A 121,896-nucleotide genomic window follows, 5' to 3' on the forward strand; every position below is an offset into this window, starting at 1 on the left:
CAAGGAAATTAATAGAAGCCAACCTACCAACCCAAATCTTGTTGCCTGATCATAATATATATCGTACTTCTTCTAGTTAAGTTGTTTTCATTAGACATGGATGTATTAACCTCACAAGCAACCTAATCATCCAACTCACAGGAACAGCATGCATTCTCCCGTTCGCTCCCTGAGCCCGCGGATATCCAGACACCGATATCCATCTCACCCGGCCACGGCCTCCTAAAGAGTCCAGAGAGACATCCAGCCAGAGTGGAAACAGTGCACCTGTGTTCCGCGTTTCACCAACACGAGCGCAGCAGGAATCACCACGTCACACGTACCCATTTGCATGGCTCCAAAAGAGAATCGCATCACACGTGTCATGCTCTGCTTGGAGTTTACTGGATTCCTTATTCACTGGTGCAGCTCGTGATGCGATCGCGAGCGGAACGGCATCGGCTGTCGTGGATGGGGCCCGCTCTTCGGCGGGCGTTGTCCTGGATATCGCTATCCGTAATAGCCTTATCCTCGACCCCGGCAACGTGCGACCGGGCATCCGCTCCTCTCGCTGTCCTCGTCACCCTCCCCGTGAGTACCGGAGCTCGGGAACCTTATCACCTGGATTAATTGGAGAGCTGATGATGAGTTGAAACTTGGAAGGTAAAATTTTCTTTGGAAAGAAAGGATAATGCAATGCTTGAGGGGTTTCTAGGATGGCTCCATTTCTTGTCCAGCATTAGCATGACAATGTAAGGGTACGTTAAAAGGTAGTCATATGGCATTACATTAATGGTGTTGTCCTTCCCAACTGTAAAAGAAAAATTTCATTTCATTTGAAATATCTGAGAGGCATTTCATTTGACTTTCCTTTTGCTCCTCTTCTCACTTCAACCTTGATGCTTCAGCGATACCATGGGGATAACATTGTTGGGAAGCCAAAAGCAGAGAAAAAAAAAAGAATTTTTGATTGTGATCTGCCAACGCTTGAAAGAAGTGTCGGTAATTTGGCTACCGCGCTAAAATTTGCCGACATTTTTTACTAGCGCCAGTATATTACGATGCTTCAAAGCGTCGAAAGTGGAGAAAAGGGCTTTTCCGACGCTCTTTGGTAAGCGTCGTCGGAAACCAATAATTAGACAACGTATATAAGCGTCGGGGATGATTTACTGACGCTTTTTGGCTCCGCCTCCATCTCTCCGCCCGTCTCCTTCTCTTCCTCACCCTCTTTGCCGGCCTCTTTCTCCTTGGCCGAGCTTCCTCCTCCGTTTCCTCCTCTCCACTATCTATAGCCACCGCCAATCTGCGGTGTTCTTCGAAGCTTCAGTCGACCGCCCTCCTCCGTTGCATATCTCAGCCGATCTATCTCCACGTTGGTAATTTTCTATTTCTAAAATAAACCTTTTTTGAGTTTTTGCTTAATGCCCTAATATTTTATTTTCCTAAAATTAATGAAATATCGTAGGAAAATTGACTTTGAAGATAGCCTTTGCATGAAATTATTTCTATTATTTATTTTTATTTTCATACTTTTCCAAAACTAATAAATTTTTACAGTCAAAAGCTTCAAGAATTTTATAAATAGTTTAAAAACAACAAGAATTTTATTATACATGTCTTAGTCTAATTCATTTTTCTCCTTAAATTTTTTTAATAAAAAATAGAAAATAAAAATAATACCAAAAAGGAGTGGTGCTGGTTCCTTTAGAGCAGCTGTATTTTGTGCTGCGAGGTTTGTCCCTCGTTTATCCACTTGACACACGCCCGCCTACAGGGCTCTCCTCCAAAGCCATCTTGTTTCCATGGCGTTAGGCGTTTTAAGTGCGTTTCCTAAGTCAAAATGAATGAAGATATCATATAAGGTGATCATGCCTGGAAGAAATAAATTAAAAGAAATAAAAGAGCTTGTGCTTGGATTGCTCACGAACCAACTACTTCATAATATTTACTTGATTTTAACTTTCTAACTTAATTAACATGATATTGCTATTTCTTTTCCTTCTTTTTTTTTTTAAGAAAACCTCTCTCTCACACACATACAAATGCATGCACGCACACAAGCGGAGGAATTTTCAAGTCGGATGGGTTATACTTTGACCCTAATCAAAAAATGATTGGGCCCACCTTCATTTGTTGTTTAAAGAGAATATCAGGAGTAAGCTGTAGTGGATTAACGAACGCCACGAAACATAGCTTGAAAAATTCTTTTGTCATGAAACCATACTAGTAATCCTGATGTAATCCAAAAATTGAATGAGGACTGCATGTGTAAGTGATGGGCTTCCACAAAATAGCATTTTCTTCAGATGTGTTTTTCCTTTTTTACTTTTTATAGTATATAATTTTGTTAATTAAGCAATAATTTTTTAATGAAGACACGATGTTCTATCCTGTAACTTGTCATTGCATATTGTAGTTTGTTGACTGAGGTACCATATCAAGCAATCAACGTATATGTTAGGTTTTCTTTTCCATAAGAATAGGAGATTCTTCGTGGTGTGGTAGAATGTTACAACTTATGAGGTAGAATTTATTAAGTTTGGAAATGAATGCATAGGATTTTATGTTTACGAAAGTATGTCGATTTCTTTCTTTTTTCTTTTTTTCTCCATATTGGGGTGGGGTATACGGGTCATGTAGGGTTAGGGTTTTATTTCTCAGTCTTGTGTTAATTATCTAGTAATCTAACTGATGATCTTAGATACTGAATATTAAACTAGACAAATAAAAGCACTAAATGCACGCTTATATGGCTGCATCGTTGATGATTGATATATCTATTTTCATTTAGATTGTGACTTGTATTTGGCTAAGGCCCAACAAAAAATGTAGGCTGTTGCACAAGTCAAACTTGGCCCAGTATTGATCCAGCCCAACTAATGATTTTGGGTCTGAAGCCGGTTAATAAGGTCTGGTTATCTAGTTACATGTGTAATCCTAGAATAAGTAATGCCTATTCTGCTGGAGTTTGCATATCCACTCCTCCTATCCTTCAATAAATACATAAAAAGAAATCATACAGAGATGAAAGAGATGAGGCAGAGCTATCAGACAGAGATACGATCTTTGAGGGCTTAACTTGATCAAATTGCATCTTTGTTGTCTAGATTTGTCCCTCTTTAGGTAAATAACTATATCTATTTGAATATTTTATATAATTATCATATATTTTTGTATGAGCTTAATGGTTTATAATACTTTGTGATCTTCGTATTCTTAGCTTTTAAAATTTTTATCTTTTTTTTAGGTTTTTGATACTTTCGGTAGTTGTAGATATGAGAATGATGCTGCCATCGACCCTTGATAGACCTTAGACTGTTATTTTAGGAGTTTTATATGTATATTTTTTATATTTTTCAAAACATATTGAGTTGTAAATTGACTTTCAATTATGTTTGACAATATAAATATTTGCTATTTTTATATATATTACATGTGTTATTATATGACTTCTATTATGCATGTGTTTGGTGTATATATTTGTATACATAGGTTTAAATTTTTTAAAATATATATTTTTGTAAAGTAATTTACACTTATGGCGCTTTAAAGCTTCGTTAAAACACACATTACTTAACGATGCAAATAAGCGTCGCTAATATAAGATGCTTTAGCGCTGACGCTATTTATAAGCATCTATAAGCGTCGTTATAACTCATGACGTGAATCAAAAATACCGTAAAATTATTTTTCTATAGTAGTATTGTCGACGCTTTTGTGATCCGCCGAAAGTATCGGAAATCTAACTTGCGATGCTTTTGCATCGGTAAATTTATAAAAAGCATCAACAATTCCAGATATTTTTGTAGTGGATGTACCATACTGGGCATATGACATCTAGTACACGTATTAGATACATAACTTCATCTCTCTCTCTCTCTCTCTCTTTCTATGTGTACACGCACAATAACTCCAAATCTTTCATTGGACCTATCATGACTTTTCTAGCACCTATCATAATTATAGGAAAGAAAATGGAGAAGAGTCTATTTGTTGCCTTACCATGACTTTTTGATGAGCTAATGAGCAACTATAGATGGATAATAACCATCACTATAATTAATTCATTGGCATGATAGAGTTTACCAACATTTCTTTTCCACAGGTCAGGAGATTGGCACCGCCAGGAAATGGACCCCAGGTGGCTCGAGAAAGATCATGGAATATATGGAGAAGTCGGCACCAAATGCCAAAGAACGAAGACTTGGCATCCAAGGGACTTGGAAATGGCTCCCATGCATTTAAGTCGGGTGGTGGAGAGTAGTCTCCTTCCTATTGCCACTTGCAGCGAACCAACCTTTAACGCGCGGCTCACGCTGAGGAAATGAAAGAAGACTTTTAGAAGCTCAGCCGCCCCTTGGGACCGCGCTAACATGGTTGACCAAAGAGGCCAAAAAAAAAAAGAGTTTTCTATTCCTTGCAATGATGTGATCCATTCAAGAGAAAAAATTAGTACTTATGCGGTATGCAATAGTATATAACCTTGCAAGCAGTCAATCATTATTATTTTTTTTAAAGTAAAAATGACAAATCATATAACTTACTGAGTACATCCTGCAAAGTCAAAAGAAAGTAAAGAGTACAGTGACGGCGGAAGCTCTACGAAAGGCGTCCATAAAAACTCCCCAGAATATCGTGCAACATAGGAGGCGATCCAGTTTGCAGCTCTGCTCCCCTTCCGATAAACATATGCTACCCGGAGATCACCCATCTCCAAAGCCAACCTGCGTGTCTCGCGAATGAGCGGATGACCATCTCCATACCTGTCCGCACCTTGGATCTACTCGATCACCATAGTAGAATCCCCCTCAATGTACACCCGCTCAGTGCCAAACGCCCGCCTCGCATATGAAGATAAATGTAGGATGAACCGGGTTCATAGAAGCATGCATTGAGATAAGTGTTTGATGAATGGAGTTTATAGAAACATACATTAAGACAAGTGCTTGGTGGATAAGTGACCACACCAACATGGTTGACCAAAGAGGCCAAACAAAAAAAAAAGAGTTTTCTATTCCTTGCCATAGTGTGATCCATCCGAGAGAAAAAATTATTACCTATGCGGCATGCACCAGTACAACCTTCAATCACAACTGTTCATTTTTATAAACATACATCAAGATAAATACATGATGAACGGGGTTCATAGAAGCATGCATCGAGATAAGTGTTTGGTGGATGGAGTTCATAGAAATATACATTGAGACAAGTGCTTGGTGGATGGGGTTCATGGGAACGAACGACCATGTTTGGTGTACATACAGAGTAGGCAATAATTGTTTTTGAGGAAAACTTTATTTTGGCTCTTTGGACCATGGAAGGTCATGTTGGCGCTTGGCATGGGCCAAAACCATAAGGCTATGTTACAAAAAAGTATGAATAAATAAATGAATAAATAAATGGTGATGGAAGCGCAAACGAAAACTACAAGCATGGAGGTCAGCTACCATCACCAGCTCGCGGCCACCTCTACCCAAGCATACCGCATGGGGTCAGCTCGCCAATAATTCCATGACAATGAAATCAAGCTAGGTTATTTAATATATAGTTTACTCTTTTTTGTTGCTTATATGGTGGGTGGTAAAATATGCCACATCTTGTTTAATAATACTAAAAGGAGGAGGAAGATTCATTCATAAATCTTTGTGGAAATTTATGACATAAATTTTACGAAAAAAAATTATAAAAATAGCTAGAAGGAGAAAGTCAACTGCATGTATGTTTTTTTTTTAAGAAAAATAGTGACAAAGGCACCAACATCTTGCTAATTTCTAATATAGGACTATTGTTTCTCCTGAAATTATGTAAATTAATTTATTTGATTAACTTGCTTATGAAATAAATGAAGGGGCGGACAAAAAAAATATCAGCTAAGTGGTGAAATTCTACCAAAATTTGAACCTGAAAGCTGGGATCAGCGTACAACTTTTACCACACGCATCACGCAAGGCCTAAGGAACCATGCATGGAAATCCCACATTAAATGAAAAAAAAAAACTTTCTAATTTTGATATATTTGGTTTTAGTTGTTCATGCGCTAAATTAAAACAATGAATACATTTAGTCTAGGTCTAAAAATTTATAACTAATATGTCCGTGCCCAACTTCTTGTTGCTTGTGAATAATGAAGTTACCAAAAACCTTGCTATTGGCTTGGAAGCTAGTTCTACTTGGCAGCTACTTCTAAATTAAGTCATCCACACTAGATGTGTGACATACCAAATCATACCCACTCTTTGAAATCATGAAGTGGACCTTGATCTAGTGTAGTGCGGCTTGTTGATCATTTTTTTTTCTTCATGTCCTTCCTTAGAGATGCCAAATTACATTTCTTATCATCCAAGCAAGCTCTTATCTACCAAGAATCTCCTTTCCTAAAGTTTGAATCCTTCAAAGTTTGTGCTCTAGAAAATTCCTAGACCCTAGATGCATGGAGGATTGTGATGATTTGTGGGTCTTGAACTTAAGGTTGTCCGATGAACCGGTTGAGATTGAGTGAAGAATATAACAGTATAACTTGAGGATCTAGCTATCACCCTTCAACCAATTAAAAATTATCAATTTCAATTCTTTTAAATTGGATTTAGAGAATTTATTACCTTGCATGCAGATAAAGAAACATGTGGATATCTTTTATATATATAAAAAAACAAATAAAATGAGCTAAAAATTAGGTTATTGTTTCAAAAAAAAACAGATTATAACCGATAAAATGGATAAATTAAACCAAACAAGTATGAGTATATTCCACTTATAAACTATCCTCTTTCACTGGCATGGAGTTTAGGCTTGTAGCCCACCTCTTCCAACCTTCCATCTCATTTACCTCAAGTGCCAACTATGTGAGCTCACTGAGCTGTTGGCCTGCCCTTGGGGAAAGATTCTTACATACAATCTCTTCTTGGTCACATCTCTCACAGAATTAATGTGATTGGCCATCCTCTTCACACCAACCCCACAACTGACATAAAACCAACCAACTTAACTAATCTGCTGATAGATTAGATTTGGTATTTTCTTACCAAGTCTTAACCACTTTATAATGAGAGCATGGTCATGAGTAGAACCCAAGGAATCCCTATTCCAATGGTGAGGCAGGCCTCACTGCCAATGAGACATTGTAATTAAACATGGTGGTGGATTAGATATTTTGATTAGATAAATGTATAATAGGAAAATTAAATTACTTTTGTAAACCATGGTTTTGCACATAGCTCAATAATATCAATTGACACCTAGTAGTTAGTTGTGCTTCATTAATTATTAGGCTCCTTAAGTGCTTGAGAGGGCCTCACTAAAAATAAAGGCAGGCTAAAGAGGCTCAACTAAGAGTGTCAATGCATAGCTGTTTAATCTGTTTAATTTATTTCAACTCATTATAGATCTATCGTGTATCCGACCGAATCCAATTGCCATGTCTAAGATCAACTTTGTATGGATGTTGGATTTAGTTTTGAAAACTGTATGTGCTGAATTTTTCAAATGGTTTGGTTCTAGATGAAAACGATAGGTCAACGGAAGAGACTTATCTTTTGGTAACTGTGACTGCAAGTGCAAGTAGCTTATGCGAAAGATTTGCAGGTAGACTTTTCACTTTGAATTATTAAAAAAACCTTGCATTGCTAAGTAATCGATTTGTAGTTATTTAAATTATTCCGGGATAATTAAGCAATGCCTTCAACATTTGTTTGTAGAACTGCTGAACTACATTAATTCATGGAGTATTTTTTTTTTTTATCATCAGTCATTGGACGTAGAAGCTTTCCTTGCTACTGTTGTCACTTGATGCTTATTTTTGTATTAATTACACAAGCGTTCACCACAAGCTGTTGGAGAAGACAAAGTTGCTATCATCTACAAAGTAAAAATAATGTCAAGGACATGATTTCTTCTACGCTATATCTCTGGGTTTCTTTAACAAATCCCAATTCTAATATCAAAATCTTCAAAAAATATCTGGCTCGTAACTTATCCCCTTCAAGGTCATGTAGAAAGTCGTCTCCTAACTCTTCAAGATGATCAATCTTCATATTATGTTAAAGACTCATCCTGGTTGGGTTTTGTCTTAGGGTTTAACTATACCGAGGTAAGTGCATGGGATGATTTGCACATTAAGCAAATAGGTAAAGAAGTAGGATAATATACCTTATACTTACATCTATTAGTTTTTCTATAGGATTAGAGAAATTTATATTGATTGCACCAGTGTTTCAGTAAAAGATTGGGATGAGTATTTTATTAAAAGTTGATATGTATAAAGTTTTCATTATTTTTATGAGTTGATCGGTTGAGCTTCCACCCCTCTCCTCAACAAACAACAATGAAAAGAAAGAAAGAGACAACTTCGAGAGCAAATAGCGATGGTGCAAAAAAGTAGGTTAGACCTCCAATCACACTTGAACCCAACTTGATGCAAGTAGATCTACTCTACCAAATTCCATAATTTACTCATCTTTTTTGTTTAGCAAGACACGGGAATGAGAATGATAACTAAATAATTAACCACGTAAACTCGTAGTCACCGTTCGAAAGATCCCTCGCTAGTAATACAATTCAAAAAGACTCATATCGAAACACATTCGAAGTCACTCGAACTTCAATTCAGTTTCTATTTTCGAGTAGGGGATGATGAAATTAAAATTCTCGTACATTTGAAAGTCTCTTGTTAGGTGGAAGAAAAGGTTTAGACCCCTCCATACATTGAGTCCAACAATATAAATCCCAATTTCATCTGAAATCTTAGGCTAGAAATAATTAGAGCAACCTGGCCACCAAATGTGTCTCATGCTTCAGATTTGATAGCCATTTATGGCATGCAAAGTATTTTTGTAAGTAACCCTAATCAAATCTAGTGACAGCTGGTGCATTTTCAACTGTGTCATACTTGCCATGGCATTTTGTCTCCTCTTGCAGATTAGAAGCAAGGTAGAAAGCTCCATGAGGAAGCTCCAAAACGCACAGTTGAGACTTGAGATCACAGTTGCTTCCCTTCCACGTAACGTGGATGTTGTTACATCAAGACACCAACAAGAATCCAAGATCCCCTTATACTTCCCATATAACCCCTTACCTCTTCTAGATAAACCTAAACCTAAAAGGATTAAGTCACACAAGCCCAAAATTTCAACACAATGATATCACCATTCACCAAATAATAATTATGAACCTGCCATTATTTATCACTGTAATTTTTCACTCAGCACAGAGGTGCTATTTTTTAAAGAAAAATCATGTTGATTATGTCAATAGCAAAATTATCAAATTGGTACCTTGATAATAAAATAAATGTCGAATTACTTATTTTTTGTATTTTCATTACCTACCTCTATTTTACTATATAATGTCAAGTCCTCTACTTGGTTGTTGGGAGACGTATTCAACTGTTCATATTTCTCAATCCAATATTTTTCCATTCTAGGTCCTAAATGTATTTCTCAACCTAGATTGATTAAATTGCATGTATATTAACTAAGAGCAATTTTTTATTAATTATGAGGTAGAAGTTTCTAATTCTTGCTCTAGCATTTATTATTTAAAAAATTAAAATTATATGTTCATTGCATGCGATGAATATATGTGTATATAAACAAAAGTACTATTTGGGCATCGACATAGCATAAAAAACAAAATATATATTTTTTGAGCACTGGATGCATAAATTAGATATATTGTCTTTAAATTATATGGAGTTAAGAAATCATGTTATTTAGAAATTCTAGCTATACATAGCTTATGTATTTAATGATTAAAAATGAACCATCTAAATAATATGAGGAATATATATTTTTTGAGCACAAGATGCATAAATTAGAGATCTCTAAATTAAAAATTTTTTTCTAATAATAAGTAGTTTAGAGATGGATCCAATGGCTTGGAGCATTAAGATCATGTCTAAGGCTGTCTCTTTCTTTAATTTCGGTTGCTATTATTGGAGTCCACGCGTAATACAACCGTGGACTTCAAAAACCGCTCCAACCGGAGGTAGACCTAGAAGGTAAGGCACGTCTTAAATACCGCGAAGACCAGTTGAGGACATTCTCGTAATTAAAGAAAAATTCAAGGGCCATTACACTGCCCGAGCACTACGTTCCGTTGCCCGAGCCAACCCAAAACCCCTAACCCTAGTTAACTAACCCAGGCCCCAACGGTCAGTCTAGTTACCCTAATCTTACACGACCCCTCCTGCCACTCGCCCCCACCTTGCCCTTATTTACACCCTTGCCCTCCCTTCTCCGAGTGAAAATCCCCTATAAATACCACGCCGGAGGCGAGCTAGGTTTTGCAAAATTAGCATCCCAACACCCCCCCCACATTTCTACTCTCACTCTCTCTCCTCTCCCAATTCCCTTTTTTAGGGGAAAAAAAATTAAATTTCTCTCTCTCTCTACGAGAGTCCAATGGCGACCTCTTCAAGAAGATCGAGTGGAGGCTGTGGAGCGGTCCTCCCCATCTCGAGCGCCTTCCAGCGGTCGATCTCGCCGTCGGGGCGCTTCACCTCCTCCGGCGCCGGCGCCGGCGCCGGCGCCGGCGCATACTCCTCCGCCTTCGCCTCCTCCTCCTCCAGCTTCTCCTCCCGCTCCTCCACCTTCTTCCACCACCACCGCCCCTCCTCCCCCACCCGCGTCAACCTCGTCGGCGCCTCCCCGGCTCCCGTCCCCTCCGTCCGCTTCTCCCTCGACCAGCACCGCCCCACCTCCCCCGGCCGCTCCCTCGCCGTCGCAGACCACCACCTCTCCCCGCGCCCCATCTCCAGCCCCGCTCCCCAGCGTCGGACGTGCATGTGCTCCCCCACCAACCACCCGGGCTCCTTCCGGTGCAGCCTCCACAAGGGCATCCAGCTCCACCCCTCCCACCAGAACCACGCCGCCTTCTCGCCGTCGAACCGGCTCAACGCGCGGCGGTCGGCGATGACCAACTCGCTGGTCCGGATCGGGACCGTGGAGGGGGAGTGGGTCAAGCGGGCCCTCACCGCTCTCATCCGCCCCTCCTCTCACCAGCAGCGGCGACGGGCGGCGTTCCACCCGCGGCAGAGCCGCCTCTCCGTCATGTCCAAGGCCGATGATCTATGATCTAATCCCCCTCTTAGATCCGGCTTTCAAAGAAGGTTTGTTAATTGGAAAAAAGAAAAAAAAAGAATCTTATTTAATAATATTCTCCTCCTCTCTCGATCTCGGCTTCGCCGGCGGCATCGGATTCCGATCGGAAGTTTCCAGATCTCGGGAAACTCGTTCAGAGGGATTTTCTTTTAATTTTTTCATTTTTTCTTCTTCTTTTGTATAAAGAGGATGGAGACAGATGTGTATATAGATTTTTTGACAGACGTTGTTGGCTATTGAAGGAGTATTTCTCTGAGACATGACACCCATCAGAACTGATCTGGATTGAAACAATTAACTCTAAAACAACTAATTAATTGTATTAATTTGAACTAAGCTTATGGTATTAATTTCGGAATCAATGGTGAGTGATGTGTTATTATTCGTCGTCCTTTGCAGCTGCAAGAACACGTTCTCCCCGTTCCGTTGTAATTTTCCGTCGCCGTGTGGGGTGCGGTCACCGCCGTTGGGATGGACTCCGTCGTCCTAGTGGTCCGTATGGTACGTTTGATTTTTATTTTTATTTATTTATTTATTTAATGATTTGGTTGATTTGATTTAAATTTATTTGGTAATTGTTTGTTTGGTAACAGGAATTGTTGGGAGGAGTCGCCGGCCTCGGGGTGACCGGAGCTTTGCTTGGAAGGCAAGAGATGGAGAGCCGGTCAGATAAGACTTTTTCTAAGACCAGACACGTTTAACTGGCCATAAAAATATTAAATTAAAAATTATAGTATTTAATTATTTAAATAATTATGACGAGCTACGGAGAAGAAGAAATTTCAAAGAAGTATATTCTGGAGAACATAATAAGGCCGGGCCCACGATGATGGATGGGCTGGGCTCCAGCTTGACCATAACGCGGACAGCTGTACACCGTCCACCCCGGCCGAAACAGTTTTTACTGAAACATTAGAAAAGTTGGAATCCAACACCAACTAATTAATTAAAGTGATATAATGAAAAATTAGAATGCCCACCAATTAATTGAACTGATATAAAATAAATACTCCAAAAACCTATATATCCTACATTAGATGTATTACAATGAAGTATTGAGCTTAATCAAAAGTTAATAAATTTTTTTCATCAGTCTATTAAGCTATGTGATTAAAAAAAAAAAATTGAAGGATGGATGGGGAACCATTCGGAACGAGATGAATCTGATTATAATTTTTTTGAAAAAAAAAAATTATGGAAGGAATTTAGGAATATTATTAATGGATGAAATTCTTTAAGAGAAAATTTAGGAATTAAGGAAAAGGGAAAGTTACATCAAGACGGATAAGATAACAAAAAATTAAAGGAGTGAATGCGAACGCGTTGGAATATTTTGGGCACCTGGTGGCTGTTGGTGGGACGTCCACGTCACGTGTCACGTCCCGTGCATCAAAAAAGATTCGAAAGATTCGAGCATAATTGAAAGCCAAGAGGAGTGGAGGAAGTGGTTTGATGCCCTTGGAGATTGGCCATCCTTAGCACCCTGACATTTTTCGATCATCCGAGCCCGGAAGGCAGCGAAGGGTCAAGCGGTCTAGACCTTGACCCGAGCTTGACTTCTCTGGTCTTGACCAAACACGGCAATCTGTATTGCCTCGCTTTATTGGATTCGGCGGTAAATGAGAATTCTGGATCTGGGTTTCACTTCCCGCCTCCCCTCCCTTCCGGAGTCAAACCTTCTCTTGGACTTCCTCTATTTTCGAGTCTCGATCCTTTTCTGACCAAGTCTAAAAAAGTTAAATCATCATTAATAGGACTTGAGGAATCCACTCTTTGCAGTTCGTTATTCTGATAGGTGTTTTTTTTTTTTTTTGATAGGTTGCAAAAAAAATCCGGCAATTCCTAAATTGTCTTATCTTTTTTTATTTTATTTTTTGAGAAATATGGTGACAAAATCACCATGAATTCATTGAGAACTTGAAATGATGCACAAGAGCATGAGATTCGTCGTAGAAGATAAGAAAACAGAGGGAGGTGATGGCCGGGAAAGGGGAGGAGGGAGGGTTGGACATACGACACACTGATTATTCACGCCAACAAAAGTTTGAATAATAATATTTAAAAAGTAGAGGGAGTGGTTAGTTGGAGGTCATGTATCTATCAAATTGAACCTAATTTATTTATTAAATCAAAATTTAATATTTTAATTAAACATGTTATTTAATTGTACAAAAAAAAAAAAATCTAATCTCAGCATATAACCAGTTTAATAAATAAGCCGAATCAAGTTAAATAAGTAAAATAGATTAAAAAAGTCTTAAATGAATTAGATCATGACCCATCATAACTATTAAATAGGTCGAAATGGATTATATAAGTCAAGATTTTAAATTTGAATTCAACATCTTAATAAATGCGTTAGGTCAGGTCTACCTGTTTATAAACCAGATTCATTTATAATTTGAAATCACTTAAAATTGACCGATTGGGGGTTCGGGCGGTTCATAAATTACTATTTCTATTTTCTAAATCTAGTCTTTAGTTGTAGGGTAGAGTGAATTCCAAGATAAGTAGGATAAAGTGAAATCTTATTTTTTTCTTTTTGGATAAACTATTTATCATGATTATAATGCACCGCATCAGGGCCGACATGACAATTTTAATAGAGTGGATAAATATAAATTGTATTTCTCTTTATGATTACATTTTTTTTTTCAAACACGTGGGATTTATGAGTAGGCTGGTACAACTAACAAAATTATAGAATAATATGCTAGGATAGATTAATATTCATAAATATTCAGAAGTAGTTTTGGAGTGAGCTAGGTACTAAAAAGTATAAAAATTCTTTTTTTCGATTGTTTTGGAACCTTTCCTTTCAAATGGAAAAAGAAAACATCCGCAAATTAGAAAGGCCACCACTCTTGCCTCTTTCGTCTTGCACAGTAATTTTAACACTAGAAAAGTACCCATGCAGACAAGATATTTTTCTCTAGATGTTAAGGGAGGGATGTCTTGCTTGCCTAACTTGTAAGACTAATACTGAATAAGGTTCTCAACAAATTTATCTACCAAAACATAGTATTCATAGAATTAGTGAAACCTTGAAATCATTGGCATCCTCGTCCCACACCATTAATTTAAATGTTGTGGGGCCAAGGGCCGAGTTGGATATATGTTCTCTACCCATAATTTTCCCCACATTAAGAAAACCGGTATCTATCCAATGCGATGGCATGGGCCACCAAGTGCTCGAGCCTTTCACTTTGTTATAATTGCAAATTATTATACGAGCAGCAAGACACCTGTGAAGTAAAAGAAAGCTTTTTAATAGTGTTTGCTAGGAGAGAGACATGAACACATCCCACTTAAGACACCATACTGCACAAGTGGGCGATGGAAGGCCTGCAAAGCTTACCACTTAGGCCCTGTTTGGGGGAGCTGTTGACAGTAGAGCTGTTAGAAGTAGAGCTGTTGGAAGTAGAGCTGTCTGAAGTAGAGCTGTTATAAAATACTGTTTACTGTTTAGTAACTACATTCGTAAAGTGCTGTGGTACTTTGTTTTGTGTTTGGTAAACAAACTGAGAAAGTACTTTTGTATGACAAAATTATCATAAAGGACATTGCATAGTATTATACAACAGAACATAATAAAACATAACATAAATTAATACATAAATATACGATATAGTATAATATTATTGTAATATAAAATAATATTATGTTGATATAGCATAATAGTAATATAATTATTGGAGTAAATTAATATTTGGTAATATAACATAATATTAAATTATTTAACATAACATATTAATGTATTATGATATAATGTAATATATATTATATTTATAGTATAATACAATAATAAAAGTATAAAATATTATACTTATTAGTATAAATTAATTTCTCATAATATAACATAATATTAAATTATTTAAAATAACATATTAATGTATTATAATGTAATGTAATATATTACAATATTTATAGTATAATACAATAATAAAGGTATAAAATATTATAATTATTATTATAAATTAATTTTTCATAATATAACATAATATTAAATTATTTAAAATAACATATTAATGTATTATAATGTAATGTAATATAATATAATATTTATAGTATAATACAATAATAAAGATATAAAATATTATAATTATTAGTATAAATTAATTTTCCATAATATAACATAATATTAAATTATTTAACATAACATATTAATGTATTATGATATAATATAATATGATATTATATTTATAGTATAATAAAAAATAAAGGTATAAAATATTATAATTATTAGTATAAATTAATTTTTCATGATATAACATAATATTAAATTATTTAACATAACATATTAATATATTATGATATAATATAATATGATATTATATTTATAGTATAACACAAAAATAAAGGTATAAAATATTATAATTATTAGTATAAAATAATTTTCTATAATTTTTCATAAAATAATTTTCCGCGGTCCAGGGGATCTTCTTCGTGGTCCATGCTCGAGGTGGACCTTAGCGTGGGCCGCGAGGTTGATGATAAAAAAAAAAAACAATAGATTGATTTTGGAAGGTATGGAAAAGGATTAAAATTTTTTTCTTCTAAAATGTGGTTCAAGAGATACATACAAAAATTGAAAAGAAAAATATCTTTTCTTATGGAAGGGAGTCTGACGGCTAGGGTTCTTGGCTCCAGCAGATTTTTAGGTTTATAAAGGGACAAACTATGTAATTATGTTATTTTAATATGGGCATTTTTGTCAAAAATACAGCTTTCCGAAAAAGCTGAAACAGCTTCCTCCCAAAAGCTCCAAATTGGAGCTTCCTTCCAAAAGCTGTTTTCAGCTTCCCGCAAAAGCTGAAACAGCTTTTTGAAAAATTTACCAAACACAGTTTTTCATCTAAAAGTACTTTTGGAGGGCCAGAAAGTGCTTTCTGGCCCTCCAAAAGCTCCCCCAAACAGGGCCTTAGCCCATTTTGCCAGTTGTTTCATACCTGTTGAAGGCTTTTGTCACAAGTTGTTCCTTTTTTTTTTTTTACACAGCTGGATTTTGAAAGCACTCCGTACGGAAAAAGAACTAGTCACTTATTTGGCTAGCAGGAGGTCTACAACTGAAGATCTTGCAATTTTCATGATATATATTTCTATTTAATTAGACATAATCCATGAAAGGTTCAATGCCTATTGTAAAGTTTTATAAGTCGGCATCAAATGGACCCCATGGAGCAGCAACTAAGTGTCACAACCCAGAATTTCGCCCAAAAAAGCTAGTTGAAAAATATTATTTAGGTTATTTGGCTCTACATAAGTACCTAAGATATATCCAATATATAGTTGATATGAGACTAAACATACACTCATACAGATCCTCACATGCTCCTCCTATTTAAGCTCCGAAATTTTTGTCGCACTATAGTCTAAATCCATTCAAACCTAATCGCAAGCATCACAATTGATCTATAGTCAGTCCTAGTAGACTTATGCTGCAGCATCTCCTAGTCCACATAGGGCATCGGCCGGGTCCGCTTTGATACTATTCGTCACAATTCAGACCTCATCCAAAAAAGTCTGGTCGAAAGATATTATTTGAGTTTCTTGATCCTATACAAGTATCCAAAATCTATCTAGTGCATAATCGATTTGAAACCAAATACACGCTCGCATAGGTTCTTATACTAAGCACCAAATCAAATATCAGACTTTCCCCACAACCTGGCCGGGCATCAATTTTCAGCTAGCATCTTCCTTTTGAGCAACACATTAGTCTTCAATGTACCATACAAGTCTAATTCATGTATCTATCGTGCGTAAAACACATTAATTGAATTTGCTAACGGCCACATGGGCGGCTATGATTATTTAATAAAAATTGTGATCGAAAGAGTTTTAATTTTGTAGTCCCCATGAGAGAGTCTTCTACTAGATATTTTGGGCGTATTTAATACGGTAAGTTAGCTAATATCACCTGCAAAACATCTTGGTCAGGGTCAGGCTGCTGCTTTCATGTAGCAAATTTTCCCAAGAGAGGGCCCACGACAGATATGGTTAGTGGAGAAGACACCAGCAGCAGAAGGGATGTCCCAGTTCTCCCTGAGATTAGGATGAGTTATGCATTCAGACTTGTTGATCCAAGAGCTTTGGGCTTGAACTGTGTCAATTAGATAAAAAAGTTTCATATATGATTCCACTCACAAGCACAAATTAACCATCACTAACCCACTAATCAGTAATCCCTGCACCAAAAAATACCGAGTATTACATTCTTCAACCTTGGATGCAATGTTGTGTCCAATTTGGTGATAGCTGGAATCAGGTAACAGTTGCAAACAGTCAACAGTGGGGGCAGACCTCAAAGCTCAAAATTCATGGGCATTCACCCAACATTATGAAATGAGAGTAGTTGACCCATGTTTTTGTTGCTGCCGTGCTCTATGGATCTGCAAGACAAATAGTCAAGGGTCAGAGAGTTTGCTGAATTAGCTTCGGCCAGGCCTTCCGATGCCTAAGTCAGCAAGAAATTTTTCAATGCAAAGTAAAAAAGAAAAATATATATAATATCGATATCGAGAGTATTCTTCTTCTTTTTCTCTCTTCTCTTTTTTCGGATTGTTGTTGGTTCTTCTCTGATACCTACCTGACAACCTCTCTCTTACCCTGGAATACTACAATGGTGAAATGCAGACGCTAAAGTTCCCCTCTTAAAAATGTTGACAAATATGAAACTTAGAAAACATCCACTGCTTTTCCTCCATGTGCTGCTAAGATTTTAAACATTTTGGACTGGAATCATTTGTCGCTCCAGGAAGGCTCTGAAGAGATCTCAGAATCACCAAATTAAACTTCATGAGCTCACCCACTCCAAAAAATAAAAATAAAAATAGTAATCCTCATTCTACCACTATAATGTCATGGAGATAAGTTTTCTTCCCAAATGCAGAGGATGATGCCAATTCATACAAATTAGCTGCCCAGAATACTTGACACAGCACACTCACATCAACAAGGGGAGCCGGAGGAATTGTATTCATGAAGTATTTCGGTTGCATAACCAACATACTGCTCACTGAAACTAGCACCTTATCCCGTCTGATATTTGCTTATTCTTTCCTACGGTCAACTACTAGAATTAAACTACCATCACTAATCGAAGATCACATGGGTATTTTGTAAGCTAGTTCTCACTTATTTCAATCATCAAAACCAAGGACCGGAGAAGTTTGTCCTTATAATGATCACTAAAGGTAGCAAACTACGTAAGCTATCAAGCTAGCTCAAGTAGAAGAACATAGAATATGATATGCCGTCTCGGTACCAAACCCCATACCAGTGCTACCCTGTTGATGTGTCGGTACATTCAATACGGAGGCCAGTTTAGCATACCGAATATCGGTATGCCCTCCGTACGGTATACTGGTTCCATATCGGTACGTGCAGTATGTCCAGTACCTTCTAGTTTGATACGGTACGGTATGGTATAATACATAAAACTATATCAAAAAACTAAGCAAATATTACATCAATCATCTGCTATCCGCATCATCACAACTCATAAGTGCAGGATGAGGAATCTACTCCTTACCATAAGATCAACATGATCCTATGGTGCCTTCTCTTTCTACTAGTTGACACCTCTCTCATCAGCACTTAAACGTTGGAAAGGCTGTGAGTAGATAGATATAAAGAAATTAAGCCGGCGGGCCTGCAGTCATCGAGAGAACGAAAGAAGGAGAGAATTTTCAGCTCTGATTAGGTTGGGTGTAATTTCATAAGATCCGAGCTTCTGAACTCAGACCTAATTCAGAATTAGCAGATCGTTTATGACGGATAAATTTGGGCCAGGCCTGGAATAAGGCCCCAAAATTCAAAGCATGGACCAGTTAAAGGCCGCCCATTTTCATTCCCAATTCCCATCCAGGGACGAGGATAAAATGGATAGGATAGGATTGGATATGAACCATGAGGCCCCAAAATACTTTTAACTCGTAACCAAACACCCTGTTGAAAATAAGAAGCTATGATGGCCCTCGCCTCTCCCACCACATCCAATTATCCTCTCCTCCCTGCTCTGAGGAACAATCCATCCTCCAACACCCATCCATTCCTCTCTTTCAGACCCATAAACTCTCCTCCCAGCCCAAACTTTCGAGCAAGAGGCGATGTCTCGCCCTCAGTTTCCTTCAATCCTTCGGGCAATTTTGATCTCTCTCTCACTGGAGATGATGGTGAGAACTCTTTCTGCTGCTCCTGTTGCTCTCCACCGATATCATTTCTATCTATGTTCTTTTATCATGATCAAAAGTTATATCACAGTACTGTTTTATCGTATTTACTATCCATGGCTGCAGCCTGGTATTTAAATTTAGAGAAAGATATTAGCCTTTTATTTTTTTCCCCACTCTGTCGCTGCATCAGTGCTAGATATATTTGGTGTTGATGTATTACACTGCTTGAAATATTAAAAAGTCGATCAACAGAGTAGTTGATGATTTCTCACACATGCAAATGCATGTTGGACGTTTAAGTTCTTTTTCACTGAAACAAAAGGGATAGAAATCAAGCTCTGATAAGTTTAACCATCAAGTTCCACAGCTCCAACTGGTTTCTGTACTGACTTCTTGAAGCTCCAACTATTAGAGCACCAAACTTCTTCTTTTAGATACTTGTGAGGGGTGCTTTGTTAGATTTTCTTCCTTTTTCTTGCTACTGGTTGGAGTTTTTTATTTGGTCTGCGAGTCCGAAGCAATTTAGTATGAAAGTATTCTATATTTTTGCGAACACATTATTCCTCATCTATGTTAGAATTTGGCTGTTCTTTAAACTTTGCATACTAATTATGATAAAAGTCCCTTGCCATTGCCACTGAACGTTCATATATAGCCTGTAGTACAAACTCATTGAGCAAGTGGTTGAATCTTTGTGTTGATAGATGCCCCACAGGTTGCACCTCCACCGCCCCCAACCGAAGGGCGCTTCGAAATCGTCATCGATAATGATGTTATAAGGCGTCTTGATCTATCGCCGGTTCGAGCACTAGCTGGAAATAACTTTCACACAACAGGTGAGCAACATTTGTGGAGTACTAAGATACAAATGCAAAGATTTCTTAAGCTCTTGCCATGTCTGCAGGTGATTCTCCACCAGAAGCAAGAAAGCTTTTGGACCACACTGTTGGCTTTACCATCAATTATGAAAGAGAAGATCCTTATGACACCCGAGAACTATCAGAAATCCCTGATATAAGGCTCTGGTTTGTGAGACTGGATGCTTCTTATCCATGGTTCCCTGTGGTGCTGGACTGGAGAGCTGGAGAACTTGCAAGATATGCAGCAATGCTGGTTCCTCATCAGGTAATGACACTGCTTTGTGTGGAGAAATGACATGGGAGAGCTATGTTTCCTATAACACCAAAAATGATCTTGGCTCGACAAATAATGTTCTTGCTTGTGCATGGCATTCAATATCTTCCTCCTTGTTTTGGATATGCAACTAAATACGCTCCTTTTGGATCGAAATATGTTGCAGATAAGTACGAGACTTGGCATTGTGTTCAATCCTGAAGCCCTAGAATTATTTGTAATGAAAAAAGCTTTTATTGTGTACTCCTGGTTGAAGCAGCAAAATATTCCAAAGCCTAAGTTGAAGACATGCGACATGGCCAGAATGCTTGGATTTGGTTTAGGAGACCAATTATTCGACTTGATCGACCGGCATCCCCTCCGTCTGTCTTAAATTTGGTAATCTTGCAATTCTGAAATGTGGAATGTTATGTGAAACTACTGGAGTTCTGCATGAACAATCTTCATTCTTGTTGAGTACATCCCTGACTGAAGATTGGATTTCAATTCAAGTCCAAATGAATCAGCAAGAAGTAATTGAGGACAGGGAAGACTAGAAGAATACATTATTCACTACCTTCTTCAGAGTGAGATGGTCCAAAGGTGACTTGAGTTACACTTCATTCAATAAATACCTGATCATGTGTATGTCATGCACACCAGGAGTAGATATGTTATTTCTCAGAATTCTTGTGATAACAAGGGTGGTACTGTAAAGTATGTAATGATCAAGTTTGTCTTGCAACAAAGTAGTTTACTGATGCCTGCCTTTGTTAGTTTCTTTTTAATTGTGCCAATCATACACAATAACATATTGTTATAAACAGAGCTGCAGAACTCAATATTGGAATTTCACAGAGTCACAAGTTTTGTCAAATATAACATTCTGCTGAATTCTTCTATTTTCTTCCTTCTTTGTCCGTCTATAAGAAAAGCTCAAGTTATTTTCTAAACAAAAAGGGACATGACTAAATTTTATTTACCACTAACCATTATTTGACTTGCCTTTAGCCAGGAGAGCAGTTTGCCAAGTGGAGACGAAAATGAATAAGATTCTAACCTCTTAATAAATACAGAGTGCATGACATACTTTACCTTAATAATCACTGACAAGAATTGGAGTATAGCTTGATAATAGGCCTACATGAGTTGGAAACAAGTCCACAGAAGCTCTTTTTTTCTGGTACAAATCTATAATATGATGAGAGCTAGATAAGGTCGAAGGGAGTTTATGTTGTGGATGATTTATTATTATTATTATTATTATTATAAAAGAGTTTAGGGATGCGATCCAGCAAATTTTATTAAGAGAGCGGAATTTATAAGGCATACAAAATTTGCATAAATGAGTTAGTGGGGAAAGGATTGTGGGGCATCATTGGTTGGATGATTTATTAAATAAAATTGTATATAATATACATAAATAAAACCAAATGGACACGAGTTCAAGTGAGCTGAGCTTAATTATAGCTTGGCTTCTTTACTGCTTGAGTGAGCCGAACTCGAGCTAAATTTTGAGATGAACTTTAGTTAGCACGAAAATAGCTTGCTTAATTTGGCTTCCCCCTACAAAATTAGTGGAGGGGCTGAACCTTGATATACAATATTAATCTCTTTCTCGGTATGCTCAATTCCAAGAAAATTCATGAAAAAAAAAATTAAAAAACATATTTTTCCATGAAAAGAGAATAGTTTCCCAAATTTTTTTTCCAAATTTATTATTTTTTAACAAAAGAAATAAAAAGTTGGATTTTCTAAGAAAAATATTTTTCCCGTCAACTTTCTGTCAAACCAAAAGTATCCTAACAGGTTAGACTTCTTTAAGTCTAGTTGGTTGGCAAGTAAAACTGTTCTTATATATTTTGTTCATGCTAAAATTCTGGGTTCTACTCTCTACTCTCTACTATCAAGTCTCAAGCTTGGATAGATACGGCAGAGTTTTGATATTAATATACAATTGTTTCAAACTCTTAATGAAATTTTTGCTAGCTATTGGTCCGTAAACAGTTGCAATACCTTCTGGTGTATCAATATTCCTGTTGATTGTGATTAAGAAAAGCGCTGCTTGATTAAATTTCAGGATATAAAGGTTGGACTGTCAGAATTTTGTCCAACAAAAAGCAGTCCACACCCTCCAGGTTATAGCAAGAATTAGATGCCTTAACAGCTGATTGGACCAAGGGAGCATCAAACAAGAGGATTAAAGGCATCAAACATATGTCGAATGCTTTCGGAATCGACGTAGCTCCCCCTTTTGTACCTTACTTCTATGTTCCCTGGTTATTGCCAAAAAGCTCATCACTTGTGCTCTCTTAGATTTTCTCAGAGAAGATGGAGAGTCAAAGGCTCTCTAATGGAGTAGAGTCTAGGAAAAGATATATAAACCTTCTATCACTAAGGAGTTTGGGGAAGAAAAGTGTGGAGGGATCCCTGAAGAGCTTTAGCAACTGTATGCTTAAACCCTGAAGCATTACTAGTCGTCATAATTCCCTGCCTGCAGAAGAAACATTCCAACACTGTGAAATGTCCTGGTTCATGTACTGCATGCATCAGTCTACATACATGGGTCTACCACTGTAATTAACATGCACCCTATAATGGCAGCATTCAGTGAATCATATATCCTCATCAGTGCAACCATCGACATACAGATAGGAACCCCCAGGAGACCACCCAACCATCAGCAATCAAAGAGGAGAACATGGCAGCCCCATGCCTGCTACCATTCACCTCCCTCCTCCAAGCTATGATATCCCATCATAAACGCCCACACGCATGAGACAAAACACATCTCTTTCCTTGCCTCTCGCACCATCTAGCATTTAAACAGAGGTGGCAATCGAGTCAGGTCGGACCCAGGCCAAAAATCTATCAACCTAAGCTTGATCTATTTATTAAACAGAGCAAAAATTCAGACATGGGCCCGACAATTTTATTAAACAGGTAATCCGAACCGGCCATTGGATTGAATCGAGTTAAATGGATGAAATGGTAAGAAATATTGTAGGCTGGTCCTACTCTAAATACAAAGGCGATTTGAGTGTTCAATCTTGAAGTAGGTAATATATGAGTTGATAGTATTATGGTAGTATCTGCAAAAATGGGGCTCAATAATTTTATTAAACAGGTAACCGGAACCAGCCACTGGATTGAATCAAGAGTTCAACTGGGTCCTACTCAAAATGCGAAGGTGATCGAGTGCTCAATTATGAAGTAGGTAATATATGAGTTGATAGCATTAAAGTAGTATCTACAAAAATGGGGCCCTGCCCAAGAAAAGTGCAGCATTTCCGGTAACGCTGTCCAGCCTCTAGTGTTATTCCCTCGTTCCAAGCTGTTTGTTTTATTTTGTGGCTTTTAGCATCTCAGTTGTGGATTGGAGGCTCTCTCTTTGCAGGAGAATAATCCATTCCTGCTATCTCTAGAATGTCGGGGTCGCTCCGCGAGACTGCAGGCGGCTCCACATGGACGTGCTCTCCAGTACTCCCACCGAAGTCTTCCTTGGAATTATGATGGCTTTGTGCGGCGTCAAACACAGTCTCCTTGCTCCTCTCATTCTGCGGATGACCATGAAATCATGAGGAGGAAACAGTGTTTGTGTCTACTGATACAAGCCTACTGTTAGTTGCTAGCTGAAACACCAACCTTTAGTGCGACCATTCTCTTTTTCATGAGTTTTCTACTCCTCCCTGCATCAATAGAGATAATGGAACAACTTCAGGAGATAAAACCTAATAGGTGTTATCTCAAACTCCTCAACTGTGGAGATATATTACAAAGATTGTGATTCTAGGGTATATGTTAAGATAGATAGAGAGAGAGAGAGAGAGGAGACGAGTTTGTTGATGTAATATAAGCTTGTGTAATAAAATGTACTAAATTTCATCACAAAATTGGTTGGTCTCATCCATGTGGAGAGGGTCAGTTTTCCTCAAAGCCACTTCTGTGTGGAGTTGGATAAGCTACAAACCTTGAAACACAAAACAAAAAAGAGAAGAACACCATGAGGGCATGAAAGATTTCAATGGTGCTTAGGCTTGTGACTCCTAGGCCCAAGGTAATCTTCACGAAACCCTGGTAGCTTGTGGTGGACTTCTCTGACTTCTTTAATAGATCTTTCCATCATGATACCTGAGGAACGACCATTAATTCCAGAAGGTGCCACTCCAACTTTATTCACTCCTCCCATGGAACTCCTCTTCTCCTGGCATCAAAAGCATGCAAACATATTAGCGTCGCACTAAAAGAAATGGGACTCCTGCTAAAACAGCAGATGGTGTAGCCACCAGCAACTCACATGGATATTATTGTGGAATGCAGCCAAGGACTCTTCATCCAATCTGATCCCTAAAGAAGAGAATAAAATTAAGGAAAACCAAATGGTCAGCTGCACTGCTTCATGTGCGAGCAAAGAGGGCCTTTTAGTTGAAACTTTAAGGCTTTTGGGGTGACCTTGAGTTGTGGTGGCTAGGAGCAGCAGCAGCAAAAGAGAAACCACTGGCATGGCAAGCTTCATTTGCTCCAAAGTGGACTAAAAGGAGATGGGGAAAGACAGTACAGGAGAAAAGCTACTTGTATGTTGTTTCCTGAAGGCAGAAACAGGAGGTAGGCCTTCTCTTTTTCTTATTAGAAATAGTTGAGATGGTAGAGGATGAGTGGCTAAACCTTCCGACTCCCCTGATATATATATATATATATATATATGTGTGTGTGTGTGTGTGTGTGCGCCATTGGTCCTTACACCATGGCCCATTCCAGAGATAAACGTGCCAAAGTCCAAAAAAGCCGAGATGTTTCTGAACACATTAAAAAAATATGAATGATAATTTATGGTTTTGTATGTTATTGTATGGTAACTGGCACTCTTAAAATTGGGAACTTGTTAAAGTTAACTGCTTCTTATTTCCAATTTGCTGTCACTAGTTAGACCAAAAAGTTTGTTGCAACTTACAAGAATGTTACACTAATTTCTCTATTGGATCCTCCATGAATTAAATTAATTTGTATGGGTGCACAAAACTTGTTTCTTAAATGCAAAATATCATACTAGAGCTTCTAGCCAACTGGAAAAATCTGCTTAGTTAACTTAGTGTCCCATGCATAAATGAGAATTGTATGTTTCCTTTCTCTAGCAGTAGAATGATGGGTCAGATTATACTAATCTTTCTTCAAATAATTACTACTAGAAATTCCTAATAACTATCTGAATGTTCTCCTTGTGCCAAAACTGTGTTAGACTTTGTGCTGACATTTTTACTTCTGGTTGGTGTATGGCATCAAACATAAGAAAAATAACATTGTGTGCGACATCGTACCGGGCAATTAAGGATAAGGCAGATAAACAAGAGATCAAACACCCACATTAAAATCTCCATTGTGCAATTGAAAGAGTTTTCTTGCGTGCTTGCTTTAACTTGACCTCTTAGGCCAAGCCAAATTTATTTTATTCCTCTTAGAAAAAGACTGCTCAATTATAAGGTTAGAGAGGACTGTACATGCTCCCATGTCCATCCTCATGTGGAGCCAACATCTCCTGAGACTATGTCCAAATATTGAAGCCTTGACACCATTCTTTTTCTAAATTGTTTTTCTTGTTACTGTGTTAGGTTACAAGCTGCCCCCCACATGGATTTCATTTGTTCCTTCAGAGCTTCCACAGCTCGGAATACAAGTCTTTCTTTGTCATTTTCCTGAAACTTAATTCCATTTTTCCTTTGTTAATTAGCATATGCTTGTAATTTTTTGGGCCTCCATTCATCTGCGTTAATTCTAGAACCACATTTTTGATGACTTGTCATATATATCATTATCTATGGAAAAGATTGAGTCGTAACGCTCGAACCATCTGCTTTAGACTTCGTACCAACAAATTGATGAAGATATGGTGACACCATTAATCTAACATATCATTCTTTCGATCATCAAATCAGACAACCATGAAGAAAGCTCGGAGAAAGCATATGTGCTGTTCCACAAGATGGTCATCCTTTAACCAGCTTAGCCCTGGGCTTGATTGCTATCTAAAGAGATGATCATTGTTGTAGTGGCAATTATAAATTGTTACAATAAAAATAAAGATAGTTGAAGCAAAATAATATTGTCATTTGTGAAGTATGCATTTCTTTTGAACTCGGATGGGAGTAAGCTTGATCAAAATCAGATGAAAGTGGAATTGGAACCTAGGCCTTGCACCCTTTTATTAATAAAAATATTAATTTTTCAGATAGAATGAAGGGTTTAATTTAAAATATTATTATTAATTTAAATGAACAATGATAATTTTATAAATAGCTGTTATTTTTGATATACATGTAGTAGCTATTGCAAGTTGAAGAATTTTGGTTTTCCAGAAAAACCTACCTCACTAAAAAATGCTATAAAAAATATTGTAAATTGGAAAAAAAGAAAAAATAGTGCGCAACATTTTTGGAAAATGTTGGCTTCAAATGTCGAATTTACTGCATTTTTATGGAGAATTAATGCACATATCTTATCTGCCAAATGTAGGGAAACTCAAGCAGTTTTTGGATATCTTAAATTCCATTCTCTCTCTTTTTTCAACTGCTTTAGAATTGAAGAGAGAATCTTCTTTCTAATTCACATTTTTATGATTTTTTTTTTTTTTGGTTGATGTTTTTTGATCCATGTAGTTAGATGTTTTTTTTTTATCTCTTCTAGTTTGAAGCTGGACTTTTTGTTTCTTCCCCTTTCTCCAAATTTTATTTAAAAAACATGGTTGGGGAAGAAAAAAAATCCCTTCTTTGGGGGATTTTTTTTGGCAGCAGCTTGTTGCCGCCGGGACACGTGGGCGTCCACATGAGGGTGGCGACGCTGGGGACGGCGCCACGTGGTCACCGAGCGTGTCACGCGGCGTGTCTGCGCTTTGGTTGGCAGCGAGACATGGCGGTGGCGACCCTGCCGGGTTCCGAAACCTCCTGTGCCCAAAAGGACAGCTCCTCCCCCCTACGGCTCCAACTATTAAATTAATTACTAAAACCTCTTATCTTTCTACAGCTGAGGGTAAACGGGATGGTTCTAGCACCAGCTTTAATTTTAAACTTAAAAGCACAAGATTCATACTCGAAGCAAGCACCAGGAGTGACTCTTTCCGCCTGGGTCACTTCAGTTCGTTTCTTTTGACTCTCTTTCTTCGCAATCAGCAAGCACCCGGGGTGAATCTTTCCACTTTCCATGGTGCTTCCCTATCGTCTTTGTAACTACTGTTTGCTTTAATAATATTTGTAACGAAGAAGTGTCTTACTTCATTTACATTTCAAAAAAAAACGATTCATGCTCGATGAATATTATGTTGATGCTATTTGCCCGTTGAAAGATGGAAATGTAAACTAGTAACTAAGTAATTATATTCTCGCAGAAGTTAAGCATTTGTATTACTTTTCTCCTTGCGGTACTATGAGCATATGTAGAAACATATCAGTTGTTTGCCAGATATATTTTGGATACTTATACAAGACTAAGAAACTCAAATAATACCTTCTAACTAGCCATTTTGGGTAACATCTTGAGTTGCGACAAATAGTATCATAGTGCACCTGGCCCATGACCTATATGAACTAAGGGATACTGTAGCATAAGTATATTTGAGCTGATCGTGATGTTTGTGATTGGATTTGAATGGATTTAGATGTTTAGCTTGACGAGGACGTCAGAGTTTAAATAGAGAAGTATGTGAGGATCCATGCTGACGTATGTTTGGTTCCACATCAGTTATTCATTAGATAAATTCTGGATACTTATACATAACCAATGAACTCAAATAATATTTTCTTTATAGCTTTTTTCAGTAGGGTCCTAAGCTGTGACAAGTATACTTCAAAAGAGGTTATGACTCTCGGATTTGATTTTGGAGGTGATGGAGTACTTTTTATTTGCCTAATCATGAATTTTGATTATATTTCCTTTATATTAGTGCCAAAATATTTTAAATATTTTTTGTTAATTTGATTTTTTTTATTGGCTAGGAAGGCTATTAAGGAGATTATTCAGAGCATTAGTGGGCTCTTTATTCACCAAATCATCCGGCTAATGACAAAAATGACTCCAAGCTTAGAACAATGGGCAATGGTCAGTGGCCTTAGCCCATACATGGTTGTGAACCTGCGCCCTAGAAATCAAGACCAAGTCTCCCTCCCCTCCACAAGTAACACCAAACGAGATGACACTTTTTATCACGACGATGCTCCCTAGTTTAATGATCCGTACAAGCTTTCAAGGTGATAAGACTTGCTCAAGAAATTTGTCTGTACAATCTAGCCGACATGTGATGCTTTTGAAGATTTAAAAATGGATTTTGGCTTGTGACCGTTGCCTCTTCTTCTCCATCCTCTTAGTCAAAGAACTACTTTTAAGATCCTCCACTCCCACAATGCTTAACCGAGTTCCAAAGAGCTCAGGCTCCAATACCCAGTTCCCAATGATTTGAGTTCCTAATTTTGGGTATAGTTCACATAAGACCAAGATTTTGTGTGGCTTTCTTACTGGAGTTCATAAGATAGTCATTTTCAAGAGGAGTGCGATGGCTGTACGGATGCCACAACACAGTAATTGGTGGTTTTCTTAGTCCCATGTTGCATGCTAATGCATGAGTGTGTTTGCTTTGGACTTCGGTTTGGTTTCCATTGTGAGTTGCAGGCTTTCCAAGCCTATATATAGCTGCTGAAAGCTTAGGACGCGACCTCTGGAGGAGATGCTTGTGCCCATTGTCTCTTTTTGAACACCCTGAATCTCGAAAGAAAATTACAGTCCATCATGAAATCCGAACTAGGATCTCATAAGTGGATAGATTAGCTAGGTGCCTTACTCAAAAAAGTTTATTTTGTTACTAGCCCTACAAATAAGTTAATGAGTCAGAAGACCTATTCTTTGATAGCTTGTTCATAATCCAAGAATCTACTTACCATGGGCCCCCCAAATCTAGCCAGCTTGTTCATAATGAGGACTAGGGGAGCTATTTAGGATGACCATGTCCTATTCACCCCGGCCCAAAATCTACGTAGCAATGCTCAACTTTGCTATACTTGCAAAGCATATTGGATTTGGGTCATAGTAAACCTCTAAATCGAGATACTTATTTAAGCATTGGGGCTAATTGATGTTCATGCGTGTTGGTTTTTTTTGGAGCCCATGATGGGCTAGTTCGACCAGGTTCACCTAATATTCAAATGTAAGAGGGAATAATTCGGAGAAGGTAAGAAACCAGCAGGTAGTTTCTTCTTCTCTCTCTCCCTCTTATGTTTGAGTTTTTTCTCAACTCAATTCGCGTCCAAAATCTCTCCAGCAATTTTAAGTATTTTCAAAGAGAGAAACATCAAGTATTTTTCATCTTATTCTTACACCAAAAACACTTGCACTGTAGATTTTTTTGTACTTTCCATTGCGATTGCACGCTCGATCTAGAGTATGTTCTAGAAGTAGAAAAATACGTGGTTCAACTCAGGGCCGGTCTAATTCTTAGACGATTGAGGCGGTCGCCTAAGGCCCCGATCCAAAGAAGACCTACCGCAGAAAAGGCCTCAAAGACAAAATAGAAGGAAAAAAAAGACCTCTCTTAGTGAATTCGCCTTAGGCCGGTCCAATGCAGAAAAGACCTCAAAGACAAAAGAAAAAGAAAAAATGCCCTTCTTAGTGAGTTCGCCTTAGGCTTCCAAATGCATTGAGCCACTCCTGGTTCAACTCCTCGCATCATAAGAGTTCCATTTTTTTTTTCCCATTATCAATGCGGGATATCTAATCCACTTCTCTAGCTTAATATGTGAAACCTCTTTGACAAATGCAACATGTCAATAGCCCATAATCCATGGTCCTTGCCATGCACGCAACCAACAAAAAAACCTTGGCTTTGCAGGTGATAAGCTCATGGTGCTCATTACTCCCAATCCTTGGTCCTTCTCATGGGCCAATGATCGCCTCGTAAGGCTCTGCGTCGAGTTCGGCGAGTGTTGCGACGAATTTGACGGCTTGATGAGTGTGGAGGTGTCATGGCCATGCGATTCTTCGTATGGCAAGGGGAGGGATTTTCTCTCCAGTTGAGACTCGCTTTGCTCTTATATTTGTTCGTTTCTGGTATTATTGGTACTGGTCCTGGTAGTGTAATGTTTCAAATGAAGGTACCAGCAGACCATTTCATTTATTAGGTGGATGTGGATTGCTTCCTTCCTTCTACAATGAGTCAACGAGCATTTATTTGGTTTATGCTAATTCCTTGGTTTTTCTAGCTATCTTACTTATGTACATGGAAGATTGTTAATCTCAAAAAAAAAAAAAAAAAAAGAGGAAAGGTCCACGTATAAATGTGTCTTGGTGTATTCTATAGGCCAAAAATGACTCCTTAAAATGGTTTTATAATCGCTTACAAGGGTGTTGTCGCTTTCTTTGTCTCCATTGCTTGTCCTACTTGTATTAGAAATCTATTCCTAATTTATATTTATCTCTTGTTTCAATCTAGTTAGAATAGCTTGTCTTTTAGTGCTAGTCCACTTTGCTAGGTTGAGCCTTGGGTTTAATATATTGTATTTATTTTTTAGTTGGAGTGAGATAAAAATATTTTTATTTTGTACGGAAAAAGAGTGGGAGATGTTCTCTTTAGTGAGGTGTTAGAGAGCCTTCTTGTGTGGCTCAATTTTTTTAATAAAATATTTTTTTTCTCTTTTCTAAATATTTCTTCCAGTATCTTTTTTTTGTTATTTTTTTCTTTGGTATTTATTCTAGATCTTGAACCGGGGCCAATGTATTTTAGGTAACGTGTCATTTTGCATGGTATCAGAGCTATAGGTTTTAAGATTGGTAGTTCATATGCATGTCATTCTATATGATATCAGAGCTATAGGTTTTCATGAGATTGGTGGCTTATATATTTTTAGTTCCACATGGTATTAAAGCAAGATTAAAGAGTAATTGAGTGGTTTGCAGCTTCGATCAGATTTATTTGGAGCGTAATTTTTAGAGCGATAATTTGATTGTGATGGTTTCTGTGTTCGAAACTCAACGTGGTTGAAGTGATTCTAGTAATTCGCTGTACAATGATGCAAGCATATGGACTCTTGTTTTGGTGATTCAAGAGGTGAATCATTATGACTGATGCTATTACCTTCTATCTCAATGGGTTCAACATGCTTGACCTCACCAATATAAATATGGTTGTTTTTGTTACATTGCTTTTTTTTGTGAGTTGAACAACACTTGTTATCCAATTTAGAAAAGTATTATCAACTCTTGTTTGATAGGGTTTATGGAATATTTTGGATGAGTCAACAACGATGCCAAGAAATGCTCTCAATAATGTGGTTGCGAGAAAGTGGAATTTAAAATCTCAGAAGGTAATGTGAATTATTTAAGTTTCAGTTAATAGAAAAAAAAATCTAAATATTCAGAATGTAAAGGAGCTAAAGAAAGTATGGGATATTCTCACAATCATCCACTTAAGTTCTAGCAAGGTAAGACATCATAAACGAAAATTACCTGAAGAGTGCATTGACTCCAAGTTTTCATGAAAATCTGGAAGAAGAACAAAATTAGTTTAAAAATGAAAACTTAAAGCAGGGGAGTCTGATCAGTTAGATACTAGAGCAAGTTTGGAAGACTCAGAGCATAGCAAAATTGATCAGCTCAAAAATCAACCAAGTCCAAAAGAAAATTTGAAGTAGAAAGGGCTTGATCAAATGGATGTTCTATCAAGTTCAGAAAAGATCATGTTTGAAGGACCAGTTGATTATGAAATTACTCAAAAAAAGTCAAAAGATACTATAGTTGATCCGATCATAGAAATTCATATTAAGAGTTAAATTATGCAGAAAAGTCTTGTGCTAAAGCTATCCAATATGTGGAAGTTTCATTTAGAGATTTAGTCAGATGAAAAATTAACTAATTTTGAAGTAGCTTCAGAGCAATCAATAAGAAGATATATATATGGTATGTATGATTCTTGTTGTGCCTTAGTGTTTAACAAAGTTTTTGGTACATGAGTTAATTTTGAAGCTACTCCAAAGTTCAAGCTATTAAAATACTCAATGCAAGAGGATTTGATTTCATGTATGTTCGGAAGAAGACAAATATATGTAGATATATGGAGCAACACAAGTGGGGGCATGTAAGTATAGTCAAAATTTTGTTATTGATTTTACTTATTTGTAAGTAATGGCCAATGCTCACCGTTATTGTAGCTGGCAACTTGATATTTCTTGGCACAAGCTAAACATTCGATGGAATCTTAGCATAATTACTATAGAGTCAATACTGAGGGAAAGTGTCGGACGGCATCGTCGATTTTGATACATACTTTGAAGAAGACGAGTTCGTGAAGGAATTATTGTTTGAGCCAACAAAAAAATTCTACTATTCAATTATTGGATTAATAAGTTGTTATATATTGCTGTTACTGTGGCACAAATGGAAATAGCTATTGTGGTGTTTCATGATATTAACAAGTTTAGCGTTGCCGGCATAGACTTCGCAATGAGGGAGAGAGTTGGAAGTCCATTGCTGGTCCTACTTGTACTAAAATTATATTCCTAGTTTATCTTTATTTTTTATTTCAATCTAGTTGGAATAGTTTGTCTTTCAGTGGTGGTTCATTTTGTTAGATTGGGTCTTAAGTTTAATATATTTAAGTTATTTTTTAATTAGAGTTAGATAGCGATGTTTTTGTCTTGAGTGGGAAAAGAGGGGGGAGAAAATGAGAGGTGCCATGTTTAGTAAGACATGTGTAGCTTAATTTTTTTAATAAAATATTTTTTTCTATCTTCTATTTTTTTTCGTCGAGCTTTTTTTTTCTTCTATTTTTTTTGGTATTTGTTCTGAATCTTGGACCAGTACAGATCTATTTCGGGCATATCTGATTGTACAGACACTTCACTATAAAATGTCAGTCGAGTTGAGAATTGGCACTGGTTCAGAATTCATTATACCCAAACAACCTGCACAGATTTACAGTATGTCGGTTTTACACAATTTAGTTCATAGATATGTATGCAAGAAATCCACCAGGCTGAGAAACATATCTGCTAGGCCTCATGAACCATGTCCACATGTAACTTAGATTCCAAAGATCCATCGTTAATCTAATAATCATTAAAACGAAAAATAAAGGCCATTGTCTTTCCAAATCAGCCTCTGCCTGAATTTTTTCCGATGTTTGCTGCAGTGGCGCCCATTACTAGCCAAGTGGTTCTCCATTGATTTCCTTGATCAAAACCATGGCCATTATTAACCAATATAAAAATTTCTCTCAAGGGTTCATTTGAAAACATCACTATTGAGAAATGATTATGTTATATTTTAGATTCATACCTCTGTATATTAACATGCAAAATTATTAATTAGTAAATGTAAAAAATATAAGCCATAAAAAGATCAAAAAAAATTACATGCTCAACCTTATACCCAAAAAAAAAACAAAATAGTGGTTAAATAAACACCACTATTAGTGCTATCCAGAGCCGGCTCGAGCCTTAGGCGACTGAGGCGGTCGCCTAAGGCCCCCGGCTCGAAGAAGGCCCCGCTACGTCGTTGCCCAGTGCTCATCTCACCACTGCACCGCAGTTTTCACATCCGTAGGCAGTAGGCGGCGACGATGAGGCCTGGCTACGCCTTTGCGGTGCCTTCTGCCCTTTCCGACACGCTACAGGTTACGGCCTACAGGCTACAGGTGAGGGAGATGGTTACGACAACTGACAACTTGGCTACAGGTGAGGGAGATGGTCAGTGACAAGCAACGGTCAATGGACAAGTCTTCCCCCCTTCTATCCCCCTTCTCGGCCACTGCCAGGGCTTTTTTTTTTTGCCGAACCCTTCTCGGCTTCTTCTCGAGTTCCCTCCCCCCAGTCCCCACTCCCCAAACTGGCAAACCCCTTTCGGAGTTCGGCCCTTCCCTTCTCGGCTCGAAGGCTAACGGCTTCTCAGCCTTCTCTTCGAGTCCGAGACTCCAACTTCCTTCTCGACTTCTCATCCCAAGCGGCGGCGACGGGCGATCGAATCTACCATTCCACCCTTCGATCCTTCGCCTTCGGACTTTGAAGAGAAGCCGATTGATTAATAGATCAAGTCCTCCTCTCCTCGACTCCTCTGCTCTAATCCTTCTGGCTTCTGAATCTGAAGTTCCGGTTCTAAACCTTGACGGCGGCCACCTCCCGGCTCCCGCCTCCCGCCTCCCGGTCGATCGGACCACAGCCACAGGAGACAGCTGGTAAGCCCTAAGGCCCGCCCCCTTCTCCTTCTGGTTTTGGACCAGAGGCCTTCTTCGGTTCTTCCCCAGTTGGGCCAATTCCCTCAAAGCCCTAAGGCCCTGGCCCTCCACTTCTTCTGAATTTTTGACTTGTGATTGGCCTTTATCCCTAGATTAATTTGTCATCTCTGGTTTGGAGTGATAGTTGGGAACAGTCTGTTGGAGATGAGTCATGGACCTTATGGTTTGGTCTCACGTTGGGTCTAGTTGGAATGCTTAATTCTTATGTCTTTGTGCATATTAGTCTACCCGCAACTAAATTTATGAATTTCCAGTCAGTAAATGTCATCTATAGTATGGTACCTGAATTATTGGCTATATTTGGTGCAAATGTCACCTATGATAGCTTAATCTTTTAGTTGGTTTTCTTTATGAAATTCTCTTTCTTGATGAGCTTAATCTTAAGTACAAAAGTTTGATTAATAATTTTGTATCTAAAAAAAGCTAGACGGATTATTTTTAAATAAATTTTTAAAGTATTTTATACTTATTAAAAATTTATTATTATTATTATTATTATTATTATTATTATTATTATTATTTAAAAGGCCTCTCTAAGTGAATTCGCCTAAGGCCCCCAAATGCATTGGGCCGCCCTGGTGCTATCCCCATATATACATATATATATATATATATATATATATATATATATATATATATATATATATAATATAATAACCAGATTACCATCGCATTTGCCTATGATAACCATGTTCTTTCTAGGTGCTTTCATCTCTTTGGGAGAATTGAGAAATATCAAGCATCTTTGTTCTATTTTGACTAATTTCTTCTTCCTCCACATTCTTGGAGAAGCTAATCATGCAACGCTAAAACATTGCAAGCTTGGAGCAATCTGAAAGGATTGGTTTGAAGACTCTCCTCCTATATTATTTTATTGTATCGGGGTAAAATACCAGGCTAATTTTAGCGTCACCAATTTGATTGCCAGGGTGATCTCTGTGGTAACATCATATTAAAACAGTTAAACTGGGCCCTCATAAATTGCTAGCCCAAGCTTGGCCTATATCCAAATTGGGCTAGCTCTTCCTCTCTCCAAGCTTGCATAGACAAACTGGCTGAGGTGGCCCAGTCCAATGTGCTATTCCTAAATGAAGCTAGGATGGGGAATTTCGATTTCTCTCATGTTAAAGCCCACTTTCACAAAGAAAAGGGCAAAAAACACTCTTTCGAGATTTGGTGGTGACTATTCTTGCCAATGTAATAAATCTCAATGTATCACCCATTTGAAGGATAATATTTTGGAGTTAAGTAGTTTAAACTATTAATTATATAACTCAATATTAAGTCTTATAAGGAAGGAGCATCATGTTTGCTATTGAATCTAATATATAAAGGGGGAGAGAGATATCTCATAGGATTAGTATGCTCATATTTTAACTTTGAATTCTTGTCTTTAAGATTAAATTTAAATACATCAAACAAAATCAAATCAAAGATTATAAGTTAAACAAAACACAACATATCCAAAATTCTTAAATGATGGTTCTACATATCGCCACCAACACCAAGGAGAATTTTACTTGTTGTACAATGTAATTCTTATAGATGAAAGATGTATACTTAAGATCTTTAGCTTGCAAGTTAGGCAGAAGGGTCGAGTTCAATTTTTATTGGAGTTAGCTATTGAAAGATAGGATGGGTACAGGATAGAAAAATAAAAATTAGCATTTCTAATTTTAAAAAAATCCGAAATTTTCATCTCTATTAAAATCTCAATTTGCATTAGTATCAAGCACTCCTAATACAATAATATGAAAATCTTAGTTCTATTATCTTGACCAATAGAAATTGATAAAATATGAGATATCAATCGAGATATTTCTACCATTTTTATTTTTAAAAATAGGCTATTTAATTAATAAACCTTGAAATGAATATTTAAGTATAGTTAATGATTTTGGAATTACTATATTACTTATGATATGCACCATTCAAGATTATAATATAGTGAGAGCGACACGGATTACTAGTAACGAGTAGTTATTTTATTGCCAAAAAAATGGAGAATCAATTTTTCAATGAGAAAAAGAACTATTTTTTTTATGATACTTAATTAAGATTAAGTATTATTAATCTGGATCGTTAGAAAAATCAGAACACGGTTGATCCTGCAATAATCAATTTGAGATTTGTGCAAATGGATGAATGAGTTTATAGTGCTTCGAGACATCTGCAGGGTGTAATCCAATGGTTCATGTCGGTGAAAGAAGATGAATTAATATTATTATTATTATTTGGGGTAAAGTTTACAAACAACTAGAACAACCCCTTTGGCCAAAACCAAATCCGGAAACCGGTCGGACCCATTTGTCCAAAATTCAAAGACCCGAACAACGCTTATTGGTCCCATCCATCAAGACGATCACAAGGGTGGTTCTATATACACCCCCCCCTATTGCTCAGGACACCCCCAAAAATTAAAAAAAAATTAAATACTCTCTACACCCCCCCATTTGCTAAGGACACCCCTAAAAAATTAAAAATTCCTAAATTACCCCCACCCTCCCCACCCCCTCACCTAAATTGCTCTCTACACCCCCCAAACCCCCCCCACCCCGCTCTTCCCCTCCAAAACACCTCGCCAACGCCCAAAACCCCCCTGTTCCCCCTTCTCCCTCTCGTCGCCGGCATTCTCCCGATCTCCGACCACCTCGCCGGCTTCTCCCGGAACCACCTCGCCGGCTTCTCCCGAAATTTTTTTTTTTTCACGGTTCGTGCTCCGTTCGGCACTGGATCGCCGAACAAAAGGCTTCTGTTCGGCTGAACAGTGCCAGACAGAAGCCTTCTGTTCGGCACTGTGCAGCCGAACAGATCTGTTCGGTTGAGGGTGGCCGAACAGAAGCCTTTTGTTCGGCGATCCAGTGCCGAACGGAGCACGAACCGTGAAAAAAAAAAATTTCGAAACAAGGTGGAACACGTACCTTTGCGGCCGATTCTTCGTCCCAAATCACTAGTTGCTTGTCCATGCTTCGAATGGGGCTTAAATCTCCTTCAAAGATCGCCTAAACGATGTAAATGGATCGAGGGGTTTAAGGGGGGTTTGAGGGGTGTTTTTTTTTTTCTTTTCAAAACAAAACGGAGGAGGAGGAAGGGGGGTGTATGAGAAAATTTCAAGGGCAATATGGTAATTACACTAAAGGTTAGTTTGGGTATTTTTTTTTTGGTTTTTGGGGGGTGTCCTTAGCAATAGGGGGGGTGTATATAGAACCACCCCGATCACAATTGCAGGGATCGCAGATAAGGGTGTTTTCGTCATCGTAGCCAAGAACAGGGATTGAGACGTAATATTCCCTTTCTTTCCTCCGTATAAATAAGTTCTAGGGTTTTAGCGGGCTGCCGCCGCCTCTCTTCCGCTACAGCCACCGCCGCTGCTCGCGTCTCCTTCCCGCGCTCGAAGGCCCTCCTTCGCCTGATTCAATCATGGCCGAGCAGGTCAGATCTAATCGCTGCTATCTCCCTTATTTCGCGAGTTTTCCGCCGCTTCTTTTCCCTTATTTTTCGAGGTTTTCTTTTAGAAATTTGCGATTGCTTCTCTTTTCTTTCGAGTCTTGTGTTTATTTTAATACATTATCATTAGAAAGAGAAAAGACGAAGGGTTCCAATCTCCATCCTGGAATTTGAGAGTACCGTAGATAGATCTAGAGGTTTTGGATTCCATTAGTCAGATTTTAGGCATTTAAGTGAGTTCCAAGCTCGCATTAAATCATACTTTGAGTTTTATTTTTGTTCATTTCTAATTCATACAAAAATCATGTTTTCTCTGAGCTTTGAATTGATCACTGTCCATTAGGTCATTTGCGTGTTATTGTAAATTTTTGTCAGTTGGAATCACGTGATAATGTCATTTTGCATATTTTTGAGTTATTTATAACGATTTTCTGACCTTGTTTATATAACAATATTAAGAATCATCGATCAAAGATCCTTTTTTTACGTTTCGCAAGAAATTCCTGAATTTAAATTCTTTTCTGTTTTAAATAAGCATGTTGGCTGATAATTGAAGAGTTGGAGTCGTTGACTTGATTGAATGTAGCACCTTGCTTTTTCTTTATTTTTCTAAATGATGGCAACTCAGGTTTTTCTGTGCTTCAGTTCTTTATCCCCCCCCCCCCCCAGATTTGCTGAACTGCACTTTATTAAGTGAAGTGATGAATGAAACGGTCCTTTTGTAGTTTATTTTTTCCTGCTCAAGTCAGAGTAGTGAATCTGCTCGGAATCATTATTTGCAGTTCTGACTTTTTCTTCTTTCTGTTGCTTTAATCGTTTTTTTCATGCAGACCGAGAGGGCATTTCTGAAGCAACCGAAGGTGTTTCTCTGGTAAGAAAATTGATTTTATAGAATTGCTGATTCTTCGTTCATAGTTGCGTACATGTTAATATGATGACTGCTGTGAATGTTCCAGCTCAAAGAAGGCTGGGAAGGGAAAGAGGCCTGGTAAGGGTGGGAACAGATTTTGGAAGAGCATTGGGCTTGGATTCAAGACTCCCAGAGAAGCCATTGAAGGTCTGATCTCTGACAATTCGTTCTCTTATTGTGCTTAGATCTAATATTTGAAGAACAATTTTATGTTGCTTCGATGGGTGTGTCCTGGCTGTGCTTTGGGGTCTGTTTGGTTAAATATTTCAAGTGATTACCTAGAATTTTGAGAGTTATGGTTTTTGTGCTTTTGTTTTAATCTGTGTGGTTTCTCTACTATTATCTGGCTATGTGATTGGAAAGTCGCAAGCCCCACCTGGTAAATAACTACATATGATGGGGGTCAATTTCATTTGAACATGTAAAATTCAGTTTGATGAATAGCTGCAATCAAGGGAGAGAAAGGGCATTTACTCCCCTATATAGGAAGCAGGGGGTTATTAGGTTTATATGTGTAGTCACGGTAGTTCTCAGGCCTTCTGAATAGTCAATGATATTGGAAACTAAAAAAAAATAATCTCGGGCACATTGAAAATGGTGGATCCTGTTTATGTTAGTGCAAAGTGTTGAGGCTTGGTGCAAAATTCTGTTCTTGTTCTGAGGGATCCTCTAGTGGAAGTGTTGGGACATCAACTGTCAACTATTTCAAGTGCTAGATAAGGTTGTTTCAAAATATTTAAGCACGTGTAATCAAGTGTCACATTGTTTTCCTTTCTTGTGATGTGATAAAATGTGCTTTTGATATAAAGTACCATTTTAAATTTGATATATTGATACATATGAAAGACATGCTTTACTAATTGTTTATATTGTAAGAAAATGTGACGGTTTCATTTCTTAGGTAATCTACCAACTTTGATACTTGGAGCTGTTTCAAATATTTTGGTAACACTATTCTAGTCCATCATATCTTTAGTCTAGCTCTTGACATATTTTTTTTTGGTGTACAGCTCTTGACATATTTGTGAACCACAGAAATGGAAGGATATTGTGGTGATTTTGTTTTGTATTATGGAGGAGGTGAGCGTATGCAAGGACCATGTGGCTTTGAATGAAAGGGTGTAAGAGATAGATGATCTTTATCTCTTATTGGTGGTTATTATCGTGCTATTATATGAATGATGAGATGAATGGTTGATTAGGGGGCACACAAGCCAATCTAGTTTGAGCTCCATTTGGCTTGCTTGTTCTAGAATGCAGCCAAGTACCCTTTTTGTACATGGGGCTAACTTATTTAGCTAGTTGTTTTTGCTTATAGCAAAAATTCCTTGGGCTTGCATGCCATCCGTTAACTGCAATGGAAGTGAGTTGTAGGTGCAAGGAAGCGAGCTGCTCTTAAAAAAAAATATAATAGGAAGTGATTAGGGAGCGGGTGTCAGTTCAAGTTTCCTCGGAGAATCTGAAGCGGGTGCAGCAACTTAGGTAGAATGTTCCTTTTACTAGGATGCTACCTACTACACTAGCTAGTTATGACTTTCTATGCCTTGTTGCTTATCATGACCAGTCGGGTCACTTTTCCTTAGGTTCTTGACATGTGTTACTAAAAAACAGATCCTAACTGTCTAATGCATTCAACAACTTGCAATCTCAAACTTCAAAAATACATGCATGTATATGTATATTCTCTTTTTATTCATATTACCGGCATCAACTTTCACCACTTACCTTAATTTGGAGGAATTGGTCCATGCATCTATCAGTAGTGTTAGGGGATTTAATCAGAAACTTGAGCATTCTACAAAATCAACAATTTAGAAGGTTTGGATCACAAAATTTAGCACATAATGCCTTGATCTAGGCCTTTCAAGTTCTAACCTCAATCTGAGCAGATTATCTCAGGTTTCTTTTTCTTTTTTTACACCTGAATCAACGACCTGGTTGCAACCATGATGTTGGTCTTGACTTTAGGCAACCCAACCTAATTATGACCCAACCAAACAAAATCATATATATATATATATATATTCTATATCATATGTTAGATAATATTGTTACATATTCTGTATTCCAGTATTGTAACATATACTAGTGTAAACATATGTTTTAGGTCCATTTTTATATCTTAATCAACATAATGGGGTTCAAAAGAGCTGGGAGGAGAGGCCTGTCACTCTCCAAAATCCTATTTTTTTTCCCATTCCTTCCCTTGATCCTTCCCTCTGCATCTGATCCTTCATCCTGCAACTGGAACTGTCAGCCACCAGCTTGATAAGTCCATTCGCTCTTGCCACGTCTCTCTCACTGAGAGGAATGAAGTTGGTGCATAATCTGAGTTCTTCTTGATGGGGCATTGTTATTGGAAACTTTTGATAGACTGCATCAACGCTACTAGCTGTATCCTCCACACCTTCCCCTTGGGGTTGCATATCATCTTGTCAATTTGGTTCGTAAACTCTTTCCATCAATATTGTTATCTGGGCAGATGAGGAATCTCATATTTTTAATGGGTAATTTGCGTCTGAAGCATCTTAGTGATGTTACCTATTATCAGTTTATCACCTTGGAGATCTGATGCCCCTTCACAATTTTTATCTCTTTTCTATTTGTTTTTTATTTTTTTTCCTGATAACTGGGTGTTTTCTCTTTTTCTTTCTTTATCTTGCTTTTTGATGTTTCTTATGTGATAGTTCTATTTTTTTTATAATTTACACATTTTTACTGATTCTGCAAATGGTGAAGATAAGTGAGATGATGGTTAATTTGTTTCCCTATTGGTTTGACGGCCAAAATGATGGCTGTTGTTGTATTAGCTCTATCTGATCACTCTTCCGTTCTCTAATCCATCAAGCCTTTTGTTTTTTATTTATAAATGTATGTTTTAATTGAAAAAATATAATTGTATCCTTTATCTTTTTATTATTGTGTTACACATGTAATTGGTGTCTGGATTTGGATATTTTATTATTATTCCTCCACACCTCTGAACTCATCCCCGGTCACCAACAATTCCCTTCCATCCTCAGTACCCTCCAACGCAGGCCCCTAACCATTAATTGGGTTGTGTCGGGTGGGTTGTGTACCCAAAGTTCAGTATTCCTTCACCCCTCTGAACTCATCCCCAGTCACCAACAATGCCCTTCCATCCTCAGTACCCTCCAATGCAGGCCCCTAACCGTTAATTGGGTTGAGTCGGGTGGGTTGCGTACCCAAAGCTCAGCTAGGTTTGGTTCAGGATTTGTTTCTTTTTTGCACCAATCCATAAGTTTGATTGGGTATTTAAATTGTTAAATTTTGGTTGATCTGACTTGTTATACTACAGGCCTAACATGATCTCTTGTGCTGATCCTGTATGAATAGAATATAACATTTGTCTTGATTAAGAATTAATTTAGGTATGAATATTCTGTCAATTCTTGCAACTACTTGGTCAATAGATTTTTGGTTCATATACTAAACTTTTTAATGTTAGATGTACTGTCTTCTAGCAGCAAGAAAATTGAATTTCTAGTATAGTTTCTAGTTTCTTTTTTCAATAATAATGGGCGATCTTGCATGGTGTTGAACTCATTAGCCATTGCAGCATTATCCATGCTTAAAAATTTGTCCTTTTGATAATTCTTTTTCCTTCATAATGACCTTTTTAGTAAATCCTTTCATGCAATGTATTCTTGGGGCTCCATTTTAGACCCTCTGTGAACCCACATTAATCTGTTCACTGTTGAGCATGCTTATGATGAACTCAAATCTTTGTTGCATATTTACTTAGCAGTATCATCTATGCTATAATGTAGAACAAGGGAAGATAAATTTTGTGGGCTTCTACTTGAAAATATGTTGAAGATCTTGTTTTACATTTTGATATGCATTAATCTGTTCACTGTTGAGCATGCTTATGATGAACTCAAATCTTTGTCACATATTTACTTTGCAGTATCATCTATGCTATAATGTAGAACAAGGGAAGATAAATTTTGTGGGCTTCTACTTGAAAATATGTTGAAGATCTTGTTTTATATTTTGATATGCATTAATGTATTGTATTGGGTGGGCTTTCTCTAATTGTTTTCATCTCTGTCAAACAGCTAAGTATGTTTTCCAATTTTTCTGATTTTCTTGTGTCTCTTTTACAAAAGAAACCCTATACATTGATTTGTGGCAGTTGTGAGTCTTCCATGGAGGCATCCCATTGCTAGCTTTAACATGATGTTGAATTTTTAATACAAAGTGTCTTTTGCCTAAAGAAAAATTTAACATGAAATACTTTGTCCTTACTATTTTGATTTGCTTGCAGGAACCTATATTGACAAGAAATGTCCATTCACCGGTAATGTTTCAATTAGGGGTCGCATTTTGGCGGGCACATGCCACAGTGCCAAGATGAACAGAACCATAATTGTGCGCCGAAACTACCTTCACTATGTGAAGAAATATCAAAGGCAAGTGAAAGAACATCCTGTTTTCTTGATTCTTTGATAGATTGGAAATCAACTAGTTTTCCTTGTTTCCAGGTATGAGAAGAGGCACTCAAATATAGCAGCGCATGCATCACCCTGTTTCCGTGTGAAGGAAGGGGACCATGTAATCATCGGGCAGTGCAGGTAAGCTTCTCATAATTGTAGACATAATGGGGATGATGTTATGTTGTGGGCATGCCAGATATGCCATCAGCTCATATGGACGATGCAGGTGGCAGATCTAGCACCCTCTGAAACTTTCATTCCTGCTCTCCTTAAGAGAGCATTGCTGTGTCACATAAGCCAGTTATTTCATCTCTGTATATTCTAGCGTAGTGGCATATAAAACAGCCTATTTCATTTCCCTCAATTATGCTAGACTCTGGTTTATCATAATATGGCAACCAAGGTTGGAAGATTGTTGTAGACATAGTCGCACCGAATTATTATCAACTTTGTGCGCAAAATTCATTTAATTGTAATGTTTGATATTCTATCTGCCCAGGCCATTGGCAAAGACTGTGAGGTTCAATGTGTTGAAAGTCATTCCAGCTGGCTTAAAAAGTGGCGGCGGCAAGAAGGCTTTTGCTGCAATCTGAAGTGGTCTTTAAGGTTCAGAGAGTATTGAGATGTGTCCGGTTAGAACTTTTTATTGAGAGATTGATGTTAGAGCAGAAATGTTAGGCTTTTAAATTTCATTTTGGGTACTTGCGTTCACCGAAATATTCATGTAAGGTTTTGATTGGATCATTGAAGTTTGAAAGGATTGAACTTATTGCATTCAGAATTTTGAACCCCTATTTGGAAGGCCTTATGAGTTATGATGCGCAAATTTGGAATCTGAACTCTCTTATATGGCGTCCCATAAGTTACTGCAAAATGGCTCAAGTGCTACGCCATATTTGATGCCATCAATGTTGAAATTCTGATTAGCTTCACTCCATGTAAACGTTCTGAAAGGATTAGCTGGGAAAATCAGAATGGGGACAATTATGTTTTAACTTATGGTTTCCCATGTATCGCCCCAATCATGAATATTTTTATCTGGGAAATCAGAAGAAAACTGTGCAAACCTTATTCATGATTTTTCATGCATCCCCTCATTCATGAATATTTCTTTCAGGGCATGTGACATTTCTTCCAATGGTTGGTGGAATATTTGGGCTCTGGCTCAAGAATGGACAGTTGTTGCATTGTTGCAGCCTCCTTGCGGCAACCTTCAAGGTAGCAGCAGCTTCCATTGCTGTCAATTTGGTGCAGGGTATCAATCCACCTGCCAATGCAGTATATTATTAATATTCTCAACCTTCTGATGTTACCAGATCAAGGAGGAAAATTTTTTTATTGGAAATCTGAACCCTTAGCAACAAGTGCTTCACAAACATTAAACCTTGAGTTGTTTTTTAAAAAAAAATAAATTGCATTGATAAAAAAGACATCAAAATTTCTAAGGTTCTACAAGCTTCCATTGCCAAAGAAAGGGGAAATTATGTAACATTGTAATTGTAACTTCAAAGATATGCAACATCACAAATATCATAAAAGTCTAGTTGTTCTAGGTACCTCTTTACAAAGATTTATTTATAACATGAATACCTAATTTTCTCAAACCCATAATACATCAATTATTAATTCACATCAGTCTAAACTTGTCTCGAATCTGAATAATAAAAAGAAAAAAAAATACCAGCAAAATGCATTTTTTGTTGAATCAATGATCAGTAGTATTTTAGTTTATACACATAAACTACATGATGCAATTCTCAGCATCAGTACTATTTTATTTGCATACACATCCATACCTAAACATCACAATAACAAGCTCAAAGAGCCCTGGATGCACCATCACTCCAGCCTTATCAGCTCCAGCTAATAATTTACAAACAACTCAAAATGGATACTTTAAGAACTGGGTTTTTCAACAACTCATTCCATCAATGACAATACAACACCTTGAATTTCTGCTAGGACACCTCTATAATAGAATTAGACGATAAAAATATATGGACAAAGCATATAGCAAGAGTGTACAAAGGCAAAGCCTGCCTTTGTTTAAGCTTCTAGAGAGCGCCTAAGGCTATGAAATCCCTCGGCTGATATGCCCCTCGGCACTCTAGTCCTGTGTACCCCCATCCGAGCAGGGGGGTCTGAGTGGAAGCATACCATAACTGCTGTCAGATTGTCTGTAGCTCCTCGCCTTATTGCCTCCTCAACCAATTCCTTGCAACACAATTTCGTATCATTGTGTTCTTGGAGCCTCCTCCGAGCAAAATCTACAGCATTTTGGTTCGAGAAGACATCCCATATACCATCACTGCCTATTATCAGGAACTCATCATCTTTTGTTAAAGTAATCATCCTAAGCTCTGGTTCAGCACTCAAGGGTCCACCTCGCTCGCCAATACCTTTCATGCCCTCCAGATGCCAATCACCAAGAGCTCGGGTCACAGCAAGCTGACCATTCAAGTATCCATCATCGATGTAGCCACCAAGGGATTCGACGCGTTTTCTTTCCTTGATACAACAGGGCCTGTGATCCTTGGACATTTCTACTGCCATCCCAAGTCGGGAAAGCACAGCTCGGCAGTCTCCAGCATTAGCAACTAATAGAGATCTGTCGTTTCCATCATTAATAATCAACGTCATGAACTCAAGAATAGGAAATCAAGGTGGAATTAAAAATGACAAATTCAAATAAGAAAAAAAATGAAACAAAAGATGAAAGAACCTTGATGCTAGAATATGCTATTTTGTAAGAAAGAAGAGGGAGAAGTAATAATGCTGCAGGTTAAAAGTTTGATGACTACTTAGGAATGATTAGCCGAAAATGAAATATACTAAATCATTGAATGTACTCTAGAGAATAAAAAGATCTTCATTGGTCCATAATCCCTCATAAAATAGTATTTACATCTTACAGATATTTTTGCAAAGGTGGCTGCAAGAATATGTTAGAATTATAATTTAAAAATAGAAGTCACTGACACATATATACGATTTATAACATTTTCTCTATTTTCTAGTCAATGAACACTGAAGAAAACAAAGGGTTTTAAGTTTCAATGGATGGATAAACCGACCTTCCAATTATCATTGCAGTAAGTGCTGTTGTCCCAGATGACAGTGCAGACTGAACAGCACAAATCTTTGCAAACTGAGTATCAGTTTGCATAAACGATCTCGTGACTACCTTTTCAAGTTCAAGAGGGAATTCAGCATCTTCCACAATGACCCTAGGTAAACTGTCACAGAAAAAATGTGCAGCACCTTTCCCTCCATGTCCATCAAATACCTGAACTCAGATATGCGAATAAAGTTATTTAAGGCAGTAAAGTACATGCATCAAGACAATGGAAATACAGTGGAACAATGTCAGAGAAGATTGAATAATGCACATAGAATATCATGCTGTTCTCAAACTCAAGCAATAATCTGAGCTTTGTTGCTATATAACAATGAAAAAAAGCTAACAACAGCTCAAATGTAATAACTAGGAAGGAAACCATAGCTATGTGGTCCACAAATTTGTTAAACTATTGTCAATGAATTAATGACACAGGGCTATCATATCACAGGTCTTGGTCATCCAAAAATCACATAGATAAAACTATGGTGGAGGCATTTACTGTTGTGGTTTTCTAAAATAGTTAGGTCTGTAGAAAAAGGCTGTCTATATTAGTTCGCAGAGGTACTTTTGACCCTGGAAAGTAGGAAAATTAATGACAATGAAGCTAAAGGCATAAATAAATTTTTAACAGGATATCTGTTAGCACGGAATGAATAAAATAAAGAGAGAGTGTTTCAATCATCCTTAGGTGGTTCATGCATTGAAAAAGGGGTTGTTATAGATGTCCTCATGTCCATATTAGGAGCAGAAAGTAAGGAGATGAGAGCCAATGATGCCCAAGAATAAGGAAATGAAATTGCCAAGGAAAAAATTAAACAGTTTTCACAAAATAAGCTACTAAAGTTATTTGCAACTAGAAATTTGTACAACATAGCTAGGTAGAATCAATTGGAATATTGTATTGGAAAGGTTGCTAAAATAATATTGGAAATGCTTTAGGATAATGAGGAACTTAAAAGAATAATTTATGAAGGGGATTTCATGGAGTACCAAACATCCTTTAAAAATTGTATATTATTTATTTATTTTTTTCTAGTTATGAATTCCAAGCACAATAGTCATCATATGAACACTTTCAAAAACAAATACCAAAGGAATGCTCTAGTTAAGCCCACCCTTTAGGCAGGCAGCATGGTTAATCCCTAGAATCAGTAATTGAATACAACTGTGTAAGTTTAGACTTTAGACAGTTAAATACTCCTTAGACTATTGGTTTGCAGATGTAACAATCCAGAAATGTGTGCATATCCTAATGTTTTTCTTAGAATAAACCATGTTGTCCTACAGATTGGAAACATCATTTGGTTTTAAGTTTTACTTTTACTCATGAAATCACAAATAAAGAAAAAACAATGGAATTTTTTGGGCAATATTGAAGAATTAATTTCATTAAAGTCCTTTTATTTCAAATAACATCTGCAATCATAAAAAAGTTTTAGTTGATTATGGTTACATTAACTGAAGAACCACAACAATACCCAGCCAGATCATACTCAAAATGGAGAAAATATGTTACACTCAAACATGATCAAAGGGTAGAATACTAGAATCACATGTTTTTCGAGCATCTCAAGTATTTATTATGGAGATATAACATGACTTACAAGTAGGCATATAGAATGTGAGGAAAAAATGACCAATTGGGACTTACTCCATAAAAAGAAACCGTCTCCTGATCCAGTGAATGATAACCATACTTCTTAGCCAAGTCAGAGATGCACACATGGGTATCTTCCATATACTCCCGACTGCCAATATCAGACCAGTCCCCTGATCGAGTAACTGGGACAAAATCTATTAATGGGTTTTGCTTGCTGTCTATGGCCACTGTATTCTCACATATTCTTTCCATCTGCAAAAATATCATGAAAAAACTAAAGTAGAAAGGAAAAAGTGTAGGGGGGAATGCCTGTATGAAATCTTCTTAGTTTGATCTGGAAATCTAAGAATATGCCACCAAAGTTACTGCGGAATATATATACCATTAACTAGATAAGCAAGTTTTGCCCAGTATGAGCTGACAAAAAATTCAGCTTGGGCTCACAGGCCAACAATGTTGCTTCGAAACCACCTATACTCAAATGAACCTGGGCCGAGCCTCCTATGTGTTTGATTGCATATATGTACACATATCATTAGATAATACAAATATACAAGTCTATTCTAAACATGTAATGTTTCAATTTAAATGCATAAAATCATCTTTTGTAACAACTTTATCTTCTAGTTTCATTCTTTCGAAAACACTGTGCCACAGGCAGTGCTGTGCCTCACGTGGATTTTGGGCTTCAGTTAGTGAAATGTCCAAATTTCAGAAGCATAATGCTAGACAACCTTGAATAGGGAAACTCAGCTTGACGAATCTTTCACGTTCTGAACAAAAAGTTGGGTCCAATGATTTTATACTACAATCATTATTCTCAAGGTGTTCCCCATAAATCAAGCCAGAATCGATCAATTTAAGTTTACTGGCTAAGCCATCAGTAATGTTACTACATAATCAACTTTCTGCAAACTTTAGTCAAGAATTACTCATGCTGCCTGGCATCTCTAGGGCAAATTCTATTTTTATTAAGCTCTCATTGTGACTTCTATAATATGTGGAAAATCCTTTGTAACATACAAATAACAAATATAGGAAAACTGGAGTACAGCTTTAAGGCATATATAACGAGAAGCAAAGGCAGGGAGATGAATCAATTGATATAGATTATAATGGTTACATGTATAAATTATATGCATGTTCAAGGATGCTTAGATATACAAGAAAGAAAAATTAAAGTATAAAATCTCCTTTTTTTTATTTTATTGAAATTTCAGTTTACAGAATAAATCTTAAATTAAGACTGAACTAAAGGATGATAAACTATATGCATGTTCAAGGATGCCTAGATATACAACAAAGAAAAACTAGAGTTAAAAACCTAATCATGAAACCAGCAAAGATGCAAGGTTGAAGCAACTGGGCTAGAGCTGATAATTAAGGAATTGGGCCTAAGTTATCCCCAAATTCCAAATTTACTTGAGAAGCAAAAGCTCCTATAAATACTTCATGGACATGGATGAGAGATCTAAAGGCCAAAGACAACAAGGACTTGTACTAATGCTGCACTGTCATAAATTTTTTAAAGAATTGCAGGATAGGGTGCAACATATGAATTACTGCATCTTGCTTAGTTTGAACCAAATTATAGTTAAATGATGGGCACAACCTATACTGTAGCCAGCCCCTAAGGTGCATTAAAGGCCTCCTACTGGAAGTAATAGAACATGGATTTGCCTATTTAGGAGAAAGAGTTCCCAAGTCAAACTGACCAACTATGTTTTCGATGCAGTAGATGAAAGTATGGAGGTTAAACATTTCACTATAACTGCAACGAAAGGATTGGAAAATGGAAACTTTTATCAGATAAGGCTGGAAGTGGGCCGGGTCGGGCCATGCCCCTACCCAAACTCGGCCCAATTTTTTTTTAGGCTTCGGGCCAGGCTTAGGCCCAAAATTTTTTGCATAATCCAAGCCCGTGCCTGACCCGAGCCCGAGCCCAAGCCCAAGCCCGGTTTGAACCCAATTGAAGTTTAATGTTTCATAATATTGCTTTACAAGTGAATGAGCTAGTTAAAAATTAGGCTCTCTCCTATAACACAAGTAAATGATATATGATACAATATTTTCAGTGAAAGCCATTTTAATTTATCCTTTACTTCCTCATTATTCTCTCTAAAAAACAACATACAAAAATAAATTGATTCGAGCCTGAATTTGAGCTCTATTTTGGACCTTGTTCGGGCACGAGCCCAGGCCAGGCCAATAGCATACCCAAGTCCAGCCCGAAAAATAAATGGGCTCTACATTTATTAATTATGCCGGGACATGAATGGAATTTAGATTCTCTAGTTATGGTACTTGCTTGGGACCTAGATCTGGACCCAATCCAAACCAATGGGCATCAGGTCAGGTGTGGGTCTTGATATGCCCGGACTCAACTCATAGACTTGTTGGGTCTCATGAATCTCTCCTACTCTCATCCACCTGCTTCTTGGATGTAAAGGTCTGGGTAAAATCTCGACCTGAAAACCCAACAGGTACTAATATGGGTTGAAAGGTACCCACACCTCACTTGACCCAACAACATCCCTGAGACTGATATGACATGAGTGCCAGAGTATGCTATGAGTAGTATAAAAAGGGTGCGCTCAAATAAGTAAACCTATAAATGTAGCTATTCTAGACATCGCTTGCCAATCATATAAAAAGAAGGATACCTCTACTGAGGAATAAAAGGATGCTTTAGCATATCTGTCAACAGAAGTAATTTTTAAGATAGTTTTAAGTATTTTTTTTTATTCATAGAAGATCACTCACCAAGGTATGGATCTCTTCAGGAAAACGTAGTCATGTCGTAGTTCCAAGAAATGTTCAGCAGAATGGAGTAGCCAGGAGAATTAACAAGACCAACTTTTGAGGAAAGCAGCTTTCAAAGATTTTCAAGTGAAACAAACAGACCCTTGGAAAAACATTAGTGGAACATATGTTCCTATCGACACATTAATCCAACTCTTTCCCCAACATTTAAACTTCATAATAGTTCTGCACATCATTTAGTACCAGTACATAGAAACCATAAGAACTCTTATGTTGGAAAGCGTATACATGCACACAAAAAGCATATGGCTCCTTAAACTAGGTAGGGTTCAAATCTGTGGTTTGTTTCATAGCCACAATGACAATTTTACTTCTATACATGTTTGTAAGAGGAAGATAGGATAATTACCCATAGGCAGACCATTAAAACATGATTGAACTTTCTTATAAGCAGAACATTGTAACATATATTTGAACAAAACTTGACATGCACATCAATTAATCAACAACCAAAGTGCCTGAATTAAGGTAAAATTCAAACACTTCGTATAGGTAATAATCATATATTTCTGACTATATTTCACAAAACCAATAATCATTATCAAATCTCCAAAGATGCAATGATTAAATTTTGTTGGCTCCTTATCAACAAAACATCACCATAGCCACATGATTAATAGAATACTGAAAAAAAGAAAGGTAGTGTCAGCTGATAATAAAATCTCTTATACTACTTATTACGAACTAACTAAATCAAGGTTTTACATATCGGACTGTACAATTCCAGAATGAGCATACCATACCAAACAAGTATGGGACTAACATAGTACACAGGTGTAATACGATACCATACTGGGACATGGTGTAGGTGTTATTCCAACTTTGCACCTTCACCTGTGTTAGTACAGGGGCGTACCATGCTATAGTGTATTAGTAAAGTACTAGAATGGAACCTAGTACCAAGACATAAAACCTTAAGTTAAATCAAACCAAATCCCATACTTAAGTACCATTAGAGAAATAGGCATATAAAATCCAACATGAATATCATCAAGAATCCTTAGATTAGAACAAAACTTTTTCCATAACTAGCCTTGACTTACAAAGTACTTATCCCTTTTATGTATAATTTAATGAATTGATGATGAGTTCTTCATCTTTATATTTCTTTTTTTTAAAATAAAATACTGTTTGCTCGTAAATGAACAAATTTTCGCTCAAATTGATAAAGCAACCATAAGTGGAAGATATGAAAATAAACAAAATTAGGCACTAAACTGAGTTAATTGCAACAACAATTCTAGAATTGCAATTAATCAAAAGATACCGATACAATAACAAAGCCAAAAGAAAACCCAAAGATAAGAAATTTCTATAAAAATTCCAAATATTATACTCCCCAGAATCTAATTAAAAAAAAAAACAACAACCATTAGTCAAAAATAGAAAAATAAGAAGGTTATATCTTACATGAGACATAGTAAGATTAGGACTTTTCTCATTCTGGGTCTTGTAAAGGCTCAAAGAGTCCATCTTGTTGTCAACCTCCTCCGAATTCTCCATGGACATGGCTATTTCTCAGGGAATCTCTCAGGGAATCTTGATCATTCAAGAACTATACCAAGAACGCCAAACCAAAGAATCTCTGGATATCTCTTGATGTAGGAAATGGGAGGGGGAGAGAGTTGAGATTTTTCCAGGTGTTGGTGGGATTAATACTAGAGAGGAAAGTAGAGAAGAAAAGAGAATCGAGAACTTTCCGAGTGTTGTTGGGATCGATACTAGAAAGAGAGATGTTTTGTTTTTAAATGAAAAAGTAACACTACACGCATGAGAGGCTTTGCCACATGTTCTAAGACTAAGATCTAAGCTGCGGTCACCCATATGTGAGCATAGGGTATCCTTAACCCAAGTTACCATCTAAGTAAGAGGTGTTCTGTTTTTTGTCCTTGGGAATATTTTGAATAACACTAAAGCTTGCTCGTAGTAGAAGATGGGTGCAATGGCCTTATTTGCTAAGTATAAAAGATAAACAATTTTGAGACCAAATGTCATCAAACTGAAGGAAAAATTGGATACCTGAGTTTTTTTCCAAGTCTTGACTAGTGTGGACCATTTAAATTAGTGAACCACTTAAACTTATCATCTTTCATGGCTTTTTAAAGAATTTTAGCCAATTAATGCTATCTTAGAGATACTTATAACAACTAAGATCATTGACAGGTAATTCTGTTGTCATTTGCCAATTTAGGCCTTATATAAGTATTATAGGAAACAATAAGCAATTGTAATGGAAAAAAAATATTGCACATATGATCTATAACAAAGTTTCTATAACAGCATGCCATTAGAAAAATATAATCTAGAGGCAACATAGATGATAAAAAATAGGACTTGCATAAAACTTCTAATGTAGATAATCCATACCTTAATCTGTCATAACTAAATGTCATCCTAATGCATAATTCTAACAATTAGAATTAATTGAAATACCGAAACAAAAAAGTTGAAACGATGCCGAATGACATACTTGACTAACCATATCCTTGCTTCTTTGGCCTCATCATGAAGTCTTACCATCCTAAGTAACTAATATAGTAGGGGGCAACTCATCTCTTGGGTCAAACGACCAAGATCTTAAAGGGATAGGAGCAAGCTACGCCATCTCGGTATCGGGCCCCATACTAGTGCCATTTTGTTACTGTGTTGGTACACTCAGTACGAGAATAGATTCCATGTATATGCCCCAAGTACCATGTACTAGTTCGGTACTGTTATAGTATGGTATGCCCCATATTGTCTGGCTCGGTACGGTATCGTGTACCTTGGGTAAGAGCAAGGAAAGGTTACTTGGTATGACGCTTATCTCCAAGATTTTAGAATGCCATTATTAACATCACTAGGTACCCAATGGTTGATAGATTTCCACGACCAATAAACAGCCACATGTTTACCATCTCTATTTCTATTCACATGAGGTAGCTCTTTTCTTATTACCTACATCCTTAATCAAGTCACAGGCAGCTAAATTCCCCGCTACTAGGTTCCAAAAGGCCAGGGTAGTTTGCATAACAATGCTCCACCAACTAACATCAAATAAATGCGTCTAATTTTCACTACAATCACAAGCAACATAAGCAGGGACCAATCTAGACATGAAGGAGAAAAGAAAGCCAATTTTGTGTACCACACCCAGCATAATATTTACAATTACAGTCCAAGGATAAGGATATGAGCCTCAGCATCAATGAATTTTCCTCAGCCTCCCTATGTAGATCCTCCTTTCTTTTTAAGCAACCGATGCATGACACATTTATTATAATAAAACAAGGAAGCAATCAGTGCCATCCATCAGATAATATTAATTGGAATTTTAATCCCATTGGAGTGGGACGTAGAATCCCATGTCTTCTATTGTTTTTGTGTCTATGAGCTTTCTCAACATGTTTATCTATCTTCCTATATGTATCACCTGACCTTTGCCTCTTTCATACCCAAAGATGCTTGCTTCACATGCATCACACATGCCCAATGTTAGTCACAGAAAATAATGTTACTTAACCATCCAGTTAGGCTTAAACCTTTACTGGTGCTATACTCTAGATAACTACTCATGTATAAAAACAGGGTGTAGTCAAGAAAATATAACTTGTAAGCTTAGCTTTTATAGACATCATTTGCAATAGCAAATATAAGATGCCTCAATTCACAGGAATAAGAGGATACTTTACCATCTATCAGAACAACTGATTTCTAAGATATTTTAAGTATATCTTTATAATTCATAGAAGATTAGTCAAAAACCATACGGGCTTCTTCAAGAAAACAAAGCATGTCACAGTAATGTTTAATATGACAAGCCTTCAGGGAAACCAGCTTTCAAGGCTTTTTCAAGTGAAAAAAAACAGCCCCATGGAAAAAAAATATTTGCAGTGGAATATATGCTTCTAGCAGCACATTAATTTAGGTCTTTCTCTGACAACTTCAAACTTAAAACCTTTGCACATACTTCATTGTTGGGAAACAGAACATAGAAGAACTCTAATGTTGAAAAAGCCGATACTTCTAGACAGCGCAAAACACGTGCAGCTTGAATTTGTGGTTTGTTTACTCGCCATGATGGCAATTACATTTCTCTACATACTTTTGAGACTCAGGCCATCAAGAAATAATTGAACTTTCTTATAAAGAGTATTGAAACATATATTTGGACAAAACTTACATGCACTTAAATTGATGAACAATTGGAGGGCCTAATTAAGAGAAAAATTCACATACTTTGCACAAATAATAGAGTCACATATACTTCTCACTATATTTGGCAAACAATGAACGTCATCAAATCTCAGATATAGACAACAATTTGATTTTTCGCACTTCCTTTTCAACAACCAAGCACCACAGCAACAGTAATAAATGGAGTACCAAACAAAAAAAGGTTGTGAAACTACGATCATAAAATATTTCCTTTGATATTGATAATAAACTGGTTAGAACAACACTAAATCCCGGACTTAAGTACCATTGGAGAAATAGCCATTTGAAACCCAATATCAAAACTATCAAACTCTCCCCTCATAATTTTTTTTCCAGAATTGAGCTTGATTTTACCGAATGCTCATCCCTTTGTTGTACAGGTTAACAAATCACTGATGGATTCTCAACCTTTTTTATTTGAAAAAGAGTTACATAGTGCCCATTAATGAACTAACTTTTGCTCATGTACAAGAGAAAAGCAATCACAAGAGGAAAAACCAAAAGAAACAAAACTATACTCCAAACAGAATATATTCCCTCGATTCTGAAACCGCAATTAATCCGCAGAAACCACTCATATCAATACAAGAACAAAGCCGAAAGAAAACTCGAAAGAAGAGGAGTTTCTGTCAGAACAAACAAATACTTTACTACCCAGAATCTAAAAAATCAAACAAGAAACAGCACACAGCTGAAAACATTAAAAAGAAAAAGGCATTTAGAGAAAAAATACAAGAAGAAGGTCCAATCTTACATGAGACTTGGCAAGATCAGAACTTTTCTCATTCGGGGTCTTGCAAAGGCCAAAAGTTTCCATTTTTTCCCCACCCTCGTCTAAATTCTCCACGCACATGGCTAGATATCAAGGAGCCTCAGTGATCCAAGAAAGCCGAACAACAGAAGAAAGAGAACACGGGACGAAGAAGAAGAAAGATAAGGGGAGGAAAGGGGATAGAAGATTCGGAGAATATCTTTGGAAATATCTTGATGTGGGGAATGACAGGAAATGAGAGGAATAGGATTAGATTACGAGCAAGCTAGTAGGAGAGGATTTTTTAAAGTGGATAGAGAGCAAAGAAGACGAGAGGAGAAGAAAACAGCGAGCCAAGAATTTTGTCAAAGCGCGTTGGTGAGATTTATACCGGAGAGAGATTCGTTTTCCCTTTTTTGAATAGAAAAAAAAATGGTAAGGGGCTTGGTCACTGATCAAATTCATGGACTTTAATTCCAAATTCTTTTAATTCTAGAGATATCATTAAACTGTCCTAGAGCATTTCTAGATATTTCTAATACTTTATAAATTTCTTGTATCTAGAATATTCTAAGTGTTGGATATATCATATTTATACAAAGGCACAATTTTTATCAATTTAGTCTCAGTCTCGATCTATACAAAGGAGAGGGATCTTTATTTGCAATAAATTTTTTATGACTATCTAATCTTCTCACTTGTAGAAAAAATACGTTTTTTTTACTTTTTGCCTATTCTCTTTTCCAACTCTTTTTTTTTAAGCAGAAATTTTTGCGTAAGCGAGAAATATTTACTTGACCCACACAAAGATGGTTTAGGCACCGTTCAACACCAAACAAGACAAAATTCATAAATTTATGTTAGCATAATACCTTTAACCAAAATCGCTACCTAAATAGAGAGATTTTTTTTAAAAAAAATTAACAATATTTGTTAATTATATATGCATATATATATATATATATATATATATATATATATATATATATATATGATTAAAATTTTGAGACCAAATATCTTTAATTGAAGGCAATGGATTAGATCTATCGAAGTCTGACTAGCATAGATTATTTAGATCGGCAAACTAATTAAACTTTGCCATCTTTTATGGCTTTAATAAGAACTTTAGCCATTTAATTCTAGCTTAGCAATAATTATAACTATAACAAAGACAATTGATTGGTTTTTTTTTTTTTTTTTTTCGCTTCAATTCCTTCAGAGATTAATAAGATACCGCATGAAGATTTTATTGAAGATTATTTGCATAGAATTTTTGTCTTCTTTTATTTTTATTTTTAAAGAAATAATTCTTTACTATCAAAAACTTTGAGATTGTACTAACAATATCAGCAAACAAAAAGATTTCATCAGAAGATTTTACAATCAATATGAAAAAACAAAAAGATTTCATCATACATAATGTCCACTCTAGTTCATTTTTCTTTTTGTACTTTTGAAAACAAAAACAGTACCACATAAGTGAAAGAATAGTACATTGTGTGTATGATTTATAATAAACTTTCCATCCAGAACCTTAACTAGGTATAATATTACAAAAATTAATGATAATTTGAATATTGATATTTGAAAAATAAAAAATAATGCCATGTTAAGAAGCAAATTTATTTCAAACTAGTAACACCTCTCCGTTTAACAATCAAAGGAATGTTTAAAAAAAAAAAAGAAGGAAACATACTAAACTAATAAGATCCTCCTAATTCTATTCCATCAAACCTTGGTAACCTCATCTCTTGGACCAACAGACAAAGGTCCTGCAAAGGCTCACTGGGCGTGGCAGTGATCTCCCATCATGTATTAAAATCATTGGGTGCTGCAACGTTTGATAGATTTCCACAAGCAATACACAACCACACGTAAGTAACCATCTTTATTTCTTTTCACATAAAGTAGTTCCTTTCTTATTACTTTACATCCTTAATTGAGTCACTGAGGTCCAAGCTCCCCAGTCACTGCCTTTCAAAAATAACGGAAGGCCAAAGTAATCTGCATCACAATGCTCCACCAACTAACATCAGCCAAAGGCGTCTCATCTTACTACAACCAAAAACAAAATAGACAGTGACCAATCTAGACTGCTAAGGGATAATACCAAGCTAGTTTTATGTGCTATATTGAAATAATCTTTACAATCATAAGCAAGTCTTTCTTGTCAGTGAACCTTACTCCTTTGAGTCTTTTTGTTCGAGCTTCTCCATCTATCCTCTTTTATTTCTTTTTCAAGTCATTTATGCTCGAGCCATTTAATTATTATAATAAATAGAATAAGCAATCCTTGCAATCCATCAGATAATATTACATTGCCCTTCTAATATTCCCTACTTGAGCAGGATGCTCATAAGAATGAAGAATCCCATTCCCACTATTATCGATGAATCGGCATGTTCATCCATCTTCCTATGTCTTATCTGACCTTAGGCTATGCTGTCATGGCCAATGATGTTTCCTCTCGAATATTAATATTTCTTAACCATCCAATTATGCTTTAAAATCTGCTAGCTTAACGGAGTAAATCTATATTGATGTATTAAAATATATACAGCCTCAGGAACAGTTGATGCTGCAGTGTTCCTATGAACACTCTATAAGGCGGTCGCTTAATAATGAGTCAAGTGGCACACAGTTGGTGGATGGCAGAGAAAGCACGCCAACTTCTTCTAGGGTGGACCCAAAGATTACAAAGGTTGTGATGGTAATGGGAGGAAAGGAGTCGTGAGAGAATAGAATGGAACATATGCTTCAGTGCTTTCTCCAATGATTCAGGTTCTGATGCCAGCAGGCAATACTTTAAATCTGCAATTGGAGGAGAGTGTATTGCCAATGGAGTTCCTGCATATTATTTGTCTTCATTTATAGCTTTTTCAGATTAGATAACTCCTCGTGATGACCTGAAGATAAGTTAGATGTCGGCCATGAGGTATCTGATGGTGCTGCGAGCATTAGTGAAAGTTTTTCTTTTTCCTTTTTCTTTCCTCTTCCGGGGCCGAGAGACTGCATGCACCAATTGAAGTCCACGTATAGTTCATGTTTAGTAAGCTGGGCATTAACTTCTTGCAGAGTTGAAGAGAAATTTTGACAGTTTAATTCTTGTTCATCTAAATTCCAATAATTTCCTTTTTATTTTTGATAAATACAGTTTATTCTTCTTTTACATCGAAATTGTGAGAGAGAGAGAGAGAGAGAGAGAGAGACTTGTGTGAAAAACTATAAAGACTTCATTTTATTAGACTACAACCCAGGGTAATAGCATTCGCAATAAAACTAGACCATATCATTCTTCTTTTATTCACCATGAGGAAACACATTCTTCACATCCATCTGATAAAAAGGCCACCAACAAGCAGTAGCAACAGCAATCATGACACCGGTTGAAGTCATTTATACCACAGGAGTAAAGATCTCATCATATCCGATATTAGATTGCTGAATAAATCCCCGAGCAATGAGTCGAGCTTTGTAATGCTCAATGGAACCATATGAGTGTTACAAAATCAGCACTTTGATTTGCTTAACCTGGGGAGAGTAGCCAAGACTTTTGCCCAAGTGAGGTAAGACTAGATGGCAGAAGGGCATGAGCTACCAATAAAACTGATGGAAGATTTCATTGTCTAGAACTCCTTCAAGACCACATCTAGTAGTTTCATATTGCTCAAGACCAACATAGGCCTCAAGCATACTTTGTAGCCACTTGTGCAAGAGGCCTATGGATTGTAACTTGCAAGCTCTAGGGATAACTCATCCATTAAAAAATAATTAAAGAGCAAGTTGTTTAGTTGGACTATCACAAAAAAAAATGGATTAAATTAGGCTTACTAAAGTAGCACAAAAACTCAAACAAACAAGAGTTAAGCGGCGGCGATGTGTGACTTCCCTATATACTACTCTCTCAGTGCTAGTCCCTCCCATATCATATACTGATTGCAATTTAAAAAAAAAAAAAAAAGAGAAAGGAGTTACAGGTCATTAGTGTAACATCTTTCTATAAGATTCGCTGTGATGTTGCTCCTTAATTTTATATCCAAAAAATGAGTACACTAAGTAGATGAACCTATGATGGTAGGAGGCATGTCACATTCCACTTAAAGCATGCTGTATGGCCACTAGTGCTGGAATTCTTCAGGCCCTGCTAATGCCAAGGCTCATTGGGTCAAGGGTTTGAAGTCTTTGTGGGGGACTCGGAGGGGTACGTTTCTCCTTCTCCATGTCTCCATCCAAATGAAGTTTCAACTCTAGAAGATAATAAATGGTCGTCACCTTTGTCCGAACTGGGCAGGAGAGAGGGAGAGCATCTTGCATACAAAACCTAGAGAGAGTTGTCTCCGGGTCCCATGCCTCCAACTTCCAAATATTGTCGTCCCTCAGCCCTAAGAAGAAGGTACATCTCATTTGGTCATGCATGAGATGATTTCATGAGGTAGGCTGGTCTCACAAAGTGATGTATGTGCATGACATGGCCAACAATATAAAAGAAAAATATTCTGCATCCATCCAAAAAGTAGCCTTGTCTCGAGCTCCACCAGGTCAAGCCAGTGCATGCAGAAGAGCTCCCACAAGCTCCAAGCAGCCCATGGACTGGGGCGTTTTGCACTACTAGAACCATATCACCGCTTGGGCATCTTGGAACAATTTGGCTACAGAAGAAAATTTTGGAATCTGACAAAAAGTTCAAAGATTTACCAAAAATTTGAGCATTCAAATTACTATGAATTTTTTTAGAAAACAATATAACGTATGAAGTGCTCATATATTTATACACATGATTTCATATAGGTCTGTACCATATATACTAGGCATGCTATACCACACCGATATCAATCATACTATAGAGGTCTACTCAATATTGATACATCGAACCAACCTTCATATTTGGCATATAGATACTATACTGTATTAAGATGGAACTAGTACGAGATCCGAGATTGTGAATCTTGTTTATATGCATGAAACTCTCTCAACAACTTATTTAGACATATGAAACAATAACTATTTTTAGCCGCTTATGGCATCACGAGTTTGTTATTTTTAAAAATGTCTTGGAATTAGTCAAGAATATTTCGTGAATTCATGAAAAGACCTTTTATACAATTTTTTCTATAGTGTTAGATGTTTTTTTTTTGTTAATTAGAACAAGTGGATATGGTTTGGAAATTTTTGTTGCTAATTTAATCACTCTATGATGTCGCTAAGCATGACTTCCACCATCTATTCGCCTATCGTGCCCTATCACCATAGTGGGAGCATGGTTCAATGGTTCTCTTGAATCATCAACCGACCACTTTTATTTTCACATGACGATCATCAGACATGCGGTGATCCATCCAAGAGTCATTTCCTTGAGCACAACGTCATTTGCAAGCATCTGGTATATCACTTTAAGGTGACAGATGAAAAATCAGGGTCCTTATAGAAATGTTCATGCATGCTATGAAAAAATTGTGTTCTCTGATCTAGCATCGATCGATTGTCTCATATTGAAAGAAGTTAGACTACAAATTAACAAACTATTTAGAACTGTCCTATTTATTATTTGTCCAATTAGCCAAGCTCAAAGCTAACCGTAATGCTTAGTAATTATAAGCTGCACCTAAACAGCCCCGATCAAAAAATAGCTTGTTAAAGTGGGTCAAGAACCAAGAATAAGCAGATCTGTTTAAGCTAAGCTCCAGATCGAGCTCAAGCACTGACTGGTTTGTTGCAATATAGAAGTTCAAATTTCTTGAGCAAACAATCTCAAAATTTAAATTAGATTTAGAAGATATATTATGCAAGTGTATGAAGAAAAATACTGTCCATGGAGTAATTAGTGAGAACACGATTTCAAACCACTTAACAGATGATGATAACAATGTAGTCAAATTGACTAATTAATGGCCATTTGGTACTGCTTTCATCTTTTATTTTTGTTTACAAAAATCTAAGAAGAAAAATGAACTAGACCGAAAACCATCTATGATGAGACCATTTTACTTTTTGAAATTGTTTGTCAAATCTTTAGAAGGAAAACTTATTGCTTTCGAAAAAGAGCGAAAATAAAATCAAGGAATAGAAGAAGTACTATGCAAATGCAATCTTCATAATTGATCACGATGTGGTATTTAACTAATTTGTAGAGAAACAAAAACAGTAAACAGGCTCTAAGTATACAAGAAAGACCCGGATCACCTAATGAAATGATCAGAGAGAACCCCAAAGTCATGATGCAGAAGAAAGCAAGAGGATGCCTCCTATCACTAAGTGGATGAAATTCATCAGGATATTACCATCCCTGTTGGGTCCTTTATATTAGTGTTTGTCCAGGAAATAATTAAATTTAAGGTCAGGGTTAATAGGGAAAAAAGATTTCCTATTGCATCTTATCTAAATCAGACTTCATAGAGAAAGGAAACAGAGATCACTGAGCTTTCTGAAAGCAAATTATTTTGGTGCAATATTAACAACCTGGATTCATTCTTAGACATTACACATGCTTTTGTCAATTTCTGTTGCAAGTTAAATCCAAAAGCTGCCATCAATCCAGTAGAATTGAGTCCAGATGGTAAAATGCTAGACTGAGTTAATGCCAAATCGAATAAAACTTTTTAAGACCCCCCAAAACATTTTGTTTCTTAATTCCCATACAAGTAGATACACAAGTATTTACTTGATACATGTAGCATGAAAGGCGGTTTTACTCAAATTGAACCTACAATAAATATCACCAAAAGGCAGAACATCAACTCATTCATCACATCGAGCCAGGTAAATTTAGAAATTTGCAGTTATAGGGGGTAAGTGTAAAGGCACATGAAAGAAATGAAAAACTGAAGACAGCTTTATAAACATAATCATAAGTACAACAACTGAGAGTCTTGCAACTAACAAGATGATGCACTAATCTTTGTAACTATTTTGATTTTACAAAGATGATGCTCCAATATTTGAAAATGAAACAAAAAATTTCCAGGAATCATATTAGGTATCTAACCATAGTCTTGCAACTCCAATCTTCTCCAGCCAAAAGATCCTCTAATTTAAGCAAGAAATAAGCCACCTACTTGAGAATTTACAAAGAAAGATCGTATTTGGAAGGTTTACACATTAAAACTCATTTTTAACATGGTAACCTGATACAGCATCTGACAACCAAAATATTTACCTTCAACATGAACTGGGGATTTCTTCTTTTTTTTTTTTCCTCCTTCCAGCTTTGACATTGTTGGTTCAAGTAATGTAAATGCAAAATGATATTTGTAACATGATCCATATGAATGTTAACTGAGTTCCACTGCAGAATTATGAATAGATAGCCTGTCATCGACAGGCCTGGTGTAAGCAGCAGCAGCTCTTCCCCACTACAAAGCCAATTATTGAAACAGCAAAACTTTATACAAGACTTGAGTGCAGAAATTACTAATAAATGATAATCCCAACTTTCAAGTGCAGCGGAAGTCCTTAAATTGATGAGTACATGCCAAGCTGACAATCACAAATGGAGCAAATATTGATGATAATATGTCAACAAAATGTCCATTGGGAAAAGTATATAAACATGATATGTAAGGAACCCATGGTCATATATGCACAAATGTTTCAACTGAACTAAATATAAACCTCCATCCTGATTGCTGTTACGGTCCGAGCAACTGTGCAAGACTAAGTGGCCGGAAATGCTAATCAGATGATTGCTCACATTGTTGAACATGCAGTCCAAACATTCTAATGTGAGACCGGAGTTGAATGGTCCGGTGATCTGATATGCAAGCACACCCATGAAAGAAATGCCAGGTAGCATAATCATCAGTCCCTCAAATACAATGCTGCATTCAACTCCAATAACACCAATAAGAGTCAAGGATACCCCACAGGAATGCGCCAAACTTTGTAATTATTTTGATTTTACAAAGCTGATGTTACATTATTTGAAAATAAAGCAAGAACCGGGAAAAAAATTCAGGAATGGTATTAGGTATCTAAACACAGTCTTGCAACTCAACTCTTCTCCAGCCAAAAGATCGCCAAATTTAAGCAAGAAATAAGCCACCTAGCTGAGAATTTACAAAGACAGATTGTATGTGGAAGCTGTACGCATTAAAACTCATTTTTAACATGGTAACCTGATACTGAATCTGACAAACAAAACATTTACCTTCAACATGAACTGAGGGGTTTTTTTTTTTTTGGCTTGACAGTGTGGGTTGGGAGCTTCTAATTTAACTGTTCAAGTAACGTAAATGGAAGATGATATTTATAATATGAATAGATAGCCTGAACAGATAACATATGAATGTTTGCTGAGTTCCCCTGCAGAATTATGAATAGGTAGCCTGTAACCAGAGGCCATCAACAGGCCTGGTGTAAGCAGCAGCTCTTCCCTGCTACAAAGCTAACTATGAAATAGCAAAACTTTATACAAGAGCTAAGTGCCGAAATTACTGATAAGCGATAATCCCAATTTTCAAGTGCAACAGAAGTCCTTAAATTGATGAGTGAGTACATGTCAAGATGCAACCAGAAATGGAACAAATATTTGATGATAATATGTCAACAAAATGTCTGTTGAAAAAAGAATATCAACTAGAGATGTAAGGAACCCATGGTCATTAATGCAGAGATGTTTCAACCAAACTAAATATGTACCTCCATCCTGCATCCTCTCTAGAAATGCTGTTAGGGTCTGACCAACCAAGCAAGACTAAATGGCCTTAAATGCGATTGAAATGATTGCCCACATCATTGAACATGCAGACCAAACATCCTGAAATGAGATTGGAGTTGAATGGTCCTACAATCCGATATGCCAGCATACCCATGAAGGAAATGCTAGGTAGCATAATCATCAGTTCCTCAAACCCAATGCTGCATTCAGCTCCAATAACATGACTCTATGTTAGAAAATGTATCTTGGAACATAAAAATTAACCAGCTATACTTCATATATGTTACATACAATGAATAAAAATTAACAAGACGAGGGAAAAAAAGTGCATACCAATACATCAATATATCTGTATTCACGGTACCAAATCTGTTTGTTGTCCTAATCTATCTTCCTTGGCTCATCTTTCTAGTAAACTCATCTTTTGCAATATGATCAAAAACAAAATTGCTAAAGAAGTTGAAAAAATTAGCATCAAGAAAACACTGTTCCATCCCCTAGTTGAAATATACCCTGTAAGCAAAGGTCCCAGAGCTGCTCCAACAGAACCTGTACCATCAATAATGGCTGTCACAGTAGCCAATGCTCATGCATTCCCCTTAACCATGTCCTGAGTACCCAGATCAGCTGCAACAGCTGTGGTAATACGTGAATATGGGCCATTCACAAAATACCCAGAAAGAAACATCAACCCAATGTTGAGGTGCATCGATATGCTTCCATATAGTCGATAAACAATAAGTGATGGGGGATTGAGAACAGAAGGAATAGAACCGAAGTCACAGCACGAGCACCAAGCCTGTCTGAAATGAATCCTGCTGAAATGCCACCAAATACCCCTCCAATGTCAAATATTGTTGAAAGGATTCCCGCAGTTTTGTGCGACAAGTGCTTGCCAGAAACAGTTACAACAACAACAAACAGTTCAATGTACATAATCATTATAATATTCTAAAATAATTTCTATCATGATATTAGGAGCCATGCTAAAGTAATATATTTGTTCTATGTAAGCAGTTTCAAAATCATCAAAGCATAAGACCTGATGAGATTCCAGTACACTTGGGTATGGTGAATACATACAGACAATATATGTGAATGGACAGAAGCAGTAGAGATCAAAGTCGAGAATCCTTTCATTCAAAAGTTTTAAAGTAGCCAAACCAATTGTAATAGCATTTGATGAAAGATTGTGATCGAATTGGCAAACCTTCTCCATTTGGAGGAAGGGTGCAACTATTGAGCGATAACCTAATTTGCAGCAATAATATTGATATGGTATATGATGACCTCAGCATCAATCGAGCCACCAACTGCATCAGTCGACCGGGCTGCTGATCTTGACATTGGCCAAGTTGCCGACCTGTGCAGCCAGTAGCAGCGAGCCATGTGTCTCCAATTCAAAATACATTAGAGAAAATTAATGCCTGTTGAAGGCACCGCCATTTATGAGGCACATTGCAGGGCAGTTACAGCTTATCCTGCATGATTGAGCGGTTACCGCACGATTCGTGCGATTGAGATTCGTGATGTGCACAACATGCGAACTGTTGTCGAACAATTAAGGCCCACTTCCACCTTACTTGATAATGGGCATTAACCCTCGCTCCATATAAATAGTGTCCAAAGGACCTCAAGATATGCTTGACTAAGCTCTCTCCCATTCTGCAACTCTATTGAACCTTCACTGTTTCCCCCAAAATTTCTGCTAGACTTAATCATTGGAGGATCTCCTGCCAGACAAACTCCAACAAGCAGACTTTCTTTTTTATTTTCAGGTTGGATTGCTAGAGTCAGCCTCTCTGTCCGAGCTCAACCACCGCAATCGTTCTCCAGTTCATCTCTTCAACTCGAAGCACGTCCGATCTCACCAACTCGGTGCTCGTTTGATCTTACCGCCTTCAACTTGGATTTGGTGGCAATAAATATAAAGTTAAGGTAAAGCATAGGTAATAAGTGTATTTTGTTTCCAGCATAAAAAGAAAAAAATTTATTATATATATGTATGTATGTACATATAATTGATCCAGAAAGGGCTAATGACGTTGCCGATTTGCATTGACTCAAATGTATTTTAGACATGATTGGTATTGGTAAAAGATGATCTTGTTTTAACTTAGGGTATGTTTGGTTGCATGAAAAGTACCTGGAAAGCTTATGTTTCTTTGAAAATTTTGTTTTTCATTTGTTTGTTTCGGCAGAAAATTGACAAATTTGGAATGTTTATATCTAGATTTCTGCATGACTTTTCCTCTTCCATGATATATTCACTTTCTTTTCCCTTTTCCATGGACTTCCTTACAACCAAACACCCCATTAGGTTTTACTGATCAGAAACCCTATTTTCCTTATTGTTAAGAGTAAAATGTCTAGTATTTTGCGAGACTTCACTCCTCCAGTCATCTTTAGGAATTCCTTATTGCCATCTCAGGTGCATCCATCCAGAAAGAAAGCATGCCTCCCTCATGGGATTAGTCTATTTACTTGGCAACAAAGATTTTCACATAAAGGGAAACAGGTAAGAGTCAACTATGGTCTAAACCATAACTATTAAGCATCATGAACGATGCAGTTAATTGCTTGAACAGCTCATATTAATATCAAAAAAAAAGAACAGAAAGAGACAGAATTTTGACATACCAGTGTGTCGAATGTAAAATGGCAACCAATAGAGGAAAGTATATGCCACAAGCTTGGAGAAAAAAAGGCAGAACGCATAGGGCGCTACGCTGGGCAGCCTCCATGCCTCCAAGAAACCAATCGCTGCCTTCGAGTCCAAATCAGCTGCTTTCAAGTCCAGATCAGATTTTCTCCCTGATCCAAGAAGACCAACCTCTTCCCCATTTGCCCCGTCGGCACCCGCCTCCAATCCATTGCCAGCATCATTCATCTCAATCTGCATGGCTGGAGATTCGAAACCCAGATCTTTCGGATTCACAACCAAGAATGCAAGAACAAATGCCCCGACAATGATGTTAGAATCCCCGGCAGCACAAACGACCACCCCCACCCGAACTCAAGGACCGAGGAAGCCACCACGGAGCCGAGGATGTTCCCCACCGAGGTGTGGGAGTTCCAAGCCCCCATGATAAGCCCCCGCTTCGACTTCCCAAACCAGTTCCCGACCACGGCAACGACGCAGGGCCACCCGATCGACTGGAAGAGCCCGCTGACGATCTGGACGGCGAGGAAGAAGCCGAGGCGGTGGACGCCCCACCAGTAGCCGACCCCGAAGGCGGCGGTGGAGATGCCGCTGCCGAGCATGCCGAAGGCGAGGAAGCGGCGGAGGTCGATCCGGTCGCCGACATGGCCGGCGAGGTACATGCCCGCGGAGTAGGAGGCGAGGAAGGCCAGATCGAGCTCGCCCAGGCGGTGGGGGCCGCGCGGGCCGTCAAAGGGCGGCCAGCCGGCATCGGCGGAAGCGGCAGAAGGAGGCGTTGGAGGCGGCCACCTCGGGGCCGAGGACGGATTTTACGATGGAGGGGGGCTTGCGGGAGGCGTGGAAGGCAGCGTAGGCTGAGAAGGTGAGGAGGAGGACGGAGATCTGGTGGTAAGAAAAGGCTCCGCCGCCGCGGTGGCGGCGGGCCTATCGTTAGCGTTTCCATCGGAGAAACCCTGTATCCTGCGGTGGCTTTCCTTCGGGCATGGAGGGAAGGAAGAAGAGGAAGGAATCAACTGATTGGTTAATTTAATCGACCCATGGAATCAAATCGTGGATCCGAAGCAACGGTCATTTTTGGGTTCGGTAGTAGCGGGATAGCATGTCTCGCCCCCAAACTGTTATTAACCGTTACCAATGAAATAACGGTTACCAGTTGCCGGTTTGGTTCGGCTTTTCCCGAAACGAATAGAAAATCCAAGGACTGATTTAATAATGCGCCATCCGAAGGAATTGAGTAAAGATTCAAAGGACTGATTTAAGCTTTTCTTTCACTTATTTCCTCTTACCAACAAATAATTTTTTATTAATAAAGTCATATTATGACCGTATCCAAAATATATGCATATAAAATAGGTTTCATAAATTATCCAACCATATTTTTTAAATTTCATATATAGCACATAACATAATTTAAAATAAAAAAAAATTTGATTACTTAATTCTCAAGAAAGCATGCAGAACAGATTGTGTTGGAGATTTTTTTTCCTTATTTCAAAAAAAAAATGGTACGTGGCTGATCATCCGAAAAAAACCACACTATGCATCATGCAATGATTTGCAAATCTTATAGCGGACTTGGGCATGTGAGAGTAATAAAAAAGCAGAAATAGATACAGCAAAAGAACCAAGGAAGTTTAATAGAAAAAGGTAAACCATCATATTTATTCACCAACTTATCATAGTACGTACATGCATCTCTAGAAACCATAGTGCCACACCATTTTTAGTTAATAAATTTATTATTAGGTATACAACACTACACATCCACTTCATCGACGGTGGGGTGGACCCTGTGGTGCAGATGGACTGCCGGGCGGAGGTGCATGGGGAGCAGGACGCCCCCCAAGTTCAGAAGAGGGAGGAGGAGGAGGAGCTTGTGGACCTACTGGCCCTCCATGAGGACCCCGAGGACCATGTGGCTCATGGCCTTGTGGCTTGTGAGGCGGGGGAGGTTGCATCTTCTAACTTCTTCCTCTTATCCTCTTGTCTTGGCAGAGAGAAGCTTGGAGTATAAATAGACAGCATAAGAGAATGTTAGAGTTGACTGAGCTTGCGAGTTTGTTTCATATCCGTCGGTCGCACCTACAATTCTTGGGTTCTAGTTTTGTGTTCGCATGTAGAGATTGGTGTCTCCTAATCATGGCTCTATATTTCCGTTTTCCTCATAATAATTTGAGTAAGCTATAATTTTTTCCCTGAGGACATGACATGGACATATGGCATTTGACTAGTGCAATGCTAAGGTACAGTTTTTTCTTCTTCTCTCGACTATTCTTGCAATCCAATATATCAACATAATAAATTATAATAAATATGAAACTTCAAGAGCCAATTTCTTAGTATATACTAAGCAATGATGATGATTGAGCAAGAGCTGCTATCATTAATATTGGCATTCATATAGCAAGCAGATAACTCTAAAAAAACTATCTTCATGGAGAAACTCTTATCATTAATATCAATATTACAAATATTGGCTTGTATGATGCAGGATGTCATTTTTTTTTTAACTATTTTGAAATGTATTATAACAATAAAAGAATAAAACACTTTAATAGCTAAATTTTTGTTGCACGTTAACTGATGAATTTGATAATAACATAGTAGAAATTTTCATCATTAATGCCTCTATCTAAACGAAGAACTGCACAAAAATTTCTATGCAAAAATGTTATATCATTAATACCGGCATCACTAATACCAATCCATATGCTACAAAGGATATATTTTTTACTAACAATTTTTAGAATATAATATAATAATTTAAATATTATAATATGATTTGGGAGAATATTGGTTAGTCCAACCTCGAGTTGATCCGATCTCTTTAACCTCGGTCTTAACCGAGGTAAGTAAATCCAATATGGACCGATGTTTCATTCTGGTCGGTTCGGCATAAGAATAATACCAAAGATCATTGCATGAATGACAATAATGGCATTGGCGAACATTGCGTTGACGCACAATCGACATAGTTATCGCTAAATATTAATTATGGCGAGCCGTTACTATGCGACTAATGCACGATCATCGTTATCATGCAGTTGTAGCATTGCCCAATAAACTAAGTTATGGACACTAATTTTATCCTATATAGGATCCTCAAGTGAGTAATCTACTATTCCTCTACTCATTCTCTTTCTTCCACTGTTGCTCTAAATCTCTAACTTAAGCATCAGATGGGTGCCTCGCGAAACTTTCCAACAAGTGAACTTCTTTGCAGGTTGATCCCGCCTTTCCGTCTTACTTTCAACCAACCTCAACGTACTTCGGTTTTCACTGACTGCAGCACAATGCAGGTCGAGTCCGACCTAAATCCAGAATCTAGCAGCAATGTATTAAAATAAAAATTTTGATACTTACTGTATATTAAGTAATGACATCATTAGTACTGTGAGTCTAAATGTCGTTTAGAGATGTCTGTACGAGAGTAGACCCAAACTTCTCAATGAGTCGGATCGCTACAGTTTTTTAAGCGGAGAAGCACGCGAACCGAGACACTAATATCAGATGGAAAGACGAAACAGGACACGAATTTCTTCAAATCTACCAAAATGACCTTGCAGTAAATACGCACCTCCGATATCCCTTATAAATTAATAAGATCTAAAACTTGCTTCCCGACAAAAAATATCTTACGACATGGAATGGTGTCTCCGTTCCAACCTTGTCTTCTTATCTGAAAGTTATCTTTCCATGTAGAAGATTCAGGATATTTGTTCATAGATTCACATCTGAAATCCTTGTGGGAGTGATTTGAAAAATCTCATCTGGATATTTACGCCCCCCCCCCCCCCCAAAAAAAAAAAAAAAAAAAAATCGCATCTGGACATGGATTATTTGTTAGGAAGTGAGGATTTGTGAGATGAAAAGAGGGATTTGATTAGTTGATGCCATCTGGTGCTTCTCAGATACTCAAAGGTGATGCCTTTGGTTTTGTTTCATTTCATGTTTTTTTCTTCTTTTAGGGGTTGTTATCATACTATTCTTCTTGTTTTTTTTTCATATAAATCTAAGCTTTTTTGCCATCTATAGAGATTGAATTAGAGGATATATGTCTGAAATTTGGGATTTTTTTTTTTGTCAAAATTTGCTGGCTATGTATGAATTCTTATGAGATAAGGCAAAGAATAATTGTGCTGCTCTTTTTGCGGCTGAGTTTTTTTTTTTTTTTCACTTTTTGTTTTGCTTGGGCTGCCAAATAATCAGTGCTCTTTTCAGGATTTTCTAACTTTTATGTTCTTCTCATAATTTTCGAAGTGATGAGAATAGATCCAATAATTGGAGAAAGAAAATACCCATTTACATATATTTTTTTGTTGATATATGTCGAAATTTTGATACACCCTCATTTAAATCATTGGTTGGTAGCAGATTAGAAGGAAGCAGCTTATTCTGCTGGTAAAATCTAGCAGGATACCTGGAATCAAGTCCCACCTTTATTGGGTTAGGAAGGGAAGGGGATGGGGGGGAGGAGGAGGGGAGGTTTATGGGGCCCCTGATTCTACAAAAAGTTGACAAAAGGAACTGGAATGAAGAGCCATGTTGTTGTAAAAATTCATGCCTTTCTTGTATTCACAAATTCTACTATTAAAAATCTTTGAGGGCAAATTCCCTAGATTCATTAAACAGTAAATACAACCATCATTGGCTTTGAATCCTCTCCCCCCAAATGATATTTATGATTATTTTTAGCACCCTTCTAGTGGCATCAGTTGATACACCTATAAGTTGAGTAATGCTATTGGGCACTACTTGGATTGGCAAAAGTCGAATCAATATGCATCATACCGTCTCCATATCAGCACAGATAACTGACAGAGTAAGTGAGCAGTGCCTTATAGTATTTCTCTCTTAAATCTTTGACTTAATAAAGATTGGAATAGGATACGATATTCTTGTCAAGTTTATCTCTTTCTTTACCTCACTTCATTTTTTTGTTTTTGATGAAAAAGTTGAGGTAATTTATTCGCCATATAGCTGAAAGGGTAAATTTATGGATTCAAAAGATGGCATAACCATAACTAGCCTTTGGTTCCCTGTGAAGGATTAGCAGGACACCAAGTTAACAATCCATCATAATCTGTAAAAAAGTTGATTGGGATATCATATTTAGCTTATTTTTTAGCACCACTTTCTTATACTGTTTGCATTAATTATAGGTGCTAAGAGTGCACAATTGGTTTCTTGATGGAGGATCTTCCTGAAGTACTAGTTTTCGATATTCTCAAGAGAATAAGTAACTCTGCTGACAGAAATTCTGTATCTCTTGTGTGCAAACGCCTTTATGCAATCGAGGGAGAACAGAGAGATTTCTTAAGAGTTGGATGTGGATTACATCCAGCTACAGAAGCATTAACTTCTCTGTGCATCCGCTTCCCAAACTTAAAGAAAGTAGAGATAGTCTACTCTGGTTGGATGTCCAACTTGGGAAAGCAATTAGACAATCAAGGCCTTCTTGTGCTCTCATCCCACTGCCCTTGTCTTGCAGAGCTAACCATGAGTTTCTGTTCATTCATCAATGATACTGGCCTTGGTTATTTAGCTTCTTGCGGAAAGCTTAGATCTCTTAAGCTAAATTTTGCACCGGCGATAAGTTCTAATGGGATTCTCTCACTTGTTGTTGGTTGCAAGAATCTTTCCACCCTCCATCTCATTCGCTGCATGAGAGTTAGCAGTGTCGAGTGGCTAGAATACCTTGGTAAAGTTGGAACCCTAGAGGACCTCTCTATCAAGAATTGCAGGGCCATTGGTGAGGATGATCTCATAAAGCTAGGTCCTGGACTGAGGAAACTCAAGCGGTTGGAATTTGAGGTGGACGCATATTATAGGTACCCAAAGGCTTATGATCACTTTGTGGGGGATAGATGGAAAAGGCATCAGATCTGCTGTGAGGAGATGAAGGAGATTAGCTTGATAAATTGTATTATGACTCCGAGCAGAGGGCTTTCATGCTTGTTAGGAAAATGCCAGGCATTGGAGAAGCTCCTCCTGGACATGTGCATTGGGCTAAAGGACAGCGATATGATTGCATTATCTCAGCAGTCCAGCAACCTCAGAAGCATCTCGTTACGCCTCCCTTCACAGTTTTTGGCACCTGTCTTAGTGAACACTCCATTACGGTTGACTAATGAGAGTCTGAAGGCATTAGCTCGTGGCTGCCCCATGCTCGAAGTGGTTGAATTATCCTTCTCTGATGTAGAATTCCCATCATTCTCTTGCTTCAGTCAGGATGGTATTCTAGTGTTGATTCAAAGTTGTCCAATTCGTGTTTTGACGCTTAATAGCACTTGCTTCTTTAACAACAGTGGGATGGAAGCCCTTTGTTCTGCGCAGTTTTTGCAGACACTAGAGCTTGTGAAATGCCAGGAAGTCAGTGATGAGGGTATTCTGCTTGTCATACACTTCCCTTGCTTGACTAATCTTAAGCTCCGCAGATGTTTAGGAGTGACAGACAATGGATTAAAGCCACTTGTGGGTTCGCAGAAATTGGAGTCTCTGACAGTTGAAGACTGCACTCTGATTTCTGAAGAAGGTGTTCAAGGGGCTGCAAGGTCCGTTTCGTACCGGCAAGATTTATCATGGTTGTATTGAATTCTTGGTTCATGCCTGTTTTGTAGGTCTATAGCTAACGGCAGGCTTCTTGAAGATGTGGATGCTTCAGAGATGGAGGCCTTCCATCCATTTAAGCATGCATTCATGTGTTGTGATTCTATCATAATAGCTTTATTTCCTGGTTGAAGGTGTTCTTTTAGGTTACAAGATCTAAGAAAAAATATTTTCTTCTAAGTTCAGAGGATTCCTGCATCAAAGAGACCAGCCAGCTCATCATGACGATAAAAGGACTCGATGTGTTTCCATCAGCTCTTGTATGAAAAACAATGTCCTAGGAAGCAATTTGTGTAGGGTTTACACCCATATTCAATGAGTTTGAACTTTGAATGGAACATTTGCTTCTCTTGAACCTGAATTCAGCTTACACTAATAAGAAGCAAAAAAAAATTATGCATAACTGGGTCTTTGCTATCTGTATACGCTTATATGCTTCATCCCTTTATTTATTAAGCTTTTATTTTACATGGAGCATCAACATTTTAAACTATCAAATGCAGATAAAAGGGACAATGTAGAATGTGAATTTCTTCTCAATGTCTTTTAAATTGAATGACTAATGTTGAGCAAATCTATATTATGTAGAATTATGAAATGAATACATACAATTAACTTTTATTTCATGACAATAATGACTAACCAATTGGTAAATTGCATGTCGTTATCCATAAAGTAAAATCGTCTTTCGGAGTCCATGCATTCATGAGGACAATATTTTGGTCTAAAATTCTTTCCTTTTTCCCTCTAAAAAGGTCTTTCTCCCTTTGAAAGCTAAAACCAAACATGCTTATTTTGATGCACAGGTTTTCTATTACTGCAGTTGGATCGTAGCTGATGTTTTCTTTGGAACTGTTGGTCATGCAGGCTTTATTTTCAATTATCAAAATTCAGTCATAATTAATTGTGAATATCACTATCAGCTGACAGTTTTTCCAGGCATAATCTTTATCTTGCCAGTCAGCACATAATCTAACTTGATTTTAGCCATCGTGAAGCTTTATCCACTGCACATACTAAGTTCTTGATTTCTTATATAACAAAAGAAAAATGTCATCCCTCTTTGTAACACTAAAAGTTACTAAATACTAGTTTTATGTTCCAGGGGAGGTACCCTCATTACTCTTGTAAGATCATACTACCAATAAGCTTCCAACGACTCTTTACTGGATTTCCTATTGCCTATATCCTGACATTATGAAATTTATTGGAAGTGTCAGAGGCAAACCCGTCGCTTATCATTTTGATAACCACTGCAATATCTATTATAATTGTTCTTATTTTTCTTTTTTAAGGCAATTGAGTGGGCGACCTTGATAAGATTTAGACGCATGAATTCCTACAAAAAAAGAGGTGCCATCTGCTTGAGGTAAGCCCTTGGCTGGTACCTACCCTCAACAAGTTGTCCAGGAAAATTTTTGCTCCACCTATATTCTGCTAATAACTCGCCTTAATGGTGAAAAAGAGATAGACAAATCGTAATTCAATCAAGAAGAAGGAAGAAATTTCTTCAACCCACTTAATTTGAATATTCTTAAAAAAAAATTAGAATAAAATGATGAAAGTAGGGTCTAGGTTCCTTTACTTTTCTTAATTAATTATAAAACTGAGTTAAGTAGTCTCTATTTATATTAGTGAGATTTACTTTTGCACAATTTATGTTTAATTCCTCTTCTAGTTAAAACAACACTCCCGAAATAAATATAACTAGTGAAAACATCATGAAAAAACTAAAATTCCAAGGAGATAGATCTCAATTTTTATATCAATTTTGTCTTTAGCAATTTCATCTAATTCTTTTCGAATTGAAAAATATATCAGGTCATTCTTAGAAAAAAATATTTTTATCGACCTTTTTCAAGATCTAAATAATGGAATTTGTTCTCGATCGCTCGGTATGCCACACCCTAATAAGAGGGCACCATGCTATAGAGTCTCCAAAACTTTGACGTGTGTTTTGCTTCCTGTTATAGCAAATCTCATTTGTAAATTATGTCCAGTCTTTTCTATAATTGCTAGAGCGGTCTATATGATGATCCTTTTGGAATGCTGAGAATTCAAATTAGTATTAGAAAATTTAAGACTAGCATATGTCCTTGAATTTTGCTAGTGCAAAGGTAAACTCATTGAACCATCAACTATTATAGAAATGATCCAACTTAACCCAGTTATTAAATGATCGGGATTGGATTTATCATCTTGACCTAGTTAGCTTGTTTCAATTAGATCCCATCAATGTTCTTGCAACTTGATCCATTTAAGATCTATTTAATATATCGATGATGTTTAGGACCTATTTAACCTAATTTAACTTAGTTGATTTGATCTAAGCTCTTCGTTAAACAAGTTATGTAGATCAACTTAGATTACCTGTTTAATAAACGGATTAGGTTCGGGTTAATGGGTCTTTTTCTAATACCTTCATCTCAAACCAAGTCGATCTATACATGATCCATTGCCATCTACAAGAGACTTTACCAATTCAATGACTTAACACCCTTCATGGAAACATCACTTTCTACTTCCCACTTTTTATAATTTTGAATTACAAAAATTCTATGAGCAACTGGTTAGTCACAAAATTTTCCTTGGGCCATAGGTGCTGGATTGGAAACTAGTGACATCAATATCTCCATGCCACTTGGCCCGAATTTTTTCTTTTTGCCTTTTCCCTTTTTGTTTTTGTCTGAACAATTGGTTGGCTGGTGGCATTGTTTTTACTACAAACATTGTGCTTGTGAAGATGCTTGGATGGGCCAGGCAAAGTTTTAGATCTTCTTCTGAAATGATCTTTTACAGTATCCAATTTGAGGGAGCCATGTTAGCTCTCGTTCGTTTGAACAGAACGGTGAGAACTGTTTCTCATTTTCCATTTGTAAAAAGCATATGACTACGTAAAAATGTTTCTTTTCTTCTTTTTTTGATCTGATTAAGTTTCAATGAGTGAAAGGCCAATGTATGACTTGATCGACTATAAATACGAGATCATTGCACTTCATTCTTTCTTTATATCTACAACAGAAGAGTTTGATCCAGAATCCTCCAGACCTCAACTTGAACAAAATTCCTCCATTCCAGATATGTGCAGGCTTTTCTCGGTTGTGCTAACATTTAGGTTCATCCAACACCTGGGGGGTTGGTTTTAAATGGAAACACACTCGTAATTAATTGTTTTCAGCTATAAAAAAATCTGCTTCATAATTAAGCTATATAAGAATCTCATGCAACCTTTATTGAAAAAAAAAAAAATCATCTAACTTGAGTTTTGGAGTACAGAAACATCAACTGCTTTTTGCATGAACTCAAGGATATCCCATGCACGATGTCCTGCATCACACCGTAGCACTCAGTGAACTCTCTGCGGCAAGTCTACCATCAAAATTTAAGCAGCAATGATGGAGCTTTTGGGTTTTAGCATGTCAACAGAGATCAAGTTATACAATTACCAAGTGCATGTATGCTGTCTAGGAGTAAATATACTCTCGATGCCTGTAAATAGATGCATGCATGCACATTCTGCCTCAACTCGAACTCAAAGTAGATACCTAGGGGTATTCCCTCCAATAAACCATTCCAAGTGGCTCTTATCCTCATCAGGATGCCCCAAAAAAACCAGGGATCCACGCATAACGTGAGTGTAGTCTGGAACGGAAACCAAGTATCTACATGAAGCAAGAAATCTTTCAGCATTTGGAAAGCCAATTCACACATAAAAAGGAAAAAGAGCAATTGCACATAAGAAGATTGTGCATGCTATTGCAACTCTGAAACTTCAAACCTGTTATTCCACTTAAGCAAGCTGTGCCTTGATGAATTAAAACCACTGTAGCACAGTTTGATTATATACAGAGCATTTTTCGCTATGTATAGTTTCTTCTAAAACTGTACCAAAACTGAGGCAATTACATTTTGAAATACACTCTATACACCAAAAGAAACAGACAAGGCCTTTGATCTGCAAGCCAAGACCAGTTTCATTCCTGAAGACTAAAACCTCTTTATTCTTTTCTATAATTTCAATTCTTTTTTTAGATATTTTCAACCAAATTTCCCCCTTCCCTGTATCGTTTTCTTCTTCAATGCCACAATCCTCTTTATGGAGAACCTCCATCTCAACACAGATAACAATGTCCTCCATCCTCTGTAGGCTTTCCCATGGACAGCTGCTGTCCGTGCTGCTGACATTGCAAGGAAGCCGGTGACGGCAGTTCCCAGGTCAGCCGAATCTGCACCAAGGCTATGCGAGAGCAAAGAGATGTTAGAATTCATATACTGCTGCAAACTGTCTTCACCAAATAATGCCTGGTTGCCACACTCGTCATAAATTGAAGGGTTGGAAAATTTTTCTAGGTCTCTGGAGTCTTTGAAAGCATCCCGGCCCATAAGACTCTCTGACTCGGCTTCAAATCTAGATTCCATACTATCCACACCTTGCAGACCATAAGCATCTGAGGCCCTTGTGACCCCTATGGAAAAAATGTCTGGTGATGGGATGCTTGCATGAGTGAAACCAAAGCCATCAGCTTTAACAGGACTTGGGAAAGTGTTGTACACATTATCTTGTGAGGATCGTGACCCTGAGGCAAAAGGAGGAGGTGCATTTGAAGTGTTGCCCAAAATAGATCCAGTGTCACAGGTCAGCACATCATTCCAATGTTCAAAAGCAAGTTTTACAGCCACTTGTGCTTCTGCCTGTTGACATGTCCAATAAGTGGGAACAACTTTCACTTCTGATTAATGAAAAAAGAAAAGATCCTGACAAAGAGGTAACAGTAAATGAAAATACACACCTTTTCATTATCTGAAAGATTATTCAAAGCAACAAATTGCTGCTCAGAAATTAACCCCATCACTTGTCCCACAACATTGAATACAACCCCAGGTTTTGTGTGACCATTCGGATAGTAAACATGCGGCTGATCACTGATTGTGCAAGTCCGAGCATGTTCCACGGTGACCTCCCACATCTTAGTAGACATGCCACTGCCCAAGATCTGCATAGCTTATGCAAAGAAAGGTGATGGTTAATGCGAATATGATGGAAGATTTATATTTGTTGATGAAATTTACTTATGCCATAAATGCAAATAAGTAGATGTTTAATTATTTAATGGCTATGATAACCACAACCAAAGTATAATTAGATATGACAGCAGGACTAGCGACTAGCATCATGGCATGCAGCACTGTATCACTGCTGATACTTTGAACTATGACAAAAAATTAATTTAAAATAAATAAAAAATGCACAGACTTTTGTTTTCCATAAGCAACTATAATTGCTAGTTAAGTTGGTGAAAACTTGAAAGCATAAAACACCAAAATAATCTACTAAAAAACAATAAAGAGACAGGCTAATACATTTCGGAGCCTTGTTGCATCCATGACCAATAAGGTCAAGAAATCCTTGACAGTATGGATATTTTCACTGCTCAGACGCTTGTGAAAAGCACCATCTTTACCGATTTTCTCTAGTCGCCAGACTTCATCCGAAAGTGATGGGGGATAATGCTTCTTGTACACTGCAAAAGGAAATGAAAATTTAGATGGCTATAGAACAAAATACATGTAAAGCCAATTAGGTAAGCAACCTTTGGCACAATAATATTGAAAACAATATGACTGACAAAGAAAAAACAAGCAAAACAGTGATGCCTGACTAGTGAGGAAAAGAGAACCCCAAGACTGGACAGTTTGACAACACATATCTGAAATTCAGTGAGCTGTTAAAAATAAGGCAATGCCGTGGCTCATGGAATCATTAGGGTGCCTGCAAGCTCTGTCCAGATATTGTAACAATGTTATACAGATGGATTCCTGAGCCCAATGTTGTATCTTTCTTGAAGGCCTTTTGTGGCTATAACCCTTCAACAAAAAAAACTCTAACCACATGGAATAATATAGCATGTATACCTTGCATGACAGTGTTTCCCTTTCAGTTATTCATCTTTTTTAATGAAAGCTATTGCATATAGCATCCTTTGAAATGCAGGGAGCTCATATATGTCATGTGATAATCTCATCTAGTGTGGGATCAGGTGAACCATATAGTTAGAATTAGGATAACACAAACTCGTACGGACTTCAAGGAAAGTTCTCAAAATTTTTGACAAAAACACACATGCAAAGATGCATGAAAACATTGGTAACAGATCCCATCAAACACCTTTCCACTTTGTTATCTTGAACCTCAACAACTTCTAAAGATCAGAACACTCATCCGTTCTTCCATCAGTTTGAGTATGAAAGCTTGGCCTCCTAGATTGTCCTGTGCCAAGAGGATATAGTGATGAAGAATCAACTAAGATGGTGTGGGCATGTGTAGCAAAGACTTGAGTAACCTCAATATAGAAAGGAGTTCCACTTTATGTCAAAGGTCAAGTAGAAAAGATCCAAGATAACCTTCAGGGCTCGTTTGGTTCGCGGGAAGTACTTTCCCTTCTAGGAATATGATTCCTGGGAATTAGATTCCTAGGAAGAGGATCCCTAGGAAAGTATTTTGGCATGTTTGGTTAACCATGGAAAAGTGACAAATTTCCAAAGTGCTTATGTTTGGTTGACCATCCACTTTCCTGGGAAAGTTATGTATAATTCCTATTATGCCCTTAATAAAAATTAGATCTTTAATGCCTCTTTAATGCTTCTTTAATACTGAAGGGTCTTTTTGGGAAAAAATAAAAAAGGAGTAATTCCCACCTCATGGGAAAGTAACTTTCCCATGTTTCTCATGGGAAAGACTTTCCCATGAAATGTGGGAATCATATTCCCATGGGAAAGTAACTTTCCCATCTCTCTCCTTTGAAAACTCCAACCAAACAAGAGGCATTTCATTACTTTCCCGTTGACTACACTTTCCCCCCTCCTTTTCCTGCGAACCAAACGAGCCCTCAAAGTAGTTTGTGAAAAAGCATTCACGCAGCCCTAGTAGCTCAGCTTCATCAATTGGAATGTTGATGCCGGTTTTATGCATACACTTTTACACACACACACACACACACACAGAGAGAGAGAGGGAGAGAGAGAGAGAGGGAGAGAGAGACTGCAGAAATAAATAAGATTGCAGTCCAGAAATTCCAACACAAATTCTCAAGATTTGAAGGTCAAAATACGGCATTATAAACGAGATCATTCAATAATAGGATAGCTTTTTAGCTGCAATCGATAATAGATTCATATTACATTCCACATTACATCAGATCAAACAGTAGGAAAAACAACATATTTCCAACACGAGACATGAAAGATGAAAATGTCATTTTTTCTAAAAAATATAGATCAACATATGTGTTATAAAAATCATGCTTTATTATGAAAAATACTTCCATGAATGTTTTAATGAAAATAACTTTATTATGAAATATGAATCTGATCATGCCATTTAACGTTTTCATTTATTTATGTGTATGTTTTAAGAAAAAGATATAAGTTTTCTAAAGGCTTTCAGATAGCTATGTATGATCCCTAGAATTGGAGAAATCGACATCCTAGAGCTAGCATCCAACGAAAACGGCCCTCTGCCAATGGGTTAAAGTTGGTAACGAATACTGTCACGACCCCCGCCCCGTTCCCGGCGGGCCGCCGCGACGGTCCTAGGGTGCGGGTAGGCATAAGGCCACCAGCCACCGCGTAGAACCCTACTACCTATCAATCATCAATAAATCTTGAAAAATTTGGCATGATGCATCCACAAAATGATCACTTTTCCTATAGTGACCTGTCAGGATTATCTCAATACATACAACATACTACCTGTCAGAGCAGCAATCACATAATCTGTCACATATAAACCTGGACAATATATAGCAATACATTATCACAGGCACACAACTGATCTGCACACATATATATACCTGCTTCCCAATCCATCCATGGTCAAACCCATATCCACAACAGGATCTATGACTGTAACTATGCACTATATATAATAGAAGGTTTATAATACACCAAAAGGGGATAAACCTCTATCTACATTATACTATACTATACTATACTATGGAGCGGCACAGCTAGCAGGCAACCACTAATCCTGCTCCTCTCTATACAATACCTTTCCTGCAATCAAAAACATCAAACTGGGGAGTGAGTATATAAATACTCAGTGAGTGGAGTAGAGAGTACTATGCACATGAGACAAGATATAATCATGGCTCGAGGTAAAATCTCAAGATCAATAACAAGATGAACATGAACTCAACATAAAGAATATGGAGTAAATCATCAATATCACCACAATCAATATCAACTCATCTGAAGCATATATGGAATAATCAAGTCAACATATATGCTACTCATGAATATGTTCAACAGGTCATAGTACTGAATCATATAAATCAGGTGTCAATAGGCTGAATCATCAACAAGACAGCTATCGGGAGGTGGGTTTTACGCCCCAGGCGAACCAGCAACAACTCTCTACTACCATATGCATACATCGAATATGACACCACACCAATATGTAAATCATCACTAGACAGCTGTCGGGAGGTGGGTTTTACGCCCCAGGCGAACCAGCAACAACTCCCTACTGTCACATGCATATGCAGGATAAGACACCATACCGATAACATAAATGCTAGACAGCTATCGGGAGGTGGGTTTTACGCCCCAGGCGAACCAGCAACAACTCCCTACTGTCACATGCATATGCAGGATAAGACACCACACTGATCATATAAATGCTGGCCAGTATCCAGAACAGAAATCCATCTCACATCTACATACTAAACGGCACCTCGCGGGAATTCTACATCCGCGGAAAGCCATACTGCACCTCGCGGGGTCTTACTATGCCCGGCGGCAAGCAGAATATAAGTCGTAGGACCGGCCGATCCTACGCCTAGGGCCGTGTCCCCCCCTAGGAAGGGACTGGGCTCCGCCCACCCAGAAGGCTACTATGTGCACAAAGGCCGATGTTCAACCCCCATCGACTATAGGTGTCCTGCAGATACTGCCAAGCCATGCATAAATGCCATAATGCACCCTCCCAATACTCTACTAAAAAGGAGTATGATCAAGACTACCACTCACTCGACTCCGACCCAATCATAAACTAACATCAGGGTTGGGAGTGAGGGTCAAGGAAGTGCAATACAACTCAATATACCACTAAAAAGGCTCTACAAATCTTTGAAATAGAGGAAATGAAATTAATTTACAAAAGAAATCATTTCACAATTCAAATCCAATTTAACTACTCATAAAAGAGTATAATCAAGTTTGGAGAAACAAGATTATAGAAGAATCTACTACAATATCAATCAATATGCACAAGTGGAATCAATTCACACTTGGCGGTATTCATGAAAATGAATTAAGGATGCTCATGGTGCAAAGTACATGACTCCCACTCACCTGTCAATCCGGCACGACCTCGATACGCCTCTAGAATTTTACAGTAGGCAGCAGGGGACTTCTTCCTCTTGTTCCCTAGCTTCTTGCCCAACTGTGACATGCATTTACAATACATTTAGTCTTGTATCAAGGGCTATAATCTACGTGCCAATTATAACATAGGGAACTTTAATTGATTCAACTCCCCTGTTCCCTAAATCTTTTCTTTTCTTTCTTCTTTTTCTTTTTAATTAATTAACTCACCATTTATATGTATTAGGGACTCCTTTGCATGAGTACAAGGTCCCTTTTAGCTTGATCTAGGCTTAATACTCTATTATAGCATGAAATCCCCTATTTTCCACCCGGATGAACAGTAACCCGAACTGACAGTGGGTTACTTCATCCCGGTTTTGATCCACTTTCAGGACTCCAAATTTGATGAAATTTTTACCTAACATTCTACACTCATAGGGGATTCCAAAGAGGTAACATGCATTACTATCGGAGGTCGTTTGACCCCCTTAATAATTCGCCGAAGTTGGGACTTCGACACAGTTTTTCCGTAGTGCCGGAAAAATTTGTCAAAATCCGATTCTTCTTCTTTTAACCACCTCTACAACCCTTATCCGACCCCTCTAGACTATATCCACCCTTTGTATAGCCTAATGTCATCAAAAGACTAGATAGAGATGGATATTTACCTTTTTCTTTTTGGAAATCGAGGTCCTTGCGTAGAGGGGAAGGAGATCTACACTTTTCCCTTCAGCTGGAAGTGCAACCGGGATCCCTTTCCCTCTCGAATCCCCTTCCTCTTCTTCTTTCTTCTTCTTCTTCTTCTCTTTTTCTTTCTTTCTTTCCTCTCTGTTTCACGCCTGAGACTCCCTCTCTCTCGGTTTCATTCCACCGACAGCACAACCCTCTAATTAAATCACATCAAAACACTATTCACCCTTTTTTTAATATTATTAATTTCCCATTTTGCCCTTGCCACTTCGATATATCTGCAATTATGCCATTATCTTTTGATTCCTTCCCATTTTGCCCCAACACTTCAACGCATCTACTATTATGCCATTAACTTTTGATTCCTTCCAATTTTACCCCTTATATCAATTTTAAAGGACTATTCTATCCTTTTTTTATATAAAAAAATAAAAATAAAAAAAAAATTTTGGGGTTATTACATCCTCCCCCCCTTATATAAAATTCGTCCTCGAATTTAAAAGAGTAAATTACCTGATTACTCAAAGGGGTGAGTGTATCTGCTCTTCATATTCTGCTCAGTGTGGTATTGGGAATCAAATAAATTAGGAGTGTTTTACCTTCTATCTCTACCACATAGGTAGGATATACATACTTCGCTTCTATACTATCCCCTACAGGTGTACTAATAGCTAAGGGGATATACATTAATATCTTATCCTTAGCTAACTTTTTAGCAAAATAAGGGAACACAAATGAATGGGTAGCTCCACAATCAAACAACACTCTAGTTTTAATCTTATCAATAAGGAGCATACCTGTCACAGCTACATTTAATGCCTGTGCCTCTTGTGGATTTACCGTGAACACCCTTCCTTGCCCTCTGCCTACTGGAGCTGATGACTGAGATGGTCCAGCACTCTGCTGTGATGTTTGTGCTTGACCTCTGCCTCTGCCTACAGGCTCCCTACTACTAGGCCTGTCCATCTGCATAGAAGGGTAGGATGCCAAAGGCACAAACTGCTGGGTGGCACCCTGCGAGCATTCTCTAACAAAATGACCCGGCTGTCCACATCTGTAGCACACTCCCTGACCCATTCTGCATCTACCAGGGTGCTGCTTCCCACATATGCCACATACTGGCCATGATTGGAACCTAGATTCAGTTCTGGCCATAGTGACTGGAGGACGAGGTACTGATGGTAGAAAAGTATCTTGTGATTGACCTCTTTCCCTCCATTTCCTCTTACGTGGGGCAGGTGGAGCTGAGCGTACAGACTGCTCCATCGGGCCCTCCGAGAGATCTACTTCCTCAGATCTACCTCTGCTGCTTTGCCCTTTCCCCATACTTATTTTCCTCTATTCTCTTTCAGCTCTTTCTTCTTTGTTTCTGGTCTCCCACTGTTTTGCTTTATCTATCAGCCTAGACAAGGTGGGGACCTCTACTGCCAGTACTGCATTATAAAGCGGAAAAATCAAGCCCCGCCTGAATCTTTCTATCCTGGCAGCTTCAATGGGGATGATGTAAGGAGCATACTTCCCCAAATCTAGTGAACTCACGAGCGTACTCAGATACGCTCATTCCGGGCATCTGCTTCAGCCTCTCAAACTGAAGAGCCCGATTTTGCCTCTCAGCCGGAGACAAAAACTCATCCATCACTGCTTGCCTGAACTCTTCCCAGGTTGGAGGATTCCTACTGTACAATCTGTCCTCCATATGCCTCTGGTACCAGTCCCAGGCATCTTCCTTCATTGTAAGCCCTACAAGTTCTATAGCTCTTGCATCAGAACAGGGCAGTCTCCGTATCATCTTTTAAGTCTCCTCCAAGAATCTCTGGGGATCTTCACCTTCTTTCCCCTTAAACTCCGGGGTTCTGAGCCTAAGAAATTCCTGTACAGTAATCCCCTCATCATCTAGAGCCCGCCTGGCCAAACTTCTTGGCACAGGTACAGGAGGTGGGATAGATACTACTGACGGGGCAGGAGGTTTCCCCCGAGCAATCTGCTCCCTCAGAGCCTGATTCTCCGCCAGTAACTGTTCCATCAATGCATCTCTACTTCCTACCTCTCCTTGATCATCAACCCTCCGTCTATCAGCAGGAGGAGATTTTTCTCTTTGGGGCTCGACATGTGCGGAACCCGCATCCAATGCTATATCTGGCTCCATCCTCTTTCCAGGATGAGCAGGTCCTCTCCTTGGAGGTATTTTTTTATATGTCTCTAAAAGAATCAAGAGAGATGGCAGTTATTACACACTGAGTCATAATATATTTTACTGAATTGTAAATGACTCATAAAATAACATACAGAAAAATCCTATGCTCCATAGTATAATCCTATACTTAATCCTGACTCATCCTATTGCTCTGACAGGACTCTTCTTAACCTTTGCTCTGATACCAAGCTTTGTCACGACCCCCGCCCCGTTCCCGGCGGGCCGCCGCGACGGTCCTAGGGTGCGGGTAGGCATAAGGCCACCAGCCACCGCGTAGAACCCTACTACCTATCAATCATCAATAAATCTTGAAAAATTTGGCATGATGCATCCACAAAATGATCACTTTTCCTATAGTGACCTGTCAGGATTATCTCAATACATACAACATACTACCTGTCAGAGCAGCAATCACATAATCTGTCACATATAAACCTGGACAATATATAGCAATACATTATCACAGGCACACAACTGATCTGCACACATATATATACCTGCTTCCCAATCCATCCATGGTCAAACCCATATCCACAACAGGATCTATGACTGTAACTATGCACTATATATAATAGAAGGTTTATAATACACCAAAAGGGGATAAACCTCTATCTACATTATACTATACTATACTATACTATGGAGCGGCACAGCTAGCAGGCAACCACTAATCCTGCTCCTCTCTATACAATACCTTTCCTGCAATCAAAAACATCAAACTGGGGAGTGAGTATATAAATACTCAGTGAGTGGAGTAGAGAGTACTATGCACATGAGACAAGATATAATCATGGCTCGAGGTAAAATCTCAAGATCAATAACAAGATGAACATGAACTCAACATAAAGAATATGGAGTAAATCATCAATATCACCACAATCAATATCAACTCATCTGAAGCATATATGGAATAATCAAGTCAACATATATGCTACTCATGAATATGTTCAACAGGTCATAGTACTGAATCATATAAATCAGGTGTCAATAGGCTGAATCATCAACAAGACAGCTATCGGGAGGTGGGTTTTACGCCCCAGGCGAACCAGCAACAACTCTCTACTGCCATATGCATACATCGAATATGACACCACACCAATATGTAAATCATCACTAGACAGCTGTCGGGAGGTGGGTTTTACGCTCCAGGCGAACCAGCAACAACTCCCTACTGTCACATGCATATGCAGGATAAGACACCATACCGATAACATAAATGCTAGACAGCTATCGGGAGGTGGGTTTTACGCCCCAGGCGAACCAGCAACAACTCCCTACTGTCACATGCATATGCAGGATAAGACACCACACTGATCATATAAATGCTGGCCAGTATCCAGAACAGAAATCCATCTCACATCTACATACTAAACGGCACCTCGCGGGAATTCTACATCCGCGGAAAGCCATACTGCACCTCGCGGGGTCTTACTATGCCCGGCGGCAAGCAGAATATAAGTCGTAGGACCGGCCGATCCTACGCCTAGGGCCGTGTCCCCCCCTAGGAAGGGACTGGGCTCCGCCCACCCAGAAGGCTACTATGTGCACAAAGGCCGATGTTCAACCCCCATCGACTATAGGTGTCCTGCAGATACTGCCAAGCCATGCATGAATGCCATAATGCACCCTCCCAATACTCTACTAAAAAGGAGTATGATCAAGACTACCACTCACTCGACTCCGACCCAATCATAAACTAACATCAGGGTTGGGAGTGAGGGTCAAGGAAGTGCAATACAACTCAATATACCACTAAAAAGGCTCTACAAATCTTTGAAATAGAGGAAATGAAATTAATTTACAAAAGAAATCATTTCACAATTCAAATCCAATTTAACTACTCATAAAAGAGTATAATCAAGTATGGAGAAACAAGATTATAGAAGAATCTACTACAATATCAATCAATATGCACAAGTGGAATCAATTCACACTTGGCGGTATTCATGAAAATGAATTAAGGATGCTCATGGTGCAAAGTACATGACTCCCACTCACCTGTCAATCCGGCACGGCCTCGATACGCCTCTAGAATTTTACAGTAGGCAGCAGGGGACTTCTTCCTCTTGTTCCCTAGCTTCTTGCCCAACTGTGACATGCATTTACAATACATTTAGTCTTGTATCAAGGGCTATAATCTACGTGCCAATTATAACATAGGAAACTTTAATTGATTCAACTCCCCTGTTCCCTAAATCTTTTCTTTTCTTTCTTCTTTTTCTTTTTAATTAATTAACTCACCATTTATATGTATTAGGGACTCCTTTGCATGAGTACAAGGTCCCTTTTAGCTTGATCTAGGCTTAATACTCTATTATAGCATGAAATCCCCTATTTTCCACCCGGATGAACAGTAACCCGAACTGACAGTGGGTTACTTCATCCCGGTTTTGATCCACTTTCAGGACTCCAAATTTGATGAAATTTTTACCTAACATTCTACACTCATAGGGGATTCCAAAGAGGTAACATGCATTACTATCGGAGGTCGTTTGACCCCCTTAATAATTCGCCGAAGTTGGGACTTCGACACAGTTTTTCCGTAGTGCCGGAAAAATTTGTCAAAATCCGATTCTTCTTCTTTTAACCACCTCTACAACCCTTATCCGACCCCTCTAGACTATATCCACCCTTTGTATAGCCTAATGTCATCAAAAGACTAGATAGAGATGGATATTTACCTTTTTCTTTTTGGAAATCGAGGTCCTTGCGTAGAGGGGAAGGAGATCTACACTTTTCCCTTCAGCTGGAAGTGCAACCGGGATCCCTTTCCCTCTCGAATCCCCTTCCTCTTCTTCTTTCTTCTTCTTCTTCTCTTTTTCTTTCTTTCTTTCCTCTCTGTTTCACGCCTGAGACTCCCTCTCTCTCGGTTTCATTCCACCGACAGCACAACCCTCTAATTAAATCACATCAAAACACTATTCACCCTTTTTTTAATATTATTAATTTCCCATTTTGCCCTTGCCACTTCGATATATCTGCAATTATGCCATTATCTTTTGATTCCTTCCCATTTTGCCCCAACACTTCAACGCATCTACTATTATGCCATTAACTTTTGATTCCTTCCAATTTTACCCCTTATATCAATTTTAAAGGACTATTCTATCCTTTTTTTATATAAAAAAATAAAAATAAAAAAAAAATTTTGGGGTTATTACAAATACGAACTATGATATCTTGTCGATTAAGAAGATGGCCCTGTCACGGGTTATAGTGACCATAGCACGAATATCTATGAGCAATGTTTTGATCCATAATAGGATTAAATGATGTGAAGAATGATTTACAAATTCATTTGCACTATAAACAGAACTATGTTTATGAAAGATGGATGATTTGTCCATGCATGATTTGTTTTATGACTTGATATACTGTATTATGAAATGCTTATTTTGGAATATCTGTTATTTTTCTTAAATGATGCATTGACATGAAAAAACCTATGCTTGATTCGGTAAGGTAAAGTAAGATTTACTTATTGAGCTGTCGCTCATATATTTCTAGTTTTATTTTTCTCTCTCCAAATGAATAGGGTTGATAGGAATGAAGGATGATCCAAGCTTAGAGTTCACGCTAGCAAGCTTGGCGATTTTGTAGAAGAATTTTAGTATTTTAAGTTGATTATGAATTTGTAGTTAATGATTTTTTTTTTTTGAATATTGAGGATTATGGGCTTGGTATTTATGTTTGGAAAGACGCTCTAAACCAGTATTGGTTACATTTAATGGATAATAAAATTAAACTTCTATTTATTATATTTTGTTTAAGATGGATTTGAAGATTAAATGTAATGTTGGCTTCGTGTTATCGTGGGTTGTACCCCTTGGTAGCATGTCCGTGTTATGTTCTGAATTTGGGGCGTGACAAAAATATGCTAAATAAGTACTTACAACAACCAAACTTGAAATGAATTTTTTTCATTAGTAACAATCGTGCTATCAATTATCAAATAAAAACTAAGCACGTGTTGTATGGCTCGCTCCGTATTTTTCTAAGTGTTCTTATTTTGGATTAGCATATCAAGATTTTCCACAAATTATCATGCATATCACGAGTTTCTCTACATATCAATTGTGTATGTATATATGTAAAATGACCTGTTTATACATATATTTTAAAGGCACTATTAAAACTTTGAAATATAATTTAAGAATACAGTATGAAACAAACATATAGAATATGAATTATAGCATAGATAATAACATGTCAGGCATCTCTTTTTCAAGCTGATAAAGTCAATAAGCAAAAACACCCAAAGGCTATTCTTCTTATGTCTAATTAACATAGGTGCATCAACGGCATCCCATGAGTAATTCAGCATGAAAAAGTACCATGAGAATCTAGACTAATGAACAAGAATACTAATATACATGACGTAAACAATCATACAAACAGAAAATAAAAAATTTTTTTTGATAAACTTACACTCTCCACGATGATCCTTAACCATGAATGGCTCAGTCCTGGCTTCCCTTACTCTCATTCCACTAAAGTAGCCATCCACAACCTTTGCCCCTAGCCTGAATTTTCGACTTCGAGTCCAGCTGGAGTTATCAGTAAAAGACAGCTCTCCTATCACACCAAACCCTTTATTAAGTTCTACAAGGGCATCCCCAGTAAGGAGTGATCGCTTGCCTTCCCTTTCCCTAACAATATTACTTCTAAATTCCTCGTATGTCCAATTCTCCTCTTCACCACCTTCAAAGTCTCCCTCTAGAACTACTATTTCCACCTTCATCGAGGACTCAGGACCTGACACAACAACTTGCCCAGTCAAGGCATCAACTAAAGCTATAGTTATGACTGAATAGTCCTCTCCTTCAATTCTACAGCCAGTGAATATTGGAAGAGAAAGCTTATTGTTGAACTGTAGTTGTAAAGTTCTTGAGGTGGATGGAAATATCTGCTTTCCACATTGTCTGTACAATAACAAAGAAAACTATCAAACACAGAAACATGTTATCTACAAATTTAGTCAAACAGTAAGTTAAGGTTTATTTTTGTTGAGTTCCAAGTAGAAACATTAATGTTCATCAGTAAGTGTCAGTTCTCACGGAGTCATGCTAGCCAAGTGGTTTGCTAGAGCCAATTCAACTTCTTCTTTTACCTGGTGAGAAATGAAAGAGAATATGAATTAAGTCTTCATGCAGCATTCTATACACACTCTCTATAGAATACTTATAAATGTAAAATGCAGACACAAAAACTGAAAAAAGAACTCTTGCACAATCCCTTTTTTCGTCACATCTTATCTCATCATGATATCAAAAAGAGATCCCAATCAGAAAAACAATGACCACCACTAGCAAAAGACAGTTGACTCCTACAATCTGCTTCAAAGAAAATAATAAGATCCTGACACTTGCTGCCAGTCCCGCAACATCAATTTTATCCTAGATCACCGTGTAATTTCAAATCAAAACCTGGCGGCAAAGACACATAATAATACTAATAAATGCATAATGAAAATGCAAAAACAAAAGCACTCTAAATGTCATCATCTTTGACAAATAGGAAAATGATATCCCAATTCAAAACTAGTCCCTAGCAAATAATATTTTTCTCCAAAATCTATCCTCCAAAAGAATTCCTAGATCTTCTTTCTAAAAGAAAATGATTCTGATTTATGTTCTTTGACATGCATTTTTCCCAGACTTACCATCGTATAAAACACGGCATTTTTCCCTGATATTGCTTGTGGAAGGATTAGATCCTGACTAGCAATAAACACAACAAGGTAATGCCACCTCTAAACAAAATACAAAGTCTTCCAACCTAAGGACTTGTACACCGAAGTGAGCGTTGTGCACTTGATTCAATGAAACATGAGTAGCATAATTGAACAATGATTGTAAAAGCATATGATCACGATCAGTAGAATCAAACTCATAAGTAGCATCACATGTAAATTTAGAATTTAGCTGTTTAAGAAGATATCAAAATCTGGACCTGTACTTAATTCTTTCAACACGAAGGGAAAAGTAAAAACCTAGACAGCTGGAAAACTAAAGCAACCCTACAACCAAGGCAATTGTTGACATCATGGCATGCACAAGATCTTCAACTTATGGCTGTCACTAATTACTGTAAAATAAACAATTACCTTCAAATTAAGTGATTTATCTTTGAGAAGTAAGATCACATACAAGTTGTTAAAAAAAAAGAAATTGTCCTTGTGTAATATTAGGTTATTGATAAGGACATCAATTTGCACAGCCATCATGTACAGGATTCTGATTTAACATATTAGCAAGAGTGAATGATCCTCTAAATACAGGAATAATTATGTGACATTAACTATGAGGCAACACCATTATTTTTAAAACCAAATTGGATGGAACTAGCTGGTTCAAATGAGTCTGACTCGGACCAGCTGCGTACAGATCCAATCTGGCAAAAAAGTTGATAAACTAATGAAGCGTCTGATCTAGACAGTCCTGTATCGCACGATGTGGAAACTTAATGAGCTGGCACAGTAAAATTTATTTAACATGATAACATTAACTTCACTTAATAAGAAAAGAAAAATGGTTGCCTTTTCCAGGCTTGATCTTACTACTTTTTCAATACTTACATACCAGTCTACCAGTAGGCTATCAGTTTTAAGGGGCTGATAATGGAAAAACAGACTACTAAATAGGCCGCAAGTTGCCCACGCTATTATCAGATCTTGAAAAATACAAATGATTTTGGATACCTTGTCCCATAGCCAGGTGACTCATAACAACGTTGAAAGGGTTGAATGTATTTTTGTGAAACCTTTAAAGTCTTATTCATGCTCTGCTCAGCATGGATTTTAATACCAGAGATCTCATCTATCACATTGCAGCTGATACCGAGATGGACCATGATATTGAAATCTCGGCCGAAATGGAAAGTAAAACAGGAAAGGACTGAGATATTTGCTGATAACTTTGTAACCGAGATATTTAAAAATCAGCAAAAGTCCGAAGTTACTACTATTTTAGGAAACTAATTTGAATATTTGTAGTTAGAATTAATTTAAGATGGTATACAACTGGTTAGAAAATCTCAGCTGACATTTTGATATCATATAGGCTCACAAAGTGGGATGTATCATATTACAGTGGGTGATGTGCTAAGGGCCAAGATAACAATTACAACGTATCGATGCATCTCCTAGCTCTCCAACTCTGCTTTGTTGAGACTGTGCTTTCCTTTTCCTCTTCCACTTATATCGTCCGCTTTTCTTTCTTTTCCAATCATGCCTTTTATAGATGGTGTTAGGGTGGCAAACAAGTAGCATGTGATGAGACCCCAAGCATCCAAAAACCATGTGAAAAATAATCTCCATAATTATATAAAAAAGTGTTAGATAACGGATCAAAATCATCAATCAGATACGCCTTTCTGTTAGATCCATCACATGTGACAGAACCATAGCCATCAATAAAATCATTCACATGCATTGCTTGTGCCAAACATTACTTACTAAACTAGCTAGCATGACTGATTACTAGTTTTTCAAACAGAAATAATGAAGCCCGAGCCTGTTAATCACCTAGAAATATACATGCCCAGTTAAGATGTGATATGATTGCATCATGGTGCCTAAGGACATGATCTAATTGATCGTTGTATCGACTAGTTGGTTCATGGTCCCTTACCATAAAAATAGCTATATGTACAGCAGCACCAACTATGAGAAATCCACCGATCCACATGTGATGTGTGAACAACGAAAAATGTGTAACATAATCAATAGCTAGGTATGGATAGGGGGGCATGGAATACATATGGTGAGCTACAATAATGGTTAAAGAACCTAACATAGCCAGATTAAGAGATATTGAGCATACCATGATGTTGTAGGATTTCATATAGGCCCTTATGGCCCTGGCCTGTAAATGGACCTTTATGAGCCTCTAAAATGTCTTTAAGGCCATGACCAATGCCCCAGTTAGTCCTAACGATCAGGAAAAGAATAGCAATAGCTAAATGATGGTGTGCAATATCGCTCAGCCATAGGCCCCCTGTTATTGGATCTAATCCTCCACGAAAACTCAAGAATTCTTTGACCAATTCAAGGTAAAAAATGGGGCTTGCTCCCTTGGCAAAACTAGAATAAAGTTGAGCCAAAAGGCCCCGATTCAAGATAAATTCACGAGGAAGTATATCTCTTTAGTATCAACTCCAGCATCGAGAATTGGTTAATCGGTAAAGATATATGGATTTGGTAAGATGATAGACATATGTAGGATCATAACGTCCATACAATTGCTGGTATATAGTGCCATGGCTCTCCTAGGGCATGTTTGGTGTTGCTTCTAGTTTTTAAAAAAGTTATTCTCACAAAAGGAGAAGCCAGAAGCTAGGTTTTTCCTAGATTCACCTAGAAGTTCTTTTAGATTTTTTTCTATTGTAGAAGCACTTTTCATTTATTGTTACAAACTCACCCCTCTTCTTCTCTACATCCATCCTCAGCATTTATTTGCCTTTCATGGTTAAGTTCATAGCTTTTGATTGCAGGCACAGAAATTTTAAACTCTTTATATTATTTTGTTTATTTATGTTTATCTTTTCCTTCCACACACACATTCCCATTACCCCTTATCTAAGATATTAAGCTCCAGCAGTCTTTCATGCCATCATGTGCTTTCAGGTACATTCATGGCAAACTTTCAAATTATAATCTACTATGAATTTGTAGTGGATGTTTAGTTTATTCTCAACAGCTTTAACATGAAGATAATAGGTACTCCATCCCACCCAACTTTATTGTATGAAAAAGCTATACAATATAACCTATGTGTTATTCTAATTATATGGCTGCCTAGGGAATTTCTTATACTCCTGAAACATCCCAACACTTGCTCGATGAGTAACAAAACTCAATTTCCAAAATCTGTGTACATGAGAAATTTGTACACACTAACTCTTGGGAAGTGGATTGAAGAGAAGGCAGCTCTAGTCACTTCAATGTGTCCAGGCTTCTAGAGAAAAGAATCACAAAAGTAACAAAGTTTTTCCCGTAACAAAATTCAGTATCCTAAATGGATGTTCCCCAACAAACTCCTATCACATTCTCCCACTTCCCTAGAGAGAGAATCCACTAAAGAAAAGAAAAGAAAAGAAGAATAAAAAATGGAAAATATTTATTTTTTATCTCCAACAATCACTCATGATTTTCTTTTCTTTTTTAAAATAAGAAAACACAAGAAAATATTGAGCAACTTGTACCGTGCAAAGGATGGAGGTGTCTCATGGACTAGAACCTCCATTTAGTGTTAGTTTAAAGTTTAAATGAATTGGAGGTTACGAATAGTGAACATAGTCATAAGGTAGAAGCATTGGATCAGAGATCTACAAACAACAATCATAGTATAGATTCAAGATTAATTCGAACAAGGTAGTGAATCACCACCATGCACTAGTACCTTATCAGAGAACAACTCAGCTCTCATAGTCACAGCCTTACAATAAATGTTCATACAGTAGAATAATTTTCAAGCTATTTTGACACATACAACCATGTAGCTAGGATCATGGAACTCAGAGTATTAGTAATTTTATCATCTATATGGAAACTAATAATCCACCAAATGGATGTAAAAAACCACCTCAAATGGAAAACCAGAAAAAGAAATATCTACTATATAAGATACACATTATAATACATAAAAGCATAACCATTCAACCTTATAATACATATAACATATGTCATATGTTATCAATAATATATTTAATAATATATACAGATTAAATAAGGGTAATATAGTTCCCAAACAAGAAAATATTTATAAACTTCATAAATAGTTATGTGGATTTACACGAGAATCAAAATAATGGCATGAGAAACTTGATCAAATCTATGCGACATAGACTCAAGTGCATGTATCGGGTGTTGGTACATGTCTAAGCATCAGAAAATATTATTATTTAAGAATTTCTTCTTATAGAGCCGTGTCCAAGTGCCATACCAATGCCAATGTTGAAGTGTCAGGTGCAGGTACATTACGCTAATTAAAGGGTCAAGTAACATAGGATGAAACAGTTTCATCTTTCGGGTTTACAATAAATTAGCATAATAAGCTATTCGACAGTAAACTAAATAAAAATAATTAGTATGTTGATATTATATCTATGTATAGGAATATGTTTGAAATAATGTTTGGTTAAGGGATTTTCATTTTCCGGCTGCTGGAAACTCACCCAAGTATAGTCAGGTTAGGTTCAGGTTTGTCATCTGCACCAATTAGGTCAGCAATGATGGTTCCAACATTCAAGCAATTAGACCTTTCATACCATAAGGTGAGACTAGATGGTTTAGAGAAATACGGCTTTCTTAAAAAATAAAAAAGAAATGGCCATCTGTAAGATGTTTATCGTCGTTCTTGCATCTATTCTTGTTGAAAACATAAAATATTATTGATACAATCTGTCAGTTTTATCCTCTTTCTGTCGATTATATTATTAATTATTTTGAGCAGAGGTCGACTGCTTGACTCTACGGGCAAGTGGGAGGACAACACAAAACTTCACCAACCCTTGCAATCCAACTATTTTCACCGACATATTTCAAGTTCATGATCAAGAGGCAGGAATAGGAACACTCACAACTTTTCGAACCAAAGGTTCGAACAGCTTCTGAAGCTGGTCCAACTGAATTGCCTTCTCCACAATCCTGACAAGCATTCAAAAGAATCCCCTCAATCCTCAGAAGACCAAACAAATCCAGCACTACATGAATAGACATAAAATCTTTAAAAAAGAGAGAGAGAGAGAGAGAGAGAGAGAGAGAGAGAGAAGGATTAAGAAGATGGGAAAACACCGACGCTCTGAAGGAGGGAACCTTCTGGCGCTTCTCGTCTGATCCCGCCTTGCTCCCCTCGGGCTTGCCCCCCTCGGGCTGCCGCTTCTGCGACATCTCGCTCGGGCGATGACGGGACTCCGAATACCCTCTTCCCCCCCCGGCACCTACTCTATCGATCTATCCTTTCGATCTCAAAAGTCTCGCCGGCGTTGGTGCTGGGATTGGTGCTTATCGCCTCCACCGCCGCCGTCTTTTGGTGCGTACCCTCTTTTGGATTCTTCTCTTTTCGCTTCCCTTCCCTTCTCCTCCCTTTAACGACGCCTGTAATCTCGTTTTAAGTTAATACCCCGTGAATTCGAGTGGGCTTCTTCCTATACTTATGTGGAGGACAGAGAGAGGGAAATTGGAAGAGAGGAGGAGAGGGAGAGATGATATGAAGGTGGAGTGGGGCCCACAGAAAGCGCGTCTCAGAAGTAAAGGCGTCGCCATCCACGCGCTTGGGAAGAGGGTTGGATCTTTCACACGAAGGGAGTATTCACCTTCCTTCAGGCGAATCCACCGTTGGCTCATCCGCTGGTCGCTTTGAGAGCTGTGCACATGGGCGATCCGACGGTGGATGAAGGCGAATCCTTCGTACCACCTCCTCCCGCGCTTGTACCGGACCGGCGGCGTCGCTCCCACGGCCCGGCATGCCGGACGTTAATTAAACAGCCTTATTTTAAACATTTACTTGAAAATAAGTTTTTATTTAAAATAAAAATAATTGAGTAATTCATATTAAAAGTTTTTTTTTTTTTTTTACTACATGGCATCGAAGGATTAGTATTTGCAAGGGAGAGTTATTGTGCGCTACAAAAACAAGTTTCATTGATTCATGGGTTTTTTTTTAATATATATTTTTCAAAGTATTGATTGAAATAACAAGAATCTCAAAACTTGTTAATAAAATTTTTTATTATTAATAACAAAAATATTCAAGCAACGGCAGCTTTGGAAAGTTGTACCCGCCGTTTGTTCACCGTAAGATTCGGGTGCTTTACACGTGTCTAGGCTTATGTCGGATCCGCCTTTTTTTTTTTTTTTTTGACTGTCGTACTTTGCCACCGTCCGACCGGCTACTCTGCTTTGATAACTAACCGTTACGAAGACCGCGACGAGGTGCGCTGTTGGGTGCTGTGTTCCCTCCATCGTCGTGACTAATCAGCATATCGCACGTGTCCGATGAAGAGGATGTAGGCTAAATTTTGCGATGAGCGATGGTGGAAACCAAGCAGCAGATCCGCAGATTTACATATTTAACTCATGACGGTTAAGCATAAAAGGCATTGAATGAGTTTCGCAGCGGACGCTTCCGTGATCCGTTGGGTGTGAAAGTAATGACATATCACGAGGGCCCCGTGCTGTGCGGATCCCCCAAAAAAAATATATCCTTAAAGAAATTTTTATGTAACAATATCAGCAAATTTTGACCCCATTGTTACAAAAAGCCATGCATGTGCAAAATAATTGACTTGTGATCCGCTCTAATTGACTCGTGCTACAGTATCTACTGGTCCGTATAAGCTACGGCTTAAGTTCGCTCTGATACTATTTAGTACAATTCAAAATTTCACTTAAAAAACTAACTGAAATATGTTATTTTAGTTTTTTAATTCTATATAAGTATTCAAAATACGCCTGCATGGCTAGCAATCTGAGAACTATAATTCACCTTACATACTCCATAGTTTTGAAGCAGGAGCGGATATTTATTATTATTATTATTATTCCGCTAAAGATGAAGACTGTTAAATGAGCGAACGTTTAGCCAGCAAGCGAATATGCCGGGCTCCAGCTCTGCACATTTGTTGACACCCATGAAAGCACATTCATGTGTGAACAGTGGGTATGAAGAGATTGCAGAAAAAAACAAATATGATATTATGGATAGATCTAATCCCATGTGTAAGAATGCCCATTAGTGTGTAAATAATGTGATAATATCCAATATCAGAGTCAATCATGCTCAGGTTATTCCATGGCATGGTCCATTTCATGAATGATTTGACGATGACAATCGACATTCTACACCGAAGACGCGTGGATTAGAAAAATTGTGTTAGACCTCGATGAAGCCAGATTTTCTATTTTTTGTTTCAAATTTTTAAGAAAGAAACCACTGTTAAGTCATCACGCCCTATCTTTCTATGCCTCTTCTTCTCCCTCTCTGAAAGGAGTTCTTTTAAAATACAAAAATGACATCCAAGTTATCTAAAAATCCAGAAAGCCATCCACCATCCCTTTCAGTCTTTTTTTTTTTTGTTGGCTTTTTTTTTTTTAAGTATTATGCATCCTGAATCAATTTTTTTGTTCACGAGTTATTAGGATTTGGAATACTTCTAAGGCATCAAAGAACTCCATTCTCGGCAAACAAGCAGTAAAACAACTCTTCATCTAGTTTTTTTTATTTTTCTACCTATTAGTTCTATTTCCTAATAGCCCAAGAGTTTTGCCAAAAAAATAAAAGAGCTGTAGGCTGGTTTAGCTTTGTAGCATCTATAAGTAAACACGTGCCGTTGGTCTTGTTTCTGTGAATTTGTGTTCATTATAAGACTCTATTTTCAAATTCAAAAAAGCTGAAACCTCTGAGATATTTTATTCTCTGTTTCTTTTCTTTAGTTGGATATTTTTTCAGTCTCATCTTATCCATAGATTTGTAGACTGTCCATCTTTGTTCCTTGTCCCGGATTACCATATTTATTGAAATCTTTTATCATACATTTGATATATATATATATATATATATATATATATATATATATATATATATCGCAGAATTACAAAAGGAAATACGAGAAAATTAATCTCAATTCATAGTGTTCTACAAATATTCTGCCATTTACGATAAAGAAATGCACCAATTATGAGATCAGTCATGATACCTTATAATCCCATTTTGAAGCCCCTGCATCCTAATCCTGAAGGTCCTTTGGAATGCTCCGTTCTGCCATTCAGAAATATTAACTTATGAAGCTAATATCAAAGTGGTATGGAACCAATGCATGCTGTATAAACACAGGTGCACAGAAGTTTAACACTATTCTGCCATCCTGACATCGTTCTCCTGTCCATAATAACTTCAAATTTTATATTGTCCTCCAAAAGCTAAAGAATAACAATTTTTTCTATATATACAACAAAAGTTTTCCAACTAAACATACAAGACAATAATCACGATTTTGGATAAAGCTCTGCAATAGCCCTAATAGGAGAGGTAACCTTGTTTAGAAGAAAGTTGCCAACCAATGCCCTCAATTTACAGCCCACAAATACAAGAAAACCTTGTTTTCTTGAGGTAACCTTCAAGAAAACACCATATAATTTAGTTTTATTTATTTCATGACTTCAAATCACACTGTTGATGAAACCATCGAACAAAATAGATCAATTGATGATACAGAATGAAACTGACTCCATTATTATAACAATCAACAATAATGCAATACGGATAGCTATGAATTTCTGTTGACATGAAAATGTAAGAATTGTTTACTCCGCCAAAAGACAACTAAACAGCTCCCCAAATTTCTGTTGTTACTAAATTTTTTTTGATCATGTGCTGAGTTGACGTTAGAAGAGAGATTAAAAAACAAAAAAAATTGCAAGACATTCATACAGATGCAAGTGATGAATATTAACATGAATGTTGCTTTGCTGTTAGAGAAACTTATACTTCAGAAGTACATGAGCGCAAAAACTTGTCAGGCCATGCCGATCATGTTTGGCAGCTGAATCACTTTCAACAGTTGCTGATCCAGCTGACTTGCCTGATTCTCAAGACAGTCAAAATTGGCACTGTATGGTGATGTATGGCTCAAAACTGCGGCAACATAAATTACAAATATATGCTGTTGAGGATTGAGAAATCCATAGCAAAAGACCCGTAGAAGAACATCTCTTATCATCAGCACGAACAAAATGCTCAGGAGAGATATGCAGGCCATACATCTTCCAATCCTGTGGATGTCATCCCTGGCATTAGCTTTATCCTAACGGTCTTGACTTGGATGCATGCTAAAAAATAGCTTTATTGATTCCAAGCTATCTCGTACAGGCCCGGCTTTCTGGAACACAAAATTTTCAAATGTTGATAAAATGGTCAGGGGAAAGGATACATCTCGAGCAAAGAACAGAAAAAATATTCAGCATAAGTTGAGAATATACAGCCAGGAATCAGGACAGCTAACAGGGGACCCATATACAATGTTAAACTGCTCGATGAAATGCACCAGCTTACAATAGTTACCATTATAAATTTTTGTAAACAATCAATGTATTGAAAGAGATGTTAACGTGATATTTATCTTTTACCTGCATTGAACAATCACAAAGATGTCGGATAGAAAGGCAGTTGTGCTTCTGGAATATCAAAGGCCATGAAAACGTTCAAATGAATTATTTCTGTCCCAGAAGGAAAATTATTTTCCGAAACTCCCAGTCCCAGGATCAATACAGTGGCTTCAAACTAGTTTATGCATCTCACACAAGCAATCAAGTCAAACTACCGATGTTTATAATTATAACCTTGCAAAATCTTCTTGGGCAACTCAAAATACAAACATGTATCATGATCAACACCAAGCTTAGAAAATTCATTTTGAGTAGAACTATTATAATTTTGCAATATATTCTCAACATGATGTTTTTTTTGTTATTTGATGAGAAGTATAAATATCTACTAAAATAGCACCAAGCACAGCAAAAGTTAACCCCTGAAAATGAAATAAAAAAGAGCTCAATGGTTGTTTGAATTACAATGCTCCAATGTGAAACCCCATCTCACATTACTTCTGGTTGATGCACGGCAATAGTGAAGACAAACCATCTCAAGCACATATTGTTCACTATGTCCTCTATTGGTAGTATTACTCAATTCCTCTTAGGAATTCCTTTCTCAGGTTTAATGATCTTCAACACACTGGCATTTACTCCATTCACCTTATGCTAATGTGCCCTTCGGACCGTCCAATTCTTCTATTTTTAAATCATATATCATTCTCTTTATTTCCTACAATTTTCAAATATCACATAACATCATCAAAAGCATGACCTCCACTTTATTCACCCCATCCTAATTACATATGTCCATTTAGCTCTTTATTACTGTCTAATAGAATAAAGATAGAAACCTTGACGCTTCAACACATTCCATCGACAATTTGATCAACACATTGCGTTTGGTTTGACTAAATTAAAAACCCTCAAACTCTAAACTTTCTTCCATATTAATTATTTCAAAAGTAATATCCACCACATCTGATCCTATCAACCAGCACTAGGAAAAGATGTGGGTCAAATTCCGACATCAATCAGCTTCCCATTTTGATATTTTAATCTATTTATCCATGATTCCATTTTCAATAAGCTCTGATACCATCCAGACTCCAGTGTCCAGAGTTATGCAAAGTTAACATCTTTGATTGAACATTACATCCTGCTACAATCAAAAAGACCACCAGCGATCGCATCTGTTAGTTCTTTTAAGAGTTTCTACTTGTCCAACATTTCAAGAATCCCCCAAATAAATATGCAGATTTATATGTAAAACATGAGATCCTGTCCCACAAGCATGAAGAGTATTAATTGTATGTTGGATTGAAAGATCAAGACTTGTTTTTTGATGGATATCATAATCACTGAAAGGATTTGTTGTTGTCTGAATAGCTTTAGGAAGAGACTGGACAAAATAGGAGAATCCTGCAAGTCATTAATGACCAAGCACCCTCTATTCTACATGCCCTTATTCAATAATGATTAATGTATTGAACCAAAGTATATAACATTTTAAAACCCCACCCAACCAGAACACCACCTCAAGGGCAGGGGGGGTGCACATCAAGGAGCTATGAGCTACACATGCAAATCAGTCTTCTTACCCCATCACACCATAATTGATATTTACAATATATCTAAATTTAAACCAAAGTCCTGCGAACCTGCTGGGAACATTGTTCTTTTTCCCCAAAGCACTTACAAAAATTGTAATTAAGCCTAAAGTAAACAATTCTACTCTCTTTTACCAAAAAAAAAAAAAAATCTACTCTCCTATATGCACAGTAGGGTTGCACTTCTTGACTTGCCATCCAGCAATTCTTTTAGGCTGTGTTTGTTTGCAGGCTGAAGGGGGGTTAGATGGAACAAAGACCCCCTTTACTCCACCTATGCCACTTTAACCTGCCTAACACTAAAAACTAACCTATTTATTCCAAGTGTATTATTGGTATTTCAAATAGTAAGTTGAGCTATTTTTCCACTTAACCTGGAATAAACTACTCCACCCACATGGTGAAGTAATTTATTCAGGAGTAAAGAGGAAGCACGTTACCCATTTACTGCAGGTTTACATATTTTGCAACCAAACACAACCTTAAAAGAACATTAATGAATAAATAAGCAAAGTCCATTACTGGAGATGAGCTTGAATATCTTTAGTACATCATTTTGGCTTTTATACTTTGTGCCTTAGGATAGAAAAACTCCCTAAATCACATCTGGCCTTTCAATCTAAAATCCTTCCAAGTTTAGGGAAACAATTTAGCAGTTGCCACTCAGTTGCATAAGCTTCAATCTTGCCACAAAGCCTGCCTATCAATTAGTCTTTTAGTTTCATGGCATAACCAAACCTTGCTAATGAAGCAGGTTGGAGATGGAAATTCCCTCCCCAAAGTCCATATACAGCAGCACGCTCAAATAAAGAGCACCCTGAAGCTAATTGCATAACACATGCATAAGCAAAGATAAATAAAAGGGCCAGGGAATGGGATAAGGGTACCATCAATAGATAATAGATACATTATAAAGTCCTTGCAGCTTCCCTCCCTGCTCAACGTTCAATGTCTCACCTCCAAACTTCACAAAGCGTTGATTAAAGGTAGCCAGCCTATCACCAAGTCTTCCTGGTTGGATCTTTCAATTATGGATACATGCATAGCAATGAGAGAATTTGAGAGAGCTCAAATTTCATCCATAGCACGTGGCTGTATAAAAGTATAGATGAGTAATTATAGGGGCAGGGGGTGCCTAATCCCTTGAGACTCTACCTCTTTGTACATTCCCCGTGAGACTCATTACATTAACAAAAGGAAAGCTAAAATTAAACAACTTCAACATTAAATTGACTAAAATTGGCTTCACAGCAATTAATGAAGGCTGGCACGAGCCATAGAACTATAACATAACACATATTTGGATGCCAACTCTAAGGTCCAAAGTAGACTTGATAAATTGATGAAGTGGTCAATGGGCATCTAACTATGAAAAAGATTCATTTAAAGCTTTCGAACCTTGGGCCGATGTGTCATTTTACCATACGCTTCATTTTGGCATAGGCAAGCCAGCATAGATTAATGTTAATGAAATCCAATAATTTGGTCATAGTATCTGATTATCTTAACCTGAGAAGAGGAGTGAAATTTATGTTGAGACTAGATATGCCTATATGCTGCATCAATTCCTCCCGACTTGGTAAAATCTGACTACAATAGATGCAGTCTAGCATTCCTTATAAAGACATGGGCTAAGTCACCGTCAAAATCCTCTTTAATACAGATTGTTGACAACATTTTATCAGAAACTTCTGGTAGAATCAGTTCTTTTCACCATGATCGCATCATCTTGAACTTCTTCGACCTCCTAAGGTTGCTAGATCACTGGTGTATGCTGAAAATTCAAAGCCTCATCAGCAGCTTCCTGATACCCAAAAGAAGCATTAAATCTAAGACAATAAGGACAAGATTGATCTTCACATACTTATGTAGCTCAAGTAGATAAGCATCATTCATTGCCTAGTTTCTTTAACGCTATGAACGGTCAAACATTCATCAACTTGTGGAAGTTGCCCAAAACAAATCTTCCAAGTTGCACATAGACCATCATCAGATCCCCTTCAATTACACATTCCATCGATTATGATTTCATGTTATTGATAACCCTATTTTGATAGTTATTAATAATCCTATTTTGGTAGTTAATCTTCTCCACTCTAGCTTGTTGATCTCCTCATTGATGTTGGCCAGTCCACACCAAGAGGAATGAGAGCCAGCTGATATATGTACTACACCACCCATGAGGTGGTAAGATGAGAGCCACTATGCACTGGTGCTGGTACAAGGCCAATATGCGTGAGATTTCAAAGCTTGCTTTGAAGACCCTATGATTCCCAAGAATCTAATTGCCACATGATTACCTCCAATCTAACAGCAAGGACATGACCATAGTACTTAAGGAGTTCGTAAACAAATGACAATCTTCAGTTATTAACTGAGAAGGACCTGAGATACTGCAAACTAGAAGTAGAACCAAAGAGGGACACCATGGGACATCATCAACCCTCTGATAATCACAATCAGTTTTCTCAAGTTTGTCTTCATGGGTTTAGCAGTGTCATTCTCGGGTTTCTCATAAACATCATCATAACCAAGACCATTGCATAAAATATTAGTGCATAAACACTTCAAATGCACTAAGTTAAAAGATATGGCTTAAAATAATAATATGGTAAATTCCTACCCCACAGGAAAAGAAAGGCTGATATCAGAATTGCGATGAATTGTTAATAAAATAGAAGTTATGAAACTAATTAACTAGCAGTGAATAAGAAACACAATAAGGTAGTTACTGATGCATGGAAAAACCATAGAACACTGAATAACAATAATTGCTTCAGAAGCGGAATGAATACAACAAAAGGATTAGCACTAAATAAATTTATAAGAACTACTAACTGAAAGCAAATCAAAGTGATACATTTCCAACCCACTAACAGAATGATTTCCAGATTGTAATAGATAAGCCAGGTATCAAAAAGATATCTAAAATGATAAACAATAGATCATACTTACAAAACAAGCATGACACAAGCACGAAGGAAGAACAATATCCTGAATCTTAAGAAAAAGTTATGAATATAAATCATAGTAAGATGTTATCATACGTTTTAACTGCGACATGCTTGTTAATCTTCTTTCAGATTGAACACTTTCCAAATAAGGAGCGATCAAAGAATCCAATTTGACCATCCAAAGTGCAACTGCAGATGTTGTTTGCGGCATGGTCTGAAAATATACAATGATATCATCTAAAACCATATTAGAACCTAAGGCAGAAGCACATTCATACAACCACTCCTCATTTAGGGCACCAACAAAATCAACAAGAACCTGCCATGGATGGTTATAAGAAATGAACCAAAAGAAAGAAAGTGTATGTCAGAAACCTTATAGAATTTAATAATTTGACCAAGGAATAATGGAAAATAACATTAACTGTTTTTTTTTTTGAAACCAAACCTGCAAAAGCTCTGCCAGAGATGATGTGCGTCGGAGCCGCTTGACCCAGAGCTTGTGCGCGGAACTTATCCATGTATTAGCTAATGCTGCCTCAGGCATACTTGCCTGTAGAAAAACAGTGAACAGAGATTTTATCGATTAGAGCACTCAAACTATTGCTGCTCATACTGTGACCATAATGCAAATTAAATTACATATTTGCTTGAATCCTTGCAAGTTGCAATTAAAAATCAGGATTAGAGTACAAGTTCACACTCAGACGTGACAAACAAAAAGGGGTTAAACACTCTAAGTCAGGTTAAAGATTCACCTCAAGTGCATGAATGGCTGCTTTAAGTGCTTGCAACTGTGAAGGAAGAACCTTATGCTTTGGATACTCGCTGGTATCCTCTATTTCCCTACATGTTGCTACATGGATGGCATATCTTTCTTCAAGATCAAAATCTATCTCAAAGGTAGTGTGACATATTTTACAATGTTTTTCATCTCTCCAGTACAAATCATGGCAACTCTCACAGCGTGCTAAAGATTCCATGTATGATCGTTTACTGTATTTTACAGCATTAAGACTGGAATAGAAAGAGCCCCATATCCATTTGTCAAATGCCTGCAGACGTTCCCATTTTTGCTTCTTATCTTGACCTTTCCTCCCAACTTCGAGAATTATGGCACCAGATGCAGACAATAGATTATCTGTTGATTCTGTAGGAATCATAATATTGTCAACATCTGAAATAGGTGAAGATCCATCTCCACTATTCCCATCTAAGTCAGATGAATCAGATCTTCTTGTTTGCCTGATTCTAATTTCATCAGTGATATACTTATCCATTGCTTGACAAAGACATGTTTCCCTCTTCTCCAAAGATGCAAAAAGGCGAGCCTCCCGTGTGCCTCTACCATCTAACACAGAGAGCAGCGTATGCAAAGCCTACATTGCAGTTAAAGACAGTGATATTCTTTCCAGGTTAGCTGAGAAAATAAGTTATAAGAGGATTCAATGAATTTCTGTAATTGACATAAGGAGATTATAAACAACCTGTGATGTATCAATCACCTCCCAATGACCATCTTCGGAAGACTCAAAATAGACCCTTCGATGTCCTGGATCATCTGCAGTACAAGGGCCAAGAAAAAGCCAATAGCTGTTGTACCTACGATCAGATCCTAAAAATATGGACTGTAATGGATGAACAACTTGACCAGGTTCTCCCGTAGGCTCAGGGTTCTTTGTTCTGGGGCCACCTGGCAGATATCCATTTGTATTGACAGAGGACTGCCCCTTCTTAGATGTCTTTAAGAAGGTAGCAGAAAAATCAGTTGGACAAGAAACTGGTAAAGAATGTGTTTCTTCTACATTATGGGAAACTCCCTCCCACGATGCTTGGGGTAGTAGAGAATGATTTGTTGATGATTTCTTTATTTTTGCACCTGATCCATGAGACCATATGCTGGGAATGAATGATATGGCTCTTATTGGTTCCTGCACAGAAAGAGTAACATAACTGAAGTAAAATATCAAGCTCTAGGGAAGTTGAGCCAAGAAAAATTACAGAACGATAGATTTTCTGATACTGTGTTAAACAAAAGGGTTTGACAATCTAAATTCATCAGATTACAAAATTTCTCATTTATCCAGGGCAATCTAACTTTGATTTCCCAGGTTAAGAAAACATATCATGGCAGATCAAATAGTGCAGCTTATGAGCAGCAAGTGAAGACAAAGTTCAGGTTGAAGCAACAGAAGAGTGCAACTGGGAACAACTCTGTTTTCAGAGCAAGAAAAGCATTATTAAAATACCTTTCACAGGGTCAGTTGTAATGCGGTGCAGTTAATGTTGACAAATTATTGTAGCACTGATATTTAATTTTCTTTATCAGTATAAGAAAATTTTGAGAAGAAAAGATTCATGAAATAGAAATAACAAAATATGATGCATCTGTTTAATAACATATCAATTATCAAAGAAGAGGTGGCACAATAGCATGAAAGAAAAATAATCAAAGTTAGAAAAAGAAATAGTGAGAATGAATGGGCACCATATTAATCAACCAGAACAAACAAATATAAAGCGAAAGATGGGATAACCTGTGATTCATTAATTCAGAAGAGAGAAAGAGTAATATGGTTGAAATTGTAGATGCTAAAAACAAAAGGCAGGCATATGTTTACCCAAATATATAGCAAATCAAGAATGTATACTTCTCAAAAAATTCCCCAAGAAACAAAAGAAAAAAGGAAATATGCAGATGTATTCTGTAGAGATAGTTATACAGTTAAAATTAACAGGGATTTCTGCACGCATATACCCCTCAAAAATCCTAGATTGAATATCTGCCCCTAAATGTAAAGAGGAATATACACACCTTTAAATGTTTGAAATTTACATCTATCATGCTCAAGGAATGTGAAACCGTCCCGAACCGGACGGTTCCGCCCGTTCCAAGCCGTACCGGTGGCTTACCGGTACAATTCCTGCTTTGAAAATGGTTCGCAGCTGGAGCTGGAGAAGAAGAAGAGAAAAAGAGAGCAAGCATGGGAGGGAGGGAGAAGAAGAGGCCGAGGATGTCTACAGAGAGCCATAGGAGGCCGTGGGTAAAAAGCCCCAAATGTTTTTCCGCGGCCTCTGCCAGCCCCCCGCGGCCCTCCGCAGGCATCCGCGGCCTCTCCTCCCCTCTCCCCCGCTCGCTCTCTCTTTCTCTTCTTCTCCGGCTCCGGCTCCGGCTGGTTTTCTCTCTCAGTACGGGCCTGGCATGGCCGGTACCGACTCGTGCCGCCGGGCAACCAGTACGGTGCCCGGTACCGGCACAATAGACCTTGATCATGCTGCATTTACTTGCATATATTCAATATTAGTTTAGCTGGGTGAACAATAAACTTAAGTTGTTCATTGACTATTTTGCCCCTATTTATATATGATTCTTTCAAAATTTTAGGAGCATGTGACAACTTCTACCTCTTAGTGGTAAATAAGCAACTACACAATCTAAGAACAAGGGAATTTACGAAACTTTCAGATTTTTGGATTGGCATATAAACAAGTTTCCAATCATTGCAAGGAAACATGCAGTTTCCAATTTTCTAAGGGAAAATGAGCAAATAAGCACTTTTTAAAAGTAATATGTAAAAATCCTAAACATCCTAAGAACAAAACCAGGAGATAAAAGAAAAATAGATAACTAATATTTAGAATAAACAAGGAAGACTACAACAAGAAGGTCAGGTAACTTCCTATCACCTCAGTTCTCAAAGTAGACCCAGCGCCAACAAGATCAACCAGAGCTGCCAAAGCATTCAACTTCTCTTCAATGCTTAGATCTGAATATTCACCCTCCATCAAGCCTACGACCCATGCTTCCCCTGAACAACTTTCATCAATCTCAGTGCATCTAGCTATCTTTTGGCCTGTTTTCCTTCGCCCAGCCTTGTACTTAACAATCTGCCTTTCATGTATAGCAGAATTCATCTCCTCGGAATCATCAGAATCATCACTGCTGGAACTGGCATCCACAGAGTCATCATCCACACTTCCTGAATCCTCAGTATCTGATGGCAGTTCCTCTTTTCCTTTAACATGAGGATCCACACGAAGACGATATGCAGAAGGCCCGATCTTTTCAAACAATGTAATGTCACTAGAAAGAGTTGAGCCTATCAGCTGCTCTAGTTCCTCTGTTGTGCTGGGGAGGTCAAGGTCAACAATCTGAAGAAATTTTTTAAAAAAAATGTCATATGAATATATGGCAAGCTTGCCTTTTCAGATATCTTACATAATGAAGCTTTGATTTTTCAAGGATGCATCATAGTATTTTCTTGATTATACCTGAGAAGCTCTTGCCAACTCAGACACTTTTAAACCGCTAGTTCCTTTCTTAGATAACAATGTAAATAGTTCTCCTTTTAGCGTACGGGGATGTAGGCCATATTTTGCCATTCGATTCCTCTCCTACAACATGAATATATAAAAGATAAACAAGAAGGCATTTTCTTTTAATTCGCAACTATTTCATCCCTGCAACAATTGCACTTCTTTACCCGAACTTGATGAGGCACAAAACTATAAGAATGACAACATACATAAGATAAAAAGGTTGGATACATCTAAAGGACCAGCAAGTAGATGGAAACAACATAGTGAATGAAAACATAGAATCAGGAGCTCAGAAATAAATATAATGCAAGTAATCTAAAAGCCCACTTAAGATTCAAACCAAGGTCGGCGGAACTATCCCGAACCAGACAGTTAGGGGAGTACCGAGCCGTACCAACAGTAAACCGAGACGGTTCCGGTAACCGAAATGAAAAGCATCTGACGAAAGGGGAAAAGGAGAAGGAAAGAGAGGAAAAGAGAGCGAGCTAGGGAGAGAGGGAGAGGGAGAGGAAGGAAGAGAGAGGGCCGCGACTCGCCGGCCTCCACCGCCCTCCCTCTCTCTCCCTCCCTCTCTCCCCCTTCTCTCTCTCTCTTTTCCTCTCTCCTGTTCTCTCTCTCCCCCGCCTCCTCTACTGTGTCGGTATGGAGCCAGCATGGAACGGTACGGAAGCATACCGATCCGTGCCGCCGGACAACTAGTCCGAGCCGGCACAGCAGACCTTGATTTAGACAGACCTTGATTTAGACAGTGCTATCCTACATTGCACAATGAAAACAGTTTAAAATTGCTAGGTAGCCTGCCGAATATAATCGATCATCCATGAAGCAATCTACATGTACTAAACTATAGTAAATGTTGAATAATTTTCACAACCTAATCAAATGGCAATTTGGTTGTTCTTACAAAGACATGGATATTAACTCTCTTGCCTTGACATTTACAAGATCTCAATCTAACAAAAGAATGACAAGCATATATAACAAATCAAGCAGCACTGTTAAAACCTGCTATAGGAACAAGTTAGTATTAGATATCTCACAAACAAAGTCAACAAACTGATAAGAAAACACATGGACATGGTTACTAATACTAATATCATTGTTATAATCCTTATTGAGGATACATTTGGTTCGCGAAAAAAGAAGGGAGAAAAGTGTGGTCAATGGGAAACAAAGAAAGGCCTCTTGTTCAGTTGGAGTTTTCAAAGAAGAAAAATGAAAAAATAGCATACCATGAGAATAAGATTCCCATGTTTTATGAAAAAGAAAAACCCATGAGGAACATAGAAAAACTACTTTTCCACCAGTTGAAAATTGGGATCCTTTTTTTTCAAAACTACCTTTAAGCCATCAAAATCCATGGATAAAGTCATTTCCTTTATTAAGGATATAATAGATACTTCACACAACTTTTCTAGAAAAGTAGATGCTCAACCAAACATAAGCCACTCCGAAATGTACCACTTTTCTATGGTCAACCAAACATGTCAAAACCACTTTTCTAAGAATCATATTCCTAGGAATCAACTTCCCAAGAAAAATATTCCAGTGAAAAAAAAAATTCCGCGAACCAAACGAGTCCTAAAGGTTTTGAATGCCAGCCTGTGCCGGTCTGTCCCAACCAGCACATATCATGTCACAGGACCAATACCAACAAACAATACAGGTTGACACAGTATGTATTATTTCTTTTTTAAAATATTTTTTTAATTAAAACAGGATATTAAATCCTTTCTGAATTTTCTGTTTTTACACTGCACAACACCTGTGCTGGCACGGAGCAACATGTGCCGGCACGGAGCAACATGTGCCATGCAGACAAGTGACTGGCACAACCACCTGCATCAGCACTTATATCTTTGCCTCATAATTACCCACCATGCTAAAGATTCATTTTTCAATACCTTGTTAAAAATTTCTCTCTTCACTGTATTCTGCTTTGAACCATAACCTGCTGCAACCAATACTTGTCGCAGTATTTCAGTCCATGTAAGAGGATTGAGAGATCTACTCCAGAAATTCACATCAAATTCCTGTTCTCTGACCTGCATGAGATACAAATTCAAAACCAAAATGTTCATGAGAGTTTCACTATAAAAAAGAAAGCACAAACAAGAAGGGAGAGGTGAAGTTATGCAATGAGAACAGTCATAATGAAGAAGAATAAAGCATTGAACTAATATCGAAAATTTGTTTGAATCTTTTATAATCATCAGAGGATAATCCAACCAAATCACAAAATCTAAGTCACAAAACAAAAGATTTCTTGGTATTACTTGAATGATGTAATAAAAAGACATTAACCTACAGTGAAAGCAACTAATTTCAACCAATTTTCTGACCAAGCAGCATCTAAATGTGGAACATCTCGAAAATTCTTCATGCTGCTGATACTAAAGCTAAACCTAATTTAGAGCCTCTTTTCACCTTCATAAAAAGAATCTCTGGTAAAAGAAACCTAATATAGGTCAAAAAAAGCTCCTCAATATTTTCTTTCTAAATCACTTGCTAATGAAATGAAGAAGGCCATAGCTCAATCTACCAAATAATTATGGAAAAATCTGAAGTCCAGAAATATTAAGATAATAATTGATGGGTCCAGACACATAGCTCAGCTGACAATGATATGTCTAAATTTTATGTTTCATCAAAATAGCAACAAAGAAGAACATAATGATACATAAATTTCCATGCATATGTTGAAAACAAGGAGTTGCAAGAGATCAAAATTCATATCAATATTTTTTAGTGTTTTTTTAGTAAAAAATTACTTTTGGATGGTTTTACAATACACAATTTGCATATGACAATGAGAAGAAATTGCATCAAGCATTCACCCAGGATCATAAACTTACAAAGTTCAGAAACCCCAGATATCTGCAGTCCTTGGAAGCCCGACAAATGAGTCCAGAAGTCATCTCCCCCTCCACATCTAACAGAAGCAGCTTGAGAAGAGCCACATGAATTTTTCCTAATAACAAGGAGTCCTGGAAATTACATATGAAAAGTAACAGCTCCATATCAGCAAGCAACAACAGTCAAATAGTGTAAGCTCCTAAAAAAAATAGCCCAAATATATTTAATTTTGATTTAGCCTTCAAAAATGATTTACCTTGTCGTGGAATGCCTGAGCAAACTCATCGAGGGTAAAGGGGCATACTTCAATTGTTACAGAATGAGTATATAAGAAACGCAAAACCTGTTTGAGAAACAAGGCAACAGATAGATATTTTAACAGTACAATAATATGGTAACTTCAGATGACAAAAGTGAGATCTATCCCAAATTCCCAATAGCACTCTGCTGTTTGCAGCAAAGTATGTTATAAGTAAAATTTACCTCAAAACTTCTAGTTGGAAAGGGAATAGGAAAAAAAGCATACCAATTCAGGCTTGGTTAATATATGCCGAGGAAGAAGGGGTGGACTGAGGATCCATTATATAAAATACAGCATGCCACTATAATATACATTTCTCTTCATGGATGCTGTTACCATGCAATTAGTTTCATTTACTTCTACTGATCATGATTTGGGAAACCCAAAGAAGAGCAAACATCTGCTGCAAGTTTTTTTATTTATAATTTTTTTTTATTTATGTATCTCGGTTGGGTGCATGTCTAAGTGCCTAATCCATTCAATATTTTAGAATTTCTTCTTACTGACCCATAGCCAATGGTCATAATGCTAATACCCATGTCTGAAGTGTCAGGTGCAGACACTTAAACTGAAGGGTCTGGGTATTCTATTGGAAGCAGACACAAGAGGCAGCAAATTGAACCATGTTTCTATCATCTTACATAAAAGTATAGAATTACGAAGATATTCATAATAGAAAGCAAAAGATTAAAAATTGTCTGTATCATTTTCTATAACCAGCATCTAAACTCACTATTTAGTATAAAAAATTAATATTCTCAGAGAACAAGATAAAGAATAATCGCTGATTCTGCATGAAATCAACAATCATCAATAAAATGAAGAAATACCAAATATGGAAATGAGTCACAATAGGTTTGGCAAATTAACGGTGAGAATTATATTGTGCCCAGAGAAAACACTTGTAGACATTTGACTAGTTTCCATAAATTGGCTAGTAGCTCTCATTCAGGAGGTTTCGTAGTTATGAAACTCACAGTGGACAAAGTCTCAAGTGATCAGATATGTGGTGAAAGCTACAACCGGATCTTGAAGGGGAGCTACACTGGAATTCTTGTATAAGTAGGAAAGATGAGGTAAAAAGTGGATATTAAGTACATTAGAATACGTCCAGGTGAAGCATGACTGAAGATAGAATGAGGAGTTCCCCGTAAGAAAGGGGCTTCAGTTTAGCAGCAACAGGAAACTACATATTCAGGAATCCAGGATTTATATCAAGAAAACCCCTAAATGAATATGAATGGCAAAAAAGGATTCACAGTATCAACCCTAAAAAAGGTTAGACAAGGCTTTTTATTGTAGCATTTAGTTAAGGAGGAACAACAAACGAACAGATTTCCTAGCATTTATTGATTATTAGCCCACGCAAATATGTGATTTAGAACTCATTGAACTTCTCTGCCATTAGAATTTATGAATCATTTCTTTTCGTTCTTTTTCCTAATACAATTCTAGATCTATATAAATGACATAACTGTCTTGCTTTCTTCCTGCCAGGTTCCTCCATTAAATTACTTAAGTATCTAATTTCATTTAAAAATTGTAATGCTACAAGTTTATTCTGGAAAAAAGAACTTTTTTGGGGGGTGGTTGTTTGGGGGGGGGGGGGGGGGGGGGGGGGAGCGACAGAGTATAATGTTCATATTGGAAACCAAATGTAAGGTTTAACATAATAAGGAAATATTAGGGGCTAGGGTTTAAAATGTATCATTCCTCTTTTAAATCCATGACTTAAGAGTAGGATAAGCAATAACATTTTGCTATGGTTGGTGATTTTAGTATGTTCTTACAGCATGACTAATAAAATAATTTTTCTAATAAACATGTATGGGAAATTTCAAGTTGGGCCACTGATAGAACTTGTCTTGCTTGGCCATGTCCTCTTCGCAACGACAATGAAAATATTTATCAAATGACACCACTGTGCTAGTGTGACTGAGGAAAAGATGTACTTTATTCCTCATGCCAGGTAGTGGAAGTCGCATAGATGAAGATGCAATTAACAGGGAAAAAGAGTACTTCGCTGACCTTGAACAGTTTTTTGACAAGTTCTGGTGAAGAATCCCATGGTCTTGTACAAAATGGCAGCTTCATTTTCACACTTTCTGGAGGAAACCTGGCCAACAAGTCTAAAAATAAAAGCACATTAAATGAGGAATGTCTGACAAGATAAGACAGATCCCTAAGACATTAGGGAAATAAATAAACCTTTGCAAAGTGGACAGCCATGTCTCCCACTTGAAGCAAGATGGGCAGAACATCTCAATGGATTTGGTCCAGCCTGTAACTCCCTGAGTTCCAGCTCCTCATCATCAACCAATACTGTTGGCATATTCGATTGTTCTAAAGACTCATCAAGTGAAAGCTTGCATTCTATCAGATGAGGTTTCTTCTGAACCACATCCTTGCTACACGGTACCTGAGTATTGTGCATAAAATTTAAAGAACAGAATACATGATCCCTTATCTTAATGTAAATTTGCATTTCGACATCACATCTTTAAGTTACTTGACCAAGAAACACTGTGACTACATACAAAAGCTTCCATAATCTCTAGCCGATTTAGAAGCTAGAGACTCTCTTTTAGCGGCACTCCAGCTAATTTCATCAGCCGCTTGATTTCATTCTTGATTAATACTCATATCACAGAGAATATTCAAGGCAACACTACCTTTCTTTTCCTCAAGGGAAGCTTGCTTTTCTCCTCTATCTTTTTCCGTGATGTATTTTCCTTCTGCAAAATGATAAAAAGTTATTAGCAGATAATCATTTATCTAGATATGAAAAGAAGCAAGAGTTCTACAACCAAGGGGTCAGGATTGGTTAAATCTACAAGAACAGAAAAAAGACAAAATTAAGGAATTAAACATTTATTGTACCAGTTTTCTTTGCCGCGTTCCTTTTGAAACCTGACACGATGTTTCTTTTAAAGAAGCATTCAATTTGAAGGGCATCCAGGATGCACTTCCATCTACAAAATCAATACTGGTTGGAATCATTCTACTTCCTGAATTTGTTGCATGCCATACTGTCATCAAACCTTTTCCAATACCATACTTCCTTTCAGGAACATTTCTTTCATGAGAAGTTATGGGGTCTACCATAGGAGACTCACAGACCTAGAAATGAATGTATTTGACAAAAGCAAATCAAAGAAAATCATGAGTTAGATTATATTTCAAATCTTGAATAAAGAGATGAGCATATTTTGGTATTCACAGACATCAGGTAAACATCATAAGGTCATAGTCCTTTTCCTCGTCATTGATGTGATGCTGATAAAATAATACCAACCAAGCCTCATCCCATAAGAAATTTCAACCATTGAGCATAATTATGAATCTCGAATGCTCACATAGACTTGAGCAAAAACCAAAATAAATAACTAAGAGATATAAAACTAGAAGAGGACTCTTCAAAATATGGAACTGAATGTATTCAAAATTAAGTTTTTACCAAGACAGATTATACAATAAAGTGCAAAAGAAGCATATTGTTCTTAAAAAATTAATATATCTAACAAAGAAGAGAAGAAAGTACTACACTAGAATGCTTTATAAGAAAAACCTGTGCAGCACATTACATTTAGTAATAACTACCTACACTGAGACCAGTACAACTTCTCCCAAGTATTATGGATAGATTAAAATTTGCCACTTTGAAAACTGAGCTACTTATCAGATCATTTGGAAATTGTTCAAGTACCTTTCTCCTTTTGAGGCTTTTTTGGCTGTCAGGACAAGACTGAAGGATTTGGGAACCTGCCCACACACAAAAAAGCATCAAACTATATAAAGTTAAAAACACAAAAATGCAAATACATTTAAAAATAAGTAAAAAAATCCTGAATAAATGAGAAGAGGCATCAAATTAAATGGTTTATCCTGAATAGTACTTCGAGTTAACATATAAGCACACTGTTAAGATATACATTACAGAGAAACAAGCAACAGAAAAACCTCTGAGATATATATAAAAATCATAAAAGATGCTTACGATTAAATGATGGAGAGCATATCAATGTTTATCTGTGTCTCTCAGACAGAAACTTTACAGATAAGTTGTCATTCATTAAAGTAGTTAAACTCCAATACCTTACAGAATATTTAGCAACAAGTCAATAAGCACATAGATGGCAATAGTAGAACAGACCAGGGGCAGAAACGCAAGAAATAGATCTTTAACATGTCGGTTTGTTAAAATTTGAAGCCTAGCCGATGGAAGACTGAGATAAGATGATAGGGTGATTTTTTTAAATTTTATCTTGTCCTAGTAAGAACAAAAGACTTAATGGGAGGAAGTGCTAGGCTATAACACCACATCATAACAGAAAATGAAAGTTGGAAAAGTCTAATATTTGTTATCAATAGCCATCCTCAAAAGATGAAATCTGATCCAGACCTTTTCCAGGTTTATATATAGTAATTCAAGGCTTGTAAAATAGTTAAGCTCGTATCAAAAATATGTATCCTTTCCACATTGAAATTTTGAAAATTGTGTTATAGCAGATGACAAGGTTTATATATATTAATTCAAGGCTTACAAAAGAGTTATGCTCGTACTAAAAATATGTATCCTTTCTACACTGAAATTTTGAAAATTGTATTATAGCAGAAGACAACACATAGCTGTGCTTAATCTCTTCACTTGATGCAATCACTTGATATTCAACTTTTTTATTTCTCTTTTGTTAAATAACACATATTTGAATATGCCATACCACCATCTAGGGAAATCGACCATTATTAAACATACCATTCCACCCAAGAGAGAGAGAGAGAGAGAGAGAGAGAGAGAGAAGTGCATTAATTCACAAATCTGTTTTCCCTGTCAATAAATGCAGAGAAAGACATACCTGTACGATAGCCAAATGCATTTGCAGGAGGAGGATCAAACTCTACTCCAAGGGGAGGACCATCTTTGCGAAACACTTTTTTCAAAACATAGTCCTTGGAAAATAAAACAGGTGAGGGAATAAGATGTTTCTTTTCTGCACAATGCATTCTCCCACCAACAGAGTTCTTCATCTGCTGTCCTGAAATCCTGTGTCTATCTTTATGTCTCACAAGCTGATTGGTAGAATATTCTGCAGAGCATCTCTTGTTTAACCAGGTTTTTTTTTTTGGATTCTGTAGCTCGTCACATATCAGCGAAGCAGGGCCTTTTAGTTCTTCTTGACCTGATATATCTTTCCTACACATTATTGGTGCTGAGCGTTCGTCTTTTGGCCCAACATGCCTAACAACAGCAAACAATGCACTGTCATTTGATTGATCTGATTCTGGTTCCACAGATTCACTGGATTTTGAGTTACTTAGAGCTTCATTCTCCCTTTTCTCTTTCCTTCTCCTCTCAACAAACCATGTACGGATCTGGTTATATGTCAAATTCAGGGTTGTAGCATACTCTTCCATTGCCTTTTGCTTTGGATATTTCTCATCTGCATGCAATCAGAAATAAGATCCTCAATAATATTTAAACAAATGGACAGCAATTAAAAAACAGAAAAGATTACAGAAATAAACAAACCAAAATGAAAGCATTTAACGCTAGCAAATTGGAACCTGAGTAGAATTTTTCGAGTGATTGAAGTTGGGCTTGTGTCTTCTTCTTTGCTGTCTTTGTCTGCATTGATATCATCATTGCCCATCAACCCAGCAGAAGCCTAGAAACAATCTCCCATACCAGAAGTTAGAACATGGAAATGGTGACATATAGACTTGAGAATTGTACCAAACAAACAAATACTGCATCTTATGTATAAATAAGGTTAAAGTAATGTAAAAATCAAAAGCAACATGAAAATTGTTCTTCAGATATTGCAGCCTATGAGGGAAAATGTTGTAAATTTGATGCAGCAAAAGTTATCATGCAAATGTTTCATAAACGAACTCAGAGTACAAAGGAAACTAAACAGGTGACTTCTAAACAAACATTTCATCATAAAAATTAACTTTAAAAAATAATAAATAACATTTCAGAGCTAGTGAAAAGGCATGTCCATTTTTTCACAAAAACTAATGTTAAAATGAACTCATAAATAATTCATTACTTCTTCATAAAATCTAAAACCACCAATATAGTGTCACAATAGAACTTGGTTGGCAGCAGAAAGAAATTCTCAAACAAATCCGAATAACAGCTTTCCGCACCAATACTCCACAAAATTCTTTGTCTAGTCAATCGCATGATGCACCAGTTGTATCCAGTCAAGAAATCGACTGCCACATGTATCATAATAAAACAATTGGCCAAGTTATTTAGATGACCAATCTTGACACAACAATTAGCAAACACACTTTGAATAGCTTTAAAGTGGCTATCCTGGATTTATAAACATATGACAGCAGAAATAAACTAATAATAACAACAATGACAATAAAAAGATTGTTATACAACAGTATCCACAAGGTGAAAACAAGCAACTAATATCACTTAAAAGAACACTGTCAGACTAGGGATGAATACAGAATCCTGTCAAATTTCAGATCAGCTAGTCAAAAAATGATAACCAAATAAATATTTACCACTTGTAACGTCCAAAATGCAACCGTAGACCAAAATCAACACAAAATTTCATCACTTAATCATTAAAGAGACCACTGAACAAAGTTGAATACTCAACCAAAAAAAAAACAGTGAACCGATACCGAGACCTCAGATTTATCCCTGAAACACCATATTTCCATCAAACCCCCAACTTAAAAGAAACCACGGCATAAGTTACCATGTCCCGGACAACTTGTCCGCTTAAGTTTAAGATTAGAGATCAAACCAACACGCCAGCAATCATAGTAAAGAAAGTATCTCCTGCCACCCAGGCACTGGCAGCGTTGTAGTGTACCCTGCCATTCCAAGCTAGGGCTGGCATGCTTAGCACGCAGTAGCATGGCAGCATTCCAAGTACTGAAACGAAGCAGAGACCATGTCAGTACTGCGTGCCACTAGGGCACTGGCACGGTAAATATCATGGCATGCTGTGCCAACCAGCACTTGAGTTCACGCTATGAGCTAGTTTAGATTAACTATTTTCCTGAGCTTTTCAAACTGAAATCATTCAACTAACATCACTTAGAAGAACACTCTCCGATGAGGAAGAACACAAAAATCCGATCCAGATTCCAATCAGGTAGTCCTAAAATCATCACCAAATAAAAATTACTACCAAATACTCAAAGCACGAACCGAGCAACCTCGTATATCAAAAAGAATACAAGAATTTACCAATTAAAACCATCTGCGAAATTGCCAGCCAAATCCCACACACAAGAAAAAAGCAATCAAAGGATTCGTGCCCAAAACCTTAAATCTATCAGAAAAACATCAAATTTCCACCAAATTCCCAATCGAAAGAACGTACTGTGCGAGCTACGAGCAAAATACTAACGTCCCGAACAACTTCTTTCCCACCTAATTCTTGAGATTAAAGCCCCACTCGACCCACTAATAACACCATCAAAAAGAAAAGTAGTAGTCCAATAGTATCAAGATAAAGATTGAACCTGGAGAAAAACGCCGCCAAGATTATCTCAAACAGAGGTTTCAGAGCTTCCCCAAGATCACGGAGTTCCCCAGTGGCGGCGTGCGCATTTCCAGACCCACTCTCTCGAGAATTCTACCCAGACTTTAGGGTTTCTTGCAGAGATTACGGGGAGCAGACGACGAGAACCACATCCATCCCCCGAGGCCGCGACGATAGGGGGCGATGAGGTGACCCTCTCTTATATACACCCTGGAGGGCTTCGCACCCGCTCCGTTCCTCTCTCTCTTCCCGAACCCAAAACCCTACCACTCCCATTCGGCTTAAACCCCCGTGAAATATCTGCCGCATTCGAACAAAAATGGCCTGGGTTCTGGGATTATATTACGAAATGGCCCTTCCTCGTTGAACTCGGTGGAGCCGTTCGATCCTGTGGGTTTGGATATCGGATGGTAGATATGGGCCACCCGTGGGAGATTCCATCCGCCAAATGGTGGTGCCACTCGGGTCGGGTTAGCCCAAACCCGATCCGATCAGACGGCTCGAGATATGCGTGGGGGATTTCGCGGTTTAGCCCTCTCAAGATGATCTTCTGCTTTCCGGATTGATTGATTAAAATAACGGCTGTGATTGCTGTTTCGGAAGATCCGTTACATTGTACGTGCCGTTATTTGATTGCTGCGGCATCGCCCCTTGCAAGCAGCCGCTGGATCCCGGCACGTGCAATACATGTGCAAGATCGGGCCCGGAGGCAAGAAATAGAGGGCCGAGAGATACGCGGCGAGGTCGAGCGGCGTCGGAACGGGGCGGCAGAGCAACCGGAGGCAGAAAGAGAGGTGGGGAAGGAATCGAAGGCGAACATGGGGAGAGTGGGGGACTTCGCCTTCAAGGCTTTCACGGCCGGCCTCGGCGTTGCCACCCTCTACCTCACCGTCACCTTCTCCGTCAACGTCTACCGCGGCCTCGCCTGGCACAGAGCCCAAGCAGTTAGCTCTCTTCTCCTTTTCTCTTCCTCTCTTTTTCCCCTTTGCTCCGTTTTCCCCATCCTTTAGTTCTTGCAATCTTTAAATCCGATGGTTTTGTTTTTTTTTTTTTTTACTGTAACATTTATATAACCTGTCAACTAATTTTTATTCTTGTCTGCCAAATTTTGTTATACATGCATCAAAATATCG

At 37.6% G+C, this 121,896-nt stretch overlaps 8 protein-coding genes, 2 non-coding genes and 1 pseudogene across 16 annotated transcripts; 6 read left to right on the forward strand and 5 right to left on the reverse strand.

Moving 5' to 3' along the window:
* Positions 1 to 10,267: 10,267 nt before the first annotated feature.
* Positions 10,268 to 13,708, forward strand: LOC103723846. The gene is made up of 3 exons (XM_026800258.2): positions 10,268 to 11,083; positions 11,475 to 11,576; positions 11,669 to 13,708. The coding sequence occupies exon 1, from the start codon at positions 10,377 to 10,379 to the stop codon at positions 11,046 to 11,048; it is 672 nt and encodes a 223-aa protein (XP_026656059.2). The 5' UTR covers positions 10,268 to 10,376; the 3' UTR covers positions 11,049 to 11,083; positions 11,475 to 11,576; positions 11,669 to 13,708.
* A 5,274-nt stretch (positions 13,709 to 18,982) lies between these two features.
* Positions 18,983 to 21,224, forward strand: LOC103723854 (protein CHLORORESPIRATORY REDUCTION 6, chloroplastic). 2 transcript variants are annotated; one of them, XM_008814926.3, is made up of 4 exons: positions 18,983 to 19,252; positions 19,957 to 20,088; positions 20,157 to 20,377; positions 20,553 to 21,224. In XM_008814926.3, the coding sequence occupies exons 1-4, from the start codon at positions 19,045 to 19,047 to the stop codon at positions 20,757 to 20,759; spliced, it is 768 nt and encodes a 255-aa protein (XP_008813148.2). In that variant the 5' UTR covers positions 18,983 to 19,044; the 3' UTR covers positions 20,760 to 21,224. The 2 variants fall into 2 exon arrangements, with proteins under 2 accessions (XP_008813148.2, XP_026656063.1); XM_026800262.2 differs by having other exon boundaries at positions 19,099 to 19,252; positions 19,968 to 20,088.
* Positions 21,225 to 23,564: 2,340 nt separating this feature from the next.
* On the reverse strand, positions 23,565 to 24,999 carry LOC120104616. Its single transcript, XM_039116060.1, has 5 exons — positions 24,818 to 24,999; positions 24,663 to 24,712; positions 24,497 to 24,569; positions 24,011 to 24,054; positions 23,565 to 23,922 (listed from the first exon to the last, which is right to left on the reverse strand). The coding sequence occupies exons 1-5, from the start codon at positions 24,879 to 24,881 to the stop codon at positions 23,731 to 23,733; spliced, it is 423 nt and encodes a 140-aa protein (XP_038971988.1). The 5' UTR covers positions 24,882 to 24,999; the 3' UTR covers positions 23,565 to 23,730.
* A 12,908-nt stretch (positions 25,000 to 37,907) lies between these two features.
* On the forward strand, positions 37,908 to 44,262 carry LOC103723847 (40S ribosomal protein S11-like). The gene is made up of 6 exons (XM_008814914.4): positions 37,908 to 38,057; positions 38,903 to 38,943; positions 39,029 to 39,129; positions 43,274 to 43,418; positions 43,491 to 43,580; positions 43,942 to 44,262. The coding sequence occupies exons 1-6, from the start codon at positions 38,046 to 38,048 to the stop codon at positions 44,033 to 44,035; spliced, it is 483 nt and encodes a 160-aa protein (XP_008813136.1). The 5' UTR covers positions 37,908 to 38,045; the 3' UTR covers positions 44,036 to 44,262.
* On the forward strand, positions 41,456 to 41,562 carry LOC113461053. Its single transcript, XR_003383028.2, has one exon. It is a non-coding gene; the product is annotated as a small nucleolar RNA Z101 (small nucleolar RNA).
* LOC113461054 lies at positions 41,724 to 41,808 on the forward strand. Its single transcript, XR_003383029.1, has one exon. It is a non-coding gene; the product is annotated as a small nucleolar RNA Z102/R77 (small nucleolar RNA).
* Positions 44,263 to 45,120: 858 nt separating the features above from the next.
* LOC103723848 (probable protein phosphatase 2C 27) lies at positions 45,121 to 56,375 on the reverse strand. 3 transcript variants are annotated; one of them, XM_008814915.4, is made up of 4 exons: positions 55,938 to 56,375; positions 48,215 to 48,415; positions 46,517 to 46,728; positions 45,121 to 46,050 (listed from the first exon to the last, which is right to left on the reverse strand). In XM_008814915.4, exons 1-4 carry the CDS (start codon positions 56,034 to 56,036, stop codon positions 45,489 to 45,491), a joined length of 1,074 nt encoding a protein of 357 aa, XP_008813137.1. In that variant the 5' UTR covers positions 56,037 to 56,375; the 3' UTR covers positions 45,121 to 45,488. The 3 variants fall into 3 exon arrangements, with proteins under 3 accessions (XP_008813137.1, XP_026656064.2, XP_038971926.1); XM_026800263.2 differs by lacking the exon at positions 55,938 to 56,375 and adding an exon at positions 52,397 to 55,906; XM_039115998.1 differs by lacking the exon at positions 55,938 to 56,375 and adding an exon at positions 50,927 to 52,376.
* A 6,368-nt stretch (positions 56,376 to 62,743) lies between these two features.
* Positions 62,744 to 69,941, reverse strand: LOC103723849 (annotated as a pseudogene).
* A 936-nt stretch (positions 69,942 to 70,877) lies between these two features.
* LOC103723850 (F-box/LRR-repeat protein 14) lies at positions 70,878 to 74,258 on the forward strand. 2 transcript variants are annotated; one of them, XM_008814918.2, is made up of 2 exons: positions 70,878 to 71,170; positions 72,412 to 74,258. In XM_008814918.2, exon 2 carries the CDS (start codon positions 72,440 to 72,442, stop codon positions 73,841 to 73,843), a length of 1,404 nt encoding a protein of 467 aa, XP_008813140.2. In that variant the 5' UTR covers positions 70,878 to 71,170; positions 72,412 to 72,439; the 3' UTR covers positions 73,844 to 74,258. The 2 variants fall into 2 exon arrangements, with proteins under 2 accessions (XP_008813140.2, XP_026656062.2); XM_026800261.2 differs by lacking the exon at positions 70,878 to 71,170 and adding an exon at positions 71,184 to 72,071.
* A 2,771-nt stretch (positions 74,259 to 77,029) lies between these two features.
* LOC103723851 (calmodulin-binding protein 60 A-like) lies at positions 77,030 to 97,277 on the reverse strand. 3 transcript variants are annotated; one of them, XR_005506984.1, is made up of 8 exons: positions 96,908 to 97,277; positions 96,690 to 96,756; positions 91,166 to 91,218; positions 90,537 to 91,030; positions 79,220 to 79,380; positions 78,649 to 78,852; positions 77,637 to 78,550; positions 77,030 to 77,520 (listed from the first exon to the last, which is right to left on the reverse strand). XR_005506984.1 is itself a non-coding variant. In XM_039115999.1 (7 exons), exons 1-7 carry the CDS (start codon positions 96,997 to 96,999, stop codon positions 77,897 to 77,899), a joined length of 1,725 nt encoding a protein of 574 aa, XP_038971927.1. In that variant the 5' UTR covers positions 97,000 to 97,277; the 3' UTR covers positions 77,595 to 77,896. The 3 variants fall into 3 exon arrangements, 2 of the variants coding, with proteins under 2 accessions (XP_038971927.1, XP_038971928.1); XM_039115999.1 differs by lacking the exon at positions 77,030 to 77,520 and having other exon boundaries at positions 77,595 to 78,550; XM_039116000.1 differs by lacking the exon at positions 77,030 to 77,520 and having other exon boundaries at positions 77,595 to 78,550; positions 96,925 to 97,276.
* A 3,035-nt stretch (positions 97,278 to 100,312) lies between these two features.
* On the reverse strand, positions 100,313 to 121,020 carry LOC103711537 (homeobox-DDT domain protein RLT3-like). The gene is made up of 18 exons (XM_008797716.3): positions 120,744 to 121,020; positions 118,806 to 118,906; positions 118,097 to 118,681; positions 116,947 to 117,002; positions 116,121 to 116,360; positions 115,913 to 115,975; positions 115,449 to 115,659; positions 115,269 to 115,369; positions 113,196 to 113,282; positions 112,939 to 113,070; positions 111,988 to 112,128; positions 110,036 to 110,158; positions 109,451 to 109,915; positions 107,251 to 107,694; positions 106,522 to 107,142; positions 106,212 to 106,316; positions 105,857 to 106,082; positions 100,313 to 100,988 (listed from the first exon to the last, which is right to left on the reverse strand). Exons 2-18 carry the CDS (start codon positions 118,882 to 118,884, stop codon positions 100,966 to 100,968), a joined length of 3,702 nt encoding a protein of 1,233 aa, XP_008795938.2. The 5' UTR covers positions 118,885 to 118,906; positions 120,744 to 121,020; the 3' UTR covers positions 100,313 to 100,965.
* Between the last annotated feature and the right edge of the window lie 876 nt (positions 121,021 to 121,896).

This window comes from Phoenix dactylifera, unplaced genomic scaffold (assembly GCF_009389715.1).
Source record: "Phoenix dactylifera cultivar Barhee BC4 unplaced genomic scaffold, palm_55x_up_171113_PBpolish2nd_filt_p 000046F, whole genome shotgun sequence".
Classification (NCBI taxonomy): domain Eukaryota; kingdom Viridiplantae; phylum Streptophyta; class Magnoliopsida; order Arecales; family Arecaceae; genus Phoenix; species Phoenix dactylifera.

Excerpts from the sequence above, each read along its gene's own strand:
- LOC103723846 (XM_026800258.2), top strand. The coding sequence starts at position 10,377 with ATGGCGACCTCTTCAAGAAGATCGAGTGGAGGCTGTGGAGCGGTCCTC.
- LOC103723854 (XM_008814926.3), top strand. The coding sequence starts at position 19,045 with ATGATGGCCCTCGCCTCTCCCACCACATCCAATTATCCTCTCCTCCCT. Across the intron at positions 20,089-20,156 it reads AAATAACTTTCACACAACAG|GTGATTCTCCACCAGAAGCA; the intron begins GTGAGCAACATT and ends CCATGTCTGCAG. Across the intron at positions 20,378-20,552 it reads CAATGCTGGTTCCTCATCAG|ATAAGTACGAGACTTGGCAT; the intron begins GTAATGACACTG and ends AATATGTTGCAG.
- LOC120104616 (XM_039116060.1), bottom strand. The coding sequence starts at position 24,881 with ATGAAGCTTGCCATGCCAGTGGTTTCTCTTTTGCTGCTGCTGCTCCTA. Across the intron at positions 24,570-24,662 it reads CATTCCACAATAATATCCAT|GAGAAGAGGAGTTCCATGGG; the intron begins GTGAGTTGCTGG and ends TTTTGATGCCAG. Across the intron at positions 23,923-24,010 it reads AGAGAATGGTCGCACTAAAG|AATGAGAGGAGCAAGGAGAC; the intron begins GTTGGTGTTTCA and ends GGTCATCCGCAG.
- LOC103723847 (XM_008814914.4), top strand. Across the intron at positions 38,944-39,028 it reads CAACCGAAGGTGTTTCTCTG|CTCAAAGAAGGCTGGGAAGG; the intron begins GTAAGAAAATTG and ends TGAATGTTCCAG. Across the intron at positions 43,581-43,941 it reads GTAATCATCGGGCAGTGCAG|GCCATTGGCAAAGACTGTGA; the intron begins GTAAGCTTCTCA and ends CTATCTGCCCAG.
- LOC103723848 (XM_008814915.4), bottom strand. The coding sequence starts at position 56,036 with ATGTGCGTGGAGAATTTAGACGAGGGTGGGGAAAAAATGGAAACTTTT. Across the intron at positions 48,416-55,937 it reads CTGATCTTGCCAAGTCTCAT|ATGGAAAGAATATGTGAGAA; the intron begins GTAAGATTGGAC and ends ATATTTTTGCAG. Across the intron at positions 46,729-48,214 it reads AGACGGTTTCTTTTTATGGA|GTATTTGATGGACATGGAGG; the intron begins GTAAGTCCCAAT and ends ATCTGAGTTCAG.
- LOC103723850 (XM_008814918.2), top strand. The coding sequence starts at position 72,440 with ATGGAGGATCTTCCTGAAGTACTAGTTTTCGATATTCTCAAGAGAATA.
- LOC103723851 (XM_039115999.1), bottom strand. The coding sequence starts at position 96,999 with ATGTCGCAGAAGCGGCAGCCCGAGGGGGGCAAGCCCGAGGGGAGCAAG. Across the intron at positions 96,757-96,907 it reads AAGGTTCCCTCCTTCAGAGC|GATTGTGGAGAAGGCAATTC; the intron begins GTCGGTGTTTTC and ends AATGCTTGTCAG. Across the intron at positions 79,381-90,536 it reads TAAGGATCATCGTGGAGAGT|TGTACAAGAAGCATTATCCC; the intron begins GTAAGTTTATCA and ends TTCCTTTTGCAG.
- LOC103711537 (XM_008797716.3), bottom strand. The coding sequence starts at position 118,884 with ATGATGATATCAATGCAGACAAAGACAGCAAAGAAGAAGACACAAGCC. Across the intron at positions 117,003-118,096 it reads TGCATTTGGCTATCGTACAG|GTTCCCAAATCCTTCAGTCT; the intron begins GTATGTCTTTCT and ends GTGTGTGGGCAG. Across the intron at positions 116,361-116,946 it reads AAAGCCTCAAAAGGAGAAAG|GTCTGTGAGTCTCCTATGGT; the intron begins GTACTTGAACAA and ends ATTCATTTCTAG.